Source organism: Agelaius tricolor, unplaced genomic scaffold (assembly GCF_023055355.1).
Source record: "Agelaius tricolor isolate 1412-34295 unplaced genomic scaffold, bAgeTri1.0.p SCAF_2, whole genome shotgun sequence".
Lineage (NCBI taxonomy): Eukaryota > Metazoa > Chordata > Aves > Passeriformes > Icteridae > Agelaius > Agelaius tricolor.
In genome coordinates, this window is record NW_027269262.1 from 16,467,029 (window position 1) to 16,611,207 (window position 144,179).

At 35.5% G+C, this 144,179-nt stretch overlaps 1 protein-coding gene across 3 annotated transcripts; it reads left to right on the plus strand.

Annotated features, from left to right (window-relative positions):
• The first annotated feature begins 12,573 nt into the window (after nt 1–12,573).
• On the plus strand, nt 12,574–112,413 carry CDH9 (cadherin 9). 3 transcript variants are annotated; one of them, XM_071453680.1, is made up of 12 exons: nt 12,574–12,923; nt 44,017–44,332; nt 64,479–64,773; nt 87,474–87,593; nt 89,709–89,876; nt 93,560–93,747; nt 95,123–95,295; nt 96,567–96,703; nt 98,082–98,203; nt 108,237–108,354; nt 108,441–108,692; nt 111,421–112,413. In XM_071453680.1, the coding sequence occupies exons 2-12, from the start codon at nt 44,102–44,104 to the stop codon at nt 111,906–111,908; spliced, it is 2,292 nt and encodes a 763-aa protein (XP_071309781.1). In that variant the 5' UTR covers nt 12,574–12,923; nt 44,017–44,101; the 3' UTR covers nt 111,909–112,413. The 3 variants fall into 3 exon arrangements, with proteins under 3 accessions (XP_071309781.1, XP_071309771.1, XP_071309790.1); XM_071453670.1 differs by having other exon boundaries at nt 12,575–12,923; nt 95,042–95,295; XM_071453689.1 differs by lacking the exons at nt 12,574–12,923; nt 64,479–64,773 and having other exon boundaries at nt 44,206–44,332; nt 95,042–95,295.
• The last annotated feature ends 31,766 nt before the right edge of the window (nt 112,414–144,179 follow it).

Here is a 144,179-nt window from a genome sequence, read left to right on the forward strand (position 1 = left end):
GAAGCAACGATAATGTCACATTGGCAATACTAATATGCATAAAAAGGAGAATGAGCTAATCTTTCAGTGTCAAACACAAATCTGTTATTTTAATGTTGTTCCCAATACGCTTAAATAGTAACATTATCATCATGTGAAGTTTATGTTCAATTTTAAGTATATACTTAAAATATCATATTTATTTAGTATGAATATACTTATTATTTTTCCATGCTGCTTTGAAAAATATTCTGTAATATCATACACCAGTTTCAAAGAGTTGAAAGGATAGCTTAATTTATAGCCTGAAGCTATACAAACTTGATCATGTCAGTACAGCAGTCAGGAACCAATTTACCTGTCCTTTGAGATTTTTTGACATATCAAAATTTCCCCATTCAAAATGAGTCCAGAAAAATCAAAATCCCTAAAATAAAACCATAAGAGCCAACTAATCCTTCAGTCCATACTTTTTTTTTATATCCATACTTGTTTAATTTCACATATTGTATCTTGCATAGGCAACAAAAGCAACAACAACAACCCACACTACTGACTGACTGTTTTAAAATATTTTTTTTAATTTGGTAATTTTCATTCATATCATCCACTGGCTTTTAATTAGGATCTTTTAATACCAAAAAAAAACCCCATCCCAAATAAAGAAATATTAGCACTATTAGAGTCAGCTCTATTTGCTAAATCCCCAAATATTCACAGAGAAGGGTCATGGAAAATTGATTTCTCACCAGTAAGAAGATGTGATTCCTGCATCTGGGTATGTGCTTTAAGGCAATTATTGAACTTAAGAAACAACACACTCACACACACACACAAAAAGAAAAAAAAAGAATCAGAGTATTATTATTTCTCATCTAATTATTAAAAATCTGCTGTTACTCTACATTTTTTGGAAGCCAAACTCATATCCTTGGATTTCTAATTCTAAAAAATACATTCATTCTGAGAAAATGGGGAAACTAAAATATATATTCAGTATTAGCAAGCACAAATCATTCTAATAGTAAATCCTAAGCAAACAGTTTCTTAAGTATGTTTAAGAGAGACAAAACCCTGTTATTTTCTACAAAAATGTGGACAACTTATGGCAGTTATTTTCCTGTTTGCCCTGTGTTTATTATTTACATTTTGTGCATTAAAATCCTATTGTTTATTAAAAATGAATTAGTGAACTCAAACCTTATGGCATCAGAGGAACACAACAGAATGAAACAGAAACTGTCAGAATAAAGCAAATCTGCCCTGAAGCCCTATTATTCTGAGGCTTTATGACTGCCTGCTGCTTGTGCTAAGATGTCAACAACTGAAGTGTTTTAGGTTTGGGATATTTCTAATCTCTAAATGCAACAACTATCAATCAGAGGAGAAATTACATTTGACTAAATGAGTGTGGTTCTCCTTTGGGGTAAAGGAAATGTGTCAGAATTATCACAGAGAGGCTGGCATAGCGTCTGGGCTGCATTAATTTATCTTCGAGGTCTTTAATGTCTCCAGAACAGTAGTTCACATCACACAGACCACATGCTTTTTCTGACACATTGAGCAATTTTCCAGGAGACCTTGTTTTGCTCCACAGTACCACAAACAGTTTTAGGCAACTTGACATAGACTGAGTTTTATCAGTGGTCTAATTTCTCTAGGATTTATATTCTCCTTAATGCCAGCATGGGTATTTGTCCTTGGGATAAATTGCACATAGGTGGAATTTTTAATAAAAAAATTTTCACTAGGATTATGAATGGCACTGTGGTTAAAATTGTGGTGATAATACATATTTTAAAGCTAATCAGTAAAATGTAGAATATTATCAAATTTTTTTCTCACTCTTCCTGCATCCCTAACTTGAAAGAGGAACAAATTCAATTTAATCTTTTAAGAAGCTTGGCAGAAGGTATAGAAACTGAAAGACAAGAAGACAATTTAGAATTGACAAAAGAGAAGTGAGCCTTGAAAAAAATCCCAGAGATTAGTTTTAAAGGGATGCAACTTATACTAGGGGAAATCTAGCAGCCCCTGGTAAGCTAGTCCCCCAGTGATTCTGGCCACAGGTCTGAAGGATAAACAATCATCTCATTTTTCCTGACATGAAGGACCCTTTGGGTGCACTAGTTTTGCAGCTTAGCACAAGAAAATTAATTTTGCAATGCAAGCTCTTCAGACTCATGCAAATGAAATTCATTTAATTGAGCCCCCTTTTTAACAATCCTATAACTGTTTTAGTGTGCTATAAAACATTCATTTGCAAAATAAAGAGCAACAGAGTGGTTCTTAGAGCTTAGATGCAGAAGAAGAGAGTGCAGTTCCCCTTGTACCTTCTCAGAGGGAAGAGGAAAAGGGCAGAGCTGTAAGAAGAAAGCAAGCATTGAGGCAGCATTACACCAGGGATCTTGTTTGAAGGGACCAACAAAAGGGTGGCCACTCCTTTTTTAATCACAGAATCACAGAATATTTTGCGTTGGAAGGGACCCACAAGAATCAACAAATGCAGCTCTTAAGAGAATGGCCCATACAGGGTTCAAACCCACAACCCTGGTGTGATTATCACTGTGCCCCAACAAACTGAGTAATCTCAGAGAAACTGAGCTAATCTTCCAGTCAATGTGTGGGGAGAGGAATTGTGACAGGCAGTATGGTAAGATCAAGCCAGTGACTGAATCTGCGTATTTTATGGCAAAAGAATTGTTAATGGTACACTGTATGAATGCTGAATGCATTAAGATTACAGCACAGGCATTTCTTTTATTCTTTTGAGTACTTAAACTCTAAACTTTGCTCAGAGTAATTTTCATAAACAACTGGATAAGTTTGGAAAATTACATTTACAACAGAAAATCAGCAAACCCTATGCCAAAACAGTAAAATGATACCGTTACATAAAAATGCTTTGTTATCTATCTGAACGGCTAAGAGTGCCACAAACCTGCAGATTTCCTTAGTACAATACCCTCAGCTCTGCTTGACTTGAGAGGATAGAAGAGAATCACCATATTAACACCAGGTACACTAAATACATCAGTTTATCCTCAAGGCAATGCTGTAACTTTTCTGCATATGATGAGGGTGATTACTTAGTAGTAACTGGACAACAATGAAGTTTGAAAATTTGTACTGAAATTTGAGCAATAATAATTCTTAATAATTCTTTAGTCTTAATATTATTTGACCACAATATCTACAATCAAAATTACAGACAGAGTGAATTTCTAGAAATAACTAAGGCTATTAAAAATGTTATACTGTTATTTGTAAGAGATAGAAATTATTTGTTAACAAAATCAAGGAAAAAAGTTGCTGGCACCTTAATTATTACAGCACATTACCTGGAGCTTGCATTGCTTATATCCATAATTTAACATTTTCAATAAAGATGGTTTGCTTTGTTTTGGGTTTTTAATTTATTTATTTAATTTTCCAGGCTGCTACAGCAGATGTAGTTTTAATTCTAAATTTTCTTCTTTATTTTTTCAAAAACAAACTTTTAAAGGGGATGTGCACAACAAGTGAGGTCAGAAATGTTACCAGTTAGCTTTTCTGGCTCATCATTTCAGAGAAATGACTTTGGATATATTTTATTTTAACTCCAGTAACTTCATGAGTTTTGCTCTTCGGGTGGGTGCATGCTTCTGGCCATTCTTTTAGTTAAGTAAGAATAGTTCCTAAAGACAGGAGGGCCCCATAGAGAAAGAAATGGGAAATTGGTAGAATTTGAATATATTCATGTGAGTGCTGTGATTTGCAACTTGACAAAATGTGCAAGTCAATGGAAATCTTTTATTATTACTTTACCTTCCTGACCAATGTGTGTAACAGTCATTAGTCCTGAATGCAGTGGTTAGAGCTGGGAAATACTGAATGTCTCCTGACAAGATGGAAGACAGCTCAACATTGTCAAAGTTGCGCTCCATTTTTGCAGATGGTCTAATGATGTATGAGGAAAAAAACACTGATTTAGGCACAGGTGGTACTTGTACTGCAAAAAGATAGCAGCAACAACAAAACCAAGGAAACCAACAAAAACTAGCAAAAAAAGGCCCCAAAAACCCCACTATCACTGCCAGAAAAAAAAATGAAAACAACGCAAAAAGCCAAAAAATATAAATAACACTCTCCTTCCCATCAAAAAAACCCACCACAATCAAACATAAAGATACAAAATAGATCCATAGGAAAAACTCCTGCTGCTCTTGGTAGGCAGTGCACTAAAGTTCTGCTGTTATGTCAAAGAGCAGAAGGCACACATTGCCTTCCCACTAACCAGGGCAATGTGGCAACAATTTAGCTTTGAACAGGTTTCTGCTCAAAGTGGTCTGAAATCCATTATCATCTAGGGAAGATACAGCACACAAAGGGAAATTCCCTCAGTTATATGACTGAGACAAGTAATTTCAGCAGTCTCATATGTGCTGTTCTTTCCCATTCCTTCCACTCACACTAAGAGATCTATGACTATTTAAACTGCAAAAGGGAATCATAGAATAGTTTAGTTTGGAAAAGACCTCTGAGGTCATCAACCATTAACCCAGCACCGCCAAATGCACCACTAAACCATGCCCCTAAGCACAACATCTGTATAGATTAAATACCTACAGGAGTAGAGAGTAATCTGCTTCCTGGGGCAGCCTGTTCCTGTGCTTGACAACTCTTTCCATGAAAAGTTTTTTCCCAATATCCAATCTAAACATACACCCAGCAATGTAAATCAGTGTCTTACAGCATGCTTTCAAAGCATCTAGCATAATATGTTACCAGGTTCTACAAAAGCCCACTATTCACCACAAAAATAAAAACAGGTAATAGTAATGGCTGATTGCGACAACACTCTATTGGAGATTCATTCAAACACAAGTTCAAAAAAAAAAGCTGCATCTAAACTACATGTTGTATGTCTGCTACAGCAATTTGAATATTTTGCTGTTTAGAGGGACTCATAAACAAAGTACTCCAGCACTCCATCTGGCCTCCATCCAAAGAGGATGCCTATTCAATGCAGGATGATATTTTGAAGCTTGAGTTTTTCTGTGCCTCCTAAAATAATGCATTCTTTGAGCAACCTATATTGCTTTTCACTAACATGCTGATATCTTTTAGATTTTGAATAAATAAATTTGAATCTGAATAAATTTTGAATGCTTTATTAGACAACAAGATAGCTAGATGATCAGTCTGCACATTTGGATACATTTATCTAATCTGTTTTCCTCTCATTTGCCTCTTCTTTTTATTCTTATTGTGATCTATTCTCCCTCCTGTTTGTTTTTTGTTTTTTTTCTCCCCATCCTTATACCTAACTTAAGGTGCTTGGAAAACAGAAAAGGTACTGAATCTATGTCATGTAAAGACAATATGCAAACAAAAACATATAGCACTTTCATGTTAACCTTTACAAGTTCACCTGCTGCTGTGTGCACACTTACAGAATGTGGTAATGAGGTTTCTGTTAACCTCTTGTAGTATCCAGAAGTTCAGTATAATTTTGCCAGTATTTCCTGTGATATTTGTAAAGAACACTTTAACTTACATAGAGCCTCCCACAATGGGAACTCCTTTAACAATTTTGCTCCTCTGCTTAGAGTAATATTTTCCAAAAATGTGTGTATATTAGAGAAAAATGATTTCATGGAACTTGAGGCCACATATTTTTTCTAGTTAAAATAAATCATGTTAAATCAATCAAAGCTTTATGAAAATAAAGTCCAGGAAACCAAGCACTCTGTAGTTTACAGTCCCATAAAAGAGAGTATAGGGTTTTCATAATAAAAGAAGAGAAATATAAACATGAGAGCACATAATTAATTCTCTTACTTCTCTTCTCCCATCAGAGAGCATACTTCTCTTCTCCCATCAGAGAGCAATGCCAGAGCTGACTGAAAAAGAATTTTTGAAGTAGTTGGGAGTGACTTTAAAAAACAATCAAACCAAAATTAAGGTCAAAAAAGATAATAATAAAAAAACCTTAGAGGAATAAACATGGTATTTTTGTTTCAATGCTTTGCTTGTTTTTCTACTAAAAATATTTTAATATTAATATTTTATTTAATTAGTAAAATCTCAATCATCTGCATATCTCTTATGCATGCACATCTAGTTAAATCTATCTATGAATTCACTAGAAATAACTGTTTTGACCAGGTCAAACTATTTAATAGCACTGTTTTCTTCTCTCAGTACTGATACATTTCTATTATTTACATAGCTATCTTGTAATTCATCATTATGACAAAGCCAAGCTCTGAGGTAAAACTGACCCTGGTGTGTTTTAATAAATAACAACATGCTAAAATCTTTTTTCTTTACCTCTTTTTTTGGCTGCACTTTCATTCTTCCCTCCTTATCATGATGACTAGGAACATACTTAGGTATAAACCTGGGGAAATTATCTACCTTGGATAATTGGCATCATGGATCACAGAGATCTTTTCAGACCTCTGGGACCTAGAGGACAGGATTCATCTCACCCACCATAAGCAGTAGGAAGCTAGGCAAACAGTTGACTTTCTCAGCAAGGTTCCCTCCATAGCCAGTGAGAGTAAGAAAAAATCCAGATGAGGTTGCTTAGCAACTTGCATTTTCTTCAAATAGCTATCTTAAAATGGGATGAATTTTCCTCTGGAGACCTCCTTCTCCATCCGCTGATTATCCATGAAATAACTTCAAGTGGCTGTCTAACTTCTGGACCAGTAAAAGAGGTGAAATTAATTTTACCTCAAGATCCAATTACAGCACAATCAGAGTTCTGGTTGTGCTCCAAGGACTATAGTGGAAGAAAAGTTGAATATTGCCACACAGAAGGTGAAGAATTTAATCTAGATAACCTCAAGTAAAAAGAATATATATTTCCCAAACTGGGGAAGCACAATGGCATGTTCTGAGAAGATTATGCAATTTTCCACTGTTTTACAGCCATAAAAAGAGAGCAGTCCAGAGGAGGTCTGGGAATACTCTGCACTGACAGACTAAGATTGTTGTTAATAGACTTATTTATCCCAATTTAAAAAGAATGAAAGCCAATTTATTCTGTTTTGGTTTCATCCTTTACCTTGTTGTATCAAGGGGCAAAACATCATCTGACAGAACTTTGTTTCATTTTAAAAAAAGGTATACTGCTCCTGCTTTTCACTGTGTTTGAAACTAGCTTCTTCTTCAACTCTCCTCCCCCAATTTTCAGTAGCTCTTCACAGCTGTCAAATGTCACACACTCTGAGCAAAGAATTTAGGCATGAAGCTTATGAAGAAATGACAGTTAAAAAGTTAGCAGTTTGTCTTAATCAATTTTTGAATGCATATACAAAGCTCCTAAGGACTCAAGCTATAGAATTAAAGATGGAAATTTCATGTGGAGCTAAAGTGCTTTCTAACTGTTCCTTAGCAAGTCACAAATATTGCAGCATTTATTTTCAGAAATTTTCACTCTGTCTGTGGTTAGAAGGTGACATTTACACTGCAGAGCACTTGACTTGTGTCTCTTCTGAATCACAAGCATTTCTAGAGTTGCCCTGAAATGGTTGGGTGGAGTTATTTATTTTGTGTGTGTGTGTGTGTGTGTGTTTGTGAGTGTGTATGTGTGTGTTTATGAGTGTGTGTGTGTACACCTTCATGAGGCTGGGGGCAGTTTTGGATCAATGTGTCTGATCTAAGATGACAGCTTTGCTGTGGCCCACCAGAGACATGTTTCTCTAACAAGAAAAGTAGAGTGGTTTATGTTTGTCCATGTAAATGACGCAGTTTCTAAAAGGCATTTCATGCTTTGTTTATGCACTTCTTTTCTGTAGAAGGTACTCAAACACTGTTGTAGATTTGGTCTTCTCTTCTGTAAGCAGTGCACATGGAGGCTCACTCTGCACTGCAATGTATGCTCCTTTGTACTGGCCAGAAGAATTTCATGTTTTTATCAATATTTAGGAAGCCTTATCTTTTTAATATTTACAGGTAAGGAGGATTTTTTTAAATTGAAATTGAATTCAGGTTATCCAAATCAAATTATTTCCTTGACTTTATTTCTGTACCAAAAGAACAGATAACTTCCTTATTTCATCTCTGCAGATTAAGCTAATTTGTTTTACAAGAACACTTTGAGAAATTGTATTGCTATTGCAATTAAATGGTTAATTACTGTAGAAAGGCCAAGAAATTTCCATTCAATGTGATTTTTCAAATTTCTGTGAAATGAGAAGTCTTATCCCCAAGCATAACAGTTTCAAAATATTTGCAGAATAAGACACAAACAATATCTAGATCATGTCAATCAAAACAAATTATATAATTTTGAAAGATTTAACTTTGAGCAGGAATCCTATGATCACAATTTTACTACTGTATTTCTCAAATCAGAAGCACAAGTAACCCTGAAGATATCATAGCGTAATGCAATGATCTGTGTGGCACAGATTGCTTTATACATGTGTTTTTACTTCATTGTTTTTAAAAACAGCTCAGAGTTTAGCAATGTCTACTTGTCCTTATCATGTTTTGGTCTTGATATGGGTTCCTTCCCACATACATGCCTTCCCTCCTCTCATGTCTTTTTTGGGAACTTGGAGTCATATACAGAAATATAACTCCCCTTCAAACAAGACAGAGTGGCTGTTCCTTGCATAATTTTATCAAAGGAAGAGGCACAATTATGGGAAATAGAAGATTTGTTATTGTCTCTCTTATGTCCTATCCTTTGGATAGTACATACATAGGCTGGGGGCAGCCAAAATCTCACGCTGATTTAGCCATAGTTGGGAGGAAATTGTTAAAAGCAGAAGAGTGGTGGGTGAGGAGGATGATATAGATTCTCTCAGGTGCTGCTGGGAATGCCAAGGCCCAGAGAACAACAGTGTGGGAAACCTCACTTATTACGCCTACTGCTGTTTGTCCTCTGTCTGTTTTGAGAAGAATCTCTGTGTGGATATGATGTAGGTGTTTTGAGAGACTCAAAGGCATTCTCACAGACATGTTTGAGGTCCTTGTCTTCGGAGAGAGAAGGCCAAAGCTGAGGAGATTTCAGGATGGTGGTAAACCACACACTCCAGGCCCTTGATAAATGTGTGCAAACAAGGGGCTCACTGCTCACTAGGATGAGCTGAGCCCGATGGTGGCTGTGGTCTGACTTGGATGTCGCCATCCAGGTGATTTAGATCCTCTACTTAGGGAGTAAAGAAATAAATTTACTCTGTGTTTCAGCCGTGATTTTGTGGTTGCTCCAGCTGCCTGCCTGTGTTGACTCATACAGTAATGTTCCAGCAATCTTTCTAAGTCATACACTTGATCATATTTTTTAACAAATGGATCATTTAAAGACTTTCACAGAAAAATAGAAGAAAGCTGGGAGAAAAGCTGGAAAATAAGCTAATAGCATTCTTCTGAATTGATTGACTAAGTGAAAATACAGATATTTTTAAGACTAGTTTTTAAACTAGTGGTCATTATTCAATCCAGTTTCTTTATGTTTCATAATCTTAAAGTCTCTGGTAAAAATTAGCAAAGCTGAAGTTACAAAATTGTTGGCATTGTTCTTGAGAATCTCTGGAAGCCTTTATTTATCTATATGTTTCTTGATTGTTCTATTCTGTTCAGCACTGTTCTTTTTTGTCATCACACGGTCTCTTATTTGAGAAAGATTAAATACATATTTAAGATTTATGACAAAGGAAAAAACTCATATTGAAGTCTCATAATTAAGAGAAGTTTTTACTACCAAACTGCAGGCCAAGTTTTCCTTACAGATCCTAGGACATGTGGGGACAGAGATTTGTGAAAATTCAGATCTGCCCTGGCTTTTCAGAAATATTGGAAAAGATGAAATAGCAGTCCCACCAGCAGACCTAGACATCATATTCTGACAAAATATAGATGGAAAAACCTAGGGATAAAAATAGATCATTACTTTCCCCCTCTGAAGTTTTATTTGCACTTAGTTCTGTTTAAACAAGTTAAGTGTAAATATGTCAGGAAAAGAAAAACTGATGGGAAAAAGTGATTGAACTCAGAATGATTTAACATGGCAACCAGCCCAACTCCGTGTGCACTTCTGAGTGATCTTAGCCTCTGTGAAACAAGGAAATGTTTAGAATTTCAATGAAGATTAGGTATGTAATCGCTGCTTCCCGCTTCCCATAGATGCTAGCAGACAAATCTTTGTGAAGGTAAAGAAAGAAAGATGAATAGGGGTGAAAAGAGAAGAGGCCTGATTCCAAGAGACTTCATAAAATATAAAACTGAAGTACAGCCTGTCTTGCAATACAAGCGTTCCTGCCTTTTCCTTTTGGTGCACTTTCTGCTTTTCCATCTTTTTCCACTGCCCACTCTTTTTCAGAAGGAGAATTTTGTATTCCTCCCCTATATGGAGTAGCCTTCTGTGTGTTAGAGCACAGCCTTAGATTTCCACCCATCTCTCCCTATTTGCTGTCACTCCTACGCTTTTTCCTTTTTGGCCTACTTTTGATGTATATTCCACTTACAGTGTATATTGCAAAACTTTTTATCCCCATCATGCAACACTACTTGCATTAGAAGTGCTCCTTTTTTCTGTAAATATATAGTATATAATTTCAATATTTCCTCCCTATAGTAGTTACAGTGCTGTATTTAAAACACAATTAAAATAGATATAAGAGAGCAGGCCTTATGCTGTCTAATAAAGTTGCTTGTTTTACTACAAACTTGTAGATGGCATCAACATCAAATGGAGCCATTTCCATTTATCTGAGTGTCCTATGACTGGTATTGAGCAGACCTATGCCTACCTTTACACAAGGGCCAGTTCCCCAGATGCCACTGAATAAGCTCAAGAAAATATTATGAAAAGATACTTTGCTCATCTTTGCAGTTTCAGGGATTCCTTCATATCTGGATGGTCTCCTAATATTGATTAGAGTAGCCACAATGTTCCCGAACAGAAGCCAAAAGAATAAAAAAAAAGCAGTACAATGAAAAAAGTAGAGCTATTACTCATGCCTTTTTATCATCCAGACATCTTCCTATTAAGAAAATACCTTTTAGGATCTGCAAGATTTAAATCTGCACTGGGACCTTAGGACATCAGAAATATATACACTTGTCAGCAGCTTTCCTTTTTGTTCTCCCTGGGACAAAAAATTGTACTAAACATTCTTTTACCCAGTAGTTCCATTGCTGAAATGGACATACTGTGGAATGAAAATCCTAATTAGAACTTTGCTTTATATGTTTTACCTGAACTAGAGTAATTGATTTTGTTCTAGTTCTGGATTTAGCTTTCTGATATTCTAATATTAAACCCAATTCTGCACACTGTAACACATATGCAAATATTGCTTTCATGGACATGCAGCATTCAGAGAAGACCTAGTTTGTTCAGATCCCAATTTAACTGCCACTTAATTCAATGGAAAGGCTCTGACTGGTGTCTGTGAATTTCATCAACCCATTAATAATTTCAAATGGGATCTAATGGTGAATTAGTTCTCACTAGGTGCAGTGAGAACTGTGAATATGAGTCTGTTGAGCTCATCAATGATAGTACTAAAGCAATAACATGAGCCTAAAAAAACCCTTGGATTTCTCACTTGGCTATTTGATGCAAATCTTCCTTTTGTTGTAGTACAGTTTCAGCACCAGATTAAACCCACATCTTTTTTCACTCCAACTACGGAAAGCACAGCCCCAATAAAATTTCATAACTAGCCTCATGATTCATCTTTCCAAGAAAGAAAGTGTTGGTGCTAAATTAATTATGCTACAAGACAACTGCACCTTGCAGCATTTCCTGCCATTCTGTTGGTGCCCACAACAGATATCATCAGGGTTTGTCAGTACAGAAAGTAATGGCAACCAGTTTCTGGAAGTTCCATCACAAATTTTTATCTTATGTCATTGACTGTAATAGTCTTTAGCACCCAGGAATCCACAAAAAAGGCACAAATAGCAAAAAAAAAACCAACAAAAACCAAACAAAAACCTCAAAACTTAGGATACCCAGTGTTCTTATTTTAGTAAAAAATGTTATGCTTTAATTGAAAATGATAGCTCAAGCAAACCACAATATTCTGTAATATTGAACATCTGGTGTCATAGTAGTGAGCAATGATTACTTGTACTCAAGCAGGCTGCTCTAGAAACCAAGAAATTCATTATTGTTGGTGGCAAAACTGTTTATTTCTGTGAATGACTTGAACATTATTAGTCACAATTCCCAAAACATCCCTTGCAACTTTGTATTATGTTCACTTTCAGGTACAGCGACAAGCCTATCATTATCATTAGCTGTAAGTGACACTAGAGCTGTAAAACTATTGAGAACACAGGGAAATCTCACACACATTGCTTTCTTTCACCTTAAAATCATTTGTCACTGTAGTAGCATTAGAGGATAATTTTGCATTCTCCAATGTGTATTGCACACCAATAACACTGTGTTGCTAGTATAGATGTTTAGGGTAATTTGTTTTTCTCCATATAATCCACATGTTAGGGGTATACCTTTACCCCTGTTATTAAAACAGACCAAACTGAGCTGGTTACATGAGCCTCTGTATTTAAGCCTCAGTTAATAAGAGGGTGCTTAACAAAGCCCTCCTCTCTGAACCCTCCCACTGCATTCACTTGCAAATCACTGTTTGGCTGGCAAAGCCGCCGTGCTGTCCCCCCCAGCCCCAAACCTCCTCACGCTGAGCACTGCGGCTCTATCAGCAGCAACATCTCGGTGAGGGGCAGCGACACCTCTCCTTGCGAGGGACGTTTTTTATTAATCAGGGGCACTGAAAGGAAACCAATCAGACAGAGAGTCCCTTTGGCTCCTGCTCGCTGCCTGCCTGACTTAAAAGTGATGCCGGGAGAGAGGGAGCCCTAGTGAGAGGCGGGTGCATTCCGCGCTGGAGACTCGGGAACGTGCAGAAGGCAGGATGCAGGTAGAGAAGCAGCGCTGAACGGACTGAACTGGGCTCACACAGACAGCCTGGGTGAGTAGATCAACTTTCTGTAGCATGAGAACTGCCGATAGCAAAAGAACAGATGCTTTCTTTAGGAGTGTCTAAAATGTTGAAGATTCCGTACAAATACTTTTTAGGGAAGGGGGAGTGGAGGGGCAGTGTCAGCAGAGCACTTTGGGGACATTTCTCTTACAGAGTTCAAAAAACCCCCAACCCATTAAATTGCTGAAATCTAAACTTCTGATACTGTATATATGATGACTACTTATGTACCTTAAAATATTAGCAATGCACATGCTCTTTGGAAATACTGTTTGATATGAATCAGTTTTTCCTGCCATATAGGAGTAACAATATAGCCTAACTTTCGTGCAGGATGCTTTTTCACCTGTCCAGATAGAAGCAATACCCCTTTTCTTTCTTTCCCATGTATGTGTTTGTCAATACATCTAATAAAAACAACCTTGGTTAAGAAGGATGAAAAAATAGGATGTCTTTGTTGCTACTAAGGATGAAGTAGTAACGCTTTTTTGGATTTTCTTTAGTGAAAGTAGCAAAATTAGTGGGATTTTTTTATATGTTTTACAGGGGGAAGTGCAGCTCAGGGTTCAAAAAGATTGAGAGCTGAGGTAGATGTCCCTTTGGATATCTGTGGTAGAAAGTCAAAGTCAACAGGCTTAAAGTACAAAGATGCTTTCCAGAAGTCCTTCCAAACTACCTTGTCAGCCTAATATATATAATCAGAGAGTCCCACAGAAAACAAGGCAGAAAGTGTAAAAGGTCATACTGACCACTTGACACTGAAGTAACCAGCAGAAAACCACTGAATGACATTTTGCCTTTTCACATGCAAGAAACATGCTGTCACATGTGTTCAATTTCACTGTATGAGTTTCAAAGAAAGAATGATGTACATGAATTAAAAGGAAATTAATATCCCTTCCTGTTGTAAGGCAATATGGATACAGCAGCCACTCACCTTGTCACAGATTTAAGTCATAGTTAAGAAAATAGAATGGTATTTTCTTAAAATACTTTCCATTTTCAGTAGACAAATTTATAACCAATGTATGAGTCTTGCTCTGATTAAAGGGATAAAAGCAATAAAACTAATATGTTACTGAGACCACAGCAGGATTATGCTGCATTGATCAGTACTACACTAGCTACCCATGCTAAGGATAAAAATGGATAAAAATGCAAGTGTAGTACTTGCACTAGTTTTGGAGATGAGATCAAAAGGTTTGTTAAATAATATTAGTCATAGTGAGGGGAATTACCAATGACAGATCTTTAAAAATCATTGTCTCCAAGTAGTTCTCCATATCTGAAAGGATAATTTTATTCCAAAAATATAGTGAACTAATTAAATATTCAGAAGATTTGTGTTATAATTTGTCTATGACTATTAAGAAATTTATTTGTCAATTATGTTAGTTGTTAAAAAAAGCATATTTCTATCTATATGTCAATCTGACAGATAAAATATATTGTCCTGTCATTTGTATTTCACTGTGTAATAATGTAAATTCAAGAGAGAATTATATATGTTTACAACTATTGTGATTTTCTATTAACAAAAATATAAAACATTATACAGTCAAATGTCTGTGAAATAAATAATTTTTGGTTTCAGCTTTTTTAAGTTAGGTAAATAAGATTAATTTTAAATGGAGAAATGTAACTGTAACTGTATCAGTACTATTACTAGTTGTACCTAAAACAGTTGCCAAGTCTTTTTAAACTTGATGGAATGAGTTCAAGAATCAAAGTTTTTCATATGTTTATTGCCTGAACTAAGTAGAGTTTTTCATTTCAGAGATTGTCTCGTAGCCATTATTGTAGAATGTTATGCTTTTTGTGTAACCGGTACATCTCACCTAAACACAAAAAGAAGTTTGGTGATGCAGTTAGTAGAGAAAATGTGGGGAGAAACAAAGCTCTGTCATTTGCTTTTTACAGCTCCATGTTAAAATTACTTGAGGCTTTCAGAATTTTCATGCTTTTCTGCAGAAGTGACCATTCTGAAAAGGGTGTCCTCCTCTCCAGACAGCAGCCCATGTACAGGGATTTGTGCTCTCCTCTCACCTGACTGTTGCTCCACAAGGATGCTGATCTCAGTAGCAGTTGCATGGTACTGGCAGAGACGCCCTCTCATCATGGGATCAGCCAATAACGATGATTTCATTCCCTGACCTACCCACCGAACAAAATGTAATAACCAAAATCCACTGGTTTAAATGTCATCACCCATAACGCTGCTGAAAGGACCTTACAACTTAATTCTGACATTCGCTTATCTCTGGCATCAGAACTTGGTTTCTGAATCTGCACAGCATGGGTTGCAGGGAATCTACTGGCAGAAGTGTTTGAGAAGTAGAGCCAGAGAGTAACAGGACTGACAATTTTGTCTGAGGATGAGTTTGTTCAGGAGATATCATATAAGAAAACTGGGGTACGTAGGCTAGAGTATAGGATAATATAGATGTATAAATGTATGTGTTTCTTCCATGCAGTCAGAGCTATTTAACTGCAGAAGGTAACTGGACCAAAAATCTAGAGAAAAATGCATCTCCCACACATATCAGAATGGCTTCAGAATTTCTAAGGCTTGCAGCAGGTGTTATATTCAAATGTTATCTGCAGAAGAACTAATATTTTAAAATGAATAGAGTTGCCCAAGTAAAAGCTGCCTGCATTCTCTATGTGAGTGAGGGAATTTAAGAAAATAATTCATAGGAATAAATCCAAAATTTTGTGAAAGGTGGTAGGAGGAGAAGGAAAATAGAGCAAAGGGAAATGAACAAAAAGAATTTTTGCAAAAGCAGTCAGAGTAATTTCTCTTCTTGCAGTTTAAACACATAGGAAATTGCTGAATGTTAAAAGGAAAGTTATTTTCCTGACTTTCAGTGACTGATCCTGATAAAAAATACCCCAGTGGCATCGAGGACTACTTGCCGAGCATGACTGAGCAGGAGAGGCATACCTTGATCAAATCATACTATGTTTCTGCAGTGCAAAATCCTAGCAAAACTGAGACTTGGTTACTTCTGGGAAAATATTACTAGCTTCAAGGAAAAGGAAAAATACTGGATGTACACTGCAGCTCAGAGGAAGGCCCAAAATGTTTTAGAAAAAAAATATTTTTTAACACACAGTAAGTAATTTTATTACAGAAATGTCAGGAAGTGAAGTACGCTGCTTATAATCTTTCTTCTGCAATCCTGGGGAGATTACAAGAGGACATGGGTGGCATTGCTGTCATCCCATACACACACAGTGCCACACAGAGCCTTGACTATGTCTCAGTTACAGAGTATCTTTGTGTCAGAGTCAGGGATAAAATGGGGCCTCCACTTTCCCAGTCTTCAAAGTTCTCTGTAAGATTGAATGTTCAAAAGTATATTTACCTTGAATACTTAAATAACAGCATCAATAACCACAAATGTTTCTCAGAAAATGTATTTCTGCAGTTGCAAAATGGAACGCTTTAAGCAGTGTCCAGTGTATTCCTTCGCTAGCAAAATGCAAACTTCTATAATTAAATTTCACACCTTTTAGCAGTAAGAGTAATAGCAACATCAAGACAACATCACTTTGGATTCTGTTTCCCTATCCCAGAAAAACATATTTTTCATAATATGTTATCTCTTGATATAAAAATATCAAGGAGGTTTAGGTAAGTACAAATTTTATAGATGCTAGGTGGTGTTCAGGTTGCTTTGTCCTCAAAGGCTGTATTTGAGAGAAAGAACGACCACCTTCATAGAAATTCTGCCTGTAATGATATTGCAATTTTGGGCCATGCATGTTGGTACTAAAGGATTCTATTTCCTGAAAAATACTGACAGCATCTTGCCATTGTACATAAGTATGTTGAGAAAGAGCTCCTAAAACACTTGTCCAGATTCAAAAAATGATCTTCATAAATTACACCCAAGAATAGATTCTGTGAAACATAGAAAACTGTGGATAATGCATTTGTGTTTGGACATAGAAACAGTAGGCCCTCCCACCATTTAAACAAATTACGCAACAGCTCTCAGAAGGAGATTATCTGAATTTGTGCATTTTTAATAGTTCAATTGAAGTCAGTTAATGATGTATACAAGCCTTCTGGCAATATATACAGGTATAATTAGATTTAGCCATTATTTTCAAAAAAATATGATCTATTATATTGATAATCAATGGTGCACAATCAGCCAGTGGTTGACATTCATATTTCAACATGTCTTAAAGAAAGGATTCAATAAAAACATCAAGTTGTATAAAAAGTGTTCAATAAAGGAAATTTAAAAATAAAATTATCTAAAAAACTCAGCTTAATATCTTACTGAAATAATTGTTTTTTTTTTTTTCCTTTGTACTCCATCATTTAATATTTGCTCCTAAAGAGATGAAGAGGTAAAGCAAAAATGGGCTGAGTTTGGTATAAATGTGAAGTTAATCCCATTGTTTCTGTTTTTAAAGAAAAAATAGGCACAGAACAAGTGAAATTTAGCATTTCAAAATCCAGCAGTTTTAAGTTCTGTATGATTTTAACGTTTCAGTAATCTAATCACATCCAATTTTAACAGAGAAAAATAGCCCTGGTGTATGAACAGAACTGTTATATATATACACCTTCATCCATGTACACATGCATCTAGAGACATAAACTGGAGTATAACTCATGCAAATGCTAGAGAAAAATAATGCAATATTTGTAGAAAGCAATATATTACAATGGGTTTTCTTAAGTTTATAATACTGCATTCTGGCTGAATTTTTCTGCTTACTTTGTTGTTTATTGCAATACTTTCATATGGTTTGCATTATTCTTTGTTATTATTTTCCATACTAGTGCATTTAAATATCAAGCCTTGTAGTGGGAAGCTATTGTAAAAATGTTTTTTATTCTTAAGCCACAGATGCTGGTTGCAGGTAATCTCATGGAAATAGTTTTGCCTGTGTAGCAAAAGGAGAAAAAAATCAGGAAAACATACTTATTTCAAAAGGAAATTCTTGTAGTTGTTTAAACTATTTGTCAGGAGAGCTATTTGTGCTTGTGTTGCATTCCAGAACCTGTATTCAGACTGGGTAACATTTTGCAATGAGACTGGTCCCACTGAAACCAGTGAAATTACTTTTGTGCATTTCCCTTACCCTGAGTAAAAATGAGTGTGGAATCTGTGTTCTTATGCTATCTGATAAAAAAGATTCTATTTTCCTCAGAGTAAACATAAAAATATTAAATTGCAGAAAATATTTTCCCATTTCCTGGAAGATTTGCAATAATCCTTACATTTGTTTCCCAGATATAAAAGGTAATTTCATCACTAATGAGAACTCAGATTTGTAGGAAAAATGGATTTTGATGTAAAAAATAATGTGGTCTCTTCAGTCTTTCCTGTTATCTTCAATCTATGGATTTACTGCAATTGAGCTTGATCTTGCTCTTAATGGTTTCAAATTTGTGTTATATATGACTTCTTTCCTAGTGAAGACAGCTATCTCGTTGGATTTACATCTTTTCTAGAGTAAGGTAATAAGTAAAATCTCCTGTGTTCTAAATAAAATTAATTAATCTCTTCAAGTTCCTTCATGGCGATCGAACAATACTGAAGGTAATTGTTTTTTGCTTAGTGGTAGTAATAATAGTAGTAGCCTCAAGGCTGAAAACTCACATATTAGTTGAAGTACTGATTTAGTGATATTTTAATTACATTTGTCACAAGCTTCTGGTACTGCCTGCTCTTCCAGTTATTGTCTTCTTGAAAAATCCACTTATGGTACCAAACCATCCCTGCAGTAAGCAGAAGGACTTTCAAATAAAAAAATGTATTGTGTTTATTGTTCATATAATCACTTTTAAAGGCAATTAAAGAAAGGAAAGTCTCAAAAACGTTGGTACAACTGCTCTCAGCTATCACTGGCTGAAAGAATCTACTGGTTGAGAATCTTTCCCTGAAGCTTTCATTCAGGAAAGGGGAAAAAACATCATTTAGCTTAAAAAGGGGAGTGAATTAGGAAGTCGCTAGATGCACCACAGAGTGAAGCTTTTGCCCAAAAAAAAATTAAATTAAAAGGTGTTCATCCCTACAAGGTTGAATCTAAGAGAGAATGATTTAGGAACATGCCTAGTGTTTCACATTCAGACACATAAATGTGAGTACAGCTAGAATGAAAGATTTAGCACTTCTGACAATGCTACTCTAATAATTTATTTGCCATTTGAATTTATGCTTAGGAAATTCACATTTACATTTCAGAGCAAATTTTTCTAACAGCTCCCTAAAATAGAGATCCAAAGAATTTAGAAAATATAGGATACAGAAAAAAAACAAAACCGAAGAATAAACTTCTCAAATCTACAAAGGCCTTCTATGTTTTTTTTCCGTCACTGATGTGTTGAGACTCTACTTCATGGCACTCCCCAAACCAAAAGCCTACAGGCTGAATAGTTTTTATAACTACTTTATGTTTGCAGAGCAGTCATATGATTAAATAGAGAACTGCAATGTTATATAGAGACATAGGACCGCGGTTCCCTTGATTACCCAAGAGAAATACTGTGTAATTCTAGCCATACATAAATCCTGATTTCAAAGGAATATACAGCTGAAGATTTGCTAACAATTGCATACAAGAACAAAATATGGTACACACAGAGAGCAGTACACAGTTTGTGTACTGGTCTGTGTGTGTACCATACTAGGAGTAAAACATATTCATAGTTTGACTGTTGATTAGAACGAAAATGAGCCTTAAGGATTAACAAGTGCAGGATTCAAGTTCCTGGTCTCATGACTTAAAATGAATGTCAACTTGTATTTAAAAAGTATTTCACTATTTTTTAACTGGCAGACAAATTTTATTAAACTCAGGATAAAGTGATATTTTTCTGCAGGTGTGGGTATTTTGAAATAGTAGCTATGTCTTAAGCATCTGACTGAGAAATTTTCTAAGATTTACATGTAATCCCAAATAATAAAGATCCCAAATAATAAAAAAAAATGGGGCAAAAACATGCATTGAGTAACCCAGGGTAATTGCTAAAGAACCTGCCTAGAGCTCCTGGAAGAAACCTTGTCAACCTGGTTGAAAGCATCTCCAGTTCTCTAGAGAAGGAAGAAAAAGAAGGAGGAAGGGAAGAAGGGAAGGAGGGAGGGAGGAAGGAAGTGGCAGAACAAAGTGGCAGAAGAAATTTTCAGAAGGAAGGAAGTGGAAAAAGGAAGTGGCAGGCAGAAGTGGCGGAAGTGGTGGAAGGAAGGAAGGAAGGAAGGAAGGAAGGAAGGAAGGAAGGAAGGAAGGAAGGAAGGAAGGCTTCCTCTCCAAGAAGAGTGGATTCACAAAACTGAAGCAGCATAAATATTTCTGGATTACTTATTTTAAGACTATTCAAAATGCAATACTGTGGGTAGCTACAATAAAAATAGGACCAAAATGATTGTTGTAGTTTATGTCTTTTCTTCACAAATAGTATCAGAATCAATAATTTTTTGGACTGAAAGCTGAACTCTGAAAAAAAATATACTGTAGAGGAACATAAATAAGGGGACATGGTGGTAGAATGAAATAATAAATGAGTTACATTAATTTTCTGCTTCCTTCACCTCTAGTTAATTAGAACTAATTAAACTTCATGCTAGTCAGCCTGTGGGTCTAGTAGAAAATTTAAAAAATCATGAAATTCCATTGCCTGTAGTGAAAATTTACATGTATTTGTGTATATATGTATCTCTATCTGTATCTGTGTTGGTATAGTTTTATCATTTTTTTGATGTAATTTTAGAGACACAGGTTAGATTAAAAGATCTTAGGGATCTAAGTATACTTATATCTCTCTATATATCTACATATATACCTACATATGTCTGTGTAAATATAGCTCTAATGCATAATGACGGATATAGATTTTTAATTTCTTTTGTTGTTTTTCTATGTGCATGACATCTCTGTTATGAAATTCATGCATATATTTGCATTGTAAGTTTTCCAGAGCTATATTCTGCAGCTAACCAATATTCTTATGTGCCAAGTTGAGGAGGTCTTTGCAGGTCCAGATTTTACTCTATAATATCAGACCTAGAGTGGTAAATATCAGAGAAAAACACAGAAAAACATCTGCTCTGTCTATGCTGTTATTCCAGAATTATAGAATGGTTTGGGTTAGGAAGGAACTTTGAAGTTCAACCACCCTGCTATGGGAGGGGGCACCTTCCTCCTGGTCAGGATGCTCAAAAGCCCATCAAACCTGGCCTTGAACTTTTCCAATGATGGAATACCCACAAATTTTTTGAGTATCGTGTTCCAGTGTCTCAACATCTTTGCTGTAAAATATATTCCTCTCATGTCCAACCTAAACCTTCTTCTCTTTGAATTAAAAGTCATATTGAGTTTTTCATCTACCAGCACCCTAAAGTTCTTATCAGCAGAGCTGCTCTCAATCTCTTAATCCCACAGTCTGTAGTCATGCTGAGGATTGCCCAGTCCAGGTGCAGCACCTTGGACTTGGCCTTGTTGAACTTCATGAGATTTGCATAGGCTGTTTTGCACAAGTCTGTCAAGGTCCCTCTGGATGGTGTCACTTCACTTGGGTGTATCAACTGCACCATACCGCTTGGTGTCATCTGCAAAATCACTAAGTTGTGTGCCGTCTTTCTCATCATCTGTGTAGTTAAAAAAGGCATTAAATAGTATTGGCCTCAGTAGAGGCCCTTGAGGGACATCACTCTTTACTAGTTACCACTTGGACACAGCCATTGACTGTAAATCTCTGAATGAAGCCAAACATCTGATTCTTTCTCTGTGTAACAGTCTAACCATCAAACCTGTATGCCTCCAACTGAGCAGCATGACTGTTGTGTTGTGGGGGATCATATCAAAGGCCTTACAGAAGTCCAGGTACATGATATCGGAAGGTACCTCATCCACTAATGCAGTCAGTCCGTCACTGAAAGCCATGAGATCAGTCAGACCGTGAGATCAGTCAGGCAGAGTTTGCCCTTGGTAAAGCCATGTTTGCTGTCCCTAATCACCTCCTTGTCTCCCACATGGTTTAATACATCTTGCAGGATGATGTGTTTCATAATCATACCAGGTGCAGAGATGAAACTAATGAGCTGGCAGTTCCCAGGGTCCTCCAGTTTTTTCAAGATTTCTATAAAATAATTCCACTTCATTCAACAGATTTGTTTTGAGGCAAAAATTCCATGAAAGAGGAACTTTTGAGTAAATTACATTAATAGAATTGCATGGCACGACTTTCAGTGAATTACTTTAATACCCCTGCACTTTGTATCTCAGTAAAAATATTGACAAAATTTGCACCTTCACAAAATTTAAACAATTATTTTGACATAGAGTTTTAAGCTTCCTTTCCTGTTTCTCACATAATTGAACAAAGGTTCAGGAAACCTGAAATCTTTTTGCTACAATGGAGTTTTTTAAATTCTTCATCCTTACTTATGATCATCTAAATGATCAGCCCCAAAGTAAACAATACCTCTGTTTACTTTCATTTTAATGTCCCTTCACAATGCAAATAAAAGTTGTCTTCTTATTCCTACTTCACTTAATTGGTCCTGAAGTTTAGTTTTATCCTGATAATTGAAAGGTCAAATAATGTGAGCATGCTGCTTTTAAACAGAAATTTCAATCACAGTGACCACTATCAAGTATCTGAAGAGCAGGAAGGACACAGAAAACATAGACATGTTCTTTGGTGTTTTGCATGTAGTCTGTAGTGGTTCATTCTAAGGCACACTGAAGGAAGCATGAGGTTTCTGGCATTACCACAGAGCATCCAAGATTGCTTTTTCTATTTATAAAAAAGGAAATGGAAGATGTCAAGATTTAAAGATAATGTAGTCATAGGCCAGAGTCATCACCTCCATATACAAGCAATTGTTTTCCCAGGTGTGGTTGACAACAGCAGCATCAATACCACTCAGAAAAAAAAAAAAAAGTTATTTGCCCTGAAATATAATGGTGTTCATCTTTGAAGGCAGCATGTTTTGTTAATTTTTTCCTCAAAAAATGAAATTATACCATATGGTATGTTAGACATTTGAGACTGAAAATTGATTTATCTTAATAAATCTTAATACTTCACCAGCCATATTCTTTAATGCTAGGAATGGATGTTAAAATTTCTTGGTTATCTCACTGAGATTTTAAAAAGTATTTGTCAATGTTCATTTGTTTTACTGCTGACAGTTCTCTGAAATTGCATGCAAAGGATATTTCAACACAATCATGATAAAAAACATCAATATTTAAAAGCAGAAACATACATATGCTTCCCTTAAGTTATATGTGTGTTTGTATATATATATGTATGTATATATGTATGGTTTAAATAGGTGTAATTAAGAGCTTGAAGTTGAAGCTCTTACTTGTGAGAGTCATGTACATTATAACCTCATTGAGTTCATCTGGTAGTGAGCCGGAGTACCATGAGAGCTCAGTCGAAACTTAATATGTGTGAAGCCAGTTACAAAAATTATTACCTACCAGAATGGCAGCAGTATCATAACATTTCCAACATTTATCTCTTTTCATACTGTGTACCCTTCCTTAGGGTGTAGCTTTACTGCCTTCTTGCACAACCAGCAACTGGTCTCTCTGTGTTTCTGCTGTGGTTTGAGCCAGGGGACTATTCAGTTTTTGGGGGTCAGAGGGATTTGTTGATTTGAAGAGAGGAGAGTAAAGGGTTCAGAGGTATCTGAGTGATCCTCAGCCCAATGGAAGTGAGGAAAAAGAGGGTGGAACCCTTCACTAAAGGATGATCTGTCAGCAAAAATTCCTTTCCCTACGTTCTGGAGACCAAACTGGTTTATCAGGTACAAGAAAAGATGCTTCCCTCAATTCCAAGTCTTCCTGACCAGTTGTCCAAAAGAATTAATGCCACCATTATGTTTGTCTTAACACTTTATTGATGCTGAAACAGAGAAAGAGTGAGAAGGGTAAGAGTAATTACTGACATCTGTACTCGATCATTAGGAGGACTCCAGAAGAGGAAGGGGATTGGGCTAAGCATAGGATTCCATCTGGCCTGAGGACACGCATCCATATCATTGGATATCCATAGCTTGCTGTGCTATTAGAGCAGTCATCAATAAGGCATATTCCTCTATCACATTTATTCCCAATGATAGTGACTACTTGGCAAAAATTGTAACTAATAACTACTAGAAATATTATTAGTATTTCTGCATTCCCCTGATATGGAAAATATTGGCTATTACTTAAATGAAAGTCAATTATTATTAGTATATTAGACACTGAACCCAGCTCTAGTAGAACAACACAGCACTACCTAGATGTCTAGGGATACACTGGTTTAAGTGGTTCTTACCCTGTGGGTCTGCAAACTTCTCAGGAGCTTTTTTCTAAGAGAACTACACAAAAAAATATATAGTCTAATTACAAACAGCTTGAAATTTGTCATAGAGAATTGCACTTTCCTGACAGAAAATATTTATAGTATCTGTAATCTGTAGGAATCAAAAAGGAACAATTTAGAACCATATGTGTCTACTGCATTTTCAACAGATTAGAGGCTTATAAAAAAAGATATGTGGCCTAAGTAACCTTTTTTTTTTGTTAGACCATAGACTGCAAAAAAAAAAAAAAAAAAGGAGGAGATTATAAAAGAACAGGGAGTGGAGAATTTTTTATTCATACTTTTGTTGGGATTTTGATATCACTAAGAAATATGAAGGACAAGAGGATAATGAGGAAGGCACAGACAGTAAAGTTTAAAAACAAGACATTTGAACCCTTCTAATTTTAATATGAAGCAATTAAGAAGTTCCAAACCTTACATGGAAATAATCTTGCATTGTTTAAATTTACCTTTTGCCTTTAACCCCATCTTTGATAAGAATAACCAAATGATTTTACTTTTGAAGTGCTGTAAATTTACTGGTACAATGGGAGAGTGTAAACAGTCATAGCTTATTGTTCAGAAAAAAATATATGCTGGCTTGAACAACACATTTTTTGATTGAACTCAGACTAAAATACTGAATTTAAATCTGGAAGCAAGAAATACTAGAACATGAGAAAATTATACAAATAATATGAGGACTTCACATGCATTGTCTTTATAACAATATAGTTCTATCTCATGAATCTGAAAGAATATAGCTGCTTTATTAGAGACCAGAGAAATTAGTATTCCAGTGGTGACCCTCAGAAATTGCCAATTACCAGTCAGTAATTACAAGTATTTTAAAGTGTTCTATGACAGCAATCAAGTATAAGCTTCAGGTAAACAGCAGAAGTGCACATAGTTCGGATGGAAAGCTCATCATGTTCTTGCTGAATATTCCCATGGACATCAGTAACATTTGGATCCAATCTTGATAAAGGGAGGACATATTGTCACAGTCATTAAAAGGCCAAGCAGAGGACTTGAGGGCTGCAAAGGGACAGAAAGGGCAGAATGCACTGCACGGCTGAGCACCAGCTTTTTCAGCACAGCTGAAGTTCCTGACCCCCACCAGGCTCCACGGGCAAGAGCAATAAGTGGGAAATGGTTAACAAGGTTGTGCAATCATATAAAACTATTAATATTAAACTATTACAAATTTTTCTTTCTGGTCTCTTCACATCCTTCCCCCTGCATAGGGATTGGTATGTGCACAGAATCCACATTATTTGTATCATGTCCATGTGTATGCAATGTGAGTAGATAGATAACATTAAATGACAAAGCCAATTAGAATATATTATGTGAACAAAACTATTTGGATTTTTTTAATGTGTTCTCTTCTGTGCAGAAGTCATCAGTATTCAAGCAAACAAGTGGAAAAAATCCATGTTGCTTTCAAGGTAAATGTCAGACAAAACTATTGCAAAATGCCAACAGATAGTGATTTCTGATACAGCAGAGGATAAAGTTAGATGAAAATATAGATAATATAATGAGGCTTCTTTCTGCATAGGCTGGCAGAGAAAGGGAAAGTATATCTTCTCAGCTATCAAAATGAGATTGCAATACAATTTTAATATAACTTTAAATGAGATAAATATAATACAGTGAACATAGTGTTTATAAAAGTAGTACATTCTTTTGTTAAAATAAAATAATAGATTGAAAAAAATTGTTTTCATTGCTATACATGAGTACTACATAACAAGAACAATAGACAAACACAAATTAGACACAGGGCTAAAAATCTTTAGTTTAAAAATTCAAAATCAAATGTATACATTAGTTATGCGTTGAAGAAGCCATGACTTTAGAAAGTATTAAAATTTATATATTTTGAAGAAAATTTCATTAAAAGGTAGAGACAGAGGCAAAGTGAAAAAACCATAGAAATGCAACAGCAACCTAACTGCAAGCCATTGGAGATAGCAGAATGCTTTTACTGACTTAGACAGCTTAGAAGAAAGTTCTAAAATGTCTTGCAAACACAAAAACAGAGAAAAATATGAGCAGTATTATGCACATGTAGGCAGAGTAAATGCAGTACATGTAGGTAAGAGAAAAAAAAAAAAACACCCCTACAAAGAATAATTTGTTATTGCAATAATGTCCTGTGTATGTGATGAAGCAAAAGAGAATGGACATAAAGAGCACCTTACCATGTTTAACCTTTAAATGCATACCAAAATGAGATCTACTGAAATAAATATGTTAGAAAAATGCAGAATACATTGGCTTTCAGAAAGAAAATGTAAAATTATAATTTTTTACATCATAGAAAAATCACTAGAAATTGGGAATTCCAATTATGAAGTCACTACCTAAATTCCTATTAAAGCCACTTTTTAGTGTAGGTGTAGATAAAACCTGCATTAGAATCAGAAAATAATTAAGTAATCTTAGTTCACTGTATGACAGAGGACTTTTATCATTAAAACAAGATGATAAATTGAAAGTATGAATATTATTGACTTGGTTATGGAGTATTTAAAGTAGGTCTGATGATACATAAAAGAACTTCGTTGAACATAAAGTAAATATGAATATATTTTAAAATGCTAAGAGGGAAAACAAAAAGTGAAAACATGGCTAGAATAAGCACTTATATTTTAATTACATTCCCAATGATCACACACATCCAAATGAGGAAAGTTTCACACATAATATAATTTTCTACATATTTTCTTTTATAATTTTAACACATTCAAGGTGATGTTAACAGAAGTGTTTTCTTATGTATTCAAGACAAAAAGGGAAGGCCCAAGACAAGAAATAAGTTTAACCTCAAGTTCGTAATTTCTTTTTTGACTACGTAATGACTTTTTTATGGTATGAAATTACCTGCTCTGCAAGATTACTCACTTACATTATGACACAAGTGGGAGACAGGTCCAATAGGGAAATTGAGATGATGTCTTTAATTTTTGTATTAGATATAACTGATTTTACTGCTTCATATGAATTACTAAAACATTTCATGTCACTATGGAAATGATAAAGTCGAAAGTTGTTTTCATATTGTGAAGGGATATAATAGAAGCTCATAAAATATCAATAGTAAAACTGAAAAGTTTGACTTAAATTTCAAAATATACCAACTACAGAATTTTCCTTTCATGGGAAATCTGAAAAAAATACTGGTAATGAGAGTAAATTATTGTGAATTCTTAATTTTGTTAAATTTCTAACAAATAATAACTTGATGAAGATTAATAACTTCTTATTTTTGTAAATTTTGAGTTCAGATATGTTGCTGGAGCAAATTACCTGGAGGCCAAGTCACAAGCTGTTACATCAAGGTGCATCATAGGCTGAATTGACTGCTTGTCACAAGAAGATAGGAGATAAGCAAAAACTGTCTAATGAATTTCAGAGTGGAGAAGAAACTGCCTAGATGCTTTTTTTCTGCTTTTTTCACCTATTTTAAGGTGGAATGTTCATTCCATCATGCTTTATCCATTTGCTTCTCTTGAGAAAATCTGCAGTCCTACTTGTCTGCTTTGCAGTGAAGTCGCATCATAACCTCAATAACATAGAAGTTTTCCTAAAACTTATCTATATATTTTATTAGAGTAGAAATTGTTAGGTGACATCAGATACCACTGTGGTAAATACCAATTTGTGTGACTGATGGTTATTCACAGATAACTGTTATCTTTAAAGTTTCACAGAATGTAGCAGAGGCTCTTAAAATACATTGAGAAAGTACTGCTATTACAAATATTTCCAGTAAGAAAAATCTTGAAACAAATGAAACAGTAGATCCAGTGTAACAGAGACTTTTGTCAAAATTTCTGAGCATCTATAAAACTAGCTTAATTCATGGACTTGCTGATATTTTGCAGCTCTGAAAACGTCAGATCAACGTTTCCTGAGGTAGGTAACTGGAAGGTGTTTCTAACAGCCAGCCATGCTTCATCTAACAAATAGATGCTATAAATGGAATGTTTAACTTTATACTCTTCTCTGAAGAACACTTATTCTCCTTTCCTGCACCTTTGTTGTTCTCAAGTGTTTGTATCCTCTCTCTTCTCCTTTTTCTTCATCTTCTTGGTGCTTTCCTCATCTGCTCACTTGCTCTTTCCCTTTCTGGTACTTGCCTTCCTCTTTTCTTATTTACTCAGCATTCATCTCACTAAAGACAAAAAAAAACAACAACCAAATAAAGAAGAAACTAAAGGACATAGTGGTTTAAATTACATAACATATGGCGTTTAATTTAGACATAAGAAGAAAAATACTAGAAGAAATGACATTCCGTACAAGGGGTAGCATATTTTTGCATTTATGCTTTCATCCACAGAATATGTATTTGGACTTGCATCTCTGGAATTTTAGCTTGGCATATCTTTTTTCATTGACCAAATAGGTCTGTAAAATCAGCATTTACTTTCAGCCAATACATTGCTACAAAATACTGTGATATAGTCACAGACAAACCATAAAGAGAGCTTCCCCTTTGTAAATCAGCAGGAAAACCAAACTTATACTTTAGTTAAAAAAGATATTAGAAAGAGAATAAACAACTATCAATACTCCTGTGATGATGAGAATACCACAATTCCTTCCTCACAAAGGGTTACAAGGCTGTGATGGAATCCCAGTGTGGCACATGAAACTCATGGAAAGAGAATACTGTAAAGAAATTGTGAAAGTACACTACACATTATTGATCGCTCTGTGCTTTTCCATTCTACTCTTTCAGATACATTCTTGTCCACTGACCTTTCAGATATGAAAGCAATCTAGCCTATATTTTCCAAAATACAGGCAATGCCTTTGTAAGTGCTGTGTTCCTCTAATCAAATGTTTAATAACTTGAAGTCTCATCAGTTATTAAGAGTGATGTTTTAAGTCAATCTCACTTTTTACAGAGACATGTAATCAAAGTATGTTTAGAAAACACCCTTGGCACTTTCATTTGATATTTATATATATATATTCCATTTCAAAAGATGTGAAATAAGTAAAAAGACACTACAATTTTTTCTCAAAATTGGTAGAAATGCACGTAGGTGAAATCAAGAGCAGGAAAACTTATTCTAATTCCTTTTTTTTCCACAACAGGATGTTTGCTAAAGCATATTTATCTTTAGTGTAAACATTTCACTCAGATTCAGTAAGATTATTAGCGTGTATTATCTAGTTCTGGGTTACACTTATTAATAGAAAACAAAAAAATAAAAGACACCGCAAAGCAAGCATCATCTTCAAGAAAGAGGAATAATAGGAATTTATGCAGCTTCACCATCTCAAAAGTGCAAAGGTATAGTATAATGTTATGGCTCCCTCTTTTGGATAACAGATATCTAGTATGCAATAATAAAAAAAACTCATCGTGTCCTTAACATCAAAAAAATCTCCACAGGGCACTATTTTTCCCCAAGATTTTGCTTAGAAATTATTAATGATATCAATAAAAATATGCTTATATTGGTTTCTTGCAAAATGTCCAATTGTATAAAATAGACATGCACTTCCAAGAGAGCTCTGTAGTCAGAATATTTTTGAAATATGTTAAACATTAGTCTATCAAGTACCTATAACAACTGGAACATGAAAATCTGATGGATTGCTCCTTATTTTAGCAGCGTTGTTAATACGAAATAGAGAACAATAAAGAGATGATTGATGAAAGCACTTAATAGAACTTACCTTCTGAAAAAGTGACCAGAAAGGAACAAATTTTACTCTTACACTATTATTACTTCATTTTCAACAGTGAGTGAAAAATGAAGTGAATGGTCACTTGGGTTCTTTTTTTGGAATTTCCATTTTAAATGCAACCTATTTAAAAATCCACACATTTATATGCATTCATTTTGGGAAATTTTTGAACATACCATTGAAGAAGAAAAAGAAATTTAACATTTTTAGAATTTTTAAAAAAATCTTGTAAAAGAAAATTGTTTTTATTAAGTGTTAAGAGTGAGGGAAGAGGAAAAGTGTTGAAATGCATCATTTAGTACAAAATAGTGACTCCTGATAGAGGTTAAACTTCTATGGTTTAATATCTTTTTATAATGTAAGATTAGCAATCATTGTTGGATTTATAGATATTGTTGTATTTAATTCTGAATTTGGATTTTGTTTTCCCAAGTATTGGAAGCATACCACCGTTCTTCTGCATTAATATTTAGTCATAATTCCATAACTCCAGGCTCAATTTTCTTCATGCATCCCTGCTGCTGTGAGACAACTGGAAATTTTTTTTTTTAAAAATGCCTTTGCACAATTCAGTAGCACTATTCAATTATTTCAGCAGCGTCAGCTAGAAGGCAAAGTTTATTTCACTCAAACTCTCTTCCTATGGCTTCCTTATTGCCTTTATTAAAAATATTGATGTTAGGCAGGAGCATATAAATGAATGGATTTACAGGTTTTGTTTAGCACTTTCTGTTCCTAAAATATCCATTCCTTTACATACATTAAGATGTTAAGCTGTAAAATTATAAATTTAGCTGGATTTATATCAACTAACTTAAAATTATTGTCATGATGCTCATTTTGGTTACACCATTGCAATGTGTTTTCTCAACACCAGAACTGCAACAGGACAATTGCATTTGATATGCTGGGTCATTATTATTCACTCTATTTATTAGTAACAGTTGCTATAAAATGTTTATTTTATAATCAACACTGCAGTAATGAGATTTAGATGAAGGTATATCTTTCCCATGAAGAACTGCCTGTGGATAGTGCATGTAATGACAGTGTTTCAGAGTTAGGAAAAACAAGGCAATTTAGCAAGCCTTATTGAAAATAGAAATTAGGCTGTTTCACTAAGTGATGCTGCATACTCCCAGCCATACCACTAAAACAAGATAGCAACATTTGGCTGTAATAAAGATTGCAGAATCCAAAAGATAGAAAAAGGGAAGAAATTCACTTGTACAAGGCATAAGTTTGTTTCATTTGCAATATGTATTCCTATTTAAACCAAGAAAAGATTAAAAGATTAAAAACTAGATCCTGACACATCACTATGAATAGTTTAACTATGCACCTTTTTTTTCCTGTTATATGCTTTAGTTAATTTGTCTTCTATTAAGTCACATATTTATGATTTGTCTTAGCCGTATGAAGCCCAGACAAAGATATGTCTCCCCATATATCCTTTCCCTCGATTTTTTAGGAATGCAAGAAGGAAGAGAGACAATCACAGGCATTTGAGCTTATGCAAAAAAAGTTTTAAAGCCAAATGTACTTTGCCATTTTAGGCAAAGCTAGGCCAAAAGTACTAGACCAGAAACCATAAAGCAAATGCTTTGCTATATCAACTCTTTTAATCATATTTCTACTCTTTTTTTCACTCTGAAACTGGAAGCATATACATGGTTTCATGCAGTTATAATTTTGCTTTTTACTGACTTTTAACCAAAAGGACAAAGATAGGAGGCAATTCTGAAATGCTGTCTGAATAGTCCTCTGTGTGCTTTGAATTAATCCAAATAAATCACATGAAAGCCTGAATGTTCTGGAAATCCATGCTGAGATATAGGTTATTAAACTCTCAGTTCTGGTTCAGGCATTACTAAGGAAAATATGTCACATGCCATTTTAAAACTGGCTTGTATTTTAAGAGAAATAAGCTAATTATTTCCTTCTCTGGTAGCTAGAAACAAAACAAAATAGCAAAACAGATTGAAAATAGTTGGTATAAGCAATACCAACTACATCGTCATCAGAGCACAATTAATTATTAAAGACATATGCAGATGACATATTTTTCTACCTTTAGATTCAGTTCCAGGTGGGTCTGAAGTATTTTGAAATTTCCTGTCATGGGAGCAACAAATAAATATGTTTATAAACATATGAAGGCTTCAATAATCATACAAATTTGAGCAAGGCAAGTTCAGGAAATACAACAGGAGATCTCAAAACCTCATGAGGAAAACTATAATCAAATTTTCATCATGAAATTGAACATTACAACTGAACTCTGAGCTACTCATTGTTCTTGGTGGGCTTCTCTGCAGGACTTTCTAACACCAGAGGGCCACATCCAAGCTATTAGCCCTTGGGAGAGAATAGAAATATAAACTCTTAGGGAACAAATTGCAGAACAGGCTCCACTAAAAAAGCATATTTATTTAATGTCCAGAGCTATGTATCAGTGTGATACCCTTTCTGTCATTTCATCAGAGAATGGAGAAGCAATTTAACAAACTGCTATGATTAAAAGCTTCTTTGGGAAGTTCTATGAAACATTGTACCATCAGCACTGTGCTTGTGACTGTAGTTCATTTGTCATAGTTTTCAGGGAAAAAAGACAAGGAGTATAAATCCTAAAGGAATAAATTCTACATCTGGTTGTTTATTTGTTTATTTCTTTATTTGACCAGGGGCTCAGCAGAAGATTTCATTTCAATACAGTGGGATTTCAAGCTGGCAGCCACTTCACATATACTACCAGGAATCCTAAAAATGTCAGTGTTGAAACTGCTAAAATATTCATTATTTTATCTAACTTTTCACTTGAATTTCTTTGTTACTTGAGTGTTTTGAGGTATCAAAAGCAATACTAAGTTTTTAAAAAACTGTTCCTGCAACTTGCTCCTGTAGAACTGAAACTACATCCGGGCCTCAAATGAGTGAAACTGTTAACAATACTTATAAAGAACATAATAGTTAGATACATGGTGTACTGGGGAAAAGTCAGTGTAGCTCTTCAATAGGAAAGTCCTGCCTCACAGACCTATTCAAGTTCTCTGAGGTGTCATTAAGCATTTCGGTATCTTTGATGACTTTGATATGATAGAGTTCTGCTTTCAGAAGGCTTTTGACAGGGTGACTCACCAAATGATCTTAAGCACCCATGAGCTAGAAGTGAAGGTCCCTGAATATATAGTAATGAATTATATAACAACAATTTTAATTAAAGTTATTTAAATTTAATTAATAAATAATAAAAAAAATGAAAGGAATCCATTTAATTAATTAAATGACAGAAACCGGCAAGGAGAAGTAACTAATGAGTTTTGACATTGAGATGTCTGTTTCAGTGTTCCACAGGGATCTGTACTAGAGCTAGTACTGCACATACCCATAAATAAACTGAAAGCAGGTTTGAACATCAAGGTGAAAAACGTTGCAAGTTACATTCAGCATGTGCTGGGATAAAGTTAATTTTCTGCATAGCGGCTAGTATGGAGCTGTGTTTTGGATTTGTGGTGGAAACGGCATTGGTAATGCAGAAACATTTTCATTACTGCTGAGCAGGGCATACACAGGGCAAAGGCCTTTTCTGCTCCTCACAGCACCCCCAGCAGTGAGCAGGATGGAGGTGCACAAGAAGCTGGGAGGGGTCACAGCCAGAACAGCTGACCTCCACTGACCCAAGGGTAATTCCAGATCATATGGCATCATGCTCAAGATATAAACCTGGGCGGAGAAAAAGAAAAAAAAAAGGACCTTCAGCATAAAGTAGTTTGTCTTCCCAAGTAACCAAAAATGTGGTGAGATGGAGACAGCTCTCCTGGAAATGGCTGAGCACCTGCCTGCCCATGGGAAGCAGTGAATGAACTCCTTGTTTTTCTTTTTTTTGTATGTTGCTTTTGTTTTACCTAGTAAACTGTGTTTATCTCAACCCATGTTGAGATAAGTTTTCTCACTTTTGTACTTTTGGATCTCTCCCCTGTTCTAATTGTGAGTGATTGGCTGTCTGAGGCTTAGCTTCCATCTCGGGATAAACCACCACAAGAGAGCATAATAAAGCCAAGTGGGTGTGATGACTGTGGTTAAACTAACATACTTCAACTCTGAAACTTTGTAACATACTTTGTCCATAACTTTTCAATGTAATTATAGACTCCAACATTATTTTATCTTGTACCAACTGTCACTCTCCCAGAAAACTCCCATCATGAATTTTGATAGATGGTATGGATGTGGTAGACACACTTTGGACTAGGTAGGGAGAGAAGAAGGAAGTTTAACCATTCATTTGAGCCTTGCTATGCCAACCAAACTCTACTTTACAATGGTCTAATAGCTACAGGAGTTCGACATACCTACATTTGAAGTTTATACAATACAATGAGTAGACACCCAAATGATACAAGATGACACAAATTCTTATGAAACTACGTGAAATCACGCACAAGGTAAAACCCAGACTATGCATTTAAAATAATAAATTCTTACTATTGCCATTGAGGAATAACACCATAATGTGACAAGAGATAATACAGGAAAACTTTAGCCCAGGGCTGTGTGGTCAATGAAAAAGCAAGCTATGCCATATATCATGATGAAATTAAGTAGAGAAGGCGATTAAGCTGCTGTTTATAAATGCATGAAGCGAGAAATGATGATTGCTGATCTCAGGAGATATTTAAAAAAAAAACCAAGCAAACAACCAGAAGAGATTCAGAGGAAGGCTACAGGTGCAATCAAAAATCTGGCACAGCTTCCATACAAGAAATGATTAAGTAGGAAGTCCCAGAGCTTTCCATCTTGGAAAAATGACAGCTGAGGGAGAAATTGATTTAAGTCCATACATTCATCAGTAGCAAAAAGAGTGGAGAGGGAATAACTGTTTTCCATGACTTCCAATGGCTGTACTCACTGTCTAATGAAGATGTCATTTATACGTTCAAAAACAAACAAAAAGGGTTTGTTCTTTTCACAGGACTGGTAAATATGTGTCTCTTTGCAGAATATTGTTTCTCTAAGACACATATATGCTTTCAAAGAAAACTTTGAGAAAGTCATGGCAAAGAGAATCTACGGGGGACTACTACCTTGTATTTTGAGACTAAGAAAACACAGAAGTAAAACTGTTATATGCTTCTCCACACTTAGGTGTTATCATGAGTGTTTGCTTGTTGAATATATCCTTACTTGTACTGTCAGGTTACTAACAAAATAGGCCCTACTTTACTACACTTATTTTGAATTTATTCATGTTTCACGTTTGTTTTTCATTAAAATGACATCTGAGTGAAAGATGTTTTGGGGTTTTTTTTAGGGGAATGTTTTTAATTTTTAAGAAGAGATTCAGACCTAGAAATAAGAAAAAGGAAATTTATCAAAATTTATATTTCTGAATTTATATTATTATCTATTTTATTCTTGCAAGTGAAAGAACTACCATTTGTAGGTATTTTAAAGTGTTTGTTATGGAAATATAGGATGAACCTCAGCTGCATCAAAGTCCTTTCAGATTACCTGAGATAAACTAATAGCAAAAAATCATGTTAAGGTTATGCTTTATTTCAGTGTACAAATTCCTATGCTTGCAAGTGTCCTGCTGAGCTCTGAGAATAAGACTTTAGATTTTGTGATCCCATTGGAGACAGCAGAAGGACATAAAGGAGGCTGATCTCTAATAAATGACAGCATTCAGCAGCTGCTCAGTTAATTCCCTGAGGAAGGAAGCAGGAACAATGGGCTACAATTACATTCTGAATTTGCTAACCACCTTTAATTGGTCAGCAACTCAGTTTTTGCAGTCCAGAGAAGTGAATGCATAATCCCTTGCAGGCAGCAATTAAGTCCTTCTCTATAGGAACAAGATTTCTTATGACTCAGATGTACATGAACAAACAAAAAAAAAGAATGTCAGAGATTGAAGTTTTTAAAAAGACCTTGAGATACTAGCTTGAAGACATCTTTATTCTGAGAAATTCTGGCTTGTATAAACCTCTTGTGCCATTATACAAGCTGTAGACTCAGGAAGTTTAGCAAGCTCTCGTTGTGGTATATGCCATGCTCAGGAGATATGCAGAGATAGGAGGCACCAGATGTGGAATCTCAGTACGCTTCGTTAGGAGCTTGATGTGTGACCAGAGCAGACTGATACATAATGAAGCAGTAAGAAAAGGAAATTTAGAGAAAGTGTGCAGTCCCAGTTATCAGGAGAACTGGTAAATCCTGTCATTAACAGTGTTGCCATAGATGAATCTCATCTGTTTCATGCAGAGAGAATAATGAGAATCAATATGTCTGGAAAATAGGGGCCTATACCTCCAGATATGGTTTGGGTTTGTATCTGGCAGATAGAAAGCTATGCTGCTTATGAAAAAACAAGAAAACAAAAAAAACAAGAAAACAAGAAAACCCCAAATCCTGAAAACCCCAACCCTCAAAAACACAGCAAAAATAAATGCCTTAATTTAGATACCTGCAGGGTATCAGTGTCAAAGTACAGACAACCAGGTTATGAATGACAAAATGTGAAACAATCTTAAAGGGGAGGAAAAGAGAAAAAATTTTGCTTTGATGATAGCACTTACTTTTCCTTTTGTTTCTAAAGGCTGTTCTTTAAAACCATGAATGTGATGAATGTGTTGCATTTGTAAATAAGGTGTGGCATAAAAACTTATAATGCAGCTTCATTATATGATAAGAGTGAAATGTGTTCCCTGTAGAGAAAAATCAATATTAAAGATCAAAGGAATATCTTCAAAAGTCCTTGCTTTAAGGGTTTACAAGTGCTATACTTCCTTGTTCTCCTCATGTTGAGGAAAAGGAGATCCTGTAAAAATGTTCATTATTGGAGAAAAAAATCTTTTTTTTTTGAGAAAATGCACATTTCACATGCATATTCCAGTGGCCTGTCTGGAAGCAGATATTTTAAAAGTCTCTTTTAGCTTCATTTAATACTATTGCTAAGAATTGAGAGGCCCTTTTACATGATGGGTTGGGAATACTGAAGGCATGGTTCTCAGCTGAGGGAAGGATGGCTGGGCAACAAACCATCTAGAAAGTTTCATCTGCTCTTCAGAAGATACTTGTTCCAGAGAAGGGCAGATGGTATTTGCATTGCCCAGGGAGAGTTGCTTTAAACCACAGCTTTGCCTCTGCACAATTCTGCCAGTGGGGTTTGTCCAAATATGAATCAACACGTTCTCTTGCCAGATCCACCCACCCAGGGGATTTGAGTTGCTCACCAAGAGTGCTATTGAGAGTGTGACTCAGGCCATGATGAGGTGAATTTGGACCTGTATCTCCAATTTAGATACCCAAGAGTCTTGAAAAACTCTAAAATAAATGCTAACTCTCTTGTCACAGCAAGAGAAATGTTTTTCTTAATTCTCCTACAAACCATAGATTTGTTTGCCTAAAGACATTAACTCAACAGACATTCCAATACAAATTGCTGTTAGTTCAAATTCCCTATTATTTTTATTAGTATGACTCATGTAGCTAAGGGAACCTACACTGGTGTCCCAGAAATAAAGAATTGCCTTCAGCTGTATCCTGGCAAAATTTTCAAATGAGCTTCACCGTATTCAGTGGTGAACAGATAAGCAACGCAATAGGCAAAAAACAGTTCTGAAAGTCTATTCTGGAAGGTTTGCAGTGGGAGATGGTGAGTGGGGAAAATGTTTCTCTGGTGTGGCCCATGTTTCTGTGTCTGAAGACGGTAAAAGAATGGGTGTTCATCACTTAAAAAAACCTGTCCCTTAAGCTTTGGGGATCCCTCAAAACCTGCTTCAGCTCTCCTAGAAATAATTTCTTGGTTACCTCAAGTTTAGTCCATATGCACATTGGTTGTTTACTTTTAATCTTTTTATCCTTAGCCCAAACCTCATCTTTATCCATGAATAGAAAGAGGGAAAAAAAAAAAAGCTTTTGGGCAGAAGAATGCTAAAACATAATGCTTTTTTTAGAAAATCATACATTCAAAGACCATATTCATGTCTGCAGTATGACTGCACTCAGAGAATTTGAGTGCTGCAGCCAGAGGGAAGCATGTGTATTCATCCTGGGATATCTTTAATTGGTTGGGGAAGTGATAAAAGTGAACCTACAGTGGCACAGATCCAGCCTCTTCCTAAATCTTGGTATTATTGGTGCCAGTGTGCTGTTTATAGCACAGCCTTTTGTTGCTGCAGTTTCACCATTCTTAGTGCTCAGTCTAGGTAGATTAAAGTTGCATTCAGATATGTTGTTTTCCAAAAAAGGCTGACAAAACCAATAAGACTGCTTCCATGCATGCAGGCTACACAAGATTTATATTTGCTATATCCTGTTAAAATACATACTTAGTTTTACAGATTGTATGGATCATCCTGAACATTAGTTACATCTTTCTTATTTAGAGATAGGAGTGCAAAATGAAGCACTGCTGCTGCAGTTAACTCTGCTATTTTTAGCTATTTTAGCACCAGATCTTTTTCTTTGAGAACACAAATTTTGCTTCACTGTTAACGAATGAAACAGACTAATGTGGGATACATTATCAAGTTGCCGAAGGTTAGCTTTTCTTTGTGTCACGCTTAAGAGTGACTGTGCTGCACTAATTAAAAACATTACCATGGCAATTGCTATAGAAACATTTAAATTGGCATCATCAGTAACAAATCCGTGCTATTGATCCCAGCAAGGCTTATTTCACACTACACCTGAAGAATCTAAATAGAATATTTTGCATTCAAAAGGACTTCAAGAGATAAATTTTTTCCAGTTGTTACTGTGCTCAGGAGAATAATGTTTTTCATAGAGAGATTATTCATTTACCTAGAGCTGTTGTAGGATTCTGATACCAAAGTCCTTACTGCAAGAAGAGACTGGAATAGTTCTGTGCTACCACCACATTTCCCTCAAACCATACAAATAAAAAAATACTTATTACCTCCACTCAGATCCACTGCTTTGCAAAATGAGGAAGAAAAGCAGGTTCTCAAAAATGTTTGGCATTAACATGTTTAGCACATTAATGCCCCATCTTAAGAGAAGTTTCCAAGATAACTAGAAAGAAAATAATTTTCTATTGTTTGACAAAAACAAGTAGTTGACATTTTACTGATTAAATGATGGGAGCAGAAATAAAGTGAGAAGACACTGCATGTAGAATATTGATCAGTTGCTTGGAAAAAAATAAATTATTCTCTAAAGATCTTTGGTCCTCTTAGAGGGAAAATCAAATTAGATGTTTATCATAATGTTCAGTAGACACATTGACCCAGAATAAAAAGTGTTTCTTTACACCTAAAAGCTCCAGTCATCTCAAAAATAAAAAGCAGGAAAACATGGGCTGTAGCTTGATTTTTTTGTTTTTGTTCTTGCTTCATTCTTCTTGACATTAAGGATGCTACCTTTACGTAGTAAAGTCCTACTAATTATCAAGGAAATCAGTAGAGGGCAGCACTACACAGAAAAACCACATGTTTAAAGCAATCTCAGTTTAACTTCTGCCCTGGCTGGGACAAAACATGGGAAACTAGATTCCTTTGAGAAAAAGACCTCTCTGAAAAATTGGTGTTGTAAGAGATAATTTCTTCTATCAGGGTCAGAACACCTGTGCATGGTGCACCGAGTTCCTTGGAATAGGAAAAGTTGGTCTTACTTTTCCAGGCCATACCAGAATCCTTTGTTTCAGCATTAAACTCCACCTTCTGAGTCTACAGAACACAACTCCTGACTGGCTTGAACAGCTGACGTGAGACAAGATACATAAGCCAAGGACAACCTTGAAGTATTTCTCTGAGTACAAAGAAAAGAGTAGCATAAACCCCTCCTGCATTTAAATGAGTAGGGCAAATAGTCTTTGGACAGAAAGGAATGAGGGCAATTTCAGGAAATTAAAAATGTGCAGTTTTGAAATAACAAAAATTAAGCACTTGAAATTTTATTTACATTTTAAATTATCACCAGACTGAACATGCAATCATACATCTTTAGAAGGACAAATGAAAATATATTGATGTCACCCACCCTTCTCTGTTACAAAAAAAATGTAAAATCAAAGTAGACTAAATCATCTGAGTGTTAGATTTGTCTAGGTTTTGAATTAAGGATATTTTGAAGCAAAAATTTGAACTCTTTGGCATTTTTTAATAACTTCTTTTTCACAGCAGTCTTTCAAGACTTAGAGGTTTTAGAAGAACACTTTTAGTATTTTTAATAATTTTTTTGATTCAACTATGCATTGAAATTTCACCAAATGTGCATGTTATTTTTAGGAATTTTTGCTTAGTTTATGGCTGGTTATGTCTTACTGCAGAAAAGATGGTAGGACCCAACCAATTAGAGAAATAAATCAGTCATGACCTTAAGTATATAAAAACACAATCTTTATCAGAATAGTTACATTACAACACATAGTTCATATTAAGTCAAAAGTAATCAAATCCAACATTTGATTAATATGAATTTTTGAATATAATCATTCACAATGTACAGAAGAGGATTCTTGAGCTACAGTCCAAATGCAAGAGCAAATGAAAGAGCACTATTTGAGGACACATCAAGCAAGAATATCTCCAGAAGTGAAAAGAGACTGTGGTGGTTTGACAGGAAATGTGTTTTTTGGGATGCTGTGTTTGGGCCAGTGGATATTCAGACTTTAATATTGGCATTTAACCTGGCCATTGGGACATGGATTCACCTCTGAGAACACGGGGTTAAAAGCAGAGCTCTCCCCTGGGAGGGTCCTTTTGGGTTTCCGGCGGGAAAGAGTTCGGGTCTCTGCCCCGGCCCAGCTGCTGGCTGGGCAGGGGGAGGGGAAAAGCCATGTGGCCGGGAGAGGTAGGCCTGAGCCCGGGGGTGGAAGGGTGGAAGAGAGAGAGAGAGAGAGAGAGAGACACCGGGAGCCATCGGGCAGCCCCCCCTGAGAGACACAGAGAGAGAGAGAGAGAGAGAGAGAGAGAGAGAGAGAGAGAGAGCCGCTGCCTGGGACTGTAACCTTGAGACTGGATAAACATGGGCCTGTGCCGGCAGCACGGCTGGGACGGAGAAGAAGGGGGGGTTCAGCCGGCCACTTGTAGGAGCTTTTAACCCCTTTTCGGAGAATGAGAACTTTACAGATCATTGACCTCTCCTGGAAGATAGAGTGGAAGATGAGGAAGGAAATGTGCAAGTGTGAGAGAGGTCTGGGTGAGTGAGAGATAGTAGAAGAGTAGAGAAGAATCCTAGTGGGAAGAGATGATGGAGTGGCTTTTGCTGGACTCTTTTTGTATAGCCATGGACAGAACCATGTTCCTTGTGATACAGAGACTGCATTCTAGGGGGAGGCAATGGCCACAGAACCAAGAGGGTTCAGTGTTGGTGCCCCTCGGCCCCAGGGGGTGAAAAAATATGGGGGGGACAGGTGTCCCAAAGGAGAGACTGTGGGGACAGGTGTCCCAAAGGAGAGACTGTGCCTTTTTTGGAACAGGACAAAGCATCCTTAAAAAAGACACCCCTAGAAGCAGCTCTGGTCCATGTTCAGTGGTGAGAGCACTGGACATGAAAGGAAGAAGTCACTACGGCAGATGTTCTCCGGGCAGTGCCACGAGTGACACGGAAACACACGAGGCTTCAGCTGTGTTTCCAGGGGAAGCCCATGGTACAAGAAGGACTCCTCTCCTCTTGATGAACTGAGGATTGATTGCCTGAAGGGTGGTTCTGGACTGAGAGTTGGTGATTTGAGGAATAGATGTATTGTGTTGGAAATTTGGTGGGGGGAGGAGGAAATGTATTTGTAAGGTTTTCATTTTCCCTGTGTGTGTGTGTTCCTTTTTATCTGTAGTTGTAGTGTAGTTAATAAAGTTTTGTTTTCTTTCTTCCCTAAGTAGGAGCCTGCTTTGCTTATTCCTGGTCACATCTCACAGCAGCTACCAGGGAGAGGGTATCTTCATGGGGGCACTGGCATTGTGCCAGTGTCAAACCATGACAGAGACTCAGGAAGAGTCACTGGACAAAGTTGATAGTCTGATTTCTGAATACAGTATTTCCAAAGGTTCCTGTTGCTGCCTACTTTCATTCTGCAGTACCTTAAGCAGGATCTAATTTACAAAGCATCAAGAGGCCCTTCACTCTGCCTCAGATGATGTAGTGGAAAGGATTTGAAATAGAAAAAATGATGTCTTATGCTCTACATTAATAAATAGCTTTATTCAGTGATAAAACCTACTTCAGTCTAGTATTATACAAGGAATTCAAGGCATCAAACTTAAACATGGATGGAAGATTAGCTGACTTCAGGGTTTTTTTTCTTTTGATCTGTATCCAGTATATTTCAATCACAAGACAAGATCATCATGTACTAAACATGTTCTTCAGTTAATGTCAAAATTTACTGGTGTTAAATAACCACAGAAGAGTTGCACTTTGCCCCTCTGCCTGCAGCAGTAACATACTGAGCATTACAAGGGAGAAAACCGGAATTCAAATAAAACACATTCATGAATGTATGCTAAGATCTATGTACCTTCATGATTTTATGCAAATTAATTTACTTAGTGCTTTGATTCTTCAATTAAAATAAAAAGCAAAAGAAAACAACTTTTCCTGCATGATATACATGATCTTCTGCATAAATATGACACCTATTAAGTAGCTTTCTTTTTGTTTTCTAACATGATCTTAGAAAGTGATAAATATTCCCAGCCTTCATTTCTTGCTCAGCTAAAACTCTTTTTGAAGTTACTAAAATGCTTATACTTTGATCCTCCTTCAGAATTGCTGGTTAAGACACTGAGTCCATGCCGAATATCATCATTTTAAGACAATTTCACACAAGGGCACAATTCCAGTAATTTAATCATTAGGGCCTTTAGAGTACAATTCAATAAATGTTTTCCATTAAATAGTCTTGGTTCTCAACTGACTAAAAATTTTCACAAAAAGCATTTTATTTCCAAAATGCACTTTTGTACAGAAAAGAATACCTTCCCATCTTCTATAAAAATCCCAAACAAATAAACAACAGAGTGAAAATAGTCGTTGGTAATGTTGGGTTGCAGAAGAAAGGGGGATAATTTTGTATGCTTTTTTATAAATTTCAAAATATCTGAGTGTTGTGGCCTCACACTACTATCACTGTTAATGGACCAGGACTCTCAAAGAAAATGTACTTTTGCTTTTGAATTGTTTTTTTATGATTTCTGTAATATACAATGACAACTCAGCTAAAGATATCCTTAAGCAAAAGTAGAATTAATGTGAAAAAGTTTATGGAAAACACAGGGATATCAGGCACTTCAGTTGCACTGCCAGATAAAGAGTATGAGATTGATTTTGTTTAATAAATATTGCTTACAAGCCTCACAGAAAATATCAGAATAATTTTCAGAAAAATACCAATTACAGTACGGTTCTATATAATGAAAATTCCCATTCATTCAGACCGATTCAGGGAAAAATGAATTACATTCCAAATGGAGAATGCTTTTCCAAATACAGAGTTATATTAACCCCAGCAGGATTCCTATGAACCCACAGTTGTCTAACAAGTACTTTTTGTTCTTGTTTAAAGAATCTGTGGAGGGCATCAATAATACTTGACAAATTTCATTTTATGACTTCCTTTCTGCAGAAATAGAAGATCATCTGGACAATTGGGGGCTAGCAAAGGGGAAGAATGGGATGTATTAATCACAAAGTAACAGAGAATTTAGATTTGCAGCCAGTTCTGAAGAGATACTAAGGGAAGATAGCATCAGGCTGAGCTGGAAGAGATTAGGTTGGAAGATTTCTTATTTGGGCTCTTTCCTTGTGTCAGGATGCTGCTGGTAGCTAAAGCTTTCAGAGAAAGTATTTTACTCAGCTTGTGTTTTAAATTAATGTCTATGTACTGTGTGAGTGAACTAGTATGAGATGAAAAAAGACATTAAAGAACTTGACTTAAAACTCTCTGAGTAATTTTCATGGTTATTTGTCATTCCCATGGGTTATTGTTGGGATCACTAGACTGTGTTCCTGTTTCCTTAGGGAAAAGAGTTATTGCAACTTATACAAACACTTTTCTCTGTCCCCTAGGTTTTTCTTACAAAAGGAATATAACATTTGAAAAATTTGTTCTGGTGAATTATTAGAGGAGTGGAGGCTAACAGCGTCTCTGGAAATGATGAGGACTCACTCCTTTCTGACAGTTTTGCTTTGGAGCTCTGTGTTTTATGTGGTTCATATGACACCATCCCAAAAAAGGACTAACAAGCACTCACACAGTGAAAGGATAACAGGATTGCCAGAGAATGATGGAAAAACACTGCACCGCACCAAGCGTGGTTGGATGTGGAATCAATTTTTCTTGCTGGAGGAATACACAGGTCCAGATACTCAGTACGTGGGCAAGGTAAGCCTTGTGTTTAAAGGATTCTTTAAAGGTGTTGCATCTAACACCCTTGGTACTTTCACTCCTTCTCCACAGCTGTTTTGCTTTTTGTACAGCAGTGGTCCCAATTTCTCGTTATGTCAAAGCACACCACAGATCACCTGAGGTTCCATGATTGTTCAAAGGTGTGAGAGACACAACGAAGTTAAGTAAAAAAAGAAGGGAAACTGTTCAGACTAAAATGTTCCAGTTTCTTATTACATATGCCCATTCAAGTTTTATAACTTTCTCAACTGTTAAGGATAAATATTCGATAAGAAAATATAAAAGTTATGATTTCATTCATCTACCTTGTGGCTTTTTACCAGAGTGCTGGGCTGTATACTTTCTCAAGTGAAATATACAGTTCTGTTACAATAGAATTACTGTCTCTCCATGATTCCAAGTAGGGGTTTGAGGGAAAAAAACATCTGGGGTTTGTGATTTCTGAAATAAACAAAAAATTTTATTAATGAATTGTAGGGTTTTACATTCTTTGAGATCTATCTCTGTCAGATGTCGTCAACAATGGCATCCCTGAATTCCTGTTGTCTCCAGTCCTACCTTTTCTGATAACATGACACTCAAAAATTTCTAGATATTTAGCCCTCTGGTGTCTCACCATCCACAGATCTGACTTATGGTCTAGTATAACCAAGTCATCTTTATCAAGATCTAGAATATCAGAGATCTAGAATACACTCAGAGTAACTTAAAATTAAGGAAATGTTTATCTTAATGGCTTAAATAAATAAATGTCCAATTCCGTTTCTGTCATTCATCCACAATGCTGTCACTAGCTCTTATTATCAGGTAACTCTCATTTTCAGGTGCCTAGCTACTAAACTGATTTGGACATTTGTAGATAAAAGCTCCCAAATATTTTTGAACATTAGCTAATATCTCTGGTTGTGGGAGACATGATCATCTGGAAACCATGAAAATCATCTCCCTATATTAAGAAACAAATGTCAAAGAAGTCAGCCCTTGTAACTAAAAACTTGATTCTTACCTTGTTCATGCCAACACCTGTACAATTCTGTTTTCTATTAAATTAATCTAACGTGAAGTGGCAGAAATAAGACAAAAGCAAATAATACAATTGCTAGATCTGTTTATCAGTGTGTAAAAGTTTTGTTGTAGGCAAAAGGGTCTCCAATAAAGGATGAACTAATTTCACAGAGATACTTCTAAAAACAACGTGTTTACAAGTATTATTGAATATTGAGTAGACTTGGAAGAAAACATACAAAAAGGTGCACAATAATTCAAACTCCATATCTGTAAATCTATCTAGACTGATAGAAATAGACTGATATTTTAGTAGAAATCTGTCATAAAGGAGAAGCGAATGTCAAACATTAGAGCTGCTTCCAATTTCAGTCCCACTGAATATAGATGAATGACCTCAAAATACTTTAACACTCAAATAAATTAAGCTTGCATCAAGACCATCACCACCATCCCTGTTTCACAAAAGGAATGCTTATGTGTTATATTGCAACAGATGCAAACTTATCAGAGTAAGGTAGGATTGCATCTTACTTGTTCTAAACTAACAAAAAATTATTGGACCTTATTACCATAGACCTAAGTCCAGGAAGAAAAACCAGAGGGCTGTAGAGCAGATGGATCTCAGATGTTTCACTTCTTTTAACTCAAACTACTTGTTGATATTTTTTACCCTTTACTACAAAATATTACAGAAAGACCCCTGAGACAGGTCAGCATCATTGATTAACTAAACAGGTGAAAATTACCCCAAATATTATTCTGTGTTCCAAAGAGGAATTGCATTGAACTGATGAACTCCATGTGTTTTCATTGATTTTATAACAGTTTATACCATGGTGAAATGATCCCAGTTCTTTCCTCAAAAATAATAAAAAAAACCCTATATATAACTGCGTAAATCCATTTTTAGCTAGTTCATATTATTGTAGGTACATGTGACATACAGCACCAAGAGGGAACTGCTACAACAAGAAGGATTTTTTAAAGAAATAAAAAGCACCCCAACAACTTCATTGAACAAAATTATTCTGAGAAAGGCTTAAATCTCAGGTTTAGTATTCTCCTCTTCAATGTGATGGTAATTAGCAAACTAGTGTGTGTGAAGTAAGACCACTTTTATTCCAACCCATGGGGACTAGTTCATAGCAAGCATTCTTTCTTATCTATCCCCTCTTTAATATGGATATGCACAGGCGGACGGGTTTCTGGGGTAGAATAACAAATCTGGTTCTAAAATTTAAATAAACTGAATTAAGAAACTTTATCATAAAATAAACATCTAGGGGATCATAGCCATAATATTAAAAAAATTATTAATTTTTATAGTTGGATTGCTTGCACCCACCCTTCAAGGATGGGGGATACATGCAGAATAATTGCCTTGTGAATGTGATGGGTGTCAAGGTAAATCCAGACAATTTACAGTATGCCCTCCTCACATCTTTCTTTCCTTCTGCAAACTCAGGATTCATGTCTCAAACCCAGGTGAATGCATTAAATACATTGTTTATAAAATGCATAGGGAGATAAACTTTGCTCTAGAGAGTTTGCAAATGAAATATTCAGTCAGACATATGCAAGGTAAGCAGTAGAGAATCCCATTTAAAAAATTAGACAAGAACAAAAAATAAATTCTAAAATATAAAAATAGCTACGTTCTTTCAAAATGTCAGTTGCCTAGTGAGATGCATGTCTAAATCCGATTATTAGTAGGAGGAAATTTCAGAGGATGTAGTGAGAGAAACTGTAAAACCTGATTCTGCCTACTAAGAATTCACAGAAAAAGTGGATTACAATATAGTATTGACAGTTAAATTTGTGAAATTATTTTCGTTTTGAAGGAAGAAAAACAACCTGATAGGTTTTTTTGTTATAAAATAAGGTCTTGAGAAAATAAACACCTGACTGTATGTCATATCTGGGAATCTCTTTTTCTTTTGCATGGGAGGGGCCATAGATCCAGCCTCTTAGCTGCTACTAACTTTAAGCCCCTTGCAGAACCTGAAAGTCAAAACACTGATCTTTTATGAGAAAAATTGACCAGATCTACTCACTTCCTAACAACCTATCCAAAGACATAATTATCTTAAAAATGGACAAGCAGTTCAGGAAGTATTAAAATGCTGGTAAGGAAAAAACTTGCACAGAAGGCTCTAACTAAATACCCTTCAAGGAAAAATTAGTTTTGTTTTCCAAACATAATATTGATTTTATATGTCTCCATTTCTAAATGACATAACTGATACCCACTGAATGGACATCACTTGTGCAAAATGCCAAATACCTTTAACTCCACTCCTTATGAAATATCCCTAGACAAGAATAAATAGACCTGATCAAAATCATGAGCCATTTTGGAAAACATGGTCCTTTATGTTTTTGCAACAGTATATTGAAATGATTTCAAGAGATGAGATTTTCCTTCCTTTAAGTCACCCAATTACTTTTCTCTACATTGAAGCTCTCCTCTCGCTGTATCAAACAGGCACCTTGTTAATAAAAGGCTGCTAATCTTGATGGACAGATAATGGGTGAAGTACCATGCAGTATATGTCAGAAGCAATCATAAACATTACAACCCAACACCTGCCATATCCCAGAATTTTAAAAAGAAGAAACAAACAAGAATAATTTTTTTTTTCACACCACCTGCAACTTTTCTTTCTCATAATAAAGGAGGAAATACAAAATAAAAAAATAAACATCAGTGCTCAATATTAACTGCTTATGAGTAAACTCCTGTTTAACAACTTCTCTAAAAACAAATTAACTAGGTTCTGCATCTCATAAGCAGCATTTAAATTGGATCAAAACTCAAGAATTATCTCTATTCTATCATCAGTTAAACCAAGTAATTTGTTTCATGACATTTGTTTGTGTGTCTTAACAAGATGTAAAAAGTGAAAAGAAAAATAGTGAAAGGATAGTTTTCTGTTTTGGTGTTTTGTTTTTTTTTTTTTTTTTTTTTGTGAGGGAGTGGAGGTGTTTGGTTTGGTTTTTGGAAGGGCAGGGTACAACATATATTTAAATGCAGCCATTTCTTTCTTGTAATCTACATTTATAAATATTCAGACATCTGCAAGTAAGGTTGTATGACATAGCAGTCTCTCTTAAAAGAGAGAGACAAAACCAAAAGAACTCAATTAAACTCCATAAATAATTATTTACTTAATAAAAATTTAACTTAAAAACAGGAAAAGAGGTATCACTGAATTGCCAACCTCACCAGACTTGGTTATTTTTAAAAAATATTCACTCAAATGTCCCTTTGTACCGAACAGTTTTGAGGTTTTTTTCCTTATTAATTAATGGAATTTGATAGTATTTTCTTGTAAATATAGACTGTAAATATCTTAATGGCTGGAAATATTATTTCACATTACTTTGCTCTCTGCCTTTGGTAGACCTACCAGTCCAGAGTAAGCTCACTCTTAATATGAAAAGCAGCAGAGAAGTTGGAGACCTGAGAGCAGTAAAGCACTTTCTTCGTTAGTCTTATCCTCATTTATTCATGTCCTCCAAACATGTTGCTGAGGCCTTGGCCATACTTAACCTCAGCTCTGAGCAGCTGGGAGGAAGAAGCTTATGGCCCACAGGGGTGACCCAAAAAAGCTGGCTCTTGGCAACACTGCAGTGCCCAAACCAGCAATAACCTCAGTTGCTCCATCCTGAAGCATAATGTTCTCTTCCACAGCAGTTTTTACTGATTACCTAATACTATTTTCTTTGTGTACTGAATTTTTATTTTTATCTTGCATTTGTAGTGAGAGAGAGAAGTTACTTTTTTACTTGCAACCTAAATCAATTTATGAATTTTTTCCATAAGGATTTCTTTATAGCATTTGCTACTTTCCCTCTACAGAGACAGTTTAAGAGTGACCTGTAAGGATGAGAGCATATAAAGATGCACAATGCTTTCAGTGTTTCAAGTGTGCTCTCTACTTTGTTATAGCTACTGTCCATTTGTCCTCCCTGTAAAACTATTGCAATCAGGCCATCAATCAATGCAACTAGAAACAGAATGTTTTTTGATATCTTTAAACTTAGCACTATGGTAAATTAAAAAAAAAAAAAAAAAAACAAACCAAAAAAAACTACAAAAACCCCCACAGAATCATTTAAAAAATCATACGTTTCTATCACTTAAAGATATAATTCAACCGGGGGAAGTTTTCATCATATCTTTAATATATTCCATCTAGTGTGTATTGTATCCCAAAGCCACCTTATAAATCACTTTTGAAGAAGGCATAATACCATATTTTCATTAGAATCTTTGTTCCTAAAGTAAAACCAATATTTTAAGATTGAATAAAATATGAAAAATTAGTAGGGTGTCCTCTTGTCTTTCCTTTCTCAGACCTCAAGTTTTTCCTTGTATTTGAGTAAATATAAGGAAATAATGATATATCAAAATAGAAAAGGGAAAAAAAAATACAGTAAATACCAAAGAAATAAGAAAAACAGTCTAACCAATATTTAAAAAATACAAAAGAGAAAACTTCTTTGATTTGGAAATTAATAAATTATCTCCACTTACACTGCATTCTTCAGTTAGCACATTTTTCAATAAATATTTGATCTAGTTTCAAGCAGCCATATCCTAGGCAGACGAACCACCAAAATGAAGCTAAAATTGAAGCAGACAAACGGAAGGGGAAAAAAATTTTAAAATTGCCACAAGATGTCCCTGTCTTAGACACATTCATAAATTAATTGCGAACACCCATACAGAGCCATAGTTTTACTTGTTTAAAAATTATTTATTTTCTGGAGGCTTTCAACATAAACCTTATTAAAAAATTGCTGGAGGTAAAATTTATTTTTGTCAAACAACAATAAAAAAGAAAGTCTTCAATAAATTTTATTATTTTAAAAAGAAGGCTGGAGGGCCAGGGAAGAAAATGATGAAAGACAAATGTTACATCTTCCAAACACAATGGGACTCTGTTTTTCTAGAAAGGGCAGCAGGAATTTCTGACAACACATTTTTGATTGAAGTTTGAAAAACAGTGACAGAGATCACTAATAGTGATTAGAGATCTAATCACATCATGCATAACCCAAGTATAAACTGTTTAAATAGGAAATATCTTGCATGTTGCATTGCAAGAATGGGTCTAAGCTAGAATTTTGCTGTCAAATTTGATCATATTTCACATAAAATAAAGAATTATTTTTGAAAACAACTGCAATGATCAGAGGCTTCAAAGACATGAATAACAAGAGTGAGTTGGCATTGTTTGGTACAGATAGAGCAGCTGTCATGAGATCTGACAGCTTCTGTTTCTTCAGCTACATAAAAGGCTGTTAAAAAAAACAATCTGAAGTTCTTGTCATGTTCAGGGTGAGAAGTTGGGTTCATATTGTCATAAAGTTGATTTACACTTATCATCAGGAAAAAGTTTTTTGATGTTAAATACCGTCAATACAGTTAAGTACTAGGTAAAGAGCTCTCAGAGAGACAGCATTGTATTGATACTGGAGGTTTTCATGACAAACCAAAAAAAAACCACATGCCAGAATGGTGACAATGATACTACCCAGAAGCTGAAGTCTGTGTTTCTCTTTAGGGCCCTGGCTGTTCTGTTCTCAAGGATTCTGTGTGTGTTTTTCAAGTTAAACGGCTGAATCAGCTAAACTTTTTTTGAGAAAAATGTAAATAAAACAAACAAACAAACAAAAACCAAAAAAAAACCAAAACAACCCACCAAAAACAAAAAAAAACCCCATAAATATAAGAAATGAGGAAATCCTCAAAGCTTTCATGGCAAATTTCCCCTTTCTTCTTTCCCTTGTTTTTTCCATTTCCTTGTCCCTTCTTCTCCCCTCTGGGGACAGAACATCCAGACTGCAATGATTTTCAATTTAAAAATAATAAAACAGGAAGCTACAAAATATGTACCTTAGTGGATACTTAATGGAAAAGGGGAGTTTTCAATGTAATTTTTGAAAATTTAGCAACACTAACTGAAAAGTTCACCCATAGCAAAAATGCAGGTCTTCTAAAAAATTACTAAGCTGCTTTTAAAGTTAAAGTCAATTCATGACAATTCAACATAGGCAAAACCAGCAATATTTCTCCAATTCTTTTCCCTCTCTTCCTCTATGCTTCTCTCAAGTGTGGAAAAAGTTATGTTCACCCAATACCCAACCTAGCAGCAATGGCATGGAGTCTACTTTATAGTTCTCCTCAATGTTTGTTCTTGGCTTAGTCACAGCTACCCTTCCCTGTGGATGTCCTGAGTGTGCTCAGAGCACTAAAGGGGTGGGACCAGACAGCAGGAATGGGGCAGCCTCCCCTGTGGAGTTCGCTGGAATTGAGCATGTTGACAAACTAATAAAAAAGCAAGGCTTGAAGTAAAACCACCTATTTTAAAGACACGGTGGGCATGGAGAATGGAGTTGTCTTCTGTCTGCAGTGGTAATTTCCAGCTGCCAGTTAAAACATAATTTTCATTTTAATAAAAATGGTTTTTCTGAGCTTAAATGTCTCTTGCTCTATATGTGAAAAGGCCTAACAAGGTCTAGCTTGAAGATCTATCTGGCTCAGGAACTTGGCACAATAGGTAATTGTTATCCGTAGAATAGCTCTATCTTATTAAAGCTTCCTTGGCTAGTATTTCTTAATCTTGTAGCATTAAGCCTGGGAAAAGAAGATTAGACCAGTGGCAATCTGCAGACCTATCATTATTTATTGTCAGGCAATCATTTATTGGGCATGAAAAGGTGGGAGGCTGAGGAAAACATGTTTTGTGAGATATTTTTCATTAGGTTGCTTATTTATTCCCTTGATTACATTATGGGAATGGTTCTGGAGAGAGAAAGTGCTTTGACTACATTGTGGTTTACTGGTACCTGCCAGCCCAGTGATAGAGTACAAAAGCCATCAGAGCAAAACAGTATGTGACTACCTAAAAAGGTCGATTTGGCAGCATCAGAGGATGGTATTGTGCAATGTCTTGTCTGTCAGGGAGAGGGTTATGAATAGTCATCTTGACAACAAATAGAGAAGCTGTCAACAAGCATCTGCCAAGAACAGCGTGTTCTTCCTATGTGTGCCCGATACATCAAATACTGTGTATTGCCGGAATCACCACACATTTCAGTCTTCTGGAACTGGAAAAAAAAAATGTTTGTCTAGTCCATGTAATTGGCCAATTAACCACTATGCTGGGTATCAATCAAAAAGGAACCTGTGTACTCTTATCAGTTTTGGAAATACATAACCATGGTCTGATCATTGCTGTATGTATTGCTGTAACAGCACAAACACACTGCGCAAACTTCTGCTCACTCTTACATCAACCTAGGGTCAAGAAACACTGCTCAAATCCCTCTTTTCTCTTTTTACATAACAGAATGTAGTAAAATTAACAAGAAAGCATTACAACCTCCATGAACATTTCAGAAGTCACAAATTCCTCTCTGTCTTTCTTCACATTTCAGACACAAGTATGCCCTTTCAGATGGAAGCCACTATAGCAGTTTTTTCAAATTTTGAAAGCAAGGAAATGACAACCAGGGTGATAATATTATTTGAATCATTTAACTGAAAAGAAGCTTTGTTACCTATTCTCCATTTCCATAGGAGGAACTTAAAGAGAAATGGCATCAATTATCCCTTACTTTAGTTGTAAAGCTCTTGCCAGAATCTCAAAGAGGTTGTTAGAATGGTTTATTCAGGTACAAGAAGGAATTTTTGTCCCATATCCTGCCATAAAACAAATAATTGGTAGTGCTGGAAATAATTATTAATAAAATTTGACTAAATTTTTTTTAATATAAATTTTATTTTTTCCATCTGTAAATTGTAATTGCCAACAATTCTCTAATGAAGCTTTTCCTCAGAACATGTCTGTGTATGAGTTGTTCCCACACAATATTACAAAAAAAAAAAAAAGCTCTGGAATAGAATGACAATAGCTATGAAGTATTGGGCTGAATGGTACATCAGGGTACACTATGAAAAGGAGAACAATACAGAACCAAATATTTACTATCTACCTACTTGGGAAACAGTGCCTGAATTTTTGATATAATTGATTGCTTTAACTTTTCCTAAAGCATAACAATGACCACAACAGATACTAAATGGGATACTGTTATACTTCTACTCAAGCATTCATAAAATTAATCCAACTTAAAATTTGTATTTGCTATCACCACCTGTAGCCATTTTTGACCTTTGAAATTGTAGCTGTTACTACATATTACTGATTAAGAGCTGAATTAAACTAAATTTCCAAATATTGAGAATAAATTTGGTTCTTATAAAAAGTTCTGGTTTACAACTTCTATGAAGTTAAAGTGGAATTAAACACTAATATATCACACTGATAAAATTTTGTAAGTTCTGATGTCACCTTTAAAATGGTGCTCTTCTGATAGCTGAGTCTTACAGGGATTGTGGAAGTAAACATATTTTTCTTTTTAATAAGCATTTCTGATGAATGAACCCTGTCAAATACCCGGAGGTAACAGAGCATTAAATGTTTGTATACAACAGGTAGCTGACTGATAAGAACAAATTAAGAAATGAAAAATAAAATACTAAAAGTATTTGCTTTCCCTTTCTCTCTACCATTACATTATTTGCATTTAAAAGGGTGAGATTAATGTCCCTGTAAAACAATAATTTAAAAAAAAAAGGAAAAAAAAGACTGTATGTTCTGCGCAAAACAAGTGACTAAAAGAAATAAACATTTGTCTTTAATTTTAAACCTATATAAATTAGATATAAACAATTGGTGTGGACAATAAAATGAATTTAAAGAGGAATTTGGCATGGAAACAAATATTTCTGTATCCATCATCACTGAAGGAAATGGAAGGAAGGTTGTTGCAAGAAAGCAAAATAAATCATATAAGTGTGTTGAGTTATTTTTTAATTCTAAATTTCACATAACACGCAAATACATTAATCTCTGAAAAGGCTAGTAATTATGGAATGGAAGAGGCCACGGTTTGATTGCCACAGACTCCATATGAAAAATTTAGAATCACATACAGAAAGGCACGAAGTGAAGGGAAAAATATGAATCTATAGAAGAAGAAATTCTTCAGTGCCTCCAAAATACGGAGGGAAACAGGAATCATCCATTCTGTTTTCATCTTATTATAGATACTGCAATTAATTTTCTTTGTAGTTCCGGTGGCTAAATCTGGTCTAACTCCATGTTGTGCAAAAGAAAAAGAAGAAACAACCCCCCTCTCTCCCATAATTCAAAGTCCTTTTATTGTCCTAAAAATTATGAAAATATATGTGTATGTGTATATCCATGTAAATCACTGGTTTATCTTCAGGATAAAGAAAAAATTTACATTGACCTCTTTGACGTGAATAAAAGAGAAAAAGATAAGTCAAATGTTAAAATCGTGATTCTAGGATTAATAATTTCCACATTCATAAGTATAATTCAATGGAATTTATCAAAGTATTTTACATTAAATGAACATCACCTATGGTGAGACAGGCACTGACAAAACATCTCTTCTGAGGAGGAGAGAACTGCAACAAAGTTGCTGGAGCAGTGATTTGAGGTCACAGAACAGGTCAATGACAACAGTTTGATGCAGTATGGAATAGGGACAATTTCACAGACTGGCAAGGCTTATCTATTTGGAGAAATCAAGACAGAAAGGAGAGCATTCATCAAGAGTGAAAACAATTTGAAAAAAAGCACATCTGTTCCCTTATTTTATTAATAACAAAATCTCAATTTCTATCTTAAAATCTATTTTCACATGATTAACAAGATCATGGTCAACATTTGACTCCAGTTGAAGATGCAGGATAATTAGCAAAACAATCAGTTTTATTATGTGTGCTGTGACCTTCTCCAAAGGACAGAGAATTTCCTTAGACAAAAATAGATTTCAGAAAAGAATAGAGACAGTCATCGTTAAATTCTCCAGTTCTCTCCCTACAAAATTTTTTCATAAAGTTATTAGAACATTACCATCAATGCATTCAGAATTTTATCTGCCTTAACCACATGCAAATGCTTTGACAATTCTTGCTCTTGAACTAATAATATAACTATTCCCTTATGCACTTCCTGGTGTTTTTTCTTTTTCATTAATATTTGCATTAAAAAACTTTTATTTTTTAAATCCTTCCTAAATATCTCCTGCACTGTCTAATTTCTCCTTCTTAATCTCATTTCATCTGACCAGTTGGCAGATTCAGCTATTAAATTAAACATGAAGCAACACTGTTGGTGTACAGGGCTTTAGGCTTGGTTTGGGCCTTACACTTTGATTTCTCTAGGCACTACTTCTCTCTCATGGAGTTTTCATCTGAAGCCCCAGGGAGCCTTGTCCTGGCTCCCCTCTAAGCCACAATCTTCATGTTTGATCAGACAGGTACAATCAGCCTGTGGTTTATGCAGAATCTGAAGTCCATCTCAGGCACCCTCCAAATGCAGTTACACTCATCAGTTTCTGTTGTGCCATGGAAGACATTAAGGAGTGTTGATAACCATTCCAGCCACTGCCTTGTCTTTACCCTCACTGAGCAAGTTTTCAAATTTTGAAAGAAGATTTAAAAAAACTATATAAGTAAGTAATGCAAATTTAAATAAATGCAAAATGAGTGAACAAATAAGAAAAAGAAAAAAATAGATGAAAAATTTTTTCTTAACTAATGGTTTTCATGATACTCTTCTTGAAAAAATAGCTTCCCCTAGGAAGCTACCTTATCCTAACACAGATTCAAGGCTTGGTTCTTATTATGTCCTGTCCTGATTAAAACCTTTTTCTTTGATATACCTACTTTTGAGACTCTCCCAGATTTTTCCAGGGGTTGGGCATATGCTTGTCTTGGAGCAGACATTGGGCAGGGGAATTGCACTCACACTGATGAAGGTATGACATGGATAGTTCTACAGGATACTTTCACTGACTACTCGTGAGTTGGTATGACAATTTACATTTTCAAGACAGTCAGCAGAACAGAGAAACAGTATAATTTAAAACAGCTATAATTATAAACAGTTAATTAAAATTAACTTTAGTAAATTTGTAATTATAAACAGTTAATTGAAATCAACTTCAGTCTGTGTTTTTCTTTTTTTCTTTTTTTTAATCAACATTGTCAACAAACAATCAGTAATAAAGGACCTTAGTGATAATTTCAACAATGACCTTGTCTTCTTTCCAGTACTGTTCATCTGAAAATTTGTTTTTAGATAAACATTTAAGACATTTAATGTAGCACCACATAACAATGAAATTCTGAAATTACTATTGAAGAATGAATTTATTTCTTCTTGGAGGTGTGCACAGTGTCCACAAAATATTTTTTTACTAGTTTGCAAAGCAGGATGTTAGGAAAAATATATCATTTTAGAATTAATCTTTGTGGTAGAGGTCGTTCCGAATCAATAAGCATGAAACTCAGCATAATAACTTTTCAGATTTGAAATGAATTTGTGTAAAAACAAGTATGTTTTAAGGAGAGTAAATAATATATTTTGAGTATTTCTGGAAACTACATATCCAGCAGCTTAAAAAAAATTCCAGTCAGCAGGCCTATAGTTTGGTTTTGTTTGCTTGGTGCTGAAATCCTGGAAGTCTGTTTACATATTTAAGGCCAAAAAAGACTCTGATCATATTAGCTTACATCTCAATATCCTACTATTCCATTATACTCTATGACTTCCTAAAAACCATGCAGTCTTGATCAGTGCACAACTGTCTATAAATATATATATATATGCACATGAAATTATGATCAGAAATGACAAAATGTTCAAATATTCCTGTTACTGATATATTCTTGAGGTTGTTGTGGATGACCTCATTCCTGGAAACACTTAAACACTCAGTATATTGAGTCAATACAGTCCTTGTTCAAAGTTAGGGCAATGAATAACCAGACAAGTTAAAGGGCATCAGATTCCCAAAAGAAAATAGAAGAGAACAAATCATGAAACCAAATGCTATTATTGGTATTATAATCTAAAAGAAATTATTATTTTTTATATTATAATCTAAAAGATATTATAATCTAAAAGTTCTAAATTCTGGGGTCAGGGAGGCAGGGACACTAACATAATCAAAAAATACAGTGGTCAGAATGACTACTCTCTTAAACCAGCACCTCCTGCTGCCTCTGAGATAAAGTACTTGGCTAAAAAACCATTGGTCTCCCCTATTAGAGTATTTCTTATAAGCTTATTAGTATAGAGCTGAGCTCAGAGCAATTAGTTCTGCAGAGGGTAGGGGATAATCCATCCATACGACAAACTCATGTTGCTTCTAGGTCAGAGCTTTTATTCCTGCCAATCTCTGTGCACATCTTTTGGAACCAAAGAACATTTTGAGTGCCTCTAAAACAGCAAGGAAAGTCATGCACCCAGACAGATTTCACTCAGGAGTTTCTGGTGAAAGAAAAATCCATGAGAAAGATATCCTCTGCTATTGTGAAACCTTTAAAATAATGATGGATTTAACACCTTTTCTAAGGATTGATTAAAGTGGCAGTGCTTGGTGTTATGATGTCATAATTTCTGACCTGTGGACACAATTGATGACTGAAGTCACCTCCTGTAAATCTGTGTCTTATGTTATGGAACAGACAAATGTCTGTGTCTGGTAAGCCATAAATAATAACAAAAGAAGTTGGCTCTTTTCATCAGTCTGAAAACCTATAACTCAGGTGTTGATTTGGAAAGTAGAGAGAAAAAAATTATGTGCTCTGAAATCCAGTTCTTTGTGCAGAAGTAAGGATGCAAACATTTTTGCGGGTTTGACTACAACTTATAAAGGGCACAGGAGATACAGAAGATAAGAACGGTACGGAGGTGCATGAGGATACAGCTCTGATTTTCAGGATTCCTTCCTATGTGTGCAGAATACATACGTGGAATTCCCCATTTTGCGTTTGTGTCAGTCTAACCAAAAGACTGCTAAGAATTCTACTGAACTCTTCCTGAATTGAAACAAGATTTACCTTTAAGTATTTAGTAAAAATCAGAACCTTCAGCTGATGTCAGCGGTGTTTTTTGCAATATCATTCTCTAGAGAATTACTAACAATAGACAGCTGAACACAAGAACCAGATGCTGGAAAGCAGAAGATAAGGAAAGTAAATGTCATTTGCCTTGTTTAATATACAGTCACTTAGGTTACCATCACACACAGAGTCTGGTTGTTTAATTAAGAAGTTTGTGCTGATGTCACAAATTCAAGTCAGGTAAATACATTGCCATTTAGCGCATACATAAAACTTTTGATTAAACACACATAAATAGGAAATTAAAGCAATGCATGTACTGCTACTTCAATCCACACTGAAGAACTACTGCATCTATTAAGATGTCTTTAGAGTTTTTAATTACTTAAAATGCTAATGAAAGAGAATATTGGCTGAGCTGCTGTTGATGCTGTATCGTAACTGCTGTAGACCTCACTTAGGTTTAAATATATATACAGTAGGGGCACTAGTTAATATCCTGCCTGTCACTAGCACTCAATACATTGTGTGTGAGATTTTAGGTTTGGCTGAGATGATACCAGCCCTTATTTCAGGTGCACCACTTTCATTTTTTTATTAGAATTTAGAATTAAATTATTTTGTTTCAGGTAATAATTATCCTCTTTCACAAATGCTGTCTTCTTTCCCGCCTCTGTATACACAACCTTCTTTAATTGGAGCAAGCTAAGAACGATAATTACAGTCAAATTCCCGGGCTCAAATCAATTTGTGTTTTAATACATACTGGTATAACTTGGAAAACTCAATTTCTTTCTGTTTCACAGTTTTAGAATAAATAGCATCGTATCATCACCATATATGAATAGAAATTTGATGTAAATAGACACATGGCTTTGTAGAAGAAACATACACACATTTTCCTTTACTTAGCATGTTTTTCCCCTCAGGCCAGGAGCTTTAGCTAAAAACTGTGATTAAAAGATTTTTGAAGAATCCTACAAATGGAGAAAATTTCCTAATTTTTCTCTAGTTTTAGAAAGGGTCACTTTGGACACACCTGAATAGCTTATGCTTCCATGTCCCTTTCCATTGCTTGCTATAGTACTTAGTGTTTTAAAATTTAAACAGATATAAGGATATTTCAAAGAATCATAAGAAATCTGACAGTTACAAACATAATTCAGGTTGATACTTCATTCCATGTACAGTCTATTATTCTTTCTCTACACATTTCCCAGATCCAGGAGGTCTGGGCACATACAACCAAACCCCAACACTTTCTAGCTATAGAGCTATTGATATAATGCTTATGGCTTATGAAACATCTGAAACTTCGTCCTGCCTTTACACTATTTCTGACTTTAAAACTGCACCTTTTCAGCCTCCCATGCACATCTCTATTATAACTTTGCTGTGCCATGCAATCCAGATTCATCAACATATCCTTAAAAGAGGATGTTAATTTGTGTTCTGTTAGTAGTTTCATTGTGTTCTGGTAGTAGTTTCACCAGGACAATGTGGAAATTAGCCTGGTCTTTGTCTCTCTAAAATATGCAGATATACCAATTTAATGCCACCAAAAAGTTTGTTTGCCTACAACAACCCTCCAGTGTATTTTCTTCACTTTAAAGGTAAGGAAAGAAAATTGTTCACTCCTACTAGAAAGTATTTTCAGGCAAATACACCACAGGACATCAGGATTCCTCTGCAGGAGACAACTGTATGGGTGGAGACAGTGGAGGTAAGAGATCTGTAGTAATAGATCTTTTTCTGAGCCAAGATACAGAGGCGCACTGTAAACCTCCTAATTTGTAAGCATTAGCAGAGTGCCTACCGCAACATAAACATGGGTCTGTCCTCTCCCAATGTGTCTTCGTCTCTAATTTCCCCTCTCCCCTTTCCACAAAGGAGATTATACCTCTTTTCTGAATTTAAGCAAACAAATAAGTGTTTTCACTGTATTTATTCATAACCATCACTAGTAATAAGTAGCTCTTATTGCTTGTTTTTTCCTCCTTTTCTTCTGCTACAATAGTTGTACAGAAGAAAACTGCAAATAAAATGAAATCTAAATGAAGTCTGGTGATTTCTTTCTTCTCAATGCAGTAAATGCATTCATATCACTATATAATTTGTTAACCGTGTCCATTGATTCTCTCCTCTTCCATTGATTATATGTCTGCCTAACTTGAAAAGAGTTACTGTCTATTACAAACAGTTAAGAGGAGATCAAATGCAGTTTACTGGAAATTTAGTAAATTAAAACAGAATTAATAGGAAACAGGGACCTTTAAGGAAGTCTTTTCTAAGGTAATATTCCTTTTTTTTTCTTACTCTATATTTTTTTTTGACATTCCATACCAATTCCTGAACTTAACAATTTGAGATACATTTTCACTTCAAAGAATACTGATATCTTGTCTACTGTGCATAACAGCACTTTTGAGAGAAGTCATAAATTAGCCTCAGACATACTAAGAATGCCTAGTCAAATAAAATACTGCCTAAAACCAAGAAGTTATGTGTCATAAACACCTTTTTTGATAAATATTGAGTACTAAATAAGGATGAAGTGTAAACTAGTGGAGCAAGGTACTTGATTTTGGGAAAATAGAATTATGCTTCAGAACTCTGAGATAATCTCTGCTTGCTTACTCATTTTTTCATTGAAAAATAGAATAACAGTGATCCACATAAAATTATGTCAAGATTTTTGAGAATATCAAGATTTCAATTATCCCATCACATAAAAATTTAGTACTGTCCAAAACTGGACAGATAGCTTAATTTGAGAAGCACGCTTTATCTAGGTAAAAAAATAAAATAAAAAAAAAAGTATTGTGAGACTATTTGTAAATGTGCCCATATTTATAAGATATACATCATTAAAAATAGATGATTGTCATTCTCCTAATCATTAATAATATCTTTGTGTCTGATGATCCACAGGAAAATTTTTGTTGAGAATTTTTTAGCCAGTCACATAGAAGAGTACAAAGAGAGAAATGTGAGCAAAGGAATAATAAGAAATCCAGATTCTCAACAGTGTATCTGGGTTATGTCTTCATTCCAACATGTCTCAAATTAATTAATGGGGGTGGCTTTTGTTATCAGCGGTCAATATGTACTATATATACATATTAAGAATCTAATGTATTATCTGCATTTGTTTGGGATTTTTGAGCAAGGTTTATTTGGATTTCTCTTGGTAGGTTTGATTTGGGGGGAGGGGGGGTGTTGGTTATGGGGTTTTTTGCATTTATAAAAGTGTTTCATGTTTCTGACTTGCAGAATGATTAATTTGTGATATTAGAAAGGAAAGGTTTGAAAAGTTTGTGCTCCACCCATGTGAAGTTTTTGCTTTCTAACCTACCCCAATCCAATTAGAGAAAGGTCATGTAGAATAAATAACAGGAATGATGCTTTGCTTTCTGTGAATGGTGGTCATTCCCAGACCTGCTGAATCTGTAAAAGGTAGAAGGAAATGACAGCAGTCAAGGATTACTTCAGATCATATATATTAATATTATTTTTCCAGTTTTAACATCTGAGCCTCTTTCACAAACCTAAACAGCTTATGAATGAAAAAAATTCCACAAACTATTTTGTATGCAAATTTATTTACTGAAACTGGAAACAGGAATTAGAAAATTCTTATGTTCTTGTTCCTTGGTTTTAGTCAATAAAAAGGCATGATTGTTATAACACATCACATTTTTGCATGTGATTTACTGCAGGCCATTTTCTATCAATTTTAAGTAGAATAATTAGCATTTGAAAAGTTGGAACTGTATTTTATATTACAAATTCAAAATATTTAAGCAGTTCATAGAAGATTACTATTCATCAAGAAAAAGAATAGATTAGTCAAAATTACATTGCAGTGTCTCTACAAATATATATCAGTATAATAATTTTGCATAAACCTTCACAATTTTATTTGAAGTTACTCTGTTTCAGAAGTTGAAAGTATATTTTGTATTTATATAATTCAAAATAGTAAGAAGATGGCTTGATTGCTCTGTTTTACACAACTAGTATTTTATTTTTATAGGATGCTAGATAATATTTTACTTTATTTATTCTTATATAAGAAAATGGTCTCTTTTCTTTCTCACAAGTTATGATGTTGCAAAATTGCTTCACAAATAAATGGAGATTCCTCTAATATGAAGAGCAAAACAAAACATACATAGGAATTAGAAATTGTCACATTTAGGACAAACAACAGCTTGCAAACATACTTTTAGTACTTCCTAATAGTAAATTGTCAATAGGTAGTAGAACTCTTCATTTCTAGGAAATCACATTCTAGTCAAAACTTTATCATGCTTGAAAATTCTGTTTATCATTTGGTAGAAACTTGAGACAAGTAGGAAGCTTAAAATACTTATCAAAGTTTGAGTTATCTGACCTCTTTGTAGATAGGTTGAACATCTGGATAAAATAAATGAACCTAATCTCTGGAGGGAGTGTATATTGTTAGGAAGATGGGTAAAGGAATGGCAATGGACAGATATGGTTTTTTATTGGAACCATTTGTTGGCATAGAGAAAATCTCTGCTCCCACCATTTGCTTATTATTGTCCCTTTCAAAAGGTTGTAGACCCTGCTTGAAGACCAGAAGAGTTGTTCATACGAGCAGTCAAAATGAGGCTGGCAAGCTCGTAATATTTATGTTTAGAGCCTGCTATTCATCTGCGCCTTTACATGTACAGAACCTCTTTTTAGCAGATGACCATGAAATCCTTAATAATTTTCACAGGAATTTATTACAGTAGACACTGAAAACAGTAGGCACTAAAACTTACTATGAGATGACCTACTATGGATGGTTATCTCATCCAGTCTTATCTCTGGAAGACCAAACCAGTAATCAGATAATATTTGGTGACTAGTGTTATGATACATTATTAAAAGAAAAGGAAAAATTAAAGTGAATCATTTGGAAAAAATCTATTGCAATGATTCTTCATACAGGTAGAATAATAAAAATGTTCAATGGTTCAGCTATGAAACATGGAGGTAAACACTGACAGGAATACAGAAACAAGGCAAGATATGGCAAAAATAAACTCATTGTTCTAGTGACTCTAACACCATTATTGATACTGAACAAGATTTTCTCAGGTTGTTGATATACTACATTTTTCTATTCAGAGAAGTAGAAAACATGCCAAGATAAGATTCTCTCTGTCCATTCTTGAGAAGCACTCAAGTCACCAATTTGTGGCCAGATGTGACTGAAAGGATTTACATAAGGAAAATTTACTGCAGAAGCTCATAAAAATGAACTATGTGGCCATGTAAATGAAATAAGAGGAATAGACTCCTGAAGAAGAGCATTATGTGAGAATTTTTAGTGCCTGGGTCAGCTTCAATGTCTTGTTTTGATTTTGGTTTTACATACTTTTTCATGGTATGTACTTTTTCATAATGGTGTTGTATGGCAAATCAATCAGTGCCTGTAAGTTCATAGGGACAGAGTTTTGAACTCTGACAAAGAGGTTGAGTAGGAAAAGGATTGTTAAAGCCCTCTCTATGCTTTGAACATTTACCTCCTAGTGTTCTTGAAAATTATTTCTTCTGTGTGGAGACAACAAGAAAGAAGGAAGTAATCAACAGAGGTAAGAGGTTCCTTAAAAAAAATAAAATAAAAAACCAATACAACTAGAAACATAAGTTACTTAAATCAGAACATTTGTAGGTGATTTGGGGAAGTTCACAATCTCTAATACTTAAAACTCTTTTTTTCTATTTTGTTTCAAGGTAACTGATTGCCTTACCAACAACCAGTAAATACAAGGCAAGAATTATTTTACAAGTAGAAATTTGGGAGTTTTACAGTCCCTGTCATTTTCTAAAAGTAGAATTCTGGTAGTTTCTGGTCAGACTGTTAAAAGAAATACAATTTTGTTATAAATTTGTTATTTTAAATAGTATTTCAACATCCTCTACATCCTCCTCTGTCCTTATGGGTTTATTTGCAGCTATTTTTTGTGTATGACTGAGCCTAAAATTTTCAATTTTTCTAACAGACTGACAGAAGATAACCACTACTGACCCCAATTATAGTCATGATTGTACAGACTTATTCATATGTGCTGCATTATTTGATCTGTAGTAACAATATATATATTTATAAAATTCTTCTTTTCTACCTCTCTGAAGCTACACACTGACCAAGATAAAGGAGATGGAAATTTAAAATACATATTAACGGGAGATGGGGCTGGCAGTCTGTTCATTATAGATGAAAATACAGGAGATATTCATGCTGCAAAGAAATTGGACAGAGAAGAAAAGTCCCTGTACGTGCTACGTGCCAAGGCTATAGACAGAAAAACTGGAAGACAAGTGGAGCCAGAGTCTGAATTTATCATTAAAATCCACGATATCAATGACAATGAACCAAAATTCACCAAGGACATGTACACCGCCAGTATTCCGGAGATGTCTGGAGTTGGTAGGTAAAAACTCCTTATGTAAAATACAAAAAGATTTGAGCTGATTGGGAACTTATAAGTAATTTATTATTTGAGACACTTGCCTCTAGCTGCTCTGAATTCCATGGAGCAATTTCTGTTGCTAGCAATGTACCATAAATAATTGGTTTCTGCTTTTATTAATTTGTTTCATCTTTATCCACTTTTTAATCCTTTTTCCATGCTATAAGCTACTCTTTAGTCTTTGAGCCCACCGGGACCATCAAGAAATGCAGCATGTATGGCTGTCTCATCAGTTACCACATAGTTTTGTCACACCTGACATTATCACTTGCATAAAGAGCATCATCTTTTTATTTTAAGGTCTAATTTACCAAAACTTTTTGTACCTTTAGACAGAAACAACTATAAGTGTGTAAGTATATAAATCAATCAATACATTAAAATGATGAAAAAATATGATTTTACAATTTTTTTCCCTTCTTTTTTATCAGTATTGATAGTTCTTGTTGGTAGGTTGTTTGTTTGTTTGTTTGCTTCTTTATTTTAATATGGAAATTTTTATATTATATATTATAATATATTTAGAATATTACTATTTTATTTGCCTTTATGGGTAAAAACAACTATTTATAACTGCTGAAATGAAAAGTAAAAGTGTGGAGTTACAGTAGATGTGAGAATACAGGATAACAGGAAAATAATTCTCTGAGTTTTGTTCAAATAAATAAAGTGATAGATAGTATTCACTAGCACACATTCATCAGAAGTTATCATGATTACCTAAGTGCTTCCCTTTTTTACAGCAGAGACAGTTTCTCTCATAAGATAAGTAAACATAAAATCCCTAGGCTATGGGAAACAACTAACAGAAAAATTTTCAAGAGTTATTTACTTTTCATGATTTACTGTAATGGTTTGCAAAATCAGTTGTGAATGATGGCATTGTTAAGAGAAAATAATATAAAATAATATTGTGATTAATATGCATCTTCACAAAATAATTCCCAGAAGCTAATATCTCTGAGAGCTGTAAAAGAAGTATAACAGAACTAGAATTTATTTTATAAACATGACAGAATAAATACTATTTTTATTTATTTTATAAGATAAAATAATTTATAACATACTTATAAAATATTTTATAATAATAATAAAATAATATTTTGTAAGCATGAGAAAGGAACAAATACACTACCATGTGTAATGTGAGGAGCCCTAGAACGCTTCTTTTAAAGATATATGGAAAACAGGGCAATCCATTTCATTCAAAATTTACTTTGCTGATAATCACTGAAAGAAAAATGCTGGCAGATCACCAGCATTTTTTTAATTTCATTTCATTTTTAATTTGAAATATATTTGTAAGAAAGGAACTCTATGGGAATAGATAAGAAAAATAATGATGTTCATGTTTAATATTATCACTTAGTCCAACTTTATTAGAGTCAATGGAGAGTCATGAATAAAAGAGAAGTGAATATGATCCAGTGCTTTGGCACTGCCTGAGAAATACTAAGTCTATGAAAAGTTTATATTCGATGAGGAGGATGACAGGAAAAGTACCATAATGTACTTTAAGCTGGGGGAGTGTCCATAAAAGACACAAGAAAAGGTGAGTTTTACTTTGAAGAAGAATTTGTGTATTTTTCCTTAAGAAAAAGGATATAAACAGCAAACAATATCCTTTGGCTTCAAACATGAAGACAAATGAAAGGATCCGAGTTACTCTTTCCTCTGTTTAGTTGACATTTAGTTGTCATTTAGGAATATAAAAACCACTGGAATGGGAATTTTTAGCATTTGAATTTGAATTAATAAAAGTAGTTTTGCAATTTTTCTTCAAGTGGAATAGAACAAATCCAGACCAGTCCATTCTAGAAACAGATATTCTGTAGTTCCGAATTTCAGTCATAGGAATGCTGATTCAAGAGTCAGGATGTACGTACAGATGTAAATAAGATTGTGCATATATATATATATATATATATATATATATATGTATATATAATATATATATTTCTACATAGAGTCCCTTTTGTACATTTTTTTTGAAAAACCAACCTAAATAAAAGCCTAAAAGTTAAAGTTGTCAAAGCAGTAGGCCCAAACCTTTTAGCTTAGAATTGAAAGTGCAATTTGAGATTGGAGTGTTGTGTAAAACAAGTCATAGAACCACAGTATCATAGACTTTCCTGAACTGGGAGAGAATCTCAAGCATCATTGAAGTCCAACTCCTGGCCCTGATCAGGACATCCCAAGAACACCCTGTTCCAAAAGCATTGTCCAAATGCTTATTGAACTCTGTCAGGGTTGATGCTGTGGCCACTTCCCTGGGGAGCCTGTTTCCAGTGCCCAGACACCCGCTGGGTGAAGAGCCTTTTTCTAGTATCAAAGCAAAACCTCCCCTGACACAACTTCAGTCCATTCTTTTGGGTCCTGTCCCTGGTTAACCAGAGAAGAGATCAGTGTCTGCCCCTCCTCTTCCTCTCACAAGGAAGCTGTAACTTCAATGGATCCTCAGTCTCCTCTTGTCCAGACTGAGAAAAACAAATGGGTTGAATCATTCCTCATGCAGCTTTCCTCAAGGCTCTTCTCCATCTTTGTTGCCTCATTTGGATGCTCTCTAATAGACACCAATTTCTTTCTTTCTTTCTTTCTTTCTTTCTTTCTTTCTTTCTTTCTTTCTTTCTTTCTTTCTTTCTTTCTTTCTCTCTTTCTCTCTTTCTCTCTTTCTTTCTTTTTCTTTCTCTTCTCCTCTTCTCTTCTCTTCTCTTCTCTTCTCTTCTCTTCTCTTCTCTTCTCTTCTCTTCTCTTCTCTTCTCTTCTCTTCTCTTCTTTCCTTTTTTCTTATTTCCTTTCCTTTCTCATTTTTCCCCTTTTTTCCTTTTTTTCTCCCTTTTTCCTTTCCTTTCCTTTCCTTTCCTTTCCTTTCCTTTCCTTTCCTTTCCTTTCCTTTCCTTTCCTTTCCTTTCCTTTCCTTTCCTTTCCTTTCCTTTCCTTTCCCTGCCCAGCTGGAGATGCTGTGCCTCATGCACCCTCCTGACATGGCTGGCCCTCCTGGCTGCCCTGTAATGAAGTAAGAGAAAAAAGAAAAATTATTGATTGAGCAATACATATTAGGACTATTGCTCCTGTGAAAGTAAAAAATCTCAAAAAAAAGTGAGAACATATAATGTGAATATGAAGAGAAAGAAAGAAAGAAAGAAAGAAAGAAAGAAAGAAAGAAAGAAAGAAAGAAAGAAAGAAAGAAAGAAAGAAATCACAAATAGGATTTAAAAAAACCAGAAAATTCCAGAATAAAAAATTACATGCCTTTTAATTCTATATCTTCATCTATAACAAATGAATGAAAATAAGAATAATATAATAAAATCAAGAATCTGCAGAAGAGAGTGATCACCTTTATTAAGATTACCTGAAATGAAAAAGTCAAAGTATTCCTGCACTACCTACATAAACACTTGAAATTATTTTTAAACTGTATATAGAGATTCTTCCATACCTAATCAATGAAGTTTTCTGACTGGAAATCACTTCATGGTTACACTCAACACACTATAAGAAATAGATATACTCATGAAAAGCAGGTCAAAAATCTGCAGGAAAATCCCAGTTTCTTTCAATTTTTAATCTCTTTCCAATTTTCTGTCTCAAACCACTTTTTTTTTTTTTCTTAACTATTACATTGATTATGTTTGCCAAATCCAACAAATTTGACATCAGATATTTATGAAAGCCCAGGGAAATGTCACTAAGATTGAGAAATTGAAGAGGAATCATCTCTAGCAATGTTTCCAGCTGTGCGTATATCTGTTATTCAAATTGCAATCCTACTGTGTACCTCTCAGTGTGTTACTGACTGTTTCTTGGAATAACTATGTCTAGAGCACACAAGGGAAAATGGTAAGTCAACACCTCTGACAGAATGTGTGATTTTCAGTACCAATAAGCAAATTGCCGTCATGTTTAACTAGTTTGATAGTAAGAAGAGTGAAAGCATAACGTGGATTTTCAGCACAACATATTCAAGCCCTGGGGAAATATGAATGCTTATTTGTGCACTTGTTTGTGCAGCCATCAAGTCATATATAAATTAGCCCTGTTATGCCTAAATAGGATCCAATCCAACAGGGTTATGGGTATACCTAAAATGCTGTGTAGCAAAATTAGTACTGGGAGTAATCAAAACCACTGAAGTGAGCTGACTGCAGAGTCATTTCAGATAAATTTTTATGGAAATTATCATGTTAAACTGATATTGACTTCAAAAGTTGAAGGAGAAAGTTAGTTTAAAACATTCTAAACCTCAATAACATGGAATTTCTCATTAAAATCATCTCCTGTACTGAAGTGCTAAAGTATAATAACTGATGTAGCTATATTTTTGAACAATACTAGAGTGGACTGGAAGAATCCTGTCAATCATGTTAGATTTAGTAAATTGATTAAATAAAATATAATTTCAAAAAATTAGAAAAAGAGGCTAGGAAGACCCATAAAGGTTAATCAAAACATAATAAAAGAAGAAAATTTTAAAAAAAGGTTGAAAATTTTAAACAGATAAAATGCCAAAGTTCTACAGTATAGCCTTGGTCTCAATGAAGAATTGGTAGATTTCAAGCATGACCTAATCTGAACTACCTATCCAAATCCCCCAAAACTTCAGAAAAGTTAAATATATATCATTCATCATGAATATTTTTTTTATTTTCACTTCATGAAGAATGAAAAATACAGCTTTAATCACACCTAAAATCTACTCTTTTCATTTTCAGGGCTTACATGAGCATAAGATCATTCCAAGTATTTTTCCAAGTGAAACATTGCTAAAAAACCCTAAATACAAGCCAATCAAAACTAACACCACACCTCACTGAGTAAACTGCTTTTCTCAAGCTATAAATAAAGTTATTAGGAAATTTTTGAAAAGGGAAGTTAGTAATGAGATGTCCTATGTATTTAATCCCTTTTGGCACCCAAGTCAATATTATTACATCCCTCTGTACCTACTTTGCTAATTTTAATGAGTAAGGCTTACCAGTTTTATCTCATTAAGCTTCTTTAGCATGCCACTGATGAGTATTTCACAACAAATTTTTAATCTTTGCATTGATTCTATTAGGAAAAGGGACAATGCCTAATTTAGTTTGCCAGTCATTTGTTTAAAATGCTACTTTCTAAATTTATAGTTGAAAGACACCTATAGTTCAAAGACACTTAACATATTTTAAGATTTCTACACCGCAAAGAACATTTTAAATGGTTACACTTAGAGCATACAATATTTCCATTATATCACTTTCATTGAAAACAATCAGAATACAAGATTTTTTCTTTAGCTAGTCAGGGGGGTTTGTTAGAAGTATGTTATGTACAAAATATAAATATGGCTATTTTCAACTGAGGTGTAGAGGATTATAGCAAGACTAAACATTTCTTGTATTGAACAGCTATTCTAAATAAAAGATATAAATAAAATATATATGTGAAAGACATACACATGAATAAAAAGGGAGATGAGCATGCAGTAAAACACACTGGGTAATACGCATTAACATTACCCTTCTTATTACTCTGCTGTTGTCTTTGAGTGCAGTAGTATATCCTGAAACACCAATAATACTATGATTATCTTAAAAGTTCCATTATCATTGTTCAATATTTCTATAGTATCTCTTGGGAATCTAAAATCATCATGACTTCTACTTCATTTAAATAAGACTGCGCTCCATTCTGATATTATTTTTAGTTACACCATGTTGTCAGCATCATATAATCCCAGGTGCATTTCTCAAGAACAGTTTGTTATTTTGTATAGGAAGCTCTTAGAAGAGCAAGTATGACTTATGGTTAAAAAGTTAAAAAAAAAAAGAGGAAAGGAAGAAAATGAACGAAATGCAGTAACCATCACATTTTCTATTTTTGAATTTGCTTATGTCAGTAGCCATTAATCTACAGATGTGTAAAAACAACTAAAGAGAAGCAGCTCTCATCTTTTAAGTTTCAGCAGGAAATATTTCTATTTTCTCTTTTGCATATTTTCCCTAGTTTCAGATGTTTATAAAAAGAAGCTATGAATGACTGTTTTGACTTTGACACAAGCTTAAAAAGTAGTTTGCTAGCTTGCAAAACTTCATATTTCTAATTGTTAATGTGCACTCTATTTTAAAATGAATTATTGAGTTAGCTTTAGGAGAAAGATATATTTCAAATAAATATTTCACCTACAACTTCATATTTTACAAGATAGAATTAGAATTCCTTTTAGTCAAACTAAGCATGATGGCAGAAATTCTGTAACTAGAATACTTTCAATATTTCTTTTTGCATTAGTCACTATAACTAAAGAATTTCAAAACCTATGTAAATGTCAGAATCTTTTTTAAATGCAGAATTTTTATCCTAATTTCTTTCTTATTTTCATGCAATAAAATTTGTTATGAAATAAATAAAAATATAGAAAATAAGATTTCAGTGTCTAGCAACATTTTCTTAAGCCATCAAGGTAAAAAGTCAAAATCCTCTTCTTATTAAGTAGTCAAAATCATAAATCTTTCCAGAATATTTTCAAAGAATTTTGGAGTATTTGGGTTTTTTTCTTTCACTATTGGGCATGAAGTCTGTTAAGGACATGAATAGTATTTTTATTAGGAAAGTATATAGAAGTATTTATAAGTATTTTGCATTTGGCATGAGGCAGAATTCTAAAAGAGTAGTATGAATGGATGCTTTAGAACTTCATATTTCTAATGTTCAAAAGAAAACCACTAGAATATCAAAAGAGTCTTATTTAGATCATGATTAAATTCATCTTTTCGTTGTCTACACATTTATCTATGTATATAATATGGACAGCATCTTCCTAGCAAAAAGGATGTCTGCAAGGAGCCTATTACAGCTCTGGTACTGTAAGCAGGTTATTTTGAGTTTGTACAGCTCCACTGATTTCAAGCTGGATGTTACAGAAGTGTTAGGATTTTCCTGTATGTTGTTCATTCCACAATCAATGTGTATAATTTCTATAAAATTTAAATATCAATTTAAAACTGTTATTATTCTTTGTTATGGACTGAAGATAAAATAAACACCTAAAATACAATATCAGTAATCACATCTAAAACCGATATGTATGTATTGTGTATATCATGGAATCACAGAACAGCTTGGGTTTGAAGGGACCCTAAAAGTATCTAGGCCCCTGCCATGGGAAGGGACACCTTCCACTAGACCAGGTTGCTCAGACCTCCATCTAACCCAGCCTTGAATACTTCCAAGAATGAGGTAACTTCTCTGGGGATCCTGTTTCAGCTCCTCATCATCCTCAAACTCAAGAATTTCTTCCTAATATGAGATCTAAACCTACATTTTTCAGTTTAAAATAGTTCCCCTTTTTCCTGTCACTACAGACTTGTGAATAGTCTCTCTCCCTCTTTCTTATTGGGTCCCTCCAGGCACTGGAGGGCTGCAATCAGATAGCCCTGAAGCCTTCTCTTCTCCAGGCTGAACAATTCCAATTCTCTCAGCCTCTCCCCACTGGAAATGGGCTCCATCACTCTTATCTTTTTCATGGCCTGCTCTGGACTTGCTCCAACCAGTCAATGTTGTTCTTGTTCTGGGGATTCCAGAGGTCCCCATGCACCATTCCAGGTGGTCTCTCACCCTGCTGGCCAAGATGCTTTTGATGCAGACCAGAATGCGTTTGGCTTTCTGTGAGTGCTGGGTCATGTCCAGGCTCTCATCCACGAGCACCTTCAAGTCCTTCTCAGCAGGGCTGCTCAATCTGTTCATGCCTCAGCCTGTGTTGATATGGGGCATTGCCCTGATCCAGGTGCAGCACCTTGCACTTAGTCTTGTTAATCCTCATGAGATTCCTGTGGTCACAGTTCTCAAGCTTGTCCAGATCCCTCTGGATGGTATCCTGTCCTTCTGATATGTCAATCACATTACTCACTTGAAGTCACCTACAAGTTTGCTGAGGTTACCTTGAGCCCTTGGTCTCTGTCATTAATTAAGACATTAAATGACACTGGTCCCAGTAAAAACTCCAGTGAGACACTGCTTGTAACTGATGTCCATTGGAGCATTGAGGCATTGACAACTACACACGGAGTGTCTGTACAACCAATTCATTATGGACCTAACAGTTCACCTATCAAATCCCTCTGCAATTTGGAGAAAAGAATGTTGTGGGGGACCATGTCAAAGGCTTTACAGAAGCCCGGATATAAAACACCTGTAACATTGTGAAGATTTCAAATAATTCACAAATTTAAAGTTTACAGAACTTTTTAACATTGCAGATAAGTTCTCAAGCTACAGAAAAAGGAGTGGCACTCTTTTTCTCCTTTTTGGTCTTTCTGTTCTCTCCCAGGTATGATCTCTTATGTTTTTGCCACTGTCCTCTGAACCCAGGAGAAGAAAGTTTAAGGAGCTAAATCATCATAAAGATGAATTTTTCAAGATCAATATTCCCTTTCTGTTACTTATTCTTACTTCTGTTCCCTGATTCAGATAACATGAGGTTAGATGCTAGAGCTAGTGTTAGGGAAGTGTCAGGAATATGCAAAATATACCAGGTAAAAGCCATATGCAAAATATACCAGGTGAGACTCTTTCATCCAGCAATGTCTAACTTCAGCTAAATAATTGCTTGACATGTCCTTTTTCTTCAGCTACTAAATCCTTCTAACCTAAACAGGATTCCCCACTTTCTTTCTTATTTTTTCCTTTCTTTTGAGATGGGGACAAGTTCGATTTCTTATTAAGTCACCACAAATCTGAGGCAGCACATTGGGAAAACCAGAACCATTGAGTCACCTGCTATGAGTAACAGCTGCCTCTTGGTTCTACAAGAAATTGGGGTTTTGTATGTGCTGTCAGCAAGTAAAAGTAACTAGTGTTTGCTCCTAACACAGGAAGGTATAAACAATTTTTTTATTTCTGAGAACTGAGCCACTGTCAACTCACTATCAGTCTGTGACCTCTGAGCTCCCTTAGACCTCCACTTGCTGACCTTTCACAGTATTCTGGTCTAAAATATTTTTCATAGGAAGGAAGAAGGTGCCAGAAGTTCAAATGCAGCAATTAGTAAGCAGGATGGTTGACTTCTATGGCACTATATAGGACTTTAGGATTCATCAACTAATTGGTCTAAATTTTGGAGATGAAGTTTTAAGCTGACTACAAACTCATTGAAACTCAATTTTCTTCTACTTCATAGAAGAATAGAACAGCTCTACTCCATAGATATGCCATAATAAGTTCAGCTACTGCAGCCATGGACATTGAAATGTCCATTGGAATAGCCTTGGAATGACAGTCATCTTGCCAAATGGAAGGTTCAAACCAGGTTATGTTAAATGTGCCTCCCCTTTCTATCTCTTTGAAATGACTCATTGCAAAACTATTTGCCTGGCTACATTATTGCAACAAATTTATTATTTCCCATTATCTGTGTACATTGAAAGCAAAACAAAATGAAAAAAAGACAAAAAACCCCAAAACAATAAACACCCCCTCCCCCAAAACAGAGATCTGTGCATCTCTAAATCAGAGCTTGAAACTAGCATTAAAAGTTCTTCTCTCATACCTACATTAAGTATTTTTTTATGCATTCATTTTCCTTACTTTTATTTCACTAGAATTTCAGCTACAACACCAAAATCAGTGAACAAAAGCATAATGCTCCCGGATTCTTAATATCAGCACTTTTGCTTACACTGCAGGGAAATACAGTGGGGTATGGTCTGCCTGATTAGAGATGCTGTCCCTCTGACTGCATGTTAAATCCTTTCATCTTTCATGGCTTCACATCTGAAAACCAAAATTATCACTTACATTCTGAACTAGCATGTTGCTTCAGCCAGTGTGTAAACCTCCTGATACCAACATACACTCTTCTATACATCCTGTGATATAAACATTTTACTATTCACAACCATGTGCAACCTGTTTTCAGAGCCACAGTAAATGGAATTCCTACGCACAATGCCAGTTTACAGGAACCTAGTTTATTCCCCTATGACCCTTTGAAGCTACCAACCACCAAATAGTTTTCCTTGTTTCAAGACATGCTGCAGAATAAGCCTTGCAGTGAGACCCTTCTCACATTTATGGGACCATATTGAAGCCTGCAGCAAGTGAACTGCTGGTACTAAGGACTGGAATAGCTGACACCAATTAACAGTACCAATATTAGGAACCCCTGTGTCTTTTTCAGAAGGAACATGTCAAACAGAGGCATATGTGTCTTATAGCCTTCATTACAACTAAAATATGCCAGACATTAAATTAAACAGCTTAGTATTGGACAGATTATGCATTAAAAGTGCTAACATTAGCGTCACTGTTTATATCAAGCCAGTGCACAGCGTTCTTTTCTGAAACCATGTAATTATGTTCCTTTATGTGCACTTTTAGGTGTCTGAAAAAACTCTTTTCTTCATTTAAATGGTTTTTGGGAATGGGATTTCTCAAGTGTTTTTGTAGTAGTATGGGAAGGCTGGTTACACAGATCTAAGTCAGGAATTGCAGTTAACCAGATAAAAGGTAAATGTGTTTGATTTTCTTTTATATGTAGCCATAAAAGAGATTTTTCAAATTACATTGAGAAGTATAATTTTTTTAAAAAATTATTATTGTTTGTTAAATTAAACCCCATCTGGGATGCTTACTTAATCTAATCTATTGAATGCAGAATATTTTCAGGTTTTTATTAAAAAACGACACATTTCTGAATGCCTGATACACCTTAGTTGCTAATATTATGCAGCTGAGTGTAAAGTTGTGGATTTTTTTCAAATCACAGTAACACCTGCAAGCATCTATTTTGAAACTAAAACACAGAGTCATTTCCATTGTTCTGTTTTGTTTTTTTTTCCCTACCAGATTTCTGTGTAACTTCTATGAATCTCTAAAATATATAAATAAAACACAATAGATAATATTTGCATTCAAAATATAACACTTTTTTTTTCAAAATAATATAAATTAGCTAATCTTCACACAGAAAGAATACACATAAAGATGTTTTGCATAATTTTCAGTCTTCCAAAGAGATAGCAGTCCTATCAAACATTTAAATCTCTCACAAAACAAAAGCCTAGATTCCAAAACCTTCATTTATCCTGTATACCTTTTTTTATGAGCTATCTCATTCTACCCTAATTCTCAATTTTAGTAGGTTGACTGGGAAGTTAAAGTTTTACCTCATGTAAATCTGGATGATTTGTACTATTTCAATTAAAAATTATTTAGCTGCAGAATTCCAGCAGGCTAAGAGTAGAAAACAATGGAAAAGAACATTACCTGCCCCCAAGAAGTCCACTATTCACCTTAATAGATATGATACAATATCTATCCATAATGGATACAATATTATTAAATAAGAAAATGTCTCACTTAAAATGTGCCTATATATACAAAATATATATATACACACTAGGTACATATGTTTTTATATATTACTTAAATATTATTTTTTTCAATTAAATCATTAAAATAGTTATGATAATTTATTTCAAGTTTATAGCAACACAGAAGATGAATTATGGGAATGACAGTTACATGTGTGCTTTTCTTAATTCAGTTAATACTTCAGTTTGAATTCTGTTATAAAGCAACATTTTTCCTTCTTACCAATCATATAGTCATTTTGGAAACTTTCTGTACCATACACAAAATTCAGAGAGTCAAGAAAATGAAGGTAAGAAAAGTGTTATCCTGGACTCTCTTGTCTGACTTCTGCTTTTTTGAAAAGTGCTTGATATTATTCCCATTGTTACTCATATTTTAGTAAGCATGAGAATAAATAGGTTACAGCATTTCTCATGTATTTTTCTCAATATCTTGCAAAATGTACAACTGCAAGTTTCCACAGTGACAGAAATCCTGATGCTCACATTTATTTAATTTTGTACTACCTTACCAGATGCTTCAGAACACTTTCCAGAGTAGCTTTTTCCTACAACCTCATAGATGCATAACCCTGTAAAATTAACATCAAGAATGATTAAGATCTGTACAAGTATCAGTTTTATTCCTCATAAAATTTTTCCATATCTTCATATTCAAAATACATTGCTCACACCTAATTGGAAATTAAAAGCAAACAACCCTCTGCACCAATCCAGAACAATGCAATCTAACTTAATGTTTCCAAAGTATGTACATGTTTGAATATCTTACATTTAACTGCCAATAAACTCCAAATTCTCATCAATGCTTCCTGCCAGAAAGGCAGCTCAATAACAGTTACTTCATTCTGTTCTAAGACCAATGATAAATAACCTGTGATAAATTAGGCTATGTACACAGTAAAAAAAAATTTGAAAGCTTTATTTCCCCATAAAATCAAAATATGTGACAGTCATGAAAAGAAATTACCACACACCTAAAGGGTAGCCACCTTTTTAGTTCACAGATGTGGTTTAGGAGAGAGGAAGGTTAAAAAATAATATTATATTTCATGGTCCAGAAGACTGATACTTACTGACTTCATGACTACAATTTTAAAAGACACCTTGGCTATCAGGAAGGTGTGTCTACCTGAGGAAAATAAACAAACTGTTTAAATGAATATGTCAAATTAATTTTCACTGAGTCTTAATCACCACAGCATCTAAGCATTTTCAAGTTGTCTCAGGCATTTTTAGGAGTATTTCCCAAGCATTAACTTGTAGTCAGCACCTTTAATTTTCTTCAAATAGAAACATGTCCATCTGTGAGATATGTGCAAATGAGATTGTCCCCATGATTATTTGCTGTGAGAGGAGTCTTGCACTAAATCACCAATGAATTTCCAATTGATTTGCAGACATAGTGAAAATTCAACAGTCTTTAGCAGAACACTTTTGCCTTTGAATTATTTGACACATTATACTTAAGGCATTTGAACACTTTTGAAGGTAAATGAAGTGCCTAGTGACAATAAGGGCAAAATCTCTTGATTGGCCCTACTTAATATTCTAGATATATACCTACACCAATACACCCACACAGATATAGTTTGATATACTTACATCTGTATTTACTTATATATACACACATGCACACACTAGAAGTGTTCTGCTTTTGTGCGAAAATGGTACTCTAATAAACGTACCTTTAAAAAGAAGATAATTGAGATAATCCTGGAATTTATTATTTTGCTTTGTTTTTAACTCCATTTCTCCTCAAAAATTATAGTTCTTTATTGTTATTTTAACCAACAATATCCAGAGCATCTAAACATTACAGAAGCAAGAGATTTTCATGAATCACATATTATAAACTAATGTAAATTTAGGCTACCATAATACTTCATTGACTGCATTTTTATGGAAATTGCTGCTTTCCACAGCTGTATTAATGTTTAAAGAGACAAACTTTATCACTACCCAAAAAGGAGTTCCAATAGATGACAAAAATGATCCCAAGTAACATAAAGATGAGGCCAGCCTGTCATCATAAAAATTATGTTCTTGCTCATGGTCATAATAGAGATTCACATGTGGCTTTAAAATGCACCTGTTTGCAGATCTGGCAAAAATACAAACTCTGTAAAGGTTCCCATTAATTTGTATTAGAGGCTAATTTTGAAAATGCAAATGAGAGTAAGATTCTAGTTTTCATTCATAGATATAAATTCAAAAACCCATAAAGAGATACATAAGCTGAGCTCAAAAAAGGAGCAACTGAAAAATAAGTACAGAAAGTTAAATTGTTCCTTCTCAAAAAAACTCATAACTTCTAGTGTTGCATTGCAAAATACAAAACAGTACAGGCATGTACATCAGAACTGAAACTTTGAAAACTGTTTCTTTTAAGCTTGCTTTTTTTTCTTTTTTCTTTTTAATTTATAGAATAATGACTTAATCATATAAATGCTATTTCTTCACTACTCTTAGCTTCCTTCGTTCATGTAGTACAGCTTTAGGATGCATTCTGCTTTGCCCTTTTCTCAAAAGTAGTTGTGGTCTTCCAAACAATTTCTAAAATTCTTACTTAAAACCTTATAAATAAAACTAAAGCCTTCTTTGAAACTGTTGGCCAGGAGTAGGGATTTTTAACCAAGAGGTAAGCGTGCTGCAGCCTTTATGAACTACTGCTTCTCTTAATAGGATCAACAGGATGAACTCTTCCTATGTTTAATCATAAAAGCAGCAGAATGTTGTTTCTCTCTTTTGGAATATTCCAGAAATTGAGATGGGGCATGGGGTGAAAATTGCCACTCTCATCTTTAAAAAGGAAACAAGTTGTGGAGCTGTTGTGATTGACCTGTCATGGAGGGCAGCTGCCAGTTCATACAGGTGGCCTATTTCCACATCCCCTGTGTGCAGATTAGGAGTAATCAGGGTGATTTATGGCCATATTACAGCATTACTTGTGGCTCCTTCAACATGTCCATTTCATTAGCAACTACTTCTAGTTGGATCAACCCTCTGTACATACAGCAGCTTCAGACCCAGAAACATATTACCAGGGAATTTCACCATTATTTTGAATTGAAATTTTGAGGATAATTATGTGATTAAGTGTTTTAATTGGAATTTGGCGTATTTATAAACATAGACTGTAGACACTTGTTCTGCCTTAAAAAAAGGTTTTCTAATTGTAAATATCTATTTACATATTTAAAGTATTGAACAAAATCAAGACTTCTAAGCTGCAGGTCATTTATTAAGGGTGGCAGATAATTTTTTACTGTACCTCTTTAGTCATTAGAAAATGAAATATAAAAGCTAATCTGCATTAACACTTGCAAGAGTCTGACTATTCTCTGTATCATCTCTGCCATTTGATTGCACCAGTATTACTGTTTCAGAAGTGACCTTATGGTGAGAAGGGGGAAAAAGGGGCTTCACAAAAGAATAAACTTGCACAGAGTTGTTCACTCACCAGCCCTTCAAATTATTCCTCATTCTTTTTATTGTTTCCCACTTGTTATTGCATCCATAATGCTTTTCAAATTCTCATGCAGGCCATCTGATGCACTTCACAGTTACAATTACTGCCAAAGGAAAACTAAAGTTACTGTATCAAGGTATCAAACAGCGGGAGGGTGAGTGCTGGAGACTTTGTTCAGCTTTAGCCATTCTTTCCTTGCTCAGTTTCCGACATTATGTTACAATGGTATATGTATTTTATTCACCGGCAAATGCAGGCAGATTATAGACAGAGCAGTTTAGTCATATTAAATCTCTCTGTGTGGTGAGACAATCACTAGTGCTTGGTTCCTGCTCTAATGCAAGCTCTCATAACACAATCTAAAAGGGGGTTTCTTTCTGTCATAGAAAAGGATTCAGTAAACAAAACCCCAAACCATCCCAATGCCACACACACAAGAAATTATGAGCATTGTTTCCTCTTTTTGTTTACAAAATATAAAGTACTGTTTTGGAAGTAAAGGTGTGCAAAAATAGCATCTTGTATTTCTGAAATGAGTGGTTTGGTCTATCCTCTTTTACTGCTATGGACTGAAATGTAGAGGAAAAAGTAGTTATGACGGAAAGGCAGCATAGCTTGGCTTTGTTAAATCTCTCACAAATTACTTTTAGTCACATTAGCAGGGATTGCAGTGACTCTTTACCTACACCACAACGGTTCAAAATTTGTGATTCCTGGGTTGGAGGTCACTGTATATCAAAAACAAGGGCAGAGTAACCATGTACAGTAGCTAGTATATCAACTGATTTCTCAATCAAAACTTTTGTGAGACAAGATACATGAAAATAAGGCAGCATATTTTCAAGTTAAATTAAGCTTCACCTCATAACTATGCAATAGATTATTAAAAATTGTTAAACTTGGTAAAACATAATTCATTAATTATTTACTGAGTGTCCTCTTTTATGCCATCTTTTACCTCCTCTCTTTTGTCTTCTTACAATATTTCTTCTCAATATATATGGCTGAACTACATTTTAAAGTCCTTTCTACTTTTCCATTTTAATGCTATTGCTCTTTGGGTCCAGCTCCTCAGGTTGCTTACTTGTTCTAAGTTTTTGGTTTTTTTTACTTGGTCATGCTCATTTACTCCTGTTCTGCCTTGGATCACGTATCTATTTACCTGTTGAAACTTACTCCTTTTCTGCTTTTATTTGTTCTTTTCCTTTGTTCTACAAAATCTTTCATGCTACCAACCTGCTGGCCCTTTCTACAGAAAAGGAAGACCAGTCTAGTGAAAACCCCACTAAATTGTGGTTATGTTCAAAAGAGCACAGTTCACTTTGTGGTTCACTATTCTTTCAGCTTTTTAGTTAGATTTTCTTCCAATCAAAATATAAGAGTTGTATCTCAACCTTATTTAGTCCTGTCCTTCACATAGAAAGTAGTCAGAAGGGATGTCATCCAGCTGATAGGGTATGAGATACTTGGTGGTGAGCCCAATGCCTCCCTAAACTTTTTAGGCTTGGGTAGTGCCACATAGCTCCTATTCCTTTGTTTGTCCGGTTCATTGTCCACTTGTTCTCCAGAGAGACCAACCTGCTCTCAAAGACAAAATTGGTTTAAAACCCCTCAAAATTTCTGTAGCTCACTTAAAATTTTACTCATGTTTTCATCAGGGGCATCTCCAGACTACGTCTGGGTAATCCTTGGAGCAATATTATCAGAGCAAACTATGTGTCCATTCATCCTCTTTAAGGCTTCTAGATATACAAAATTCACAATTTTGCCTCCAGAGGTTTTCCAGAACTTACCCAAATCTTTTTTGCTGGTAAAAGTAGTCCTCTTTTAAATTTTCCCTCTGTAAATAAACTTGACAAACTGCAGATTGCCATTGTGTTCGGAAACAGGAAGCAAGCATAAGAGCTTCTCCTTTAGGGAGATAAAGTCCTTCCTGCCTCTCCACTTACCCCAGCTGGTCTTCTATTTCTGAAAATGAAACAGACTTTCTGCACATACACAGACAAAACTCCTTTGTAAAAGTCAGAACTTTTCAATAATTGCCCGTTTTGAGAGAAGTAGATTTAAAAAAAAATGGAAATGAAGCTGTCTCATAATGTAAAAACATCCTGTTTCAGCATTTTCAGACTGTTTTATTTCCAAACAACTTTTTGAATACTTTATGCTGGCCAAAGAAAGCCTAAGCCTTCTTATTTTTCTTTAAATAAGAAGTTTGAATTATTCTGAAATACAAGTTTTATAAAAAATGTCAGAATGTTCAAAATGCATTTTGAACTTACAGAATTCTCTTTTGAAAAAAAAAAAGGAAAAAAGAGACTTGATTCTGAATGATATTTAAATCACGGTCATTTTTTTATCCAACATTCATAGTAGAATATTGAAGCACACATTACTAACAGCATAATCTGCTCATTTTCTTCTCCCAAGACGGAGAACACTGTTTAAAATGAAGGTTACAGAACAAATTATCGGTAAAACTAAAATTTTCCAGTAGATGCAGATATATCCTTCTGACTGGCAGAAACTGTTGTAATTCAGGTCAGCCAAAAGAGCCAAGTAGGAACAAGAGTTGCATGCTGAACAGCATGACTTCACATGAAAAGATAACAAAATATTCCCCTGTCTCATCTAGTGGAAGACCTCTTTTGCACTGCAACAATCCTCCTCAAGCTATTTACTTGAGTTTTGCAATGGACTCTGGTATCATGCTGGGAGACCTAATTATACCAGAGGGACTCTTTCAAACACTTAATAACAAAAAGGCATAGAAAGCATTTTAAACATAATTCATAAAAGCATTCTCATTTCAAATGTTGTGGGTTTTTTTTTCAAATTTATGGCTCACTCCTCATGATTTCTAGTAATCTGTGTGTCATGGTTTGACACTGGCACAATGCCAGTGCCCCCATGAAAATACCTTCTCCCTGGTTTCTGCTGTGAGATGTGACCAGGAATAAGCAAAGCAGGCTCCTACTTAGGGAAAAAAGAAAACAAAACTTTATTAACTACACTACAACTACAAAGAAAAAGGAACACACATACACAGGGAAAATGAAAACTTCACAAATGCATTTCCTCCTCCCCCCACCAAATTTCCAACACAATACATTTGTTTCTCAAATCACCAACTCTCGGTCCAGCACCACCCTTCAAACAATCAATCCTCAGTTCATCAAGAGGAGAGGAATCCTTCTTGTGCCATGGGCTTCCCCTGGAAACACAGCTGAAGCCTCGTGTGTTTCCGTGTCACTCGTGGCACCGCCCGGAGTACATCTGCCGTGGTGACTTCTTCCTTTCCATGTCCAGTGCTCTCACCACTGAACATGGACCAGAATTGCTTCTAGGGTTGTCTTTTAAGGATGCTCTGTCCCGATCCAAAAAAGGCACAGTCTCTCCTTTGGGACACCTGTCCCCACAATCTCTCCTTTGGGACACCTGTCCCCCCCATATTTTTTCACCCCCTGGGGCCGAGGGGCACCAACACTGAACCCTCTTGGTTCTGTGGCCATTGCCTCCCCCTAGAATGCAGTCTCTGTATCACAAGGAACATGGTTCTGTCCATGGCTATACAAAAAGAGTCCAGCAAAAGCTACTCCATCATCTCTTCCCACTAGGATTCTTCTCTATTCTTCCACTATTTCTCACTCACCCAGACCTCTCTCACACTGGCCCATTTTCTTCCTCATCTTCCACTCTATCTTCTAGGAAAGGTCAATGATCTGTAAAGTTCTCATTCTCCAAAAAAGGGTTAAAAGCTCCTACAAGCAGCCGGCTGAACCCCCCCTTCTTCTCCGTCCCAGCCGTGCTGCCGGCACAGGCCCATGTTTATCCAGTCTCAAGGTTACAGTCTCAGGCAGCGGCTCTTTCTCTCTCTCTCTCTGTATCTCAGGGGGGGCTGCCCGATGCCTCCCGGTGTCTCTCTCTCTCTTTCTCTCTTCCACCCTTCCACCCCGGGGCTCAGGCCTACCTCTCCCGGCCACATGGCTTTTCCCCTCGCCCTGCCCAGCCAGCAGCTGGGCCGGGGGAGAGACCCGAACTCTTTCCCGCCGGAAACCCAAGAGGCCCTCCCAGGGGAGAGCTCTGCTTTTAACCCCGTGTTCTCAGAGGCGTGTCCATGTCCCAATGGCCAGGTTAAATGCCAATATTAAAGCCTGAATATCCATTGGCCAAAAACACAGCATCCCAAAAAACACATTTCCTGTCAAACCACCACACTGTGTTACAGACTTTCAATTCTGACACTTCCTAGATATGATGAGATGCTCTCTCTAACTCTAATAGTTTTCCTTTTTGGGTTCTACATTTTTACATGCACTTACATGAATTTTTATCCATACACAAACACATATAGAAGCACTCCTTACACAGATTTAGATTTGTCTTCTCTCAGGTTACCTTCAAAGTTTACCTTGTGCATTTTGCTGCCCCTACATTAGGACCCCATACATCATGCAACATATATGTTATCAAAGTGCTTAAGTTTCCATTCTCAAGACAAAGAGAAAGAGAAGAAAAAGAATGAGAAAAGAAAAAGAAAAAGAGAAAAAGAGAAAAAAGGAAAAGGAAAAGGAAAAGGAAAAGGAAAAGGAAAAGGAGAACATACCTCTTGAGAACTCTGAGATTTAGTTACCATCCTGAAATGGATTAAACTTGCTGGGTTGGATTGGGTTGAAGTAGACTTGCCTATTCAGAAGATTGATGTTATCACTACTTGGACTGTTATTGCAGTTATTCTCACATTTTCTGTGTCATTCTTCACACCAATTTGCTCTGTGGAGCATTTGATCATGGCTGTCTGCCAGAAGCCCACCCAACTCCTCTCTCACTCCCCTCCTCAACAAAACTGGGAGAGAAAAGAAAATGGAAAAGCTCATGGGTTGAAGCAAAGATTGAGTGACTACTTATCAATTATCACAAGGGCGAAAACAGACTTCACTTGAAAAATGAATTTAATTTACTGCACATTAAAAATAGAGTTGGATGTTGAAAAACAAAGGTAAACACAAAAATAACTTCCCCCACTCCCTGTTCTTCCCACACTGTACTTGTTTCCTTCACTCCTGCTGTATTCATCCAGACAGCCTATTTGTACTTTAAATCAAGCTGATTTCCTCTGACAAATGTGGTAAGAGGATGCTTGTGAGGTAATCTAGACTATAAATAAACAAATAAATGAACAGATCATACAGTGGCTACCATCCCTGTGGGGCAAAGATAAGGCCTACTTTTCTTTGATTAAAAAATTTTTACTCTTTACCAATTATTCCTAATTAATATTTAGTTCATTCATTTCATTGTCTTTATTTCACTGTCATTTCTGACCCAAAAAGCGAAGAGAATTTCTTATCTCATGAAAGAAAGTTGCACAAGTACTGTCTACCATTTGTGAGCATCCTTCTTTTTGACACAGCAGACAAAGAGATTTGGCAAAGAGAGTTAACTGCCTGCTGACATTGAATTTTTTGAGGCTATACTCTTGTTAATAATTTTTCACAGCTGTACTATTAGTTTAACAGAAATAAGGAGATTTGTAATACTATCTTTTCACCACATGAAAAGTTTCTTTATGGTTACATCTTCTGTACACTCCTCAGCAACCATAATTATAGGGCACTTGAGCCTCAGGAAACAAAGAGACATTCCAATGAGACAAAAACAGAAGTCTCCCAAAGTCTCCCCTAAGCTCTGTAATAACTGCTCTAAAAAAGAAAAAACAAAAGCTAACTCAAAACAAATTCAGCATTTTTTTTCTCTTCACCAAAACAGCACACTGGGGAAAAAAAAAAAGAAGAACATTAATGTGCATTTGGTTGCTATAATCATTCTCAAACTTCTGTGTCAGTCCCATGACAGTGCCTAGATCAGGAGGCCACAGAAAAAACCTTTTCTGATTAAGGTATTTTGGTTGGGTTTTTTGGTGATGGACAGCTAAATTACTCTTGATTCTTAACTTCTAGATGCTACAATGTCACACAGTATAAGCAGATTATTCTATTGATTATGGTTTTTTTATAGGCTAGCAAGAGATATTGACTCTTTCCCTGTTTGCCTTGAGGAGGCAGGGGATTTAACTTGCTTTTCTGAAAACAGATGGGACTTATGGAACTTTACGACTATCAAAGAACTGTCTTGATTTTTTTTGTCTGGATGAGCAGTTCTGCTGGGCACTGATAGCGATTAAAATGTCCTTAAATATTCACTTCTTTGGGATAACCTTTACAGCTCAGCTTGGCACAGAGATGACCTCTAGCTGTTTAACCAGGCAAAAAAGTAATCCAGGTACCTGATGGCAAAAATCATCTTCAGAGTCTGATGATTTGTGAAAAAGCAGTTTTACAACTTTTTTTGTGGTGGTGTGTTGCAGAGAGAGAATTATTCATCCTCTCTTTACATGCTCTGCAGATCACCTGAAATATTGGTAATTGTTGTGTAGGTAAAACTATTCTTTTTAAAGCTGTATTATGTACTATGAAAAAAATAGTTGCATCTAACAGGACCTGATGATAACGTACTGTCACAAATTGGTTTTGATAACTCTGGATTTCTACTTTTCCCAATCCCTGGGATATGCTCAAAAGCAACAGTACAAATGATTCACTAAAGTGTCATAAATCACTGGTAAATGAGGTCCTTCTAAATTTATAGTCAAGACAGACATTTGCCTGCAAGTTATCTGAGGGAACTTCAATCTGGAGAGACTGAAGATATAGAAAAATAGGAATAGGGAATGATATCAAGTCGACAGTGTTTGCTAGAACTTTTCCTTGCAAAGAAAGTGAGATAAAAACAACAAAAAAAGAAACAAAACCAAAACAACAACCAAAAAAACCAAACAACCCCTCCCCCCCCAAAAAAAAAAAATTGGCCAAAGATAGGGTAAAGAGCTTCTTCTCAGTCAGCCTTCATCCCCTGGCAAGGAGTCAAGCACCTTTACTCCTCTAGCTATTGGACTGCCTGCATCTATCTAGACATTTGTCAGCTCTAGATTGTGTGAGCAAAATGCATTCTGACATCTAAATGCTAAGGAAAAAAAAAGCTTGTGAAGGATATCTTTGTGCTTTTATATCTTATAAGAAAGGCTTTACAGAAGCTTTCATTTGCTTCCAACCCATAAACTATACCAAATGTATTGGCTCACAGTACTTATAATCCCATATAACCTATATTTTCTTTTTTATGATCACAGGACAAGGGTAAACTATTGTCACATAAAATAAGTGAATGCCAAAAAAACATTAGCAGCATTTAATGTCCTATATTTGCCAAATAACTTTGACCAAGAGAGAAAAAAACCCAACCATATCCCACAAATTGTATTTCTTATTGAAAAACCAATCTTTTTTTAAATAGAACCTCAAAAATCAGTTTAGGATGAGACAAAGTGTTCTATTGAGCCAAAATTCAGACACTTGATATTTGTCATCTGAGCAGAAAATGAGTATGGAGAAATTTGCTTTAGGTTGGTTTATTAATTAAACCAAAGCTTTAAGTGAACAGTTTCAGCTGAGGTTGTGTTATTGTCAGAGAGTAATCTTCATACCTGTTTGATCACCAAAAAAACCTAATGCTGTGTTGGGTTTCAAAGATGTCCCTGTCAGTCCCTGTATGTTTATCTTGTTAAACTGAAGCATGAATCTTAAGTGATAATGATTTTAGGTCCAGTCACCAGGAAGATGGGATTTTATTTATTCTCTTGAGCAGGATAACTCTGGATTGTTCCAGTGGATGTTGTTTGATTTCATACTAAATTCAATACTTCAACAACTGTGTGTGGTTTACAAGATGTAGATGCCTTCCTTCTTTGCTGATTCTTTGCTTGGTACCTATTTAGGTACATCTGTTATTCAGGTGACAGCCACAGACGCTGATGATGCCAACTATGGGAACAGTGCCAAAGTGGTGTACAGCATCCTCCAGGGACAGCCATATTTCTCAGTGGATCCAGAAACAGGTTAGCAATCCATTCAGTCTCACTGGAATCAAAATAAAAGTATGCTTTGTCCAGTAAAATTATATTAATGCAGAAAAATTGCTTTTCTTGGTATAACTAAGGTTTCCAGAGGATGATTGTTAACTGTAAAGGCCAAAAGTTTAAAAAAAAAAAAGGTGCAAAATACTGTAAAGGGTCCAAAGACTCATCAAAATTAGTCCCGAGCCTATTTACACCAGTTTCTGGGAATTTCATCTGTTTACATTCAAAAAATATATGTAGGAGCTGGACATTTTCATACTATAAGGTAAAAAAAAAAAATCTCACAGGTAATTAACTATTTCTAAAAGTTTGGAATAGATCCCTGACCAGTGATTTTAATCAGTAATTTTTAACTTAAGTTTTTTTTTTTAAGCTGTATTATGATTCCAAGAGTTATGGACACTGAAGCAAGTACTATTAATGCTTTTAAGTTGAAAAGAATTAATTGAAGCCTTTTTCACTCTTATGCAAGAATTTGGATAAGAGACAAACACAAACTAAAAAAAAAAGTATGAATTCTGGACATCTATGACTCAAAATTAGGGGTCAGAAAAGAAAGATGTCACCAGAACTCTCCTATTCCAAATATCTGATCCTAAGGCACTCAAGACTCAATAGGCATTGAATTAGTTTTTCTTGCATGTTATCAAAATTATTCTGGTTTTCTAATTGAGAATTTAAGTGCAACTCTGTGCAGAATCTCTGAAGTTCCTGATCCATTGAGAGTGCTCAGATGATGGCTAACTTTATGTTGAAACAATTTGGGATTTTTCTAAATACAACAAAGACATAATATGCAAAAGATAATTAATGACAAGGCTACAATTTTAAAAGGGAGCATAAAAATTTTGCATTGGATAAAAGTGTTTGAATTTTCCCCCTTTTCAACCTCTCTCTTTTTTTTTCTCTTTTCTCCAGTCCCCTACTCAAACATCATTACCAGGTATGAGCAGGGAAACAGGACCAGTACAACATGGGAAATTAATAATGGCAGCAGGTGTTTAGGCAGGCAGGCAGTAAGGGAAACACCCAGCCTCTCATCTTTGGTTCAGGGATTAATTTTCTCATTTTAATCCAATTTGCTGTTTTATGTTACATATATTAGTAAGCCTAGGTATGATAATCAGAACCTGGTAATCCTGGCTCAGACATAAATGTCATAAGCACTAAGCTGCAAAGGTTTTTTCTTTATTTCAGTCACTTGCTAGAAGTATAAATTTTCCAGGGTTGCCTTTTTTTTTTTTTTCTGTGTAATATCAAACTGAGCCTATAATGAAAGCCTTCTTCTGAGAAAGAAAGGGAAGGGCTGTGAATCCTCCCAGCAGAAAAGGACACTATGCTTACATTTTCCCACTTCACAAAAGAAAGCTCTGCTCACTCCAGCTTTGAAAAGCGACTACTCTTCTAAATAAAAACAAAAAGCTTTGCTTGGTTTTCAAAAAGGAACTTTAATCAAGTGGTGTACAGCACCACTTTTGGTTTTCTCACCTGAGACGTTTATTTTTTTCGTGTACTGCAAAAATGTCTCAGACATTCAAATTACAGTTATGAAATCCTTCAAACTGGACACCCTAAAAAGATTTTTCAAAACTAATTTTAGACTCTTCTCCAATTATTTTATTAGCTGTAGCTCCTGACTGACAGTGGACATCACTGAGCATCAAAATCAATGATCTATTACAGCCCAGAATAACAAATCGTGAGCATGTTAGAGTTCAGCCTTGTGCTATAATATCAAAATGTCACCAGGGCTGAAGATTACACAATATAGTAAATAATAACTGAGGATAAAAACTGCAGAATTTTGTTAATTCAATGAACATATTGATATTTTTTGTCATTAAAAGAATAATTAAATCAATTTAGCAAAACAAAAACAATGAATAATGTCTGTTACATTTTTTGTCTTTTTTCTTAAAATCACATTAAATCATCCATAGATTGAAAGGTTTATTGCAGTATACCTTGTTGTGATTGCTATGGATTATCATCTGCACAGTGTATCTGACATGAATCCATCCAAGAGCTCTGAGATTATTGTGGCTGGGGCTTCTCCTTCACCTCTCTGTCTCTCCTTTATTTCACTCCCTCAAGGCATAATCAAGACTGCTTTACCAGACATGAGCAGAGAAAACAGGGAGCAATACCAAGTGGTCATCCAGGCTAAAGACATGGGAGGCCAGATGGGAGGACTGTCAGGGACCACCACGGTGAACATCACACTGACTGACGTCAATGACAATCCACCTCGCTTCCCCCAGAGTATGGAGCGTCTAATGGTTTGGTTTTCCTAAGAACCTCTCAAAAATCAGCTGGTTTGCTTTGGCCATCTGAAAGTTTTGGTTTTTTTAATCATTGTTTTTGTAGTATTTAACCACTGCTCTGTCAGTTTATTTTGCAGCATTCCAAGGCAAATGGGAATCTCTGCCTACATTTTTTATAACATCAAATTCTTTGTTGGAGTGATAAACTTCTCATTCTTATTCTGCTTACAGAAATATAAACCGCAACACTAATTTAGGCCGACTGCAGGGACTTTAGAGTAAGGATCTGTTCTTTTAGTTCCCTGTGTTGAAGCAAGAAAATACTTCGCAGGTTTTCTAATGTTCTGACTTCCACAGGCAGAGTTGATCAGGTCATTTGTTCTGCGGGCAGTCCAAGCATTTGGTTTAGGTACTAGTAATCTTTGTTCAGTTTTTGAATGATTTTGATAATCTAGGCCAGTCTGACACAATAAAATAAGGGGTTTTTTTAAGTATCTTTGTACAAGAAAAAAATAGCAAATAGCAGAAAGCTGCACAACACAGAAAACTTCAGAGTAATACCCTACAAAATTCTTTTTATGCTAGGCCAGTGTTTAAATTTAATCTCATGTTGTTACAGTCGGTGTCTGATAACTGTTTGATAGGCTGCAGATAGGAGAAATTTACAGCCTCAGTTCAGTGCCTGCCAGAAAAGTGTCCACATAATAAAATTTGAATTGCTTGTTCACACTGATGAGAGACCTGGCTCTCTTTACAGATACACTAAGGACTGAACAAAGAGAGCTTATTTATAAAATGCTCTCCTGGACTGGAAAAGCACTTCAGTACCATGGCAATAATACACCCAGAATAGTACAAACTGTTCAACCTAGTGCAGTTTTAAAAAAAAAATATTGGAAAACTCTGACAGCATGGAAGAATGGATCTTTGGAATTATAAATTACTGTTTTAATCTCTATCCATGATAACACATTGCTTTAAAAGAAGAGAGGGGAGGGGAAGTACTGCAACCCTCATAAAGAAATATAATTTCAATTCACATTCAGAGTTCACTTGATGAGAATCACCTTCACATGGTAAATTCAAACATCAATTAACTGAAATTCCTGTTCAGCTTCATGAGGGGATACTTTTTAAAAATGTATAGCATAATGCAAGCCTATAATATTTTGGCAAATAGAAATTCTGGAACCTAAATTATAATTTATGGTGGCACATTGCCTTGTAAGCCTCACTGTTGAATAAAATCAAACAAGATCAAAGAAAGAATGAAGAACATATAGAACTGAAAAATAATTTAAGGGTTCCAGTCCCCTTAGCCTGTGTTCTTCTGAAAAAGAATGCTCTTTCAAAATTAACTGAAACCTCAAGTCTCTGAAAGCTTTTCTGGTTATTTCAATAAACTTTGTGATGGGTACTTTTTTGGAGAAATTTACACAATTTGATGCCTCAAGCAATGTTCTCCCTAGTATTCTACTTTGAACATCACTGAAACACACTGTGTGGCCTACAGAAGGCCTGCTGTGGGATCTTCCAATGCTGCAGTTTCAGTTGTGCTGGTGATCCTTCCCTCTCATTTTCTTTCTCCTCAGCAGAGTGGGTTTTAACACTTTCTAGGAAATCAAAGAAAGAGAAATATCAGGCAGATTTGATTTCTTCTTGGGTAGTTATGAAGAGGGGTACATCTTCAAAAAACTATCTGTTCTGGAAGTTTGTTTTTTATGAAAATATTAGTCTTCCTTTTTCTCTTATCTGAAGCAACAATAAGTAAAATTGTTGCCCAAAGTAGAGGGTGAACGGCAGTTGCAAGCAACACCAGTTAATATCAAGGTATTTAAGACCCAAAAATTAATTTCTTAGAGAGACTGGAGAAAGTAAAATGGCACTGTGAAGTAGTGGTTGTTCAAATCTCATCAAGAAGAAGCATTTTCTGTTTTGTTTTGTTTCCTAGAAGTAGTCATGGAAAATTAGAAGACATAGGCCTGAATGAAATTAAAATGGTACTATAATGAAAACCTTACACATTTTGAATTCTATTTTACTCCAAACCAAATAGCCATCTCACATCCTGAATTGTGTAGCATTCACACAGTACCACAAAAATAGGAATGCTTTCAAACAAAAAAGCACTGAAGAGAGGTAGGTATCTGGAAGGAGTAATAAGTACCATGACTGAATCTGTTCTTATGGTAGATCTGGCTCAGCTGCCAAACCCTTGAATTTTCAAGGGTTCAAGGCTTGAAATTCATGCTTTAGCTGCCAGGAATCCTACCTTTCATCCCATTTGCAGACCGGTTTGAGGGAACAATATACATTTCTGTGTGGATCACAGAAAAATAAGCTGCTGCTGAGTTTTCACTTACAACCTTGAATTTGGAACAGCAATCACAATTTAGCGTCAAGCATTAGCTTCCATTTTGCTACACATCTATAGAAATATAAGGTATTCTCAGGAACTCTCTTTTGTACTGTGTCTTTACAACTGCGGACAGAAACTCATTCTGCACTCAGAATTTTGATACATTCCTTGTATTAAATGGATCAGGTCAGGATCCTTTAGGTGCCTTAAAAGCGCATGTAAATAGAGGAAATAGGGTTGTTGCAACAAGGAGAGTTGACTGTACTTTACTACAAGTCAATACAATTTATATGTATCCTCTTTGGATCCTTTGAATAAAGGTTGTACCCTTTATTAGGTGCTAATTTTGTCACATTCTTAAGGTATTTCTCCAATGCTACTACTTCACTCTGTAAAGTAATATGAATTTAAATGAAAAAACAGATCAAAAGGAAAATTAGATTCTGGCTTATTATGTGCAAAATATGAACTCATCAGATGTGTTTGGATTTTTTTACATTTTCTTGATAGCAAATAACTGAAAATACTGAATTTGAAATTTTTTTTGTGTCTTGCTAGTGAAGAAACATCTTCTATGTCTGCTTCTTCCTGGTGAAGAAATTAATAGTTTTTCTGCTGCAGCATGTCTTTAAAATTAGATTAAAAAAAAAAAAAATTGTCAGAAAGTACATTTGAATACACTTTTCATACACACAAGCAAGAGTAAAGGGTCTGTGTAATCAGATTTCTTTCTAGAAGACTGATTATAAAAATAAAAATAGCAATTAACATGAACATGTGTCCAAATTCCCTTTACCATGACTCTTTACCATGTATTATCAATAACAGATGAATTTATTGTTTTCAAACAGAACAATTACTGGAATATATTTCAAAGTAATTAAAAGGTTATTCTGTTTTAGTCTCTTTCCAAAGTCCTCACTGATTTCTACAACTCTTGTTTGAGAACAACCTTGAGAGAACAAAACAAAATCCTTTCCTATTTCTAAATATATCTAGGAACATTTCTAGATAAAAAAAAATATATATAGTGCTAATAATCAGGGTAAGAACTGGTACCTCACTGTTTTGCACCTTTGTCCCTTAAAAGTGAAGAAAAAAAGAAGTGTTATATGGCTTTGAAGAATAACTTGAATATTTTGACAGTTTGTCAATCAACTCCAAATCCTGTTTTAAAGTTTAATGTGATGACTAGTGGCATTTTTCTTACAGTGTTTGGAACTTCAAGTTACTTTAAAAAATCTAGTTGAAATTGAAGGTAATTTTTATTCAGAAAAAAAAATATTTCTCAAAACAAAAAATGTTTTATTTTGCTCTTCTAGGCTCCTATCAGTTCAGCTCTCCTGAATCTGCACCACCTGGGACTCCTCTTGGCAGAATTAAAGCCAATGACCCCGATGTGGGAGAAAATGCAGAGATTGAGTACAGCATCTCCAATGGGGATGGATCAGACATGTTTGATATCATCACTGACAAGGACACACAGGAAGGGATTATAACCGTCAAAAAGGTTTACTTTTTCTCCCTCTCTTTTGTATGTACTTAGCTCTTCAAGTGTTACGGTTATTTTTCTTTTTCCAGGGGAAGGGAGGGTAGATCTCACAAGGGGTCAGGCTGCCAAGGAGCTGTTGTATTAGTTTTGTTCTTCTCTTTCTTCAGCAGGTATCTGTTATTTTCAAGTCTCAAGGGAAATTTACTGGCATGTCACTTCACATAAAGCAATATTTCAGGGGCTGCTGTCTGTTCAATATATAGACTCTCACACACAGTACTTTCAAATTAGGGCTGTGAAAACTTGGAGAGGTTCAGTTCACAGTGGGGTTTATCAGCTGATTGCTGTGCTAAGACTTACAAGAGTGGTAGGCTTACCTGGAGCTTGATGAATTTGCACGTCCAAGACTAAACTCTCCCTCTCTAATCTGTTCAACAGCCAGTTATCCCCAGTACCTAAAATCTGTCTTAGTTTAAGTCCAGTCTTGGTGATACTTCAGTTGTTACATATGATGTCAGTGAAACTCCAAAGAGCAAAGACATTTACAGAAATTTAATTCAAAATCCCATGTCTGACAACATTATTGGTTGCTTTTCAGAATTCAGCCTCTGAAACTCTGAACCCTTTTTTTGATTTTAATGTTATTAAATATATCAGTAACATTAATTGATAACTGCCTATGAATATAATAACAATCTATAAACATATTTGGAAACACATATACTTGTTTATGTATATGTATCTATGAAGGTCTACCTCCATATACATATATGGATATGCATGATGTAAATGTCATATGGATTGAAAATCAAACTTCACGGATTTTCTTTTTACTGAGGAACATGGAGAGCAGGGAAAAGTCTGGTTTGTTCCTAGTGCCAAACTGTAGATGGTAATGGGTAAAAGAAAGTAAAGAAAAGATAAATAGGACAGAGATTATTTAAGAACTGGGATAATTGCTCTTTTTACTGCCAATGTGATGAGACAAATAAGACTTTACACAACTCCTTGTTGTGGACTGAGTAAAACTTCCATGCTTCTATATTTTTACATAAATCAAAGCCTCCTGTTTTTTCAGGAACCTGAACAATTAATAGGCAGAGGGATCATAACTGCCTTGCTATCCTATAATAATCCTTAATTTTAGTATCTAGAATAAGATCTAATATACTCCATCTTCTCCAAGATGGAGTAAAATTTTGAGCTTTTGCTCCTAAAAATGTTTCACCTTTTGATTTAGACTGTAAAACTTACTCACATTTTTCTTAAAGTGATGTAATTTTCTTTATTATTATTATTATTTGCTCCTCAGCATCTGGATTTTGAAAACAAGGTGTTATATACCCTAAAAGTAGAAGCAAGCAACACTCATCCTGATCCTCGTTTTCTTCAGCTGGGGCCATTCAAAGACACGGCTTTTGTCAAAATTTCTGTTGAAGACATTGATGAACCTCCAGTGTTCAGCAGACCCTGGTATTTAATAGAGGTAGATGAAGATGCCAAGGAAGGAAGCATTATTGGGCAGGTTGTAGCCCAAGACCCAGATATAGCAAAGAATGCAATAAAGTAAGCCATTATACAATATAAAATTCTTTAGATGTGGGTCAACAGGGAATGATGAGAGTGCAAGGTAGAAAGAGGCTGGCTGCTTGGGTAATAAAGCACATGGGGCTGTTGGAAAGTGTCCAAGAGAAATATCTATGTGAGCTTGTGAAGGCAAATACAATTAGCACAATGAGCGGTACAGAGAATGTTTTTAAGAACAGTCTACAGGAACCAGGTAAAAAGAAAGGAGATGCCAGTATTTAATTGCCAGCATGTTCTAGTAGTTTCACCAAGCTGTTCATAAAATTATTCTTTTATATTATCTAAAACATTCAAAATTTTGTATTTCTGTGCTCCCTGAGGCTTGATAACAGTCACACTTCTGTACATAACATCCATGTTCCATAACTTAACTATTTAATTATCACAGTATATTGAATAAGAAATGATTGCAGGAAAGTAATAACAATTAAAAGTAAGAGTTCAGTGCTGTGAAATTGTTGTAATTGTTACCAATCTGCTATTATTATCTGCAGTGACAAACAAGGCACTTAAGTTTGTCTATTTACCATGCAAGTGATTATGAAAATTGATCTCTGCATTTCTGAACAAGCCTTCTATGTCCTACAGCAGTATGTGTTGAGGTAGGAGGTGTAAGAGGAGGAGGAAAATAAAATATTTTTAAGTAAATTATGTATAAAATCTCAATCTGACCTGATAATGACTGCCAGCTACTAGGCTGATTAGAAAACAACTGTAAACCAAGTTTTTTCTCACTGGATAAGAACAAAGCAAAAGAAAGTATCACAAAACAAGATTTTAAGAAGTTTCATATTAAGGTACAAGTAATTGAAAGATTTTTCTCTAGGGTTTGTGGTCCTTGTGACACCTCAAAAATAGATTTTTTTAAATTGATATGTTCTTGTGTCTGCAATATGTGTCCTTTGGTGACAGGGTTCTCTAAGAAACAATTAATTTGCAAAAAATCTTACCTAAAAAAGTTCACTTTTAGTTATTAGTCCAAAATTCACTTTATGAGCTAAAATGTAATTTCAATTATCAATCTAAAAACCACCCACATAATATTTTGCTCTTCATCCTCCTCACTAGTTTTAAAATTGTTTTTAAGTATTTGTAGCATGCAGGTAGTTAAGGGAAAACTTAGGTCAATTGCAAAGAAAACATTCTTGATTAAGAACAGTTAAAATTGTAAAACTTTTAGAGGTGGCTGTGAGCTAAACTGGAGACTGCAATGGGAGATTGTGATGCTCAGTTTTACTGTATCTTGACAGATATTCTGTAGATCGACACACTGACCTTGACAGAATATTCAACATCTATTCAGGAAATGGATCCTTATTCCTCTCGAAGCCACTTGACCGAGAAGAAACTCCCTGGCACAACATCACTGTCATAGCAACTGAAATCAGTAAGATGAAGATAAAATTTATCTCAGAAGAATATTTGAACTGAGAAAATAATTAAATTCTACAGTTTCTATGACTTACCTTGTTTCATTAGTTTTGCCCTTATCCAGATATTGTTGATAGACAAGACACACATATAAAAGCCTAATTTATATTTTAAGCTATGTTTTGCCCATTTTTTACAAAGATATTTAGGAAGTCTCAGGCTCAATAAAACCATATACAATATACATTGGATAAGTTAACTGGTTCCTTGAGAATTCACATCAAATAATTTGGTGCAGGTGTGATGCACTGGCTCTATCCCAAGCTAAGTCTTTGGGAAAATCTTTGGGGGAAGAGGAGAAAAAATGTCCCTGATATACAAACACATTGTCAGAATAACCTTTGTAAATGAGAAAAAATTATGCTTTACCTCAACTGATTTAACTTATCTCAGAAAATGGCTTTTTTTGAAGTCAAGACTAGGGAAATTTTTTGCCCTCCATATCTGAAGTAAACCCTGGGTTTAATTTTTCACCTGGATTCTTTACTATTCTGTTAGATACTTTCAGGCTAGATTGTCTTGCATACCTTTTTTCTGAGGTAGCAGTCATCAAAGGGGGAAACAGATGATTTTAGTGGAAAACTTTTCTGCCTTCCTTTCTTCTCCTATAGATTCCCCTGGAGTCAATGTGCTTACGAGTCTGAGAGTTGGGTAATGTGAAGAGATGAATCATATCCCCATTTTCAGAAAGATTTATATCTTTTACCTTTTCCTCTTAAACACTTTTCATTGTTTGGTTAAAAATGTTCTACATTTTCAATACGCATAGTGTGAGAATCCTCTCTGGCAATACCTTGAGTTTGGAGGTTTGTGAAGATTGATTGATGATCATATCCTGCATATATCATTTTATTATTTTGTTTTTTATAGTTAGGGGAGAAAGGACAACTTTGGTTTGGTTTTTTTATGGTTTTGTGTTTGTGTGTGGTTGTGGTGGTAGAGTTGTTCACTGACACTCTTTTACTGCTTTATTGATTTGAAAAGGCAAATGTTCTTAACAGCTCAGCCTCATGGAACAACTTTTGCAATTAATTATTTGTTGAACTGATATAAATAATACAACTCCCTAACAACTCAGTGATCTGTTTTTAATCTAAATCAATTTGAGCATATTTTATATTATATATACACATATATATATAAAATCATAGAAAAACTTGTTTCAATTAAAAATTGGACTTTCATGTATATGTAATGTTTGTTGCCAGAAAATGAAATATAATTGTTTTAGTATAATCAAGAAAATTGAACATTTCTAATATCTTTTGGAAAAAAAGTATTGGATTGTTTTCATATACATCTCTTTGTATTGTAATATTTTTTCTTTTTTTCAGATAATCCTAAACAAAGTAGCCAAATACCTGTCTTCATACGGATTTTAGACATAAATGATCATGCACCAGAGTTTGCCAACTACTATGAAACGTTTGTTTGTGAAAATGCAAAAGCAGGACAGGTAAACCAATCCTGATATTACCAAAGGACTTGTAAGGAAACTATCCTGCAGTGCCATCATGAAGAATTCAACATATTAGTTTGAACAGCAGTAGACTAACCCAGCCTCTTAATTTCCTATCTTCTGCAAAAAATACGAGTTGATTCAAAAAAGGACATAAAAGATGAAGGATAATAGCCTAGTTCAATGGCATGGGATATAATAAAAAAATGATACTTTAAGGTGGTGTTTCATTTCTAATATCAGAAAATATTTTTCAGAAATAGTTTTGCATAATGTTACAAAATGCTTTATGCTGTACAATAATTCCATTTATTTCTGGATTTTTATCATTGGCTTAGTTAATGTAGCAACACCTTCAAGTACATGAAGCAGGAAAATCTTTATTATGTCTCAGTTAAGGTGTGTAAACCAAGCTTTTTCAAAAATAAAGGGCAGTGTAACTGTTTCCATTGTAGGTTAAAACTCAGTCTGGCATTGTGTTGAGTCTCGGCAAAGGTCATGTATATCCTTTTCTAAACTACCTCAGAATTCTGTAAAATTCTAAGAGACAAGAAAAAAAATTGAGGATAAAACAAAGTGATAATTTGGATTCAAGTAAGTAGATAAACCAAGAGAACTCAGAGCCAGCATAGTACAAAAGTGTCTTAATATTGCTGCCTTTACGACATCATCTATTTATGCTAATGCTAGTCAGTCCTTCAGTTAAAATCCTGTGAAGAAAGATTTTTTCTTTACAGGATTTACCAGAGAAGTGGATTTAGTAGCAGATCAGGTACTCTAAGATTCTCTCTCCAAAATGGCTCATGCATGAGCCTCTTCTCTAGACTGATTAATTTTTGACGGAAGAGAAATGTTGAGATCATTATTTTCACTTACACAAACATGAGTGGGTTCCTTCTCTAGGAGAGACAAGCCAGGATGAAGCCCTAAGAACAGATTAGGTCTACCCTCATGTCTCATTAGCTTTAGGCTGTCATCATCCAGCCAAAACTGTCTGGCTTCACGGAAAATATGTTGAGAGGATCAGAATGTATAATATTTTGTTTTTCTTTAGAGCACAGCGACCACGCAATATTCAAAGACTTTATGAAGATGGGTGATATGGATAGGCATCAGGAACCATGCTCATGTTTTACCTGATTTTCTGCCCAGGGTTTTTTAAGTCACAGAGGCTTCACTGAAGGTAGTATAGATGGTACCTGAAATGAATTTAGCTTTTCGGGTATTGCAGAACCCTATGCAGAGCAAGAACATGTGTTCTTGCTCAATTCAGATCCAATTCAAGTGATGTTTTATGAATTGGTTAACAGAGAGAAAAAGAAATTAAAATATGAGGAAAAAGATGGCACATTAGATTGTAGGGAAACTGCATGAAATTCTATTTATTTTTCATTCATTAAACACAGTATCAGAATTTAGGCAAAATGGGTTAGGATGGAAGAGGATACTTTGATTAAAAGATCACTTCCCTTTGAAGAGGTATTTGACAATTTTTTCATTCTTTTTTTAAAGAATGTTTTACTATTTTTCTTGTAAATTATATAATTAGATTAATATACACTTCAAAGGAAGAGATGAATTAAATTAAAATTGTGGAAGAAATTATCATACCAGAAAAATGAGAAAAGAGTGCTTTTCACAACAACTAAGGTTTATAATCACATCATCCTGTCTTAACCAGTGACATAAATTGCCACTTAAGAATACAGTTCAAGCCTTTCAGAAGGTACAAAAATTCTCCAAGCCTTTGGCTATTAGACCCATAGAGCTTTACTTTATGACTTTTAAGCTGCTTTTTTTCATGCTGAATGCATTCAGATAATTCTAGCCATTAAGTTCAAACAGCTGCCGTAGAACCTTAATTCTGTTAGTGTAACAATGTCTCATTACACAAGACAAAATTGAGGTAAATAAATTTTAAAATCTCAGTATGATGACTGGTAGAAAAGTGAGTCATGTATTTTATTTACATAACAAAAAGAATGATTCAAAAGCTTAGAAATTAAGATCTAATTGAAATTAATCTTGTGCAATTTTGCCAACCAGCACACACAGGTTTTGTCTTATATTTGAAGAAGTTCAGTCCAGGCAGACTAGCTGTCAATTTCCATCTAGTCTAGCATACTTGGTGAAATACCCATGAATGAAATATGAAATATCACTTACCTTTCTGGTAAATTCTGTGCTTACCTAACAACAGATATGACAGAGACCCATTTGATAGGTATGCATGTTGTTTTCCAGACCTCCTACACATCTAATTTACCAATGTAATTTCAGCAATTATTTTCCCTCATTGGAAAATCCCACAAAAATACTAGAAATAGAGTGTGCACTAAGTGTAGCTACAGAAAAATGAGAGATCCATTTTGGTTTTCTATTTCTTAACAGCTGAGGTCTTCAAGAGAGGCACCTGAATTCCTATCTGGACATTTATGTCTAATTGACTTAGTATTTCAGAAGAGAGACTACCTTCAATACATGAGAGTACTTTTATTTTGGTGCTTAAAATAGCAATGAATATAGAAATATGAACTTGAATGCTTTGGCCAAGTGTGCTAAGTTCCAGAGAAGCTATATTGCTCATATCTAGCAGTCCCTGTATAGTATAAGAAAAATAGAAACGTGTTCATTTAGGACTATTCCAACCTATTTTAGAGATCATCTAGACCAGCTTTTTGATTATAACCATTATTGCTTCTTGACACATCACAGCACTGCTTCTGCATCTGGTACTATAACAAAAGAATCAGACTGAGAAGATAAATACATTTAGGGGTTTTTTGGTTTTGGGTTTTTTTTTGGGGGGGGGTTTTTTGGGTTTTTTTTGGGGTTTTTTTTGGGTTTTTTTTGGTTTTTTAACCAGAACCAGTTATTAGTCACACTCCCTTCTAAGTCTCAGGTACATCAGAATGATCAAATGTTGCTCTCTGCCACCAAGCAACACTACTCATTCTCAGCATCAACAGATATTAAATGCTTCACTCATGGTTTTCAGATAGCCTTAGGAGGGTCAGAGGAAAGAAAATCCTACAGAGCGTCTCCTACTCTTTTGTCTCCAAGCAACAATGGTACGACTGGGGATAAACCTTATCAAAAAAGGTTAATAAAAATTTATGTTCATTAGGCTGAAACACATTCGTCACCATGAGAATCTTATTTCATTGGCTGGTACACAGGCTAAAGAAAAGTAGGGAGCAGACTTCCTCTCATGCAATTTAGAAACCCCTAATCCTGAAGCCCCAGAGACTGTTGTGGGGAAGGCTTTGGTACAAGGTCTCTCATGCCCTTGTCACAGGAATTAATTGGGTCATTTTAGCTGGATTAGAGGATGAGTACTCTCCATGGAAACCAGGCAGATATACTCGGGTGGGAGACTGATTTAACTGAACAACTTGTTGGTAAAAGTTTAGCTCTGTAGTTTATTGCAAAGTTTATTGTTGGCAAAAATTTAGCTAATTTCAACATCCATCAAGAAAACAACCCGGGTCACTATTTTTCCCCTCTGATGCAATATTCTTTCCTGCCATTCACAGGCTTTCAGACATCAGAACATAGAAAGTTTGTTTCCTCCTTCAGAGACCTGGCTGATTTTTCTTTTCATTACTCTCCATACCCTCCCTCTCTTTTTAAAATAGAGCAGACAGAGGTCACTTTTTCTCAAGCATGCATTGCTAATTATCAGTCATGGCTTTATATACATTGTAGCTGCTTCACTAGGTAGACACCTTTTGGCTTATTTTAGTGAGATACCCATGCTAACTGTCTTTTTAAGTAAGCATTGAAGTGAGAGTTATCCAATTTTTGATAAGCATTCAGTCCTGCTTAAAACTGCCAACATATTTGTGGAACAGAGCCAAGCTCTGGAAACCAAACTGCTTTGCATTACTGAATGTGAAGTTTTGTGAAGTGGCAGGCATCTATTCAAGCTTGCACATGTGTGATGGAGGATGTTTTCTGCAGCTAGCACCTTACAGGGGTATAGCTTAGAATTGTTTCTGTTACTTGTGTGATCACTCAGGCCGCGTAATGGCAAGATGGACATCCACTGACAGCTGGATTGATTTTGAAACACTCCTATGGGCCATACCATCATGTCTTTTACATAACTTTTGTGCCACATATTTATGCTTGCTGTTAGTAATACATTCAAGGTTATCTAGTGATTGACCCTACCAGATCATACAGGCAGGAAAAAGGGTAAGAGGAAGAAAGGATAGGAGAAAAAAATCTATTCTTCCATTGTTTCCCCATAACATTTGCACACACTGTTCTCATGATTGCCATACATAGCTTCTCTCATAGGATTTTTTTCCCCGTAGTTTATTGCAGACAAAGTGGTGAGGTTTTTCCTGATTCCTAGAGAAAAACTTGCAGCACCAAAGTTCAATAACTTTCAAGAAAGCCAGTGCTTTGAGATACAGAATTTTTGTTCTCTTCTATACCACTTAAAAAAATGTTAGACAAAAAAAACACTAACATTTCCTAGACATTTCTTTTTCAAGTGCTTAGAGATACTTTTAAGTCTTTTATTACTTTTATTTCTGTGTTGTACAGCAACCAGGTTTGACTAAGAGCATATTATAACAAAAAATGAAAGCCCAAATGCTTCAAGTGGATTATAAGCCTGCTCCTCTCTTCTGTTACATACAGAAACAACAAAAATTCAGAAGTTGTTGTTCCATCTGTACTTTAACAATATCTTTCTCTAGTAGTCTTTGTGACTGGAGTACAATTTTTATATGATAATCATGTTGTATTTAAACTTCAGAAAGGTGATCTACAACACAGGCCATCTTTAAATTTCTGTGAAAGTGACATTATTTTTCACCATATATAGTGAATTTTGAAAGAAAGAATTTTGAAAAAGAAAAAGGTGTAGAGATAAAATAACAACCACCAATACATTACTATTTTGAAAAGAAGTAGCAGCAAACTTCTTTGCAAACATTTTATTTGTCTCAGGTTTTGTTTTATTAGTAGAAATGTTTAACCTGAAAATATATCGCATGTGCCCACCCATGGACCTCATCTTGTTCATGTTTCTCCAAGGAACTTTTCGAAACATGTGTCTGTAATTTTTAAAGAGTACACCCTGGAGCCAAGGTGCAACAGCCATTTATTTGCATGACATGCAAGCCAGCACACACTGAAAAGCCTGTCTTAAAAGCATCCAGATGGTGCTGACCTCTGTGCTATAAAGCTTAACATTTGCTTTAATGGTTCCTATATTTCTTTTAAAGCCATTCCCACGGCTGAGCCTACAACCAAAACCTTCTACTTGTGCAGCTCTCTGTGTATACAAGTGCAGCCTCAGGAATGCTAACAGCATGCTCTGAAGTGCACAGAGACCCTTCCTACTTCAGAATTCCCTCAGCTAGCTTCTACTTGCTTGCTGACTTTAAAACAACTTGAAGAGAAGCCTTTACTTAAAGATGTTTAGATACATAGAAGGAATCTGTTTCTAGGCAGTCCACTCACCCCCAACCACTTTTTCAGACATAAGTACAAATAACTGTAAAATAGCCTGAACATAAACTACAATCATAGTTTTGACTGTGGTGCAAATCCTAAAATCACAGCATCCAGGTCAAAAAACCCAAACAATATGAAACAGGATTGTAATTGAAGTATTTCCACGTTTGAAAAAAAAATATTTCAGTGGAAAATAGGTCCAAACCCTTTAGCAGAATCTCTGTCTTCATCATGAAAGAAGCAAATAGAACAATGGAATCATACAATGATTTGAATTGAAAAGGACCTTAAAGACCACCTTGTTCCAACTCCCTCGGCCATGGCCAGGAATGTGACCCACTAGACTGGTTGGGTTGCTCAGGGCTCCATCCATCCTCACTTGGAACACTTCCAGAGATGGATCATTCACAGTGTCTCTGGGAAACTTGGTTTAGTGTCTCTGGGCAACTTGGTTTAGTGTCTCACTGTCCTTTGAGTGAAGAATTCCTTTCTAACATCTAATCTAAATCTTTCCTCTTTTAGTTAAAAATCTTTCTCCCTTGTCCTATCCCAATCTGCCTGTGTAAGAAGTAAATCTTCCACTCTTTTATAAGCCCTCTTAAAGTACTGGAGGATGACAATAAGGTCTCTCTAGAGCCTTCTCTTCTCCATACTGAATAACCGCAACTCTCTCAGCCTGTCTTTATAGCACACATGCTCCATACCCCTAACCATCTTTGTTCCCCTACTTTGGACTCACCCCAACTGGCTCATATCTCTATTATGGTTAGGACTCCAGACCTGAATTCAGCACTCCAGGTGGGATCTCACAAGGGAAGAGTAGAGCAGTAGAATCACTTCCCATGACCCGCTGGCCGCGCCTCTTTTGATGCAGCCCAGGATACAGCTGGCCTTCTGGGGTCATTGTTGGCTCATGTCCTGCTTTTCATCCACCAGGACCCTCAAGTTCTTCTCTGCAAGGCTGCTGTCAATGACATCTTCTCCCATTCTGTGCTCTTGTCTTGGATTGTCCTAGGCCCACATGCAGCACCTTGTACTTGGACTTGTTGAACTTTGTGAGATTCTCATAGATTTATTTCTCAAGATTTCCCAGGTGTCTCTGGACAGGATCCCTTCCTTCTGTTGTGTCAACCACACCACTCAGCCTCATGTCATCTGCAGACTTGCTGAGGATGCACTTGATCTCACCGCCTATGTCATTGATAAAGATATTAAAGAACACCTTTCCCAGGACACCAGTCACTGTCAGAGCACTGCTAAACAGCATGGCTAAATGAGCACTGGTCCCAAGATCATTAAGAAAAGTTTTCATTGGGAATAATTCTTCTTGCTACTCATTTCACATTGTCAAACTGCTACAAACATCTTGTCTTGAATGTAAAAGAGAAAACTTCATGTCAATGCCTATGTTTTAATTTTCATTATCCTCAAAGAAAAGTGACCTTAAAAACTTGAATTGACTCATTAAGATCCACTCAAGAGTATGACACTGTTTTTTTTAAATACACAGAAGTGCTCATGCACATGCATAGGCAGCTCTAAAATAGTGACAATACTGCTGTATTTTCTAAAATATGCTCATTCACATGGGAAGCTATGAAAGAAAGAAAATAATGAGAATGGTTTTATTTTCTCTAAGCTTGATCTGCTTGAAATATATTTGAGTAAAAGTAATTTTCTTGAAATAACTCTTCTGTCATAAATCTTAGAGCATCAGAGACCTTGCTCTCAAGTCCTGATGAAGAGTGATCATACCTCAATGTCCATAAGTGCATCAAAATGGGTGAATATATTTCTGAAATGAAATCACAGAATGTACACAAAAGAATACTAACTTCTCTTCATATAAATGAGATACTTAAAAATAGTCAGACCACTTTCATTTCTGTGGTGATTATCATTGACATCATTGTCTTTTATTTACAGCTGTAAAAGTGAAAAAGAAAAATCCTTAATTAGATAAGATTTCTAATTTCCTTTCAACTGTTCATCATTTGGAACAATTCACCTGCAATCATGGTTTCTCATTGTTCTTTTAATCTCCCATTTTTTTCTGCTAGGCAAACAGCTGGTTCCCAATTCATGCTGCCAACAGTTAGATCAGGTAATGAGGTTGGGTTTTTTCCATCAGCCTTACCTCAACAATAATTATTTTTTGCAATTGGGTTCCTCTGTGCCTGCTACAATCATATTTCTCCATGTGATTTGCACATGAAGGGATTCAAATCTTACAAACACCGAGTGATTACATCTCAAAAAAGACCCAAGATACTCAATTACAGTTTCTGATAGTTACTGCAGCAGGACATTTTCTCCTTGAGTTTTTCATCAAGTAATTGTAAACCACACAAATGTTGTTACTTACTCGAATTCTCTCTTCTCCCTGGTACTTTTTGATTTCTTCTGTATTTTCAAACTTGTGCTAATGTGAAAGGAAAATTTTCTCATTTAAATTTGATGTCATAGCCCAATCAAAATATTTTGGGTGGTTTTTTAGCAGTATTTTTAAACTGTGGAAGACTAAAATTAAACCAAATCCTGGTCTTGCTTTCTGTACTAACACTTCCAGAGGCAGATTACAGGAAAGACAAAAGCAATTGAACATTGGAAAGTTATTGACATAAACTGCAGTGTAGAAACACTCTAAACAGGAGACTTCACCATAAACAAGGATTTGATTAATCTTGTGAAACAGCTAAAAATTATTAAAAAAAATCAAAAGATCAGTGAACATTAAATGCTTTAAAAGTGAAAGTAGTATATGTAGTATATGTAGTTACTACTCTAATGACAGTTAGAAAAACTGCATTATCCTGCTTTGAGCATAGTCACATCCTTTTGTGCAAGGCTGACATTTACAAATTACCATTCAAGTTCCTCAATATACCTCAAAAATAAAAAGAAATTATAAAAAATATTTTGTGCTTTTTTTAGAAAGAGCTGTTGGAAAGTGAATGAGCTAAACACAGATCCCTCAACTGTTTCTGTATTGTGTTTTGGGTTTTTTTGCTGTAGGGTTTTTAAAATTATAATTCAATATTATTAACTGCAATCAAATTATCCAAAGTCAACTAGAAAAAAATGGGTCAAATATTCGTGGTGCAGTACAGCACTAGCAGTAGAAAGTATCTGAATGATAACAGCAAAAACACCACTTTAATATAATGATTCATTCTGTGAGATACAACATACCTTCAAAAATTTAACTGTATTCTCAAGTCCCATTAAGGTCGATGTTCTGAGACAGTATATATGAAAAAGGAATTCCTTATTTGATTGGCACAAAGTTTACAGATCATATTAGTGCTACTTTTCAATTACTGTATTTCTGGAAGAAGTCAAGCTGCACCTTCTGTGGAAATAAAAGAAAAACAAAGTATTTGATAACAAGTGGCTTTGATATCTGTGGGATTTCAAGACACCCTGAACACTGGAAACACTTGAGAACTCAAGACAGTCATTGGCTCTCTCTTGGCTTTGAAAGAAAAATGTCTAGCTGCTGAACTCATTCTGCCTTGAAGTGGCATAGAAATGAACCTGTAGTGAGTTATAGCATTCTCAGTTGAGACTCAGTCTTATTCTCATGCTAGCAGTTTTTTCATCTTTGATTGAATGCAAACCTGTCCTTGCAAGCCAAGGTGGACTATGGGTTACTCTCTATTGTGACTTCCACCAGGAAGGGCAAATGACAGAACAGCCACTCACAGAGCTTTCTGGAGTTACTGTGACTCACGCAGTGTGGCATGGTGTTAAATGCTGCAAGTCAATTCATAAACCACAGTTGTTCCCATGTAAGTTTTCCTTCATCAGTTCTGCAGCTGTTTCCTTTAGCCTCTCTGTCAGTCCAGCGGAAGATAGATCAAAAAATAGTCAAATTATTAGCATTTATGTGTATCTACATAAACACGGACATTTGCACATTTTGATGCAACAGGAAAGCTTATGCAATCCAGAGGTACTGCTGGAGCCTCTCTTTTTTCAGCCCACTCTGCTCTGACCCTATTCAGGCACTATTATCACTCCTTCCCAGCTGGGCTTGAGTGGCCTTGTTAGGGCAGCTATTAAGCTCCTCAGCCAGAGGTTTCAATTTAGGAGGGAGTAAAGCTTCTCTTTTTATTACCCCAGGAGAATTGAGAATCCTGCCAGTGCAGTACTCCAATTTATCGCCAGGAGCAGATGAGGTGGATTGAGAATTAGACCCACTTAACAACTGGTTTACACAGCACTCTCTGTCATTGCTACATGAAGCCACAGGAGGTTTATGGCTTATTCAGAAGGGCAAATGTTTCTGTATCACTGCAAGATACTGAGTACAAATCAAAGCACATGGCTGTTTTGCAGTGAGGACTGGACTCTTTTTCATCCTTTTTTATGTGTTTAAACCATAAAATAATTTTTTACTGTAACCTCTACTGTATTTATTTGGGAAACATTTGGCTTAGGACATCAGTTTTTGTCTTCAGATAGAGAGTCATTGGATTTTTATGGGACATGAAAAGCAGAGAATTGAAACACAAGATTTCTAAAATAGCATGAAATACTCTTTTCTTTATAGCTTATACAGACTGTGAGTGCAATCGACAAAGATCAGCCTCCTCGAGGACACAAATTTTTCTTTGAGTTGGTGCCAGAATTTGCTGTTCATCCAAACTTCTCTGTTGTAGACAACAAAGGTAACTGCTGACCCTAACATCTCCCTCCCCAATATCACATAAAACTTAATTCAGAAACACTTATTGATTCTGCGTTTCTATTCTAGATAACACAGCGGGAATTATGACCAGAAGAAATGGATACAGCCGTAGTAAGACAAGTACCTATCTTCTGCCCATCATTATATTTGACAACGACTACCCGATCCAGAGCAGCACGGGCACGCTGACCATCCGGGTGTGCGCCTGTGACAGCCGGGGGAACATGCAGTCCTGCAGCGCCGAGGCCTTGCTGCTCCCTGCCGGCCTCAGCACAGGAGCGCTGGTGGCCATTCTCCTCTGCATCATTATCCTGCTAAGTAGGTACCTGTGATGAGATGTTTACTTGACCAGACAAAGATCTAGTCACTTTGAGAGTCTTGATACTCTTAAAACCCTTATTCACATGACCCTCTAGAAAAATATCATCATTACTCTTTAGAAGATTGCATGAGAAGAGTGAGACTGTGCTATTCGGATTAAATACCATTGAAAATATAGGATCAGTTTTAGTTACCGTGCTCATTTGAGTAATGTTCATACCACAATCAGATCTTCATTTAGATCCAGAACTTTAAAATCATATTTCTGAAGCTATGCTAAGTTTTGCAACAATGTTATGAATTATATTCGCTATTTAATGATGAAAGATTTGGATTTTTCCTTTACAGAAAATATTTAGCTCAAAAGCATAGGATAGAAATTTTCAATTTCTTGCAAGTGATAGTGAGAACTGCTGATTAAATAAGTATAAGAACAGAAGTCAGACAAGTGTTTGGAAGGTAGAAGCATTAGAAAGATGTGGTTACATGTGAAGGAAGTAGAATAAATGTTAGCTTATTATCTGGTGTTAAGAACATAAAAATTTCAACTTGCATGTTTTACAAGAAAAGTATCACCTCTACTTTCCAGTAAAACTCTGCAGAAAAGCTTTTTCCTTTTCCACCTGTTCTAGCAAATATTGCTTGCCAAGGGGTCAGTGGGAAGCTACAGGTGTTAGTTTACATAATTATAAGGGGATATATTTTTTTTTTTTCAGTTTTTACCCTAGATTCAAGATAATTCTGTGATCCTCCTAATATTTGCTATAGGTATTAGAAGAAGGGCAATATCTATAAAATGTATCTGCACTGTGCTTAAGGGAGGGAAAATACTTGAGCTCTAGCAAACTGATAAACATCTTAGATTCAGGAATTGCTGCTGGCCTGATTTTAGCATCAGCCCCCTTGGATTCCCCAGGATGTTGTCCAGGCATAGTCAGGGAATCTGCTGATAGTCTGCCAAGAGGCAGAACTTGAAAGGCACCATTCTCAGGAGAAAATTATGGTTCAAACTCTGCCAGACCTAGCTCTTCACCTTGCATAGTTCTTATCATCATGTCAACAAGCTCTGCATCTTTAAAGCCATCCTGCATGCCCTGACAAGAGCAGGAAAAAAAGGAGCATGAAATACATGCCCTTACTTGCTCAGAATGAAAACATTGCTCTGATTGGCTGCAATGCTTGAATACAGATTGAACAAATCTGCACTAAACTTTGAACTTATCAAAGTTGAATGTGCCTTAGGGCCCAGCAATAGAATATGAGACTCAGAAGAGGATCAGGGACCATTGCTGTGCATAACAAGTTTGACCACTTCGTGTCTCAGCCCCAGGGTTAGGGGCCCTGCTCTGCTCAGCACTGCCAATGTAAATGTCAAAGAAACATGTGGCTGTGGAGTATCTAAACAGAATTTTTACTGTACAGCTAGTGTGATACTCAGCATCTTAATTTTTCAACAAGGTAGTGTGTTATAATAGTAAACTGGTGTGAACATGCCCAACATAGATGAGACATATTAAGTACCAGGCTATGAAAGACACTTCATAATAACCTCTCAGTAATCGGCCTTTTTTTCCTACATGGAGTTCTTAAACTTACTAAAGTGTGTGGTTTCTAATCTAGTATTATGAAAAGAAGGGCCTCTGTACAGGTACAAGGAAGAAAACCCAAACAATGCAGAACGGAACATGTTTTTATTAATTTTATATTCACAACATAATATCATGGCATGTGGAAGATCTCTATTCCCCTCTCCCTACCTGCAGCCTGTCAAATCTTAGCTTTTATTCACCAATACTCAGGTGAGTCAGAGTAAAAACTTAGCTCCTAGGACTCAACTAAACAATTCAGCACTGTTGTAATTTATGGTTCAGCAATCATTGTTATGTCTCATTGACAGATGGTCTTTCTGGCCCCTCTTATTTACTCCAGCTACAGGAGAGAGAGTCAGATTTTTACATGCACTTAAGCATTGAATTGCTACTGAAATCAATAGCATTTAGACACCAGAATGTATTTAAAAAATCCTAACTTCATTTTTTATCTCCCCTTAGAGAGCTTCATTTTTGTATCAATCCTTATCTCTTCAGAAGAGTTATTCAATTAGCACTTCATAAACTAAGGGGATCATGTTTTTTTAAAAGAAACATTTAGTAACAAAGACTGGATTTCATTCTTGCAGTCATTGAAGCAAAAGTAGTTTTGTCAATTATATTGATAGCTTAAGGCCTTCAGGTTATTATTTTCAGAGGGACCTGTAGATCCCATATTCAAAAGTGAATTAGACACTTGGGAATACCTAAATCACTAGCTTTCAAGCGTGTGAATACCTTTTGTCAAGGAGATTCAACTACATTTGATGAACAGACCCTTAGTAACTGCCAGAAAGGTGCTACTTAGAAAATTAAAATCAAAATCAAACTTTAGTAGGATAATATTGTATGGTTTTGTTTACTTTTCAACTTCAGCTTAGTTGCAAATTTATTTAAAAGATAAAATATTTTTATCATTTCTCCCATAGGTTTAAAAAAAGAATAAGTTTTTGATTGCCATCAGATCATTAATACTTACCCTTATTAACTTGGAGATAGATTTTATCACTACACTGCTACTAAAAGTCCCATTCCAGCCTTAAAACCTTTCCAGGTCAAAAGATGAGGTAAAATTTTGCCTCATTTATTTACTTTCTAACCATCTGTTTCTTCATTCACTTTTTGTTTCCTTTTAGTATTAGTTGTCTTGTTTACGGCTCTCAAGAGACAGAGGAAGAAAGAACCCTTGATCATCTCAAAAGATGATGTTCGGGACAATATTGTGACCTACAATGATGAAGGAGGTGGGGAAGAAGACACCCAGGCTTTTGACATTGGCACACTGAGAAATCCAGAAGCAAGGGAGGAAAGTAAGATGAGAAGAGATGTTATCCCAGAAACAATATTTCAGATAAGGCGGACTGCACCTCTTTGGGAAAACATCGATGTTCAAGATTTTATTCATAGAAGGCTAAAGGAAAATGATTCAGACCCAGCTGCCCCTCCTTATGATTCATTAGCAACATATGCCTATGAAGGAAATGATTCCATAGCAAATTCACTCAGCTCCCTGGAATCACTTACCACAGAAGGCAACCAAGACTATGATTACCTCAGTGACTGGGGACCTCGGTTTAAAAAACTAGCAGATATGTATGGTGGAGAGGACAGTGATCGAGACTGAGAAAGTAATCTGTGACCTGGTCAGTGTTAGTGGAATTCATGTCTGTGTTCCTAGATAAATAAAGTGGCCTACTCTCTTACTTGGGAATAAAATATTTACAAAAAATAGATGTTGTCTTAGTAAGGGTTTGCTTAATCAATAAGTCAACGTGAATGAATATGAATGATTGAGATTTTAAAAAACACTACAACCAACCTTCTATGCCTAGAAACCTCTGATGAAAGGGTTTTATAGGGAATGAAAAGACAATAAAAGGCTTTTTGCGCCTTTGATAATTACATGGAAACTCCATATTTTTGAATTGCTTTGCTTTACCTTTCCTACTATGTTGGATAGTGTGCATCTGCATTGTAACTTAATCTCAAAAATATACTTTAAAAAGATTAATATTACTGCCATATTTATTGAGTTAAAAATGTCTGTGTGATGATTCATCCTGATATTTTTATATATGTATATTTATATTTTTGTATTTTTATTAAATAAATTAGAATTTATAAAAAGACTACTTACTCATGTCATTTGTCAATCATAAAGAACTGTCCAATCTTTCTGAACAAAGGAAACTTTGTATTGTGCAATACTTCTTTTTTGAATGCATCTTCTTATATCAGATTAGTGGTTGCAATGTACTGTGCAAGAACGATATGGAGACAGGGCTCTGCAATGGGAATGCAGTGTAGAAGACAGAAAGAACTATTTTGAAAAGGTGATTATAAATAAATGCACTCTGACTTGCAATGTGTATTGCTACATGGCAGAATAATACAGTTTCGTGATGAAGCTCACTCACACATACCTTCTTACATGAACAGATGACCACTGAGAGGACAGAACAGATTGATGCCTAGGGATCTAAGGAACTATTGAAGTTTATTCTGGCAGATATGAAAACAATTTTTAATATACCTTCAAAGAAATTGCATAATTAAGCTGGCATCAATGATATAAGGAAGGTTATTATATACTAATCTTATTTTGGAGCTTTGAGACAATAAGAAAAATCAGGTACATTACTGATAGTTTCTTTTAAATAAAGGGAGCCAAGAAATAAAATCAAAGTCTAACTAGTATTTTATTAAAGTTGTTAATGTTCTAGTCCTTCAAAGAAGTGTGTACATTTGCATATTTCCTACAGCCTTAATGACAATCAACAACTATATATTTTTGTTTAAAATATATTTGCTGGATATGCTTTTTGCAATGCACGTATTTTTTCACAACACAGAATAAAAGGAATATAAGTGGATCACATGATCTAACAAAGTTGAAGGGTTTATCCACATTTTTTAAAAAAAGAAGAATATAAAACCTCAAATTTATGGAAAAGGAGAAACAGTTTGGACAATATAGGAAGTACATTATCCATAGCATTTCCATTTTTAATGTTGACTTTAAAGAAAATCAGCACCTACTGGTGTTTCAAAAAAAACCCAAAAATAATAATGTTTCAAGGTTTATCTATAATAATTAGCCATTTTTCACATCTTTTTATAACGAAACTTAAGATACACATTGACAATGTTATGTGGACTATTGAAGCACTTATCTCTTACCACAGAAATAATAAAGAGGATTCAACCTCAGAGACCCTTCAGTGAGACATAAGAACACACTCCTAATTATCTTTCTACTATGTTGACTGTCAGACTATTTATCAAAAACATTTCTTTATTATTCTTTATTTAATCCTTCTACCATACTCTTCTGCCAGCCCCAAGGATGTATCCCAAGTTTCTTCACACTTAACTCCTTTTTCTGGGAGGAAGGAATGTCTGTGTGACTGTTTCTCCAAACAAGCATCTGAACACCTTACTGTAAGATGTGCATCAGGTCTGTGACACTGTTGAAAACAAAAATACTTTAGTGTCACAGAAATGTCAAAATAACCTGCAAACATGTAGCAGCTATTTACATGGATGTGATGCAGATACAGGGCATTACTGTATAACTTGACGACATAAGAATGAATATTTCTGTTTTGTGTCTTTTGGAGGTGAAAACAAAAGAGTTCTGGAGTCTATGTTCTCAACCTGTTGCTGGGAAAGTGAAAGTACACAGGAATCCATTAGTCTTTGAATTCAATTTCCATAACTTTAAGACATTACATCAAGGTGAGATGAGGAAAAAGCAAAAGGAAAATAAAAACCCCTGTCCCTGAAGAGAAATGACTGAGGGAGAGGGGAGGATTGAAACCCAAACAAAACTAAAATAGAAGAAAATATACAGTAAACTTTTCTGACTTATATAAGTTGTACACCAAACTTCATCTTGCACAGTAGAGGACATCTTTCAGCAATCTTGTAAATTGTCATCAGAAGCCTGAATATCACACAGTGAAGTAAAATGACAGGGGAGAGAAAAATGAAAATCTATCCTCAAACAAGAACTGATACATGCAAGGTATATACCCCTGGATTTGACTAAGTTTTTAAGTTGTCAAGACCTGGAGCAGGACACATCAAAGGATACCAGTGTGACTTCAAAGAGGCTACTAGCAAAGACAGGAAAACAGGAACAGGGTGTGAGAAATTCCTCTTCCTTTAAGACAGAAAAATATCTTAAGAATTATATATTCCATATTGAAACAAGTTTATTTCTGTGTTTTGGAGGGTTGTTTTTTTTTGTTGTTGTTGTTTGTGTGTTTGTTTGTTTTGTGGGGCTTTTAATTTGTTTTGGTTTTTGTGGGTTTGTTTTTGTTTTGTTTCTTTGTTTTTTAAATTTTTTTTTCTTCAGTAACAGAAAGCAGAAAGAAGTATAACAGAAGTCACCTTACAGAATGCTCTCATAGAGACAAGTGCTCAGTATCACCATGTCACGGTACCACTGTGGTAATTTGGAAGAGCAGAAAGTCCAGAAAATCAACCAAAAAAGGTATCTCCCTCTCCTTCTCTCACCCTAGGTTTTCTCATCCCCTGAGTCATAGCCACTAAAGAGAGAGAGACAGAGCCTTTGTTTTCAGAATGAGACTTTCCCATGCTTTCCGGTTTGTTCGCTGGTGAGTCCAAGAGCCCTGTAATTCTTTAAGCAATATGTGTTTAAAAAATTACCTACATGGATTTACAGATCACAGAAATTCATGTAGTTGACATAGTAAAACAAGTAATTTCACAAAACTATTGGGAATTTCAAGCATTCATACAATGCATAAAAGTAGTTAATAAAGTTGATTCCCAAAGACACAGAGGAGGAAAAGAAGGTTATGAGAAGCCTCTTAGAATTTGATGGCTATTGCTGGTTTTACAGGTCCATATTTGGAAAACCTGGATCTAGCATTGCAGTCCCTGGGTGGGCAAGGATAGGTTGGATTCAAATCTACACAGGGACCCTCAGCCAATATCATTGAGCCCTAAATGCAGATGTATCACTGACCAGAGAGCTGGATGGTGCTAAGACCTCAACCAATTGCATGTGTAAGTGAAGGAAATCGGAGCTCCTATAAAAGGAGCTGAGGGAATAAACTCAAGGCTGTTTGTCTCAAGGACCATTGAGTGTGCGTCGTCTCTGTCTCTGACCACCAACTCCACGTTACACCTGGATGCAGCATGGAGACTCCTACCCTAGTGTGGTGGAAGGAGCTAACTGACACAGAAAATGCCTTGCAGTTGTCCCATACAAAAAGGTACTGATTAAGTTGTTAGCTTCCTTGACATTTCTAGATGATTGACATTGATGTGTACAGTTTAGAGAAGATACAACAAAAAAATTACCAGTAGAGACCAGGATTCAGCTGGATATGCAAATAATATAGGTCCAATAATGGGCACAAGTGCTGATTGGCAGTGGGATATGCCATATTGGTTGAGCATCAAAAAAAAAAGTGAGAGATGAGAGGTCAGAATTCCTTTCAGTGATGCTTCTGCAGATTTTCCTTCCTCTGTGAGAGAACTGAGGCACTGAAGTGCTGGCCATTTCATATTTATGTACCTCTTCATCCTCTGTGAAGTCAACTGTGCTTGTTGACCAAAGTTCTGGATCCATGGGACTGACTAATATGTCAGACATCTCTCACTGGGGAGTTCAAGGCTTTGGGACCTTAGAAGAGGCTCAAGAGAAAGAAGAAAAGTAATTTTTATGGTGCCAATCTCACCAAGGATCTCTTTTCTGCCACTCAGAACCACTCTGTTGTGGTTCACTGCAAAGGAGAAGCAGCAGTTGGGAAAACTTAAAATTTACAAGACTAACTCAATCTCTAGCAGAAAACTTACTTGTGATTGCTAAGGACCAGATAAATTTAGTAACTCCCAAGGAAATCTTGGTGATCATTCTGAACAGACTTAAATCGATTTTGAATGGGCTCTCTCCAGGGTTAAGAACAAATAAGCTTAGAAAAAGGAGTAAAAATGAATACAGAAAAATGTCAAGTGAATTTTCCAAGGGACAAAAAACCAAACAAACATAAAGCCATTCCAGTTTGATGGAGGTCTTTTCTGTAATATCTACGTATTTTCTATTTCTTTTTTCACTCAACTGCCTTTTGTGCTATTGTCATAAACTTACAAGCTTACTCTGATAAGTAGTCTTAGTACAAAAAAATGCTGAAGACGATCTCCCAAAGAGGGTTACATTTTTCAGTGAAATGCCAAAACAAGCTCCTCATTATGCCGGGTTAAGTAGTCTAAGTGCAACCACCATCGTACATAAAATGCCTAAAATTTTTAGTCCTTTCATCATTTGACTGTCTTTAAAACAGAATAGTTGCACACAGAATGAAGTATATGCAACTTCCATTGGCATATTTATTATGCATTGATGACAACAGACATGAATGCCTTTTGTTCTACCAAAGGCATTTCAACTACTAGTGGTCTAATTTACAGTGAAAGTCATATTTTAAAGTTACCTTTACACTTCATTTCTCACTTCTGCTAAGCAGACAGACATTGCACATAAGTGCCTGGGTCATGGCATATTGCAGTATTGTTATATTTTATGTTTTGCAACTGGTTTTGTAGACAAATGAGAAGTTTCAGAAACAAAAATAAAAAAACAGAATGGGGATATTACATTTTTTGCTTCAGCCATGGGAAGATGAATGGGAAATAGAGGAATTCTGGAAGAAACTTTCAAGAGGAGGCAGGGATTATATTTTATAGGCACCTGATTTTTTGTTCTATATGCATCTGTGAATGCATATGTAGATATATATTAGAAAAAAATCCCCACTTTATCATCTAAAAGGTTTACCAACAGCAACTTTAGGTACCACATCTCATCAAACAGATATGCCCATCTAAAAGGAAAAAAAATCCATAGCAGAACACAAGACACATTCAACTAAGTGCAAGCTGGAGGATATTAAGTAATCTCATTTCACAGATTGATTTATGCTGTTTTAGTATCTTTTTGTTAGAAGGTATATTTTACACTTTGGTTCCATTTCAGTTCATGAATCAAAATTCAAATGAGGAGAGATCTGGCCTGAACTCTGTTTAAAAATCACTTCCAAATTTGGGATTTTTCATCTTCATTAAAATCTCACAGGAACTAAATTCAGAAAAGAAAGCTGTGAATATCAAAGTTCTTATGTTCCAAAGAAATCACGTTGATGTTATTTCTACAGGTGAAGTGAGTGCTTTTGCTTGGAATTAACCCACTGGCTGTCACAGGGCACCCTGCAGCACAGGAAATCCAGGAACAAGTACTTCTTTTCTTTTACTACCCACCCCCCATCATCCCCACTCAAAGCAAGAAACCTTTCTCCCACTCCAGAAAAATTCATTAGAATACTTTTTAGAAAAATTTCAGATCACCAGTAAGAGCCGAAAAAGTGACAGTGTCTTGTCACAACTCCAATGTCTTTTTCTTGTGCACTGTTTTAGAAGGAAATACATTTTCATAACAGTCTTCTAACTTAAAATATGAGCACATTCCTGATTTGTTCATTTTATCATGGAATTTGACACAGCCCCTGTCATAACACATATTAATATACCTTTATCAAGCTTCAAATGAACTCTGTAATTTTAAAAGCATTTGCTTTTAGAGTCAGCATGGCAAGCATTTCTCCCATCACTTCTCACAGGGGAATGACAGGCTGTACAAAGTATGCCTGCAAAAACACAGATCTTTATTTTAGTGGGAGTAAAATAATAACATTTTTCACTGCTTATAGTTCTGTCCTTCATTTTACTAGTGGAGTTATGGGTAGATATTTAGCCCAGACTAGAAACAGTTTACAATCTGTTTAGGCAGTGCAAGGATATCTTTGGAGGAACACAGGATCCTAAAATCTGTCCAGGATCCTTACAGCCTTCCCTTCCCTCTAGCAGCTGGAGGCAGAATGACCACCCCAGCAACTTAATAATGTAAGTAGATTTTTGGCACATAGTAGTGGAAAAAGAGCTGTAAGATTTTCCTGAGTAAAAACAGTGAGAAGAAGTTTAGGTCTGGGATTTTTGTCACTTGAGACTTGCTCTTTCAGCTGTCAAGAAGCAGGCTGCTAGTTGCTAGGGGTGATGATAATAATACTTACTTCTTATATAATGCTTTTATCCCTAGTTTTTAAAGCTTTCTTACAAAGAAGGTCAGTGTCATTATCACTGTTTCACAGGTCGGAAAAGCTCTTATTTGTGCACCAGTTCCCCCAAAAACACCCAGCAGGATGATACTGAAGACAAGAAAAAACCTATTGTTCTCTCCACAGGCCATACTGAGGAGAGCTAATAATTTAGGAGACATTAGTTTATGTAGCTCCACTGATAAAAACAGTAATTTGATTTCACTGCCCCACAAATTTGAGACATCTTAAAAGAAGTAAACCTTCCATATGACTGCGAATCAAGGATTATTTCCAAACTAAGTTGCTCTTTGGACAAGTATGTTTTTTGGAGACAAATCCAAGACAGTTTCAAGAGGAAAAATTTAGTTGCTTTCCTGGGCTGGTCTTGTGCAGGAAAGTGAATGAAAGAGGCTTTTAATTCCAGGTACAAAGAAAAAAAAGGATAGATAGAGAAATGAGCAGCAAACCCTAAAGACTGCAGGAACATGCTCACATTTGAAAAAGAAATATCTCTCTCCTTAATCTCTCACTTAAAGCAGATTACAGTGGTACAGAAGAATATCAGGTTGTAGTACCCAACACCAGCTGGTCTCCACTCCTTCAGAACTGATTGGGTTTTATTCCTAAGGACTCCTTCCATGCCTTTTCATTTGATTTCTTGATGAGATATTATCTTTTGATTGCTGAAAAAAAAATTTTTTCCAGCAATTTCAGATTTGTAATTTAATGACAAATCTTTAGGAACAAGCCTGAGCAGCACTCAGCAGGGATGCAGAGAGAAAGCAAGACATGAAGAGGCTTTTCAACCCCATCCACTGTGTAAATGAAGAGCTTTGTTTCAACTAATGCTCAAATTAGGATACAGAATGGGCACCAGGCAACACAGCAACGTCCAACGGGAACCAGAGTCAGAGCCAAAGAGAGTAAACAGCTTCCCCACCTGCTAACACATATGCTGCCATCTGCAACTTACGGACCAAAGGGGAAGTTTGATCTTTTCCAAAGCAATGCCGGTGTGTTTTCTTCTGTGCCATGGATGAGTGCCTTCAGCCATCCTGCACAACCGTGCCAGAATATTTGTTGTCACTGATGTTCAGCCAACCCTGCACTGTTTTACAGCCAGCTTTTGCATAGCAATAACAGTAAGGGCCAGATTTCACCCACTGCATTTTTCTTCCCAAGTCATTGACGTGCTGCTGTACTTACCAACATTAAAGTCATTGCAAGGTATTATGAACACTGTAATTTTTAGAAGTAAAAAACCCCATGTGTTAAAGGTCTTTCCCTAGATTTTATGAAAAGCCCGTAAAAATAAAACAAAAAATAAGATTTGCATTACATCATTGATAAAAACACATTTCTACTGGTGGTGCAATCTGATTTAATTCATCCACTTATACATTTGCAATAGAGCAAAAGCCTGCAGAAAGAGGCAGCATCTTTTATCCAGCTATATTAGCTGTTCTAATGAAGCTAGACATGCTTTTAGACTTATGAATCCCTTCTCATAAGGGCATATTTCTGTAGTCTTTAGGGCTTACTGCACATTTCTTTGTCCATCTTTTTACTGGAAATTATTTTTTTACTTTCATACAATAGTCATACTTGGAGAAGGAGCAAGACAAAAAAGGACTATTTATATACGAGTTTTTTACTAATTGCTGTGGATCACAGATTTCAAGTTACACTTTGGGAAACATCAGAATATATAATAAAAAAGAAGACGTATATCAGAATGATAGCATGGAAAAGGATAGATGTGTGGGAAAATGAAAGATAATGAAAACTTGGGAGCAAAAAATGAAAAACATTTTGGGCATATTTTAAAAGCAAGAGTCACAGAATGCAAATGAACTGATCAAAGGACCAAGAGTGGACTGTCAGAAATATGGTCAGTGGCAAAGAATTGAAATTGGCTAACCAGAAATCTGTTTATATGTCTGCATTAGGCTCTTGGTTTTAGCAATAGGGATATCCGCAAAACTAGAAAAGGCTGAATTTGTGAATTGGCATTGTTTATTATTGTATCAACAGCAATTGCTTTCAAATCTCTTTCAACCATCAATCATAAATAAATTGATACAATTTGTATCTAAAAGATTTTTAATTTAAAAAACTACAATTTTTTAAATTAGCTTGGAGTTTTCTTAAGGATTTTGTGTAGTAACTTAAAACTAATTTCAAGTACAATTTCTTCTAAGAGAGTATCTTATATTTTGTGACTGTTAGCAGACAATGTAGCTCTAGCCTAGAAAATAATTCCTAGCCTAGAAAAAATGGGGATTGCAAATTTTATTAACTGGCAGTGTATTCAAGATCATATTTTCTCTGTATGCTAATAGAAATATTGTTTTCATTCTTAGTCATGCCTCAAATGCAGCACAGAAGAAAAAATTCAAGCTGTGTTCCTTTCTGTTCGTGCATCACCTATATTTCTGATATTAAAACTTCTGAAGTGAAAAGTAAAACAGAAGGAAGGAGAAGATTTTGTGGCATAAAAATAATTGTAAAAAGATAAAGTTTTTTCTGATATCACATAGGTTAAGAAATAACTTGGCCTGTTCTTGAACTATAGAATGCTTAAAATAATTTAAACAAATGGAACAATAAATGTCCTTAAGCCAAAGCAACTTTCTACAGTAGAATCACACCTTTGAAATTTGAGAACAAAGGAAAAAATGTCTAAATGACAGAGCTATTCTATAAGATACTTCTCTTAAGAAACACATGATATTCAATATAGAAGTATGAATAGGAATATATAGATGGACTATAGGGAAATTCAATATCAAAACACTGATATTTCTTACACTATAGAATTATCTCCCCAAGAAAAATGTAGATGCTCATTTCCTCCTCACAGTTAAAACTTACTATGATAAGATCAAATAGTAATTTAGTACAGAACCATTGTGCTAGGACATAAGGAATGGAAACAGAATGAAGGGGTAAAAAAAATATTACCCTTTTACAGAGTATCATCTACAACATTAAATAATTGTACATAGATTCCTTTTCTTATTGCATAGTATTGAGGTGCAGACCTAGTCCTGCAGAAATTCTTCACTGACAAACTTTCCTATACATCCAAAATACCCCGATTAAATTGTTTTTACTGGTCAATTTTTTTTTTTTAAAGAAAAGGGTCTCCATTTCTGAGCACTGGCACATAAGCATAAAGCCTATGGGGCATGGGAATGTCAGACTTACAACCCTGCTGTGATTTTTATGTGTATATTTTCAAAAAGAAATGTCTATGCTAATACAGCAATATGCTTGAATCAGCCCAGTATGTGTCTTTTATAGGTTCTCTTGCACTCCCAAGGAATATTAAAAAAAAATACGATGTTTCATTTGCTTTAATTTCAACATTATACAGAAGAAACCACAAGAAAATATTAAATATTTTGATTATGTTTGAAAAACATTAAACATGACATTCAATCAGCTGTTAACAGCATACATTTCTTGTGCTGCTTCTCGGGATGTAATCAAAGAAAAACAAATCACCAATATGTCAGATATGGAAATTTAAATCTCAGTAGCATAAACACATTTCATACACTACATTCACATATAAATATTATCATTCCCATGTGGACCTTTCCTTTATTCTTTTCCATTTTTTGTATAATATAGCACTGAAATTATTTGCTGTACTGCCATTATCATACTGAGATATATAGAGAACAAAAGCATGAAATAAAAAAAAAGAGCATTTGATTGTTTTCTGTAGGAAAAACCTAGTGGGCACAGTCTTCTGCTGTTTCTATGCCACTTCCTCTGTCACCCAGAAGGCTACCAAAAATATCACTCACAGACAAAACTGCTAACCCTAACAACAAAAAAGGATGGGCTTCTGCATTCAGAGAAATAGACCCAGGGCTCACTGCCCTGAATCACAGTCTGTGCTATGAGGGGGGAGGGTGACAACAGTGAAAATAAAGGAGAATCTGAAAAACACACTTAGGAACATGGATTAGCTGTTCATGGGACTTCCCACACTGAAAGCTGGGGGAAAATTTACACAATTTTGTTGATGTTGGCTTATATTGACAACAAAATATTTGAGGCCAAATCCTTTATTTGAAGCCTATTTTGTGGGATGTGTTGTAACCCTACCCTGGAAGGTGAGGGTATCTCAGGTTCTTGTTAACTGACCCTTAGGGCAGATTAGAGTGAAATGGCACTGAATGATCAATGTCGATATATAGATATAGATATAGATATATATATAAGTGCGCTTATTTTAGAAGAATTTGTTTGCAATGCAAAGGACGTACGCAGCGATTTTGGTTATTATTATCTAAATACTAAATATTTAGATAGAAAAATAAAGATCCTACTTAAGAAAATCAATATGGAAAAGACAAATTAGAAAGATCTGACCACCCATGGATCCAAGAAGAAGAGCGGATTGTTGCAATTTCAATGTTTTTTGGTCAAAGTGATGGTTGCAGTCTTGATCCACAGGGGGCAAAAACCCTAGAGCAGCTATCTGCCATAGGACATCACTGAATAAGAATGTGATTTCTACAAAAACTTGTGTTTAAAGAGAAGCAAGTACTCAGAAACTTGCCATTGTAAAATCCATCAATTGAACTACCATATGACATCATGCTCAACATATAAATCTGGATGAAGAAGAAGAGGGAGACACTTGCATTGATGGTGTTTTTCTTCCCAAGCAACTGTCACACATGATGGGACCCTGATCTCCTGGGAATGGTTGAACATCTGCCTGCCCATGGGAAGCAATGAATTAATTCCTTATTTTGCTTTGCTGGTATGCACACCTTTTGCTTTCCCTATTAAATTATCTTCCTCTCAACCCATCAGTTTTCTACCTTTTACCATTCCTATTCTCTCCCCCATCCAGAGGGAAAGGTGGTGTGGTGACTTGTGTGGAGTCATTTGACAGCTGGGGTTAAACCACAATGCAGAAAAAAACACAATCAAGGTCTAAAGCACCAACTTTGAGCTAAATTGGATGTATTTCTGCTATTTCAATACATTTGTCTCTATTAACCTAATCTCTAGTCAAGAATACTGCTTTCCCCTACCTTTCTGCAATATTTCTGAATTTTTTTTTTGACACATGCTTCTTACCAGAATCCATACTCAAATCTGTGATATTGTATCCCAATACAGCTTTCAAGTTGAATGAATATTTAGATAGGCAGACAACTTCAGAAATACATTGCAGAACCCACTGCGCCTGCTGTGCTCCTCAGAGACATTTGGCAGGATATGACATTCCACTCTGCCAGTTCCCCAGCTTCATGGAAAAGGATGTAGTTGCCCTTGGCAGGGCTGTTCTGCCCACCTGGAGCAGCTTATCTGAAAATGAGGATACAAGCCAAAGAGTCTGCTGCATAGCACCATGCAGCTTAGGCAAAAGGAACACACGTGACCAATTTAGACTGTGGTTACATCATCGCCAGAAATCGGAACTCTCAAATCCAAAACAGCTCCTCCACAGTCAGTCTTTATGTCTTCTTTTCTTCTTTTTGTACAAGAGGGATGTATGCCTTCTCTTCTTTTTGTAGAAAAGGGATGTTGCTTTGCATTTGCTACATAATTTCACCTGTCTTTTCCACAGGTGGTAAGGACAGATTTTGTTAGCTTCAGTCTCATAGTGGGACTTAATGATTAGAGAGGGAACCTGATAGTAGGAGACGTGTATTAACAGAATAAAATAAATATAATATTATATAAATAATAAAATATAAAAACCTATTTGGGATTTTGTTAAATTGTGCTACATAACTTGTTGACTCTTCTCAAATTTAAAAAAAAAAACAAAAAGAAATTATGAAATCTGCTTTTGTTAAGTGAAGCTACACCTAGATTTTTCTGTAAAATATATTTGCATTCTTCTTAGAAAAGAGACGTATCCATCTGCATATGCATCATGTGGGCAACTCCCTTCAAATCTTTATTCAATATAGGTTTTGAAAAACGTTCCTGTTAGAGAAAGTAAAATTTAATTCTCCATTTAGAAGGATAACATCTCCCAGTTCACCGGGAAAAGAGTGTAGATTTGGGGATCCACCAATACAGTCTTAGTCCTTATTGGTTCAGCCACTATTCTTCCAGCATCCTGGTGATTTTGTAATGCTGAAAGGATTTGTTTGGTCAACCTCTAAAACTGCTAAGCCTATGCTATCATAAATGTTACTGCCAGAACATTTATTGACCACTAATTATAACCTTTCACTGCAACTCAATGCATCTATATATAAAAAAAACCACAAAAAACCAGTGTCTTGATTCACAGTTATTGTATGAATACAGCTATAGTAAAATCATTGAGGTTTTTTCAAGTTTTTGAAATAAGTAACTACTTTTTTTATAGCTACTTTACATTATTTACATATTCTTTTACGAAGATGCCAAATATTTTGTGATCTCATGTCTTAGTAATAATTATAATGTAAACAGTTAAACTTGTAGCCTGGTACTTCTGTTCTTAAAACATGTAACTAAACACTCAGAATTTATTATTGTAAAACAATAATGGGAACCTACTAAATGTAGACAAGAAAATAGAGGGAACCTACTAAATGTAGACAAGAAAATAGAGGATGGCTGTATAGCTGGAATGTACAGTGGAAGATCATAAATCTAACTTTGTTATGTTATAAGCAGTAGGTTTTTCAACACAAAGAAGTAGGACAAAAATGGGTTAGATTGGTAGGATAACTAGGATTGCTATGGAGATAATTAAGGAAGATTGGATTATCAACAATGCCAAATACTGAAATCAGGTTGATTAATCTCTTCATTAGCAGAGAAGGAGAGGACATAACTACTTCAGGGAAAGTGGTTTCTAAGGAAGCTGCAGCAGAACCCTTATTGAATTTGGACAAATAATTTGCCCCAGGGTAAGAAAACACATCTAAGAGTTGTGATGAAGAACATTACATTTCACACCCCAAAATATCCAGACGTTCAATGTGAAAGAATTTCATGGTACTATTACACACACAAAGCACCCTGAGCACCATGAGTAAGAGTGAGAGAGGATAATAAAGAACTTTCTCCCATGTTATTTTGCATTCTTCTTGACCTTTCTTGTAATGTCCAGAAGCAAGTTTATAAGCAAGACATTGTTAACAGATAAATTAAGGGGGAAAAAAAAAAAGTAAAACACAGAGGTAAGAAGGAAAGGGGCTGGAGAGAAAAATGGTGCAGAAAAATTGTATTTTTCTGGGAGATGTAGCTATGGAGGATAGGTGGGTCAGAAATAAGTCAAAGGAAGACAGGCTATTTAATTTGTCTTTTTGAAAAACTTGTAAATTGGATTTTGTAGTTCACAGGATATAACTGTGGGAGATTCTAGTAAAAAAATCTCACATTACTCTCCAAAGCCAGTTATTTTATGTCAGTATGAAAAACTAAAGCTCACAAAAGCCATATACATTAAATATATTAACTGTTTATTACCCATTTGTGAACCACAATACAAAACATAAGGAAAATAATTGCCACCTGATCTCATAATTACTTTGAAATTACAGAGTTTTTATATATAGTTTAATATTTACTTTTAAAAGGCTGAGAAAGTTTAGAACAGATGTGCCAAAAAATGCCTTTGGTTTCACCCTCAAGCATGTTCCTTCATGCACTAAGCGAGAGAGTAGCATACAGGAAATTCTGGTTTATTGGTAAAGCATCATGGGAATGTTCTCAGATACTGTGAAAACTTCAATTACTTCTTACAGTTGAGGGGCACAGTCTTCATTTACTGACATCAATCACAAAAATAAGAGTTTTTTAACTGTCATTAATAGTATTATTGCTAGAAGAAAAAAATAGCAAAAAAGATGAAAGAAAACCTGCTACACTTCTGAAACCATGGATAAAAGACTTACTATGTTGCTGCTTCTGCTGTTAAGTAGCACATTAAAACTGACTAACATAAATATACACAGCAAAACAGGATCTAATTTTCTGGGCTAGTTAGTTAAGTGGCAGCAACTTTACTGATATTTTGTTCAAACTATGACCAGTATTGCTGACAGCTGTATAACTAGATAATGACATCAATGTCATACTTTATTTTTAGGTGTTTTTCTTGCCTTAAGATGTTCTGCTCTAATAAAGAAAAAAATGCAAACAGAAAACCACTTTTGTTTGAATTTTCAAATTTCTGTTAAGATATATTTTACCATTATACTGAATGACATCAGTAAGTTCAGGTTTCACAAAACCTGAAATCTTAATGTTTTATAAACATATCAATATCAGGGGGAATTTTGTCATAATAAATACACAGTTTTGAATGTCTCTGTGTATATTAAATTCTCCTATGCTTTATCTAAAAGTACAAATCTGTCAGGAATGTGTTGCTCATGTTTACCAGATTAATGGTTTGTTCTATACAGCAGCCATTAGTACCATATTTCTGAGAAAAGTTTCCTCTTTCCCATTGTGCCTACAAAAGGCAAATGCAGAATGTTTTTAATTTTAATTAAAGGAATTTAAATTTTTTGTAAAGCTACTCTAAAAAAATAGAAACATCTGTACTAGGTTTAAAGATTGCATACTAAAATAAATTAAAAAAATAATAGCACAATTTATACTGTAGATGCATCTGCGGCTAATAAAAAATACAGCAGAGATTATTGTTTTCTTAGGAACAGCTTCTTCTACCATCTTTATTAAAATGTAGGCAAATCTATTAATTAAAATAAGAAAACTATTTCAGATTTCTCTCTAAAATATATATTTACTGTGAGGGTGATAAGACACTGGAACAGGTTTCCCAGAGAAGTTGTAGATGCCCCATCCCTGGCAATTTTCAAGGCCAGGCCGGATGGAGCTCTGAGCAACGTGGTCTTGTGGAAAGTGTCCCTGCCCATGCCAGGGGTATTGGAACAAGATGGTTTTAAGGTTCCTTTCCATCAAAATCATTCTATGATTACAGAAATTGCTTATTAGTCTGGAAGAAAGTCAGACTCATAGAGAGCTAGGACATGCTACTAGGAATGCTTGCAGAACTTATATTTTGTCCTCTAGTGTATATTCAATACAATACAGCATTTAATATCTATATTATTTTCCCAAAGGACCTTCTCTATCTTCCCATTTCATATATACCATAACTAGCTTCATAAAAGACCTCTTTCATATTTTCTTATACTGTTACTACTTAATATTTCCCACATAAATTATCTGTTTCATACTCTGCAGATAAAGCACTGAACACAGAATTTTAAATGTTCTCACTCTTGATTCTCTGAGATGGGTCTGGCATATCAGATACTTTTATTCAAGAATTCTTGCAGGGTAGGAGCCAATTTTTTAGGCTACCATTGACAAATTATATACTGTGCATATTACGCACTTCTCTATCTATAGCATACTAATTGCAGTATACCTCAGCTGTAGGAATCATCTTTCCAAAAGGATTTGCAGAAGAACTAAAAAATACAAGAAAAGAAGACATATTACTGTGGGATGCTGCTGTGAATTGATATGATGTGTCAGGGAGTTACTAGATATTCTGTTTTAATCATTCGGGGGTATAAAATCAAGGGCCTTGGAAAAAAAAATTTAAAAATCCCTAATCCAAGGATTTTTTTTGTGACTTACTTGAAAGACTATTTGAAAAAATATAGAAAGTGTTCTGAGAGAAGAATCTGAGCTTGCCCTTTTTTTAAAGAGATGGTCTAAAAAAATAAGCTTATTAAACTGCACTCCCTTCAAATCACCCTCTCCATCTCAGGAAACTTAGTTTTGGTTTGGTTTTTGTTGGTTTTCCTTTGACTAGTACTGACGGAGTTTCAAATATACAAATGAAACATTTCCATTCAACTTACTGTGTCCAACTTCTCTCACATCCCCTCCCCAACCCTGCAAAAGGTTTTTTTGGTTATAGCAAGAGATAGGAGCTACAGATATGACAATTCTCAGCATGTGGAAACATGACCAGGCTCCAAGGTCTGGAAATTTCCTTATTAGCTTTTGTTAATATATGTGTGCATATATGTATGTATTTATATGCACACACATGTATAAAAGCTGCCATTACCTATCTTTTAGGAGAGGGCTAACATCCCTGTTCAGTTCTGTAAAAGAGTATTTAACAGGTGGCTACCTTCCCAGCAGAGGTGGAGGAAGTTGATCTTCCAAAAGTTCGGAAGATCTCCCAAAAGTATATTTCATGTAGCTCTGCATCCCAGTGCTGTGTAAGGCTTCACACTGCATTTGTCAGGTTCAGAGCTAGTGAAGTCTCTATATGTGCACTGTGCATTTAATAAATACACACACCTTGTCGGACAGAAGTTTAGAACACAACTAAAAAGTTTATATGAATAGAAGTGCCAGATCCACCCCACTTCCCCGTCACACTCTTCCCCTACTCCCCTTCTACAGGAGACAGTCCTCTGTGGACTTCCCCAAAGTGAGCCCTTCCAATGGGCTGCAGTTCTCCACAAACTGCTCCAGTGTGAGTTCCTTACAAAAGACGCAGTCCTGACGATTAGATTTCTTCAGCATTATTTCTCACAGGGTCACAAGTACTGCTGGCAAATCTGCTACAGCATGGGCTCCTTTCCTTCCAAAAGTTCTGCCAGAAACCTATTCCACTGTGGATTTCCCAAGGAGTCATAAACCTCCTTTGGGCATCCACCTACAGTGAAGTGGGACACTCCAGAGGCCGCAGGTGGATGTCTGCTCACTTGTGCAGATCCATGTGCTACAGGAGAAAGTCTTCCTCACCATGGTGCGCTCTATGGGCTGAGCAGGAGAAGCTCTGCTCCAGCATCTGGAACAGCTTCTTTCACATATTTTCTTTCCTCCCTTCTCTGCATGAAATCCTTCCTGAGCAGTAACTTCTCCCCTTTCTTAAATCTGTTTCTGCAGAGGTGTTACCAGCATCAGTAATGGTCTTGGCCATAGCCAATGGTGTGTCCATCTTGGAGCTGGCTCTATCAGACAGGGGATGGAGCTTCTAGCAGCTTCTTGCAGAACCTGTCCCTGTAGTCCCCAGTGCTACCAAAACCTGGCCATCCAAACCCAACACAAATCAATGGGTGGCATGTACACACTAGCTAGTGCTATATAACTGATAAATGTCATACAACTTTTGTGTTAATGGAGTTAAAGTGCTGTCCATTATTTTTACTCTGCATATGCAGTGAAAGGATATTACAGGAATCAATTTGGCCTGATGAAAAAGGAACAATAGGCATGAACAAAAAGCAAGGGCTCCTTACTGTTCCTGAACACTGGACCACCTTTCACTGAACAATAATTTGTTATTCTGGCTGTTATGTTTGGGAAGGCTGCTAAAACGTTGCATCTCACAGCAAGTGGGTAGAGAAAAAGAAACCCAAGAGCCATTTGGTTTGCCTTCTTGCTACAATAGAGTTGTGAACTTCCAGATTTGCAATATGTCAAGAGGCAAAACTTTGAGTAGCTATTCAACACTTGGGAATCATTGTAATGATGTTTAATTCCCTCTTGCATAATTGTTACTATGGCAACTACCAATTCTGATCTGGTGAAGCCAAAACTGCTTTAAAAACTCAAAATATTTCAAAATATTTCAATAGTATGTTTGCTTTTTTTTTTTTAAATAATGCATTTAGACTTCACATGTTTCAAAATATATGAATAATAAGAGCACAATGTTAAGTGGGCATAGTAAACAGGCAAATGATAACTTGGGACAGAAACATTGCAAGAGCCTCTGATAAAAGTCTTTTTTGGCAATTAGGACATGCAGGAAAAAAAAATCCTATGCCTAATCTGAGCACAAGGAAGTACATCTAGTCTTTCATTTTTGTAAGGGTGTTCAGGCTAAGGAATTAAAGCCACACTTTGACATGGGCATATTGTTTCCTTTTTTCTGTCCATTTGTTTACAAAAATCACTTTTTTGTTGTTCTTTTTTTTTTCCAGAAATTATCATCCAATCATTTGGTTATGATGCATCTGATGGGAAGTGAATTGGCTTTCTGCTTGTGCTGAGAAGTGCTACTTTATTGTCACCGTACACCCTTTGTGTTCTCCTGTAATGCTATTGCTTAGAGTCTCAAAACTGCATTGTAACTTTTAAAGGCAAAACTAAGTATTCCCTCAGCATCCCCTGGCTTGGTCTATAACAAGAAATATTCACTTTGAGCACAAGTCTGCATTCCTTGTAAAAGTAACTTGCTTGATGGCTTCAGTGGGAGTCTTACTCACAGAAAGAACTCAAGATAGAGCTTATAAATATGATATGCAGCACTTCTGTATTCCTCATAGGGCAGCCAGAAATATGGAACTGTACATGCACATACCTCTTTTCAGAGGCTACTTAATAGAATTACATTGAGTTTTAATAAATCCAAACTATGCCATTTACAAAATATGTTGGGATCACTCTCGAGGAAAAATACTGTAGTTTTTTGTAAGATATCATTAAACACAAGGAGAGAGGAAATGAGAGAGGAAATAAATGGCATCATAAAGCAATGCACCTCTCTTTGAAAACCTCAGTAGATCATGAAAAGCATTATGGACATTTTAAGTATATAAAGCATCTAAACACGTTTACAGAGCTGTTGCTCATTTCAATGATCTGATAATATTAAGAACTCAAAATATGGCTCTTACAGGCAAACAATTTTGATATATGTGAGTTTGGAACAGACAGTGGAAGCAACTGGAATCTGTTCCTTGTTTCTTTATAGTTTCACATCTAGCATGGCTAGCTATACTCTCTCAAATAGCTCAAAAATCTTCTTAGACTCTTCCTGACTCCTCACTGCAAAGCACCAAAGGACCCTGTCTCAGAAGCAGCTACCGCAGACAAATTAGGGGACCTTTCATGCTCAGTACAGTGTATGGTAAGAGCTATTATGTGACTTCAGGTGCAGAAAGTGGTGAAAGAGGCATGTCACTGATGGCACCTATAGGTTTGACAGGAAGACTCCAGACCTCACAAGACAAAATCCAGTAAGCAGGTACAGAAGACTTGAGAGTGACAACATGGAAAATGTAAAGAAGCAGAAATTGGTTTTTTAGCAGAATAGTGTAGTAGCAATTGGTACTGACTGTGAGTGTTTGGGATAAATTGAATTCTGAACCAACAAAATTCATTCTCTCTCTGGGCAAGATAATCTGCAGACAAAACTACTGTGACCTATCTGAGCACAAACCATGAATGGTTTTGAAAAACCCATGAAGAGCAACAAACAGAAAGTGAAAGAGTACACATAAATAAGTTCCATGAGAAATTCACTGCTGTTTTTGGGGAAGATTACTTGCATTCACCTGCTTGAACAATGAATATTAGTTATTTAGTTCTCTTTTTTTAAAAAAAATATTTTTAATCTCTTTTCAACACTTAACCAACAATGTAATATTTCAGTTACAAACACACAAAAACCTCAAATATAACTGTGAGACTATTGTGTTTCGCTTAGATTGGGGTGGGGGCTGTTGCAGTGGGTTGATCCTGGCTGGATGCCAGGTATCCACCAAAGCCTCTTATTGAGTCCCCTCAGCAGCTGGAGAAGGAGAGGAATATAACAAAGGATTCCTGGGTTGAGATAAGGACAGGAAGAGATCACTCACCAAATACCATCATGGACAAAACAGTCTTCAATTAGAGATTGACTTTATTGCTAATAAAATCTAATAAAAGAGCAGGATAATAAGAAATAATACTTATAAAACACCTTTCCCACAACCCTCCCTCCTTCCCAGCTCTATCTCCTTTGCCCAGTGGCACAGGGAGACAAGGAATGAGGGTTATGGTCAGTTCATCACATGTTGTCCCATCCACTGCTCAGGGATAGGAGCCCTTCCCCTGCTCCAGTGGGGAGTTCCTCCCATGGGAGGGAATTCTCCATTATTAAATGTGAGTCCATCCCATGGGCAAAAGTTCTCCACAACCTGCTACAAGGTGGGTCACTTTGCCTGGGTTACAGCCCTTCAGTCACAGCCTGCTCCAGCACAGGCTCTTCTCTCCATGAGTTTGCAGGTCCCTGCCAGGATCCTGCTCCAGCATGGGCCTCCCACAGGTTCACAGCACCTCTCAGGCATCCACCTGTTCAAGCATGGCTCTCCACCCTGGGCTGCAGGTAGATCTCTGCATCCCTGTGGTCCTCCAAGGGCTGCACAGCTGTGTCATCATGGCCTGCACCATGGGCACCTTCTGTACTGACCTTGGTGTGTGCAGGGTGTCCCTCTCACATATTCTTACCTCACTCTTCCCTGGATGCAATTATGACTGCACAACTTTTCTTTTTCTTCTTAAATCTGCTATTACGGAAGTGTTACTGTTCTTTCTATTTGGCCCAGCCTTGACCAGCGGCAAATCCATCTTGGGCGCTGCCAGACATGGAGGAAGTTTCTGGAAGCTACTCACAGATGCCACCCCTGTAACCCCTTTGCTACTAAAGTTTGGCCATAGAAACCCAATACATAGCATGTTTTCTGTTTGCTTTTGTGACTTGTTTTATATTTTTAAAGAAAACTTCATAAATGCAAATCTTGATCTAAATTTAAGCTGACATCACCCCTTAAATTGAGGTGAAAAAAAAAGAGACAAGACAGAAAAAGGGAGAGAAAGATGCAAGCTGAATAAATAGCTCCTTAAATACCCTGAAAGACATTGTAATTGCTTAGGAGGGAGTGCAGTGAAATCCCAAGTTTGGCAGTACACTCACCATAGTAAAACCGAAGGAACTCTTTGAACTGTTAAGTGCCACAGTGTAAGCCTGTTGCAAATAATCCATAGAACATTTATAAAGGGACCTTTAGAAAATACCTAAATTTCACATATGGTTTTAAGCATCTAAAGGCAATGGGTGTTCTGTTGTTGCTTTTAATGACACACTAAATCATATGCAAGTTATAGGTACATATCAACATTTTACATTGTATAATCCTACCATACTTCACTGAAATGTTAAGCTTTCAGCACTTTCGCCCACAATATGATAATTACAGCCATTCAAGCACTAAAACTGGCACATTTCTTTTCCACAGAATATCATGGGTTGTTCAGACATTTCACACCCCACCTCCTTCTACAATTTTCTAAGTAGCACTAAGATAGATATAAAAAGTGAAGATGGCAAACAGTGTGCGCCAGAGAAGACTGCAAAGCAGGCCTTTATCCTCAGTTCTGTTCTTCACCTGTGACACCAAACTCCAGAAACTTGTTCTCTCTTCTCCCTCCCTTCTCCTTCCTCCGTCATATGATAATGTAAGATATTCCTCTTTGATCTTTCCAAACATATTTCAAGCTCTTTTGATGACTGTGCATATGTAGTTTTTATAAATCCTTTAAATTTTTTATAGTTTTAAAGGCTTTCTGAAGTATAAGAAGCTTTTAAAATTTAATGTTCACACACCTCATCCTCTTGTGTCTATGTTCCAGAATGCTGTGAAAAGCATGCCGACTGCCCTTGTTCTTTGTGTTACCCTCCTGGAATTTCATGGCTCCCTGCCTGCACAGTAGTACAAATTTAGTTAGTAAGGAACATCTTGAATATTTTCTGCTAGGAAGTATGCGTCTGTAATAGATAGTCACTCTGATTTTAGAAAGTCTCTGAAAAGGGGTGTGCTATTTCTATTTGTATTACAGCAGTTACATGGGTTTACCAAAATATTTTTCTCCTTTCTTTAAAAAAAAAAGCGAGAAACCCCACGTCACTATTATAAAAGTGTTCATGAGTAGATGGAATTGAGAAAATTCCTAAAAGTGCTAAAGACTTAGAGAAAAGGCTAGAAAAGAATGATTGCATTATTCCTGCTATTAGTTCAGCTATTTATTTGAGTTTGAATTATATATCTAAGTGGTTTAAGTTATACAAAACATTGTATTTATAGAGATTCACAGGGTCACTTAGGTTGGAAAATAGTAGCATTTAGTATCACTGAGTCCATTTGGTGTCACACCAAAACAGACTATCTTAAAATGTGAAAACATTTGTGATGAATTTTAGATGTCATATGCAAGGCAGAAGAACTGGGGTTAGAGAAATAGTGAACTGAAATTTTATGTCTTTTGGAATTCATTAAGATTTGCCAACAAAAACTTGCCTTAAAATCTTAATAAAAAAGTATCAGAAATTAGTATGATAGAACAATTCTCTGCTGCCTGACATCCACAACCCACACAAGAGCACAATGATGGTAGTCTTCAGCTTTGTGATTAAATGGACAGATGAAAATCAAAGTTACAATGATCACAATAGAGATGATAATTTTATAATTTTTTGGCAGAAACTGTGTTGTCTTCTGCAACATCATTTCAGTAAATTGACTGAGATAAAAATAGTCACACACATGCAAGTGAAAGTAATTTACAGGTCTTGTAAAGAAGTAGAGGACTGAACCAATGAAAGTTTTCATGAATCACATACGATGTTTTTTATATTTCACTGGTTTTACTATGACACTTAACAGAAAATTAATTAGAAAGTTAGAATCTATGCAATGAAGAAAATAAAAGCTGTTATAGCAGTATGGTGTGTTGATTTCGTATTTCTCCTAAGAATATACTATTAGGGTCATTTTGTTATTTTGTAGAAGTACTTCAAATGTTTACAAAAACTCAACTTGAAGGAAATTTGTCCCTGAAAATCATTTCATCTATGCAAAAAAAAGAAATTTTATAGAGGTAAAGGGACTCAAATAGTAAAGTACAGAGAGCACTATGCACTTAAGCTTGTGAAGAAAATTGTGCATTTTGAAGAAATAAATAAAAAATATGCTTATATGAATTCAATTTTATATTCAAAACCAGCCCAGGACAAAGGCTTAGATATTCCCTTCTAGTTGCAAATGGGGCAGTTTCCAAGGGTGAACATAAATCATTGGTAGAGAAGTGACTAGGGTGAGATGACATTCTATTGTTTGAAGCCACCATTATCAGGGAATGCTTCTTCCTCCAAAGAGCATTTAAGTAATCTACAGCTTATTATATTCAGTGGCATCCCATTACATATTAAGAATAGCACTAGATTGACTTGATGCCAACATTCTCTTTTTCCATTATACAATATATGACACTAGATCTACCCAACAGCTTATTTTAGCTATTAAAAGGAATAAATAACCACACCCCAAACAAGAAAGCCAAGTTTGCAGGACTGTGCCAGTATTCATTTTGTAAACTGTCCTCACACTTGCTATCAAAGTCGGGGTGATTCATTGTTATCCTAATCATCTGCTGTGAGCCTGTTTACAGCTTTACTCCTCGTTCTCTCCATGCTCAACAAAGGGAACCAACTGGCCCTTTACCAGTGGTTTCTTCCCACTCCTACCCTGCCAGCAGCTTTCAGAAGCTGCACACAAACATGGGGCTGCAGGATTACAGTCCAAATAGTCAGGAACCATCTTTGCTTTGCCCTGCTGCCTGCTAGCCAAAGCTACTATTAGTATGTCTTCTCATGCTGTTTTAATGTGTAACAGACCAAGTAAATCACGACTTTGCTTCAGTCCAGCAATTGCTGTGATATTTGCTTCATTTTCTACTACTTATAAGAAATCCCCATATTCCTCATTTGTTTGAGAAACTCCTTCATATTGAACTATCAAATCAGAAGGCTCTTGATGCTGTTACCATAAGGGAATGGTAATTTACCACAGGGCAACAGTAATTTATTTCCACAGGACTTGTCTGAAATATTTCATACTGCAATGATTGCTTTTACTTTGCTTTTAGGGATTGCTGTCTGTCTTTGTAAGCTGAACCCTGATTTTTTCATCTCTGTACACAGAGATTTGCAATGTGTCCATTGCTTCATTACCTACAAGTGATACTGACTCCAGCAATAAGGAAAGTGGAGGTGGTAGGATTTTCCTTTTCAAGCTTGGCAGCATCAGAATTGCAAGTATAAGCTCTGTCTATTAAAAGACCTCCTTTCTTTTGTGCTGAGGAGCCAGCCAACATTTGTCACTAGAGTAACACAGAGATGGGAGCTGCTTCTTTGTTGCTGAACATTCAAAGGTATCTATTTTCTTTTCAATAGGTCCAGCAACTCCCAATAAAAATCAATGAGGCTTAAGCAGAGCCCCAGGATTGCTTTCTAAAACCAGTACCATTTCTTAACTGGCCCACAGAATTGGTTTCTTTTGTGTTGATTTCTTTCAAAAATTCCTAATAAATCATTTGGGTTGACCTTGACCAGAAATACTGAATTTGCAAATTAATTTGTGTGGATAAATATACTAAAAAGTACAGGAACTAGCAATTTACAGTATTAGGTATTCATTTTCACTTCAATGATGTCTCTATTAAACAGTATTAAAAAGGCTAACATATTAAAAATGAAAATTATTTGAAAAAAAATTTAAAAAATTTTAAAAAATTGAATCATTGAAGAATTACCTTGCCCCTATTACATTAGAAACATTAATTCAAAGAACCCTCATGAAGTGAGATGAGATTCAATAATACATCACAAGGATCTACACAGCATGGATATTACAAGGAATCAGGGACATAAGAAGTATTTCTGTCATTGATAGAACGCCATATTTTGCCTATTATAATCCAGATCTTCTCCTTAGGTCAGATGATGGAAAACAGGGGTGACAGAAATGTAAGTTAATGTCCATTAGTTTCAAATGGGCTTTATACATATTAATTTGGTTTATTATTTCTCTAGCCCAATTCTTCCATTAACTTTTATTTACCTGTCCTCAATTCCAATGAGAATTGAATATACTTGAGATTATTTATGTTATCTGTGCCTCATTGGAGATGGAATATAACAAGGCAGAGAAGAGCTGTCTGTACAGGGAAAAATGAGAAGGCATAGGAGAGAAAAGAATGGAGAGAAACAAATGAAATCTAATTCTGAACCTGCTGTTGGAGAAAATATGAACAATTTCAGGCAATGATTTTTAGAAAATAGTGAAACACAGGAAATACTCTCTTGTGGAAGCAGATTATTTCTTTCATGTGTATATTCCTTAATCTTTGAATATTTTGGGAATTATGCAGAACACTCTTCTGATCTGCTCTCAAAGTTCATGCAAATACTTTGCAGTCTTGGGAGAAATTGTTATAAGGCTTCAGCTGAATCAGTTGTTGGCAGAAAAAAAAATCAAGTTTGTTGAAATCTTATTGGATTCAAGATTTCTAGGGAAAAAAAAAAAAAAACAAAAACAAACTTTTCCAATAAAACCTGTAATTTTTTTTGCCCAAAGAACGCCATGATGCATTTTAGCAATAGTTAGGGATGGGACCAGTTTGCACAAGATCACTTGTCAGACTGTACAATAAATGCAATTTTGACAGAAAATATCATAATTAACAAAATTACTGAAAATAAAATGAGGTATTGGGTGTAAGTGGAGCTGTGAAAACTCATGCAAAGGTAGCAAAATTAAGGCTGGGAATGGAAGGCTTTTGGAAGTAAAGACTACTAAAAAATAGAACTCCAAAGGAAGGAAAAGATCACAAATCTATAACAAAAAAAGGAGCTAGAGAGTGGAAATATTTGTCAGAAATGACAAAAAGAAAGTCATTCAACTGATCAAACTTTTTCATCCATATTCATCTACTTCCATAGTCCTCCTTTCAATTGCTGTAGTATTAAGTCTTCATTCCCAGAGACAAGGAAGAACATTGCTGCCAGAGATAATTATGACATAGCTTTTGGACTTGTCTCTGAACATGCTGAAGAAGTTGAGCATTTGGAAACAGCTAGTTGATAAAATTAATGGCTGCTTGTCTTCTCCTCACAGGTAGAATTGATTGATGAGTCTGTCTTCCAATCACATCTAAAATCTGGTTACAATTTAAGAACAGTTCAAAAATTACTGATAGATGAAATATGATAACCTTAGTGCCACAGGAAATACAATTTAAAACCCTTTCAAGAACAAAACAAAACCAGATACCATACAGTGACCTTAAATTGCACGGTGCAGCTCAAGTTATCATCTTGGCATTCATAGAGTATTAACATATAAAATGCTTCAGAGTTTACAATCAATGTCATGTATGTCACGTTGAGACCTAGAAATAGATGCTTTTGAAAGGTACCTGGAGAAGGAAAAAAGAAAAAAAAAAATCTATGTGAAAGTAGTGGAATATCTGTGAAATTACATTGGGGAAGACGGGGAGTATGTAATGCTGTATAGCATCTTTACAATGTCCTTTTATTATTTCTATTTCTTCCTCAAGATTTCTATCTTACGCTTGCACTGAATGTTCATCTTCAAATAATTATAAGGTATTTAGGATGCATTTTTCCAACACATCTTTATTCCATTTGACAGACAGGCAAACCAAGGCAGCATGATTTGAATCTATATAATATTCTTATGTCTTGCAGACCACAAAGAGAACTAGGTAATTCAATTCAAGTTTTGTGTTGTTACAGATTGACCAAAAGATTTTACCATATATCTACTAAATATTTTTAATAATAAGTAAACAAATAAAAATGTAACAAGATGCTACATCAATACAACAGAACAAAAAAAATGAGTCAGACAGAATTAACAAAAGAGAAGAGAAGCATAGATTTTCTATGTAAGGAACAGTTTCCAATAGGGCATTATCCCCTTCCAAAGTAAGGCAGCTGTTTTACTTTCAGCTGTCAGTCTCCTCAGCTTCCCTTTAGTAGCAACTGGAATAATGAGTGAGTCTCTCCACAGCAAAATAAAGATCAGTTAAAAAATCCAGCCCCACTCCCTCTTGGTCCCAAGAGACAAACTCTCCCAAACAGTCAAAACCAAAAAGAAAAAGCAACCATAAAACTGCCTTTCATAATCCACTCAACATCCTCCTCCCCAGTATAATTAGTGCATCTCCATTTGCAGCCAGAAATCTGTGACATACTTACTAATGTGTCCTACATACAAAAGAGTTTTCTGGGAAATCTTGAGCTTCTCTTTGGTGTCCTTTCAGGTACAGATATCAAAGTGGGTCTTGCCTTGGCAGAGTAGAGATCTGCTCTTGATCGGTTGCTTCAGCAGAACAGAGAAGATGTCTCACTGAGGCCAAACGTGGTGGGAGAACAGCGATATCAAGTTATCTTGTGAAAGAGTGGCTATATTAACCAAACCAAGCAAGCAGATTTTAAAGTATGGAAAAATACTGCTCTTCAAGAAGGAATGTATCTTTTGCATAAACTAAACCAATGCCACTGCTTATTAGAGATGTTCCAAAAATTAAATTTTCATCTCTCAGAAAGACTAGGCTTTTGTTTTGCCTTTATTTGTCTTGAATCATAAGCAGTGCTGCTGAAGAATTTCTCATGGAATAGAAATTCCAAAACATTTAATTCAGAGCCATCAAAATATATTGAGTCAGCATTGTTGGAGTGGGATCATAACAGAGCCTAAATAGAACTGATTAGTTAAAATAAAGCATTATCACTTGATTGATTCATTACCATTATTGATAGAGGCATTTCCAGAAAAGCCAGCACATGTGCAACTGATCAAAATCCTAACTATTGAAAAACCTGAGCTTCAGTACCTTCTGAGTGAATCTACATGGCAGTGTGTCAGCAACCTTGAGGCCAAGATTTATGTTGTTCCATAATATTTACCCTCGGAAACACAAGGGTAAGACCTAATGTGAATTAGATTGTATGCACAAAGTGAAAACCCAGGGTACACCCTGTGTTTAAAAGGTCATGCTGTTGCCTGCCACATAGGGAAGGTTCCAGAATGCATGATCATGTCCTCCTATGCAACATTTGTAACACCTTCATGTGACCACTATCAAGCTAGAAATACAGACTGGCATGCTTCATGTAAAGGCACAACATCATTTGCTGTGAGGAGTGGAATTTCAATCTTTTGCAAGAACAACACTCTTAGCTGGAGCTGTGTCTTGGGAGTACAACGGGACTTTCCAGCCCAGAGACCCAGAAATAGTCTATTTGTCAGCAAACAGTCACTTATGTTCAGTAACAGTATATTTTTAACAACTACCAACTGAAATGTACTCAGCCATTCTTTCTGGAACAGCAATGCTTGAAAGAATAAGGATTAGGGCAAAGCAAAAAAAAAAATATATGCTGCATTGAAATTACCTTTTCAAACAATGTTTCACTGTGTAAACAGAACTCATGGTGTAATTGACCAGCAACTAATGACTTTACTGTAAAATTAATGCTACATTTAATCCTAGTTTATAAGATAGCTGCTTTCCTGAGATATGTCACAGTCTGAACACAAACATGAGCATGCAGGAATTGCACAGTATGTCTGATGGAAAGAAAGAAAGGACACCATGATTCTGCACAACTGACATAAAAGTTTTGATAAGGATTTGGAAGAAAAAAGAGAACTGAACCTTTCACCCTCAGCCTATGGACAACCTCAATAACTGCTGCCAATAACACTGGCAAGAATACTCAGCTTTCCTCTTAGTTTTAGAAGTGAATCTTCAAGCACTCTATTACAGTTCAAATCAATTCTGCACAGCTGGTAATTCTTCCTATGACTTAGCTTGAACTGGAGTAAAAAAGAGAGCAGCTCTAACAAGACTGAAAAGGAATTGCAGTTGTTTTTTAACAGTATCCTTTGAACTGAACACTTTTGCAGCTGCTCTTTGAGGATGAGCCCTCAGCTTGTTTCGTGAGGTCTGAATACGAATGGAGTGAGCAGGAAGTGGGGTAGCAGATGTGTTGCAGACCAACACACCCCACCCACTGAGAGTCACAGGGCACCCAAACTCAGGAGCAGCTCCAGAGGGGAAACTGGAGTACCATGAAGCATGACCTCAATTTCCACAAATCAGTGGACACAAACTCACAGCAATTGTCAGTGGTGCATAAACTGTGGTTTCAGTTACAGAAGAGCTGCATATATGTCTGACTGATGTGGGTGAACAGGATCAAGAATAAATGAAAATGTTCAATTCTCTGTGCTAAGTGAAAAATGTGTTCCAAGAAGGGCAGATTCCTCCAAGTTATATGAAGGACAATGGCTAAATAATTATGACTAAATAAAAACCCCACAAATTTGATTCTGAAAAAATAAATTCACAACTTGGTATCATCTTTTTCTGTTCCCTTGTAAAACAGACACGGGGAGAAAAACCAAAAAAACCACAAACACCAACCCAACAACAGCACAGTTTTAAAGATATTTTGGAGTATGGATTTAGGCATTTAGGTTTTGGGGGGAGGCAGTAGTGGGATTTTTGATTATTTGGTTGGGGTTTTTTGTTGTTTGTTTTTTTGTTTCGTTTTGTATTATTTTGGTTTTTGTGGAAGAGCTTTATCAGATTAAAGGGAAGGTGAAAGTTAAAAAAAAATCAGAGAAGGGAAATTTTATTTCCACACCAAAACCAACTCACTATATTATGGTATATGACTTCGTCTCCATGATATTGAATTACCATGAGTATCTTTCTGCAGAATCTTTCTGCATCCTTTCTGACAATATCTTTATTATGAATGACATTATCACAGATGGTGATTTTTCTGTTTGTCATCATATTTAGCTAATAAGCTGATAATGCTAGAATTAAAAGGCAAATGTTTGGCACAGGGTCAAAAATTTAACTCAAATAGAAGTTTCAAGGCATTTGACATGAGCTAAAGTTTATTGAAAAGATGAAAAAAGTGATGTCTCTTAATATCATAAGACAATGACTTTAATTTCCACAACACAATTTATTACTCTTACTGCCTCAGAACACCATCACTACTTTTTTTCTCTGCTTCTAAATTTTTGTAGTGCTATTTAAATTGTAAGTAAGAAAAGTAAATATTACATCTATCACTGGCCTCAAGTAGGGAGAGTAGAAAGGAATTGGTAGGGGAGAGTAGGGAGGAAACTCTTCTATTCAGTAAAAATTATTTTCCAACAATGTTACAATCAATTGCAGAAAACACCTCTCCTTCTTTAACAGTGAAGTTCATTGTGTATTGTCATGACTGATTTAATGTACACTAAATACTTGCTGCATACTTGACAGCGGCTGAGTGCCACATTTGTGTGGCAGAATCTCTCTGGCTAAAGAGAGCAACAGGCACAATTTTCCCAAGCATTGTCCTGGGAAAGGCTGTGAGATCAGAGAAAAGAATGAGAAACAATTCTTATCTTCACTTACTGCACCTGCTGTTGTGAATCTGTGGAATGTGTTATGGAGATTTGTTTACCAAAGGGTCGTTTCTTAATTGGCCAATGGTGATGGTGTTTGGATTGAAGGACCTATTGGTTCCACCTGTATTGTAACTATCTATAAAAGCAATGAGTTTCTTAATAAGTACAGTATAATAAAGTGATTGATCAGCCTGCTGTGAATCATGGAGTCAGTGCTAATTATAACCCAGCTGGGGGCCTGCGATTACACATTTGGATCCAATTACAATGCCAACAATTCTAATACTTATACTGTAGGTCTTAAAATATTTGATCTTCTTCTTCAAAACAGCTCAGTAAAACTGATTACATGAGACACTTATTTAAAACCCCACCAAGTGTCCAGGACTCATGTTATCAGAGAAAAGTTCAAAACATGTTTAGAATCGATTATAAAACTTCAAAATAAGTAAAAAATAACTATCAAAACTCAATACTAGAAATGTTTTCTTTAAATATACCTTGATATTTTATTATACCCTGATTACTTTTAAGCCACTTGATGGGTAGATTATTCTTCAAATTTAGTGCAACAGAAATAAAAATGTCATGAAAAATTATTAATCCGGGTATTTTGTCTTCCCCATTTTGTTGGATATTTTAAGGACTTTTCCATTTGTCCAATATCTTTTCTCTCAAATAAGCAGAAGTAAGTAATATCAGAGGTGTTCAATGGCAATTTCATTGAAGTGAGGAGCCACTAGAAGGAAAGAGCCTCAAAGATGTAATATATCCTTATTTATCAGCCAGTTAGAAGGAAGGGCCGGGGTGGGGGCAAGTGTGGAAATCAATTAAATAACAAGCATTGCTGATGTTTCACAGATTCAGGTATTGTTTATGATAGGGGGAAATCACCAATAATAATGGAACTCTGCTGTTGTGAAAAATGGAGGAAAATGAGCCACTTACTTCAGTCATCAAAAGGCACAGGCTTTTTAAAACCAGGCAAGAGTTGCATTGTGTAAAGTTGTACATAGAGGGAACACTGTAGTAATTTGATCAATCACCTTCTTTTTATGGGTAGCCAGTACCTTGAAACTGGAATTCTCTAGAAACCAAGGAGAATTAAGATACTTGAAATCTTACATAATCACAGTCTTAAACTTCAGTTGATTTTACCAGTAGAGGACTGCCACGGCATGTAAACATAGGGAGTCAGAGTTTCATTGCTGGGTCAGCTTTCTTGACTCTGTCTTGATCAGAATAAAATGTGCTATGTCATTTTGAATGACAAGCTGCTTTGCTTCTGGGATTTATTGTGAAAGCAGCATAATGAATTGGACAATTCTGAAGTCAGTTGTAAGCACAAAGGCCAGTAATTAGTGCTTACAACTTTCGACTCTAAGAAATTTGCATAGTCATTGAACTGGCATTTAAGATTTCATGGCTGAATTAAAATTAAACATTTACAATGAGGTTGTTTGCATGTAAGGCAAAAATTATAGTCCCCTATAAAATCCCCTATAGATTTACTTGTAAAATGAAAAAAACATAACACAGTTTTTTGTAGATTTTTGAATTTTTCATCAGCCATATACAATTGCCTGCTCCCCCCAGGAAAAAGACCCTTCCACAGTTACAAGCTGCCAGAAAAATAGAGTAATGCCGTAACACCGCCAGCAAAACTAGTATGTAAAATGTAGTATACTGTGTTCTTGAAAAAAGGCTTTTCTTATTATATAAACACATTTTTGT

Coding starts and splice junctions, on each gene's coding strand:
- CDH9 (XM_071453670.1), top strand. CDS start 44,102: ATGATGAGGACTCACTCCTTTCTGACAGTTTTGCTTTGGAGCTCTGTG. Junction 64,774..87,473: donor TCCGGAGATGTCTGGAGTTG/GTAGGTAAAAAC, acceptor GTACCTATTTAG/GTACATCTGTTATTCAGGTG. Junction 89,877..93,559: donor TCCACCTCGCTTCCCCCAGA/GTATGGAGCGTC, acceptor TTGCTCTTCTAG/GCTCCTATCAGTTCAGCTCT.